At 38.5% G+C, this 144,179-nt stretch overlaps 1 protein-coding gene across 1 annotated transcript; it reads right to left on the bottom strand.

Moving 5' to 3' along the window:
- Window positions 1–5,437: 5,437 nt before the first annotated feature.
- Window positions 5,438–107,803, bottom strand: KCTD8 (potassium channel tetramerization domain containing 8). The gene is made up of 2 exons (XM_075041332.1): window positions 106,960–107,803; window positions 5,438–6,699 (listed from the first exon to the last, which is right to left on the bottom strand). The coding sequence occupies exons 1-2, from the start codon at window positions 107,801–107,803 to the stop codon at window positions 6,239–6,241; spliced, it is 1,305 nt and encodes a 434-aa protein (XP_074897433.1). The 3' UTR covers window positions 5,438–6,238.
- Window positions 107,804–144,179: the final 36,376 nt, after the last annotated feature.

Below are 144,179 nucleotides of genomic sequence, written 5' to 3' on the forward strand. Positions count from 1 at the left end.
CCAAAGTGTCAGTGACTGTTTTGTGCTGCATTGAACCTAATGCTACCTTCCACAGAAAAATGACACCACATGGAACATAAAATTCACCTAAATAGGAAGAGAAACAGAATAAAAGCTTTTTAGGGTCATTGATTGATGGTGTCCACACTTCATCCTAGGCCAAACTAGCAATCTAGTAGGGATGAGAAGTATTCCATCAGGTGTTGCCCGCTGTCAAAATTTACATTTAAGATGTACAGTATACATTTATGAAGAAAACAATCTTTCAGAAATCTATCATGAGGAATCTAAGCTTTGGGCACATTATGAATTGACCAATATCAAATTAATGAATTGCATGGATGTTAAGCAGATAGTAGATAAAGTGATAATATTTCAGCATTAAGTATTGCTTCAGAATCTGGAAAGATTATTTATTGCCTATGTGTGATCTCCCCTCCTTTTATGTTAATTTAATTTACTTCTTGTTTCTGGTAATCATCTGTTCTTGAGTGACTTCTTGCTAAAAATTACACTGCATTGTAATTGAAACACTTAGCATGCTTAATACTAGAACTTCAACTACTATGTGTATGAAAGATTATATGATCCAGGATCTCAGAACTAATCCCATCAAGCTATTTCTATGTTCCCTTTTCCTGTATATAAAGGAACATAAAGTAACATTGGGAAGAAATAGAGGAATTTTAAAAGGCAATACAACAGAAAGACACAGAAATTTCCACTACCTCCATCTGCTCTATTATTGTTTTTCACAATCCCTTTTCCTTTCTTATTATCTGAGGAGAAGAGATGGCCCAGCAAAAAGAGGAGGAACCCTTAGGGGAGAAGAAAATTCCCAAATATTTATTCTTTTATATTCTTCATTAACTGCACTCACTCCATTTGCGTTGTTCCCCAATGTGTCTTACACGATCTAATGCCTGCAGCTGAGGATTGCCAGCGTGCCAGGCTCCAAACAGATGGGACCACAGTCAGTGCTGAGTTTCTCTTCTGGGCACCATTTGTACTCTGTTTTCTCAGCACCCCATTTCACACTGTCACGAGCCCGGTTTCAGAGACGGAACAGTATGTTACAGCAGCGCAGATCTGCATCTTCTGCTGGGGATCTACATGTAAGGACACCAGGATTTGGTCCCACAGGACAGCTGCTTTCTGTGTAAACAGTGGTGATCCAGCAGAATAAAACAATGGTCCCAGTTCAGATACAGTGATGCAGGGTGTACCTCTGTGAAGGCAGGTATCCACTACAGCAGCCTGCCATAAATAGTATCTCTCCATGAACGGACATACTGTGTGAGTAGTAGCTCTTACAGCTCTTACCTCCACCAGCCTCGTGCAACCCAGCATTACCACATCTGAACTGGGATGACAGATTTAGCTGCAATACCATGCACAGCAGGCGTGGATGGCAACCTGGATGCTGACAGCATCAGCAGCTCATTTATCAGTGAATAATGTCTTTATGGCTCGCTTCGTTGGATGGCTGGACTCCGCCAAAGGTATCTGGTGCCTGACAGTCTGAAAGAGAGCATGAGCTGTAGGGCGACGTGATTTTGCCTTCCAGCTTGTGCTTTATGGCGTCCTCTTGCCAGCAGTGCTAAAGGTTATTCAAACCAGTAACATTCCCAGTGTGCCCAGCTTCCCCCACCATTTTCCAGTGTGAAGACTACAGTAGTCCCTTCTGAATTTGGACATGTGTCTTCAAGCAAGGCACAGATAAACTCTTAAATAAAAGTGGTTGTATGAATGTTCATAGTAACAATGGAAAAGAGAGGGGTAGAGCGGAAAACATGAAACAGGTTGAAAATTACTTCTAGATAACGGATCCTGGAAAAGAAGAAACTACTTGATGGCCTACAATATGTAAGCTGAAGTAATGTGTGAATGCTATTTTTGAGGTGAGCCATACCAGTGGTGTCATCCTGCAAAAAGCTAGAGGTTTCTCAAGAATTTCTGAGCATCCCAAAATCTTGGTTCAGGACATGAGTCACTCATAGAGGGAACCCAACATTGCCCTCTCATTACTAAGTATACTAAATTGGGTTTTCCACCTCCAGGAGGAAGTATATTTTTGAATTTCATTACTTGAACAAAGACAGCATTAGCAAGTCAAATGATTTTGCATAGCACTTTTTTTTAAAAGAAGGCCACAAAATGATGCTTTTTATACAATTTAGCATTTTTTAAATTTATTCAAAGTGAATCAAAGCAAATTCTAAAATTCTATTTCAAAATTAATTTCAATTATTCTAAGACTTGTAACTTTTGTTAGTGGAAGAAGGGCTCAGAAATATTCCTTCAGCAATAGACTAATTAGTCCACCATATAATTCTGATCTTTGTTCGCATATTTTAAAGGTGTAAACATCATTGTACGGCAAAACTGTATCTCTAGTCCCCATCTGTTCAGTTAGAACAATAAAGTATATAAAAACTGGCACACATAACATCCATTACGAGGTCTTAAAATTAACTTTTATAGTGAATAAACATGAGCAATGATAACTCTTGTGAAATAACAGCTTAACTGGGAGACTACTTGTGAAGGAAGATTTGTTTCATTTTTATCGGCACCAAATCTTTAAAAATAATCTAGAATATAGCTTTCTATATTGCTGAACACATTAAAAATTAAGAATTAAACTTGGCTGAAAAACATAAAGGGATATGTATTCCATGTTGAATTCCCAATGTGACCATGATTTAAGGGATTGTGTGGATTTAGAAAAACATTCTGAAAAAGAAATAACTCACTTTTTTTTAATGGGAATTACTTTCCTTCCAGAAATATGCTTCATTTACATGTTATATTTCTTCTTTGTATTTTATCTTTTAAAAAATATATTTAATATATTTTATGAAAACAATTATCAATTACAATTTATAATAGCAACTGCTGACTAAAAGCTACTTGGTCTTTAATGACACTAAACTAAATATGTCATAATTCTAACTGTAAAACATAACCCTATAAAACTTGAAATTAATATAAAAATCATAATTGAAATATTGAAGAAAAATACAAACTTTATTTATTATTTACATTCCTTTTAAAATTTAAGATTGAGAAATGTCAGTCTTTTGATCCTTCTTTCCCTTCCAGAAAAACATTATGTTTTAAAACCATAACCTTCATATGGAGTAGAATTTTAACATACTGACCACCTCCACTGAAGTCCAATAAAAGGCACAGATTTCCACAGTAGATTATTCCTGTGTGTAACAGAGTGAATAGCTGGAAAAAAGAGAAAAAGAAGACTGAAATGGAAAAAGAAAAAGCAGCTATCACAGAAAAGTAAGAAAAACGGAAGACAAAGGGAAGCAATCAAACCCCCCATGTACTTCTAACACACAATTCTCTTGTAACACCTGGGAATTTCCTACCAGCCTTAGCCATCTAACCGCCCACGAGCTCCTCTCTCCCACCAAACATCTCAGCTTGCTTCCCCCCTAATTACAGGCTGGAATCTGAAAACTGTAGATTAATAACCATATAGATAGGGTTGGAACTGTAACTGGCTGATGGGAATTAGAGAATATGACCGAAGGATTCACAGGAGCCGTTGTTTTCTCCTACTCTCTCTCCAACTCTAACACATCCCAATTTTTCACTCTGAAAGAAGGAGGACAGTGTACACTGTGCTATTCCAAACCCCAAACCCTTCATCTCAAGATGCCGGTGTGGTTGCTAAGTAACAGCAATGTAGTTTATCTGCCACATCACTCACATGCCTTGTGAACACATGGAAAGCGGTTAAGGTTATCAAAAACCTTACGCTGCTCATGTGTTAAGATATGTATTAAGACAATATTCTGTTCTCCTCAAGAATGAATTAAAAATGCTCTGAGAAATTTTAGGTAACGTTAAAAAAAATTAGAAAACTCATAAAAACATCTATATACAGACAAATTAAAATGTATGGACAGGTCAAACAATCACCTAAACATACCTCAAGCAGGTACTGCCTGTAGTACTGAGAATAACTAGAAAGGCAAAACAAACCTCCAAACTCAATGGCAAGGTTCAGGATGCTGTCTGAACCTAAAACATATCATCTCAGATGGAAACTTAGCCTAAACAAAGGTAACAGAAAACAGCATAAGGTGTGAGAAGTGCAATGAAGACAGATTCAAAAGGCTAGAAGAAATCTCCATGTGAGATTTTTAAAAGCTCTCAATAACAGTCTAACTTTAGACTAAATAAAACCAGAATTGTATCCACCGGAGGTTAGTAAGTCATGGTTAAATAGCTGGAAATTTCATCAGGTAAAGACTAGGAAGCCAAAGATTAAAAAAAAGAGAGAAAGCAAATGCTAAACATGTCTAAGAAGCAAGAATCTTTCAAAAGAAGGAATGGGTCTTTTGGACCCTAGAGAAAGAAGCAAGCAAGGAACATAAGGGCAGAGCTGAGAAGCCAAATGATTTCACACTGCACTGCATAGTTCAGACCAGACTTATTCCAGGTATACTCTTTCAAGTTATAAAGATGTGAAAAGATGAAATGTCGGAGCCAGCTGACTAACTGAACAGGAGAGTAACTAGGTCCAAATAGGTTAAAAAAAAAAAAAAAAAAGTGAATGAAGTTGCTGAGCTACTACTATCAAAATTATGCAGTCTTAAAGTAGCCTGTTAGGGGACTGAAAAGTAATACAGGCATTAGCAATAACCCTGGAAATTACAACACAAGTCCTCTTTACTTTAGCTAAACCAGTTAAAATTACCATCAGATGTAAAACATCTCTTCTGACACAGTCGTACAGTTCCTGCTACAGAATACATATGGGGATGAACCCTTCTAAAGGTGTATGTGTATGTTTGTGTGTGTGCATACAGTAATAATTTCAAGTCTGTAAGAACTCAGCAGCTCTTTTGCAAACTCCAGCAGTCCTTACTCATTCCAGCTATGGCTGTCTGAACCACAGTTGTTGTCTTGGTGGTGTTGTAATGAGAAAGGTATTGATTTTCCTGTATCTGGGCTGAGAAAATAAGTTTGTCATATAGAGCTGACTATTCATAGAAAACTTTTCATTTGTAAATGTAGCGCACTCTGCTGTGGCATTTTAAATCTTCTGCTTCTAAGCTGATTTTTGTGAACTTGTCAGATTGGAACTGCTTTCTGCTCTGTTAGTAAAACCACTCAGATTTTTAGTTCATTCCCCGCTGCTTCTTAGCGTAACTCTCTTCCTCTTGGAAAGTCTGTATGGTGGTTCCAATTAAATGCCACTACCCTAAATACTTTTCACTCCATCTTGAAACCTGTTTTTTGTTTGGGGTTTTGGTTTTTTTGTCAGCAGAGTAGTTATGAAAACATTCAACAAAAAGTAACAATTTGCTTGATTCTATTTTTTTTAAAAAGAGGAGATAACAATAGCCAAGAAAATCTACCAGACGGTTCTTTTAATAAATACATTAAAGTCTCTTTTATTTTTCTCCAATTTTAGCAACTAACATAACAGAAACTTTCAGACCACCAAACCAGTTTTCACAATCTGCCATAAGTTTGCATTTCACAGAAATAATCCTGACAAGCACTAATAGAGGAACGTTGTTGGTGCAATAATAAAACAGTATAAGGCATATTTACACCATCCTTACATACAGAACACTGTACACACAAAAAAATCACAGATCCAGAACAAAGTAAATTCAATCCCTTAAACGTTTTACGTTTATAGGCTTGGTATCAAACAAATAATTCTCCAAGCAACAGACAACCTCTCGTTCTTGTGTGATTTATTTGTAACATTGTGCTCATGCAAAATAGGTATTTGCTTTATTGCATTAACATTGAAAGAACATTGGGAATTAGTTCTGAAACCAGTTCAATCGAATTTTAAACCCTGTTTCTCTTCATCCATAGCAAGTCTGAGTCATTTTTATTGGTGACATAAAACGAGGCATTAACTGATGATTGAGATTTTTATTCGGTAAGTTCCAAAACAATAATGAAGCTCAACTGACTACGGTTCGAAAACCATCTTTCTTGACCATGCACTTTTTTCTTTGCTATTATGAGGTGGTTTAGATGAGATGCCTTTTGTATTTTTTAAATGTCTATCTTTTTATATATATTTTTAAAGAAACCATGTACTACCCAACATCCACTGTTCACAGAAAGAAATAAGCAGCAGGAATAGCTCTGGTGGCAGAGTTGGCCAGGAGGAGGACATCAGTAAGTTAGTGGCAACTTAATAAACATCAAATGCCCCAGAGATACGTCATGAAAGTGTTGGTTACTATAACCCATATTTCTGCAAGAGTTCAGACTGCCAGGGACGTTTGCGCTCTGGAAAATAATCTGGAATGTGGATTTTTTTAAAATCTTGGATACATTTTCTCATCTCTTCCTCAACACTCAGCTTCTCACATACCTTCTTTTTGGAAAGATTTGTTTCTCTGGACTTGCTAATGAGAGTTTGAAAGAGTTCACTGTTCCTGCGTTTGTCTGGTGGTGGCATCCACTGCACTGGGGCCTTCTTAGACGGACGATCCAAAGTCAGAGTATTTGGCTGGTGGGCTGTGGATGGCTGAGTGCTGGTGGCATTTTCTTGAGGAGTGCTCGCTTCCGAGTGGCTGTCACAGCTCGAGGTGGACAACTCGTTACAGGAAGTCCCGCTTTCACTGCCCTTGTCCAAGACTTTGTCGTGCTTCCTTTCTTCGTGGTCTTGTTTGGGGGAAACGGTTCGCTGGGGGGGCCCTAGTACAAGTCAGGAGAGAAAAAGTATTAAGCAAGCTCTGGTTTACAGACAAAACTGATCAGACAGCATTTAGAAAAACGTGACTCAGGGTCTCGGCTGGCATAAATTGGTGGCAGCTCCTTGTAGTCAAAAGCGCTATACCAGACTGGTACACAAGTTGAAGGCCTGGTCCTCAAAATTCTCAATCCTAAAAATGTTTACAGCAAGAATAACTACACTGCCTGCCTAAGAATCCAGATCAGGAAACGTGCAAAATGCTCACAGATTATCTGTACCGGAAATCCCTGCATGCAGGTTTAAATGAGCTTGCTTGCTATTACACCCCAAGAAGTTTATTATGAGAAATTAGATTTTGTAGCGTTAGGAAAATACTACCATACAATTTGCAAACCCTTTGCCTAAATAAAAATATTCCAAGGGCTTCAATTTTTTTTTTGGAAGCTCTTAACTCACCTTTTCAGAAGAGGCTACTGATACTATGCTCTGCAGAGGTCAACTCTGCAGAAGCCCTGGACAAAAAAAGGAGTATTAATCCTAGAACAACAGAGAGCTCACTCACTACTGACAGAGTCTTTAGGCTTTTTTTCCTTTTTTTTTATCCTGTGGTGATTTCGCTGAACTTCTTAGTGTCAGTTATTGTCCCAGACTTGCCTCCGTGCCAGCTCAGAATTCAGTTGTACGCCTCTTACAGCACAATCTGGCAGGGAAAAGGAGGTTATGAAGTTATCGGGAAAGAGGCACTCTGCAATGGCAGGGAGAGTGGTCTGATGGCCTATCAGCAGGCACTGCTCAGCACTTCACACGCCTAAAAATCAGATCTAGGCTGTTATTCTCTCCAGATATCACTTTTGCTTTGAAGTCTTAAGCAGAATATGAATGTGAAAATTAAGTGGTAGCCGCTAAATCTGTGCAAGCGTTTTAATTTCTGAAGCCTTATTTCAAAACTCCAGCTGTGAAGTGAAATGATGCTATGCTGACATCATATAAACATCATGATCTTAATTTAGACACTATCTAAAGCTCACAGAAATATCTACAGAGTTCAAGAGGCGTTGGATCAGACCAAAGAGAAAAATTTCAAAGATGTTGAAACATCTAAATGAAAATGTAGACTGGGGCTTCAGTGGCAGTTGTGTGTCTGCTACAAACCCTGAAAGTGTCCAAATAGTTTAGGTATCTAAATATCTTACAAAAACTAGATTATCCATACAGTTTACCCAAACACCACTAGCATCCGTTAACTGCCTTTGCCAGTACCAAAACTCAGGGTATGACAGCTCAACCTTGAGTTAATGGGACAGAGCTGCAAGAAGATTTTTGAGTCACTTAGTATTCTGTTTTTCAGTATTTCAAATTAGAAATATAATTACAATTACAAAGAATGCAGGAGCAATATGAACACTCTAGTGTCTTTCTGACTGCAGTTCTATGATTCAAAGGAATCTAAGAAGATTGCAGTATTTTATATGAGACACAGGGGAAAGCAAAACAAAGCAAAACACAGAAGCAAATAAATAGTAATCTAACAACAACAGCATTCAACAACCTGCTTTTCTTTTGTTTTAGCTAGCATCCCAGGATGCTATGTCACATTTCTGTAGTCTGTCTAGAGAAACCCATGAATAACCAAGATCCAAGGAGGAGAGACAACAATCCATCAGGGCTTGTACTTACATTATTCAGAGTGAAAAACACAAATTATTTTCTACTTCATTATATTCAACCGAAATATTTAGCACATGGCTGCAGTGATTTTCCTCCTCTTTCTCTTCCAGAAATAAGTTCACCTTCTTAAATAGATTTACATGCCTTCCTTCTATTGTTGTATCTGGCATTTCATTTCATACCTCAAACTGTTATATGAATATGCTAAATCAAGAGTCAGCTGGCATTATGGAATTACTCTGGTTTTGCAGCATGCGATTATAAAACTGAGTAGTTAATCAGATAGTGATTTCAGTATTGTTACTCTGACTTTCAATAACATGATTAACATCAATATCTAATCTAGTTTAAAATCTTAGCTCCTTCAAATCTAACAACACACTCTATGACTAAGAAACTACAGTTTTCTGTTAGCAACACCCTGTAGTCTTCAACTCTGTCTTTCCTGCCCATTTTTTTTTTTTGGCTGTAACTTCATAAATCAAGATATTATTTCTAGCTGGTCTATTTTTATACTTACTTCTTTATTGGTACTCCTTGCTTCTTAAGGGCTCAAACTGGCAACATACTAAGGATCTATTACATAAAAGCACTGAAATACACCTTCAAGAATATAACAAATTCCATTTCCTGCTACAAGATTATTCAGGAGCCTGACAATAGGCAGGTATTTAAATGCTTTTTTGGATCACAGCCCTGAGGTTCAGTTCCTTACAGCACTGAGCCCTGTATGCTTCACTGAATTGCCTAAATTCACAATGACTTCAAACACAGGTTTCTCCCACACCTCTCCTTTTAAAAATTAACAAATCCTCCCTCACAAAGAATTCTTTATATGCTCCTGCACTTCTTTCTCAGTAGCGTGTTATTAGCAGAAGCAACAGTTCTGCTAGAGGGGAGGTTTTTCTCACAATATTTTCCACCTGCTGGAACCCAAAAAGAATTTATAAATACATATGAAAGAATCCTCAAAAGTGATTTGTTTAATTTTCAACATTAGGGATTATCAGATAAATTTAGCTACATCTCTAATTCAGAAAACATCTCCTTATTGCCCTGTATGCTGGCACACTCATTTGTGGCTGGGATTGTGTGATGGCTGGGATTGTGTGATGGGATGCTGTTTCCACATTCTCAGCCCTTCCAGAATAACACCAAAGACCTTAAAATAGCTCAGTCTGCCTCAAACTGCTTACTTTCCGGAGTGCAGAATAGATCTTAAAAACTCAGAGAAAGTATATTTGCTCCACCATGCACATAGAATCATTTAGGTTGGGAAAGACCTTTAAGATCATCAAGTCTAACCGTTAACCTAACACTGCCAAGTCCACACGTAACACTAAAAAACTCAACCTGTCCCTCCTGCTCCTGCCCTTTGTAGGATCTCCCACCTGCTGCTGGTTCCCCAACTTAGAGAAGCTGGAAGTGAGTCACTGCATCTTGGTCCTCTCCAACTCATTCTTCTCTACCCAGCTATGTCCAGTTGCCCTGTTTACTGCCCAGTTCTCTGAACACCTCCCAGGTAACAGTTCTCCTCCAGGCAGTTCAAGTAGACACTAAACTTCCCACTACTTTTTCCATTACTGCTCTTAAATGGCTCAGCCTCTCTTAGAAAATGAGCTTGTCCTTTACCTGGGCTAACTCACCACCTCTGTTACAGTGGCTACTAGACTCCCAAGTCCAGTACCCTTGAGAGAGTACTTCAAACACATTTCTCTAATCAGGAAGGCACATTACATTTACTTTGACTGTATTTATTCCTCATCTATGTTGCTCTGCACACATTTTAGCCAACATTTCCTGGCAGAACTAACTGATAGAAGAATTGCTTTCAAGCAATTACTACAAAATATTCATGGAAAATGAACTAGAAACTTATAAACCTAATTCTCTGCAGTGAAAATCTGCTTCTAGCAGTTACAAAATCAAAACAGAAACCAGAAGAAGTCCTCTCTGAATTTCCTGTCAAACAGTAACTGAGGAACAGAGCTCCAATCAGGAACAGAACATGACAAATACAACAGCAAACCATCCACTGCCCAATAACTATTTGTTGAAAATTGTAACCACATACTTCTGGAAGTCAAATAAACCTTAGAAAGGTCTAAATTGCTTGTGGATATTCATAAAGTGCAGTCAGAATAGCTATTTGATGATTTATTTAGCTCTGTCTCCTGCAACAGAGAAAAATACCACACTGGAAACTTTAAAAGCATAAAAAGCATAAAATAATTATATTCTGCTTATCTGTATTTCAGTTTTTGTGTACACTTATTTTCTTAAATATTAATACAACAGGCTTAAAGTAGAGGAAATCATATTCAAGTCCAGTTCACCCGACTGCTCCATAAACTGGCTTCACCAGGGGTAAGTCCTGCCTGACCGACCTAGTGGCATTCTAGGATGGAGTTACTACCTCTGTAGACAAGGGAAGAGCTACAGCGGTCATCTATCTGGATTTCTGTAAGGGATTTGACACAGTCCCTCACAACATCCTTCTCTGTCAATTGGAGAGAGATGGATTTGATAGATGGACTGTTCTGTGGATGAGGAATTGGTTGGATAGTCGCATCCAGAGGGTAATGGTCAAGAGCACAATGTCCAGGTGGACATTGGTGATGAGTGGTGTCCCTCAGGGGTCAGTACTGGGACCAGTACTCTTCAATATCTTCATCAATGACATGGACAGTGGGGTTGAGTGCACCCTCAGTAAGTTTGCAGATGACACCAAGCTGAGTGGTGCAGTTGACGTGTCTGAGGGATGGGATGCTATCCAGAGGGACCTGGACAAGCTCAAGAAGTGGACCCATATGAAACTCATGCACAAGGCCAAGTGCAAGGTCCTGCACATGGGTTGGGGCAACCCCTGGTATCAGTACAGGCTGGGGGTTGAAGGGCTTGAGAACAGCCCTGCAGAGAAGGACTTGGGTGTACTGGCGGATGAAAAACTGGGCATGAGCTGGCAATGTGTGCTCGCAGCCCAGAAAGTCAACCGTATCCTCGGCTGCATCAAGAGAAGCGTGGCCAGCAGTTTGAGGGAGGTGATTCTGTCCCTCTGCTCTGCTCTGGTGAGACCCCACCTGGAGTACTGCATCCAGCTCTGGGGTCCTCACCACAGGAAAGACATGGACCTATTAGAGTGGGTCCAGAGGAGGGCCACAAAAATGATCACACCTCTCCTATGAGGACAGGCTGAGAGAGTTGGGGTTGTTCAGCCTGGAGAAGGGAAGGCTCCAGGGAGACCTTATTGCAGCCTTTCAGCACTTAAGAAGGCTTATAAGAAAGATGAGGATGGACTTTTTAGTAGGGTCTGCTGTGATAGGACAAGGGGTAATGGTTTTAAACTAAAAGAGCGTAGATTTAGACTAGATATAAGGAAGAAATTTTTTACAATGAGGGTGGTGAAACACTGGAACAGGCTGCCCAGAGAGGTGGTAGATGCCCCATCCCTGGAAACATTCAAGATCAGGTTGGCTGGGGCTCTGAGCAACCTGATCTAGTTGAAGATGTCCCTGCTTATTGCAGGGGGGTTGGACTAGATGAGCTTCAAAGGTCCCTTCCAACCCAAACTACTCAATGATTCTATGATTCTCCTCTCTCTCTGTAGGTCAAATGCCCAGTTTATTGTATGTGCAGTGGTAGATGCATGCATTAACTTCTTCCTCACTCAGCTACTTTATTCCTACAGTGTCTCAAAGATAATTTGTTTGTTTGTAAATCAGTTTATTTTTACTGTGGAATGTAAAAGAAGTTGTGAACATATGCATAGATTGCTGTGGTTAGCTATTTTAATAAGTACTGTATTGACATGAAGAACAGAAAACCTTAGCTCTGGAGTACAACAGTTATAGCTGGATGTAAGACATGTAGACGAGTTGATACTGATATAAAAACAGTCATTTGGAAACAATACATAACCAACACTTTAAATGTGTTCAGTATGCAGTACCTCAAACAAGAAGAATGGAATCTGTTAAAGAGATGCTATCTTTTACTGTTGTTCCAGAAAATGTACACGAAAAAAATGAAATTATCTGAGTTTTATCAATCCCCTTGACAGCGCTACAAAATTAAGCCTGTTTGTTGATTTAAATAAAAAACTAATCCAATTTAAAAAAAACCCTAAACCAACAAACCCAAAGTCTAGAGTTTTTCTATGATGTAATTCTAGTGAAAATAAAGTTCTGGGGGATATTTTATCTTCATAATTTTCTGTTTCTTCAATAGTACTTTTTTTAAAAAAAAAAACAGTTCTACTAGATATAGTATATTGAATTAATCAAATAATCCAATTAAGGGTTCCTTTGAACTGGTATAGCTATAAATGGAACTAACTACTGCATAAGCAAAATATTTTTAACCAATACTTTATATTTATTGAGAATGTATCTTAAAAACATTGCAGCAAAAATTGTTAATAAAATTAGGATGTAAAAAAATACTGATGCAGTAAAAAAATTCCATGTTTTTAACTGATTTCATAAAAAATGAAAACAGGAGGGCAACAAGTTTTTAAACTGACTAATTATATTGGGTGGCTCAGAAAGACAATAGCAAAGAGAACAAAAGTTATTTTTATTTGTATCTGTAGAAGAAATTATATCTAATCCAACAATACTATTTGCAGTTGATTCATAATTTTTGCACACTTGAGAACATTGGCAGTATGTGATTTGCACATGATTTTGCATGAAATGCAATTTTTTTTCACATTGTTTTGCATAGGGAAAAGTCCTTATTTTTATAGGCTACACAGGACCTTCAGTCTGGTACACAGCTATGTTAAACCCCTGAATGAACTTTCCCTCTACCTACTATCTCAAAATTACATTATATTCAGAGTGAATATAAGATGAATCCTATTGTGTTTTATGATTTAATTTTAAGAAACTAAGTAAAATTAACTGCAATTAATATACAATCATCGAAAAAATACTCATCAAATCTCACATTATGATGGACTTACCATCTTGCATATCTAGGGTTTTTTATTACCTTTCACCAACATTCAAAGTATTACACTAAACTGAATGCTGAGAGAGAAATCACCTGTGAAATCTGATGACAGGTTATGGCTACTGTGGGAACATTTTCATTACCAGACTTTTGAGTACTTAATATCACACTTCAATGGTAAATGATTATCTTTTATGTCTAATTTCACTTTGATTTTATTTTTAAAAAAGATTATTTTTAAGAGCTATAAAAGGATAGCTCTAAACCCCTGACATTTTCTGTGGCATATTAATGATATTTCCAGTTTTAGAAGAAAATCCTGTTCTGAGAGCCCAGCTCAGCACAGCAATTCACTCCCTGAGACCAGCAAGGGATTCAGCTTGCCTCTTACCGCTAGAGCTGTAGGTTAAAACTAGCTTTATGGCAGGCAAATTTACAAGGGACTTCCTGACCACTGCACTCTGTTCTCTTTAATGCACTACAAAATCAAGCTAAATCCACTGCTTGGATTTAGCGGTGAGACTTTATGTGCTTTTTTTTTTTTAACTCCATACAGTTTGTCAAGGAAAATTTTCTACTTATTTTAGGTATTGCAATTTACATCTAACTTAGTCCTATTTGGGGGTGGGAGGAAGGAAGGCCATGCCCCACTTAATTTCTATTTTAAGGCTAATATGCAGGCCTACACAGGAATTAAGTGGCATGCAGTCCTTAGCTGTTCCTCTGCCTTTGGATGAATTTTATCCATCATGAACATCCCAAGCAAACAATACTAATAACTACATATATATATATATAGTGAGACATATCTAAGTGCTCTTGACAAGCTCTGCTCTTGACAGCTTGCACTTATGGGAAAAATTGAAGAGTTCAGTGTAGAGATTTCAGTGGAACGAAACTTTGTGTGGGAGTTGTTATGCTGTGTGGTTTCAAACCGCTTCAAGTAAAAAAAATATACATATATTCAGTTTCCAATTTGGGTCTCATCTGGTAAAAATTTCAAACCACTTTTGGATTAAAGACCTGATCCAAAGAATGCTTAGTATATAACAGTGAAGTATTTTTCAGAAAGGAGGATTGAAATTCAGCATAACCTATTTTGTTCCTCCTTTCAGATGGGTGACGAATTGCTATGGGTAGCCAAATGCTCACACTTTCATGTTCTTTGACCCAGCTGAGGCTTGGCTTTAGTCAATGCAAAGTAGAATAGCTTCAGTAAAATGAAGAGAATGTTCCTTTCGCCTTTGATTACTTCAAGGTACCATACTCATTTGGAAGAAGTGAGTTAACTTCCCTCAGGCACAAGAGAGAATTAGTTTCTGGGAGGCTTTGATTTATTAATGTGCTAAGCCCTGAACTCTTGGGTAAAAGGCCAGCACTGTTGACATATCAACTTCAGTACTTTGAGCAGAATCTGAATTTTATGTGATTTAAGAAAGCCAAGCAAGTCAGCTTGAAGATGAGACTGCCACAGAGAGGTCTGGCAAATCTCAGGAGGGCTTTCCTGACATGAAGAATAGCACTTAGGTTACTCACATTTTATCAAAACAGTTTTGTAAATATGCCCTATGTTCTGGCAAAGCTTCAAATTCGTATCTACAGGGCATGTAAATTGCTTTGGCTTCACTAACAAGCTGATTCTGAGCTGTGAGTCTGGGTCCAAAACTGCATTAATTTAAAAAAAGTTTTAGACTTAAATGTTGACCCCATTCAAGTCAAAGACAACACACTCTGTGACCTTAAGTTACAAAAAATTAATTCAAAAACAAAGCCTGTTCATTCTAGTGTGAATCCAAAATACAAGATCTTAGAAGCAAAGCAATTTAATGGTGAAAGCAGAAAGGGTGAAAAAATACTGTCTCTTCTTACAGAAAAAAAAAGGGGGGGAAGTTAGAATGATTTCTATAACTTTTCAGTACTTTACTCAGAAAGCGTATTTTTACTGGCATCCCTGGAAAATTCATCTTCAGGTAAAACCAAGCAAAATTATTGCAGATAATACTTTAGCCCCCAAATATTTGAGCAAGAACATGTGAAAACACTATGTTCTAAAGAAAACCTCACTGTAGATTTAATTATCATCTTTGCTAGAATATGGAACTTATAATAGGATGTTCAATGAGTCATTGTAGACAAACTAAAGAAACGAAGAGAAATTTAAAAAAAAATCATGGCGATTATGAGAGATGAAGGCAAAATACTCCTTGATTATTCTGAAACATTTTACTACATTCAGAATTTAATAGGAAATGCAAATTTTCCCGTAATACTTCCTGTCCTCTACTGCCAAGCCCATGAGGCATCTCATATGCTTTGATTCCAACACAAAATTTCAATGTAGGATGTGTACACTGAAGTCTTCTTGGTAATGTTTAGGAGCATTAAGATTTTTAGGAGTGTTTATTTGCTGTTTCATGGATATTTCAATAGGAAGAATATGTCTGTGATTGCACTCTTGATGAAACCTTTTATTTAAATCTCCTTACCTGCCATGGAAAGATAAAAAGACACTGTGTAGAGATTGCGGCTGTATTGGGCATAGCTCCCACAGGGGAAATTACCCTTTAATAGTGTTAAGCTCGATGGTGTGTGAATGGTTATGTGGTACTTGAAGTGAATGAACCAATTCATCTTTCAGATTAGGACCACATGCCTGTAAGTGATAAGTGCTTTGTCTCAAAAGAAAAAAAGAGAACACAACAACATAAAAATATTTTTCTGTCACATTTACTACCACCTGATATTAAACTAACTTCTAGAAAGGGTACAGTAGAATAAGTTAAATAAATCAATGAAGAAAATTTCTTTGCTTATTTCCAATCAAGCTGTATTCTAAATATTAACATTATTCACAACAACAACAAAAAGACTAATTAATATATAGGGAGGGAACTATTTTTCTTACTTGGAATGACAGAAGATAAACAATAAATAGTCCTGGGCCAAACTTGAGTTCATTAGATATTTCACCCTAATCTTGTTTTGAACAAATAACAAAATGACATTGCTTTCATTTGTTACTTTTCCAACTGGGTTTCATGGTAGGCAAAACAGTACTTAAATATGAGAGAGCCAGTGAAATTCTGACATAGACAATGTGTTGCATTCCAGTAAAAACCAATGAAGAGTCCACAGCATTTTATAAAATGTATTAATCTGAAAATTTTGAAGTCATTCTGAGAAGTGTCTTTTCTTGGCAGATAAGCTAAAGGTAACAGGAAAGATCAGCAATTTTCATATCCAACTACAAACAGAGTCAAATATTGAAGATGATATTTTTATTTTGTGGAGTTAGAGATGGCTACTGCATTAATGCACTGCTGGAGATACAAGAAGAAGATGAAATGTTTGGAATAGATAAGATACAAGCTGAATCAACATCAAAAGACTGAAAGTCAGGAAAACACCAATACTGTCAATATCCACCCACTGTGTATGATGCATGACAGATTTTATCCATTTCAGGACTATATCACTAGGTCAATACTTTGCAGCCAAAGATGTCAACCCTCCTGATTACCCTTGAAGAGACTACTGTTTAGCAAAAAGATTGCAAGGTCTTCTGCAAAATCCCAGAAGTAAAATTTCAAAAGTCTATCCCAGCTGAAAGAATATTGTAAAGTTATCTGACAAGTTCCTAGCAGACAACACAAAATTCCAGATTCAACCAGATGCTTCACATTTTGTAAGTTATTTGGAGAAATGAGAATCACTGAAGCAGTATAGAATTTTCTTCCTGAAGCAATATCTGGACACGTCATCACATTTTTCAGTGGTGGTCATATGCTATATTAATTTCCACTAACAGCAGAGCAATAGCAATAAAATACAAATATTATACTAGTAGCAGTAAGACAGCTTGATCTTCAGATTGGAGGGGTTTGGTTATTTTAGAACGAAAGCAATTTGACACAAATGTATTTCACATGTAGAATGGTTGATTTGTTCTCTCTCCACCCATAGAAATATTTTTCCCTTGCCCAAAATCTGAAAATGTAAGTACTTAAAATAATTTTGATGCTTGAAAGAAATCTCAGAAATGAATGCATTAGTATACATGACAAATGAGAACAACTTTTATAAAAAGCATGCCTCTTCCATAACTTCATTTGCTACAGTGAATAGTCGCGATTGCTTGTATTTCAGTAACATCTCAGCAGCATCTGGTAAAGGGGCTTGTCATTCATTTCCAAACTGTAAACTAGGTTCATGCTCAGCTCTGTGTGCTAATACCATTTGCCTTTTTTTTGACTGGTCATTTTTCAGTGGCTATCAGTTAAGAGCTAAAATCTTTTGTTCTGTCCATGAAAAATGCTTATTAGTTGCTTATTAGATGCAATATTTTCCCTTAAAGAAATAGTTAACTGATATTAAACTCCACCAAATTATCTTCATATTATAAATTTGGTGTCTGAAAATTAATAAGACTTATCTAGAGTGATATTCCCAATTTACCACAAAAAGGAGTCAGGGGAATGATCAGAAGCAGGACATTTGATCATGTTGCTTTTATAAACTCCCTCAAGACTTCAGTGTTTCTTTCACCTCACTGGTGCTGGCAGAAAGTTTACTTTGTTAATGCGGATCACTGGAAGAGAATTCCTTGACACAGACCCCAGTCTTCCAGCTGCTACTCTAGCCCTTGTAGGTAAAAGTGAAGGTACTTTCTTATTCTTTCACCACCAGGATACTGGACAGTACTAGAGAATCTTGGTATCAAAGATGTAAATGTCTTTAAATTATTCTTTCTTAACCATTTTCTTGAAATCACCTCTAACACAGGCTTAAGTTACAAGAGGGGAAAAAAAAACTTAAAAGCCAACAACACATTTACAAAAGCTCTCTAAGGGCAGAACTGACAAAAAAAGAAGATAATCACTCCATCTTTGCATTGCAGAAACACATCCCAGATGCATCTCCCTCCCAGGTTTCACAGAACAAACTATAAATGACTGCTTAACCTGTGGGTTTAGAGGCTCAGTTCTATTTCCTATTCAGTGTCCTCAGACCACATTCAGAGAAAACAGCTGTTGGGCTGGGGAAGGATACTGTTTATCCCTGATATAGCCCCCTGATCCTTGGGGGGTCCCTCTGAGGTTGCTAGATATTATCATTCCCCTTTCTCACTTCCTTCCCCTTTCTTCTAAGGACATATTTATTTGTAAGTCCATCAGGAATTTCAGTCTGTTGTCAACCATATTGCTGGCTGCTGCCTTCTGCTTTGTAAATATTAATATTGGTTGGACATCTGCTCAAGTGCGAAATAGTCTTTTAGCCACCGGGTCTCTGTTTGGCAAAGCCCTAATCAGAGTTTTAGGCAATGGGAAGCTGAATCTCTTTCCACCCAGATAAGCAGTGCTGTTCTTTGAACCACTCACATTTCGTTTTTCCTGAATTAGTTGTAACTTGTCAGCTGTCAGATGTGGCTCCCTATGTGGCCACATAAATGCTTGTGCCAGAACAAAAGGCATCAGAGGGATGGGAAAGAATATTCAAGTGAAGGCACTGCACTTCTCACTGATGGCTTATGACAATTTGAAACATACATGAAGCAATTACTTGCCTTCTTGTGACACACACATACATTAAATATATTGACTTAGTAATGTCCTCATAAAATTTAGTTTACTTTCAATAAAAGTATACATGGAATGTAAAAAATGCCATCTCAAATAAGGTCTACCAGTCAGAAACATATTTCAGTGGGACCAAGATCACTGCTTCTCTCTTAGAATTTCCAACACAAGTTAAAGCAGAGGGACAGTGATTAACACAGCAATTTCAGGAATCTTTGTTTCGATACTTTCTTTTAAGAAAAGTTCATTTGCAACTCATTGGTAAGAACTCTCCTCTTCGGGGCCTGTCAGTGACTATCTTGGTTACTTTGTTCTAACAGTATGGGCAACAGGAAAAAAACCCAAACAATAAAAAAAGAGACAGAATCAACCATCACGTTGTGGCTTGCTTCTCCATTCAATTTCAGATACTAAACCAAAATTTTTCCTTGATAGTTTTTATTTCTGTTTGTCTAGTATCATTTCACATTACTTCGCTTCATCAATTACTTTGTCAATCCCTTTAGATAAAATGTGTAATCTTCATTTCTTTCTTCCAGCTCTTTTGGTTTTACAGGTTTCTTTCTGACTGGCATGCAAAATAAATTAATATTAATGTGAATTTACAGAACGTGTATAAAACATGCTAGCAGAAAGTTGTCAAAAAACCATGCACTGGCTTTGGCATTAGAAGAAGTCTCACATTAAAGAAATATTTCAGATACCAGCAATCTTGGCAGGCTTACATGATACTTATGATAGCACTTTAGGCAATAAGCAAGTGCAAAACAATTGGAAATGCACACTTGGATCAAGTCTGCATTTTACTTTTGATTACTGAGAACTAGCAGTGAATTATATGAACTGGGTAAGAGTCCACAGTGAATTATTCTAATGGTTCAAGCACTAAGAGGGAAGCAATTCAGAATATACTCAGATTATATTTGTATAGTTTTATGCCTTTCCTCGCTGGTCCCAGGGATAATAGAAATGTCTCAAACTGCAAGAATTCTGTGAAAAGACTAGAAAGCTTTGCTGAAAGCTTTCCCTAAGTAACAGTGATGGTCATCAATGAGGTCTTTCTCACTCCTGTGTACATAGCAAGAAGTACATTTCAGACTAACATTTCAACTCTAGCAGTGCCATTCATCTGTTTTATCATTAAGGTGTGGTACATGAAAACCAAAGTAAAACAATATGAAATTAATGGGGCATTGCATCCCAGACTATGTAAACACATGCCGATAATACGGCACTATCTTTAGATCCAAATTCCTAGATCAGCCTTATGGAACATACAAAGCATTCGCTCTGAGTAAATAGCTTCAGAAAATATGAAAACGTACGCAGAAAACCAATCTTATTTATATGGTATATATTTAAGTAAAATAAAAATTATTGAATATGTAAAGGATAATGAATTCACTCTGTACACAACATCTTGTCCTCTGCAAAAAGCAAAATAGTTTGCAAATCATTTGCATGTAAAAATATTATATATCCATACAAACAAAATATTATGACTATACGACATTGTCCTAGGAAGACAATTAACTCTATCCCAACTGAGACCAGGACAGACATAGACCCACAAAGAGATAAAAAAAACCTGAAGGTTGAATTCATTAAATGAATTCTTGGGAAACAGTGCAACCACATAGATTACAGCTACAGTATAGTAAAGACAAGGTGAAGTTCTTAACAGAAATCCTGAGTATTTGCAGAACAAACTACATTTTTCACAAGACAGAACCAACAGCATTTAAGGAACAGGACTACACTGGTCACACTTAGAAAGTCAAAACATACAGGGATGTCTAACACAAATATTTGAAATATTGCAAAATTTCTTCATATGCTTCTTCAAGATATTACTTGCAGATAAAAGTGATGTTATGTATCTTGAACTAACCTAAATGTTTCCTCATTACTTAATCCTATAAAAGTAATAAAAAGGAGTCTAAAAAGGATTTACTGCTATTACTGAGGTGGTTGTTGTTATTAATATTCATTTTATTTCCCTTGCAGACTATATGTTCTAGTAATAGGCTACATTGTGCATAATGTAGTTGGGCTGCATGATCATGAATTAATAGATGACCTTTGCCCTGAACAGGTTAAAGTCTAAGAACAAAACAAGAAACAACAGATGGGAAGAGACAGACAGATGGGAAGATACCAAAAAATGCAGTATTGGTCAGCACGATAGGCTGGTTGACTCAGACCTCCAGCTGTCTAATCTTTTGTCAAAATTTATACGAGCAGCACAAAACCAGAGAGTTTTAAGGAGGGTTTTGAAGGATAATAACACAATAGCTTTGCAGATGTTAGGGGCATCTTCTCCCTCAAGTAAGAAGCAGCATCAGAGGTGACATGAATGTGAGCAATAGAGAAAGGCACCATGGTCTGGTTGGGGCTAAGAGTTACCATTGCAACAGCAAATGATATGGGCTAGGTGAGGATAAGCAACCAAAGGCCTTAAGTGTGAGGACAAGCAACCCGCATCTGAAATAAAAATGAGAGATTTAATGCAGGGACTGAGAAACAAGGGTCAAAGCAATAAACTACAAAAATGAGGTTTTTTAACACCACAAAGCAGATGCTCTGGGAGCAGATAAAGTAGTATTTTCCACAGCTAGGTACTTAAGGTCTGGATGGAAGAGGTGGAAAACAAAGACCCTTCTTAGAAATAAATATAATTTAATTCTTCCTATTTCTAAGTAAGCCCATTTAAGGCTTGAAATCCACATTGCTTTTATTATAAACAAAAGGGCCCAGAAGCAATTTCCATCCAAACACAAGACCCTGCTTCTTCAGTGTATCTGAATTTGATTTGGAAATAACTGAAAATATCATTTGCCAGAATACTTTCCTCTGTCCTTGGTTAAGCAGCTACATAGGTCTATGGAGCAGGTCCTGGTTGACTGTTCCATGCTTTCCTCAAGAATTCCTACAACACTTTCTTGCCTCACCCCAGTTCTTCCCAATGAATTCCTGCCATCTTCTTGCAGCAGAACTCAAGGGATAAACAGCACCAGACCTGTTTTGAGCAACTTTAGGTTTGTAAAATTGGTCCTACAGAAATGATATAGCCTTCTGATTCAAATTTGCTTATGTGTTCTACATGATGCGTAATTTGTTAGTGGAGACATCTTGCCTGCAATATTTATTTATTCCTTAAATTCCTCATCCCTTACAGAAATATTTTCTGTAAGGTCACTGCTAGTTGCATCCAATAGTTGCATTTACATGTGACATTTCCATCCCTGACCAAACAACAAAGACTCTGGTTACTAGCCCAGGTGAAACCAGCATTAGAAAGAGTAAGAAGACTTCATCCTTCTCTTACTCCAAATGTTTTAGATATTTATCAGGAAACACAATCAATATGCATAACTGAGATCTTTAATCACTTACTACAGTTTGCAATGAATAAATTATGCTCAGCTCAGACTAAAATGTGTTTGTTTAAACTCATTCTTTCTTGAAATATTAACTATATTTGCAAAGTTTTTAAATAATAAAAATGTTAAATAATAAAACATGGACTGATTTTCTACCGTCCTGCAAATTGAATACCAAATGAGTACAGAAGGCTATCTAAAAAGGGTGACGGTGTTCTTTAGTGAAAATTTCACTTCTTACATTATTCTTAGAATTTTTTTTTAAATAAAATATACCAAATCTTGAGACATTCACAAAACATGTCTCAGCAGTACTGAAATATAGCTGCTATTAGTCAATGTCTAATTTAGCCCCAATGGAGGCAAAGAAAACAACAAAAAAAGCCCTACAAGAAAAAGCATGAGAATTACAGAGGAGAAATACACATTTATTTACACATTTCACAATAATCCTACATTCCAGTAAATTTTCTGAAGAATGTTTCAATTACGAGCTGAGTGGCTTTTGTAGCTTTGCATAGCAACAAAATGAATGAGAGCAGGAAGGAAAAATACATTAAAAATTATCTTGGGAGAGTGAACAGACAGTACTATTGAAAATTTTTACATCAAATTTCAATTGCCAAACAAACCGGTGCAATTTTCATTTTATCATAGTAACCTACCTTATAGTAAAAACATTATACAGAAAATAATAACCTCATTCTGATTATCACTAACAATTCTACCTCAGTTTGACCAAAGGCACAGTCAATAATTGTTTTACTAGAGTTTCATTAAAGCTAAACTAATTTATGTTCTCTCATTTTCTTTTCCCACCTTTGACAGGCTCAACAGACCAGCAGATGGAATAATTACTTTGGAATATTATCACAAAAAAAAAAGTCACTGAGTTAGAAAAGCAGCATTTGACGCTTTTTAGTAAGTGAATCATTTATACTGAATATAATCTTATTTTGTATTAACTGGCATTTTCATTGCATTCATGTAAAAGCTATCATATCTTAGCTGTACAAAACACTAAAATGCACAAAAAGTGAAAACTAAGAAAAAGATAAATGGCAGTTGATATGGAAATACATCTTTCTTCTAATAGCCATAAGGCTTGGGAATATTTACTCTTTCAGAATACAAGACTCATTTGTTGTCTTACAGATGTCGACATGGGTTTGCAGTAACAGTTGCAGTTCTGCATTTGGAAGTTTCCAACAGCAATCCAAACTGAAACCTGCTTCTGATGACAGCCGAGATGGTGCTTCTTTCCTGTTACCATGAAGGGCTGACAAAAAAGACCAGTATATGTGTATAAGGACTGTCAGGGGCCAATGATGTAACTTTAGTGACTCAGATTTCCAAGTGCAAACTGTACAGTTGTTAATCAGGGGAAGGGCAATGTGCGGCCTTTCTTCTCACTTTTTGTATTCCCTCAAATGGAACCCAGGATCAAAATACGCCTCTCTTGTTACATTCATTGGTCCCAGGCTTCTTATAGTGATTTTTTTTTTTCCTATATGCTTGTTTCTCCTACTATTACTATTTTGATTCCCCTATATGCTAGCTTCATTTAAGCAAGCTTTACCAATGATAGTGCATCTTTCCTATTCAGCTGCACATTGAGCTTTCAAATACAACAAGGCAGTTACCCTGAACAAATTGTTTCTGTGTCTGAAAATGTAATCTTTTTCTGCTTTTCAATGTCAATATGAAAGCCAGGGTGCTTCTGTCTCGGTGCCTGAGTTTCTCCATCTGTAAAATGTGTCGTCCCTTCTGTAAAATGCTTCAAGATCTACGGCTGAAAATATTACATGACAATTGGATACCAATAATATACTAGAATAAATCCCACTGATTTCTTACAAAATAAATTCCAAATTTATTTTGGGGTTACAAAATAATGTACAGCTGGGGCAAGAGAAAGTAAAATTAAGATCATAAACTAGTTAATAGGTTTATCTGTAGAAGAGATCCCTCTTGTACATTCTTACTAGTATTTCTGGTCTGCTAAAGCATGGTATGCCACAGTATTACTGTGGCTTGACAAATTTAGAAAAGCAAAGGAAGTAAAAGTCCATAGTGGAAAAGATGAATGAAAATCCAGTGATTGCAATGTTGGTACTTCTGGCTGCTTCAGGTTGACTTTTGTCTGAGTTTCACTCTGCAGTCAAAAGTTTATGAAATTATCCCTTCCTATTTGTTACACTTAAAGAGTGTAAACAAAGGTGGAAAAGAGGAAGAAAAATGTGCTGATCTAGAGTCCTACATTATCCACACAAGATATTGTAACTAACTTACACACTTAAGACCTAGCTTTTGTGTTATCCTTAGTATGCAGGAATGGCAGAGCTTCAGAGCTGCCTGTATTCCAGGCAAGGTCACAGACGGAAGGTGAACACCGGCAGGGACTTTTATTGACAGAACAAAAGCTTTGAGATTTCCTTTGAAAGAGACTGTCTGCATTTAAAACAAAACAAAACAAAACAAAAAAGGAAATGTGCAGAGAGAACTCCCTTTCCTAACATATCCTTCCATTTCCCCACAGCCAAGATCAGGGGCTTCACAAACTGGGAACGGTGACTGCAATACGGTGCTATTTCATTATTCTAGCTGGATGTGTTCTTCACAAATATACTAACACGAAACAAGAGGCACAATCTTGGCTATATGTTCTATTTCTTTAGAGAAAAACTTTAAACTGGATTCTTTAACCCAATCATAAAATGCTTTCCGACACAAATACCACCAACTGTTCCTTGTATAAAGAACAAAATAAAATAAAAAGAAAGACCATTCTTCACAGTAAACTTAATAGCTTCTTTGACTTTACTTTTCAACCTTCTGTCACTGATATAGTTTGTTTATCCTCCTCAGCAGATGTTCATAGTAAGAAAACAGAAAGCACAGGTATTTGTAATATTTAATCATAGTGAAGGTATTGCATCTTTTAAAATATATAAGGGTCTAGAGCAGAATTGGTTCTTCTCTTGCTCAGGATGGTTTTTGACTTTTGTATCTTGTTTTAAGACATAAGTTTTTCCATTTCTGCAAGTAGGATGATTGTTGTATTTTTATACAATAATGTAAAGAAAGTAGGGAAATCCACATAAGTAAAAAAAAGAATTCAAAGTTATGAAATTAATTTCCAGTGCTTTTGGAAATCACCTGTTTTTCTTCTTAAAGTTACTTTTTCTAGAAAAAAAAAGAATAATTTAAATCCATGTGTTTAACAGATTTTAGCTTTTGATGAAACACATATTTTTCACTGAAAAAGTATTTCAGCAGATTTTTCTGAACACCACCAGTGCTATAAATATATCCTCCACATCTTACATCACCCTATGTCTGTGACACAACTGAACCAATAGTTCCACAGATCACTTTTGATATTTGTCTGAAGCTATTTCATGTCTTTATATGAAAGAATAAAAGGGAGAAAGGGACAAAGAATAGAAATAATTTTAATAGGTATGGTAAAGTAATTAGACTAAGAGTATCTCTGGGTTATGCAGTATCTATGGATAATGCAGGTACAGTACTAAAAATGTAGATATAGAAATACATTTCTACTAATGGCAAGGCATTATATAATATATCCATATAACACAAAAAATGCCACTTTTTTCCTCAGCCAGTGGAGGCAGGCAATTATTTTACTATCATCATCTCCTTTGCTTCCTACTGCTATTGTTGTGCTTGGTAACAAGACTTTCAGTTCTGGCACATTCGTATGGATACATTTCTCATAGCATGGCCCAGATTCTGAAGGGAGTTACCCTACTGTGACAAGTGAATCCAGCTTCACCTTAGCAGTGCTGATGAAGGTGCTCCCATCTTTCACCATGCTCACAACAGAACACAAGTTAGGTTCAGTGAGCTCATCTCTTTTATTCTTATACATTATCCTGAACATGTACAAGAGAGACACACTCCTATATTCAGCAGTGTTACAGCTGGACATGCAGGTTCACAGCTCCTCTTCTTTTTAGCACCTTCTAAACCCCCTTGGTTTGCCAAAACTCGGAAATCTTTTCACCGTCATCATCAAACAGCAGCATTAGGATTCTGTTCTGTATTGGAACCATTGTGTTGCTCTAGCAGTTCATTTTTTATAGTTTGTGTATTTAGATATGTTTTTTAAAACATAGTTGCTAGGAAAGGATTCATCATTTTTAGACGATGAATTATTTTCTGCCTTGTGGAACAACCTCAGTAGGCGGTCCAGGCACACGCATACAGAAGCCTAAATGCCTGGAAAGGGGGAAAACTCTGCTAGAGATTGCAAGTGTTTCCAGAGTGAAGTGAGAGCTGACTCAGGTTTCTTAGGATGACATTTTGGACTTGGCTGTCTGACTTCCAGCATATATACCTAAATCTTCTTTTTTTGATGTGGCTTTCACTTTTCCCCTAAGCTGGAACACAGCTTAGAGATATTTGCTACTCTCCTGTCATGTAAGCAATGAAAAATTTCAAGGTTTCCCCCCCTCATGTTTCTTTGATAAAGACTTTGCTAAGCACGTTAAGCGTTTTGGTTTAACAGAAATACAAGCAAAAGCTTATGACTGGGAAGCGAATGAGTGAAAGAGGTTTGGAAATGGTGGTATAGACAGTAGCTGATCAGATGCAAAGCTAACAAGAGTAATATGGGATGAAATCCATCGCAAAGTCCTGCTTCAACTGGGACATAAGTATCCACAAGAATGTGCCGTGCTCCTTTCCCGCCCCGCCCCCCACCGCAGGTTCCTACCATCACTCGGTGGTGCCTGCCCATCCCTGCTTCGAAGCATCTACGTAGGAAAACGGGCACCTGCCTCCCGCAGAGAGGTCCACCGCAGCGCTGACCGCGTGGGCAGCAGGGCCGGGTGTCCCGCTTGCCGTGTTCAACAGGGGCTGGGTGCCCGAACACTTGCCCAGCCTGGGTGTCAGGGCAGGGTGACCCAAGGGGAGAGCCCTCCCGGGGGAGAGCTGGGAGCCAACGCTCCCTCAGGAGGAGCATCGGCGCTGACCTTCGAGACGTGCTGCAAACCTGCTTCCCCCTTGTTTCTGCTCAGGGACGCAAGCTAGACAGCCATTTCAGTTATGTCTATTGGTTTTACTTGAGCTTTTCTTCCAAAATAAATGAAACTCTTGCTTGCATCAAGGAACACCCCGAGAACGGGCTCAATTTGTAGGGAAGCAAATATTGCCTGATGTGCATGATTTCAGATGTAAGAAACAGTGATAGCCACTGAATGGCAGTCTGCAGCATTAAACTAACCCCTTCTGTGAGCAGCATGTCTTTTCAGGATTAACAATTTATGAAGTTAATGCACATCTAAGTATGCAGCTGTCCTTTTCTATTTTTAATAACCAAAAAGAAAATGTCACCAAGAAAAGAGGAAAAAACCTGCTTCTCAGTTGGGACTGTATATAAAACAGTGGCAGCATTATTCTCTGTGCTGTAAAATGGTACTAACCAGTTTTGTCATGGAGCTTAAAAATACTAGATAGACCTAAAAATTTAAACTCTCTTCATTTTCTCTTCATGTTATTATTAAAGTGTTCTTCGAATTAACTTATTTTAACTGTGGTCAGAAAATGAATATGACCTCGTGCGTGGTTTAGTATAAACAAGCATTAAACAAAGCTACTCTAGATATGCCAGGATTTCACTGAATTTTTTTACGGTTTTACACAAGAATTAATATAAAAAATGCCTTACTTTCCTTAGCTATTTAAGTATGAAGAATCCTTAAATGGTTTGCAAAATTATATTCCTGAAGGAAAAACTTTCAGTATTTAATTGCAGCAGTCCTCTGAGTGGGCTTTGTGTAAGTATGTATTTTTTTCTACTTGCCATGGGTTTCTTGGACTTTGGTGATGGGTGTGCTATAAATACTTTGATAGGAATAGAATCTGCAGCTGCATGAAAAGATGAATTCTGAGCAATAAATATTTTGCTAAGACATCAGTACAACTCCTCACTCATTTGAGGAGTATTGTGAAACGTGTGCAGCAATGATCTGCAAAGAGCCAGACAAGAAGAGGACTGATACAGGGTCTGATACTAAGGTGGAAGGTGAAGATGCACTGAAAATTGAATTGTTGAGGTAGAGAAAAGTGACGAGTGTTTTTTGTTAGGAATCATTCTTGAGATGAGTCTCATTTAATATTTGTGGTAATGACCTTTGCACAGAAGCATGCTGCTAAAATGTTGTGTTGACACAAAGCTGTAAGGTGTTACCATTACGAGGGAAGGTCAGGATATTATACCAGAGAAATGAAGTGATGCCGAAGATGAAAATGACAGAAACAGGATGAAAAGTAATGGTACAAAATGCATCTTGGACATTATTAACAAGAATTTCTTCTTTAAGCATCTGAGTGGAAACAAAAGGAGAGGAAAGAATTGGTTGTGCTAATTGATCACAGTTCCTCTGAACAAAGTAATATGGTCATTAAAGAAAAAGTTGTATGCGATTCCAGAACATGACAAGTGAGGCATACCCAGAAGGAATCGCTGTACTGCTCTACAAGCTAAAGGTAAGATCTGACCCAGAATTCTATGTTTAATTATGGCTTCCCATGTTTATGAAAGACAATTTCAAACTAAAGAAAGTGCTTCTAGCTCTTTTTCTTCTTCTTTTTTTTTTCTTCAATTTGAAAGTCCAAAAGAAGAAAAAGAAATGCAGACAGAAATGACAGTGTTGGCACAAAAATAAGCTATTCTAACCAATTATGAATTCAGAAGCTTTTTAACAAGCAAAGCAGCAAGGTTTTGCAGTTTAATAAGTTTATAAACAGGATTACGTGTGGTTGCTTGTGATAGTACAAATTCAGTAAACTGGGAATTGTCTCCCAGCCACATCTATGATGAGATCCCCAAATCAGCTACAAATTTGGGGTGGATCTGCCTAGATAATTTACTTGCAGGTACTTCTCAAAAGCTTTTCATAAATGAGAGGAGGAGAAAAAAAAAAGAACAAAACCAAACCCAGGTTTTCCTTGAAGTGCTTGTGCTGTGGGCTACCTGATTTTTTCTGGGAATTGCACACCTTGCAGCTCTGCAGACATTTTCCACCCCAGGACACCCAGTGAGGGCACCAGGCAGAGGCAATCTTTCCTTCCTTGCCCAGCCTATGTAAAAGAGCACAGCGTACCAGCTTAAGGACAGATAAATGCAACATGCATTCTGTCACGCCTCACAATGTAGCTGGTCAGTTATACACGAAATAATTTTTATAAATCCTGTATTCTGCTCAGAAGAACAAACCAACAAAAAACCCCTACCCAACAGGTCTCCCTGAGAAATCGCTCTGCTGTTGGCAGTAGCACACGCATTACACGCACGGTGCTATAAACATGGTGATATCAGCCAAGCTCTCAGTAGAGCGTGTGGGACCAAGACAGTGTGCCATCCCTGACAAGAAGGGGCTACAAAATATTTTGAAGCCAGATGAGAATACTAATCCAAACCCAGAATGGAAAAAACATTTCACAGTTCAAACTTCATGCTGATAGGGGACAGGATGAGACTGTGTTGGAAGAGCTGCTGGATTCAACCAACTTTTATTATCTATTTAAAACTATATATGCTGCTTTTGATCTTTTGGAAACTGTAACAGCTCTGTTTGGGTGTAATGATAGTGGGTCCACCTTTTAGTGAAACCCTGTCATCATAATTGGTGAGTATGTATCCTACATGCTGTTGATTTCGTAAGACTTCATCAGGTCCATGGCTGTCAGTCTCAGCACTCGCAATGTAATGTTTCTTCCTCCCACACTCTAATTTCTTTAGCACGGGGCAGGCAGTGGAGCATGATGTTTATGCTGCTATTTCCGCTGCTGTTGCTACTTCATCTAATGCATTTGTGATACAAGTTGTTAAATCATCATGAGAATAATAATACATTATGAAGCAGACTACTTTATTATATAAGAACTATTCAGCAACAGTATTTTTAATGTACAGTTAATTTCCCATCATCACTACAATCTGCATGGAGCCACCTATAAATCTAGAACAAAACCAAGTAATTGTATTCCAGTGTCATTAGTGCTACAGGTTATGAAGTAAATTCATAAACACACATGAAAACATTTCTTGTAATTAAGGTAACCCTTTGGGGATTATGTTAATAACTTGTACATTTCCCTAGTTTATCTGCATTAGGTATCAATTACTCTGTTTAGAAAAAATAGTACACTGTGTCCACTTCTGGGGCAAAATGTAACATACTTCGCTCCTTTGAAGGTCTCAGCAGCAATTGAGTAGAACACAATATTCACTGCCACTGGACCCTAAACATCTGTTCATGGGAGAGGAACCTTAAAGGTTGCTTCCATATTCATCCTGAAAACCCTAAATTTATCTACCAGTGCTATGACTCCAGGGGGGAAACTTAGACTTACAATCCCTCCGGAAGCCAAAGCAATTTATTTCTTCTTTGTAGTGTATTTGTAGGGCAGATACCAGCATACATCAACACAAGTTGTCATTAACAGGAGCAGAATTCAAGGGACGTATAAAAGCAGCAAGGACAGACATCCTCTGGTAGATCTTGCTGAAGGGAGACAGAAGGTCTAAAGCCTAAACTCTCTCTTGTTCTCTGTGCACCTCTGGAAGAGGTTATTGCCCCCTGAAACACTAAAGAAAATAATGTGCTGGCACCTCAGCTGCCTCAGATCACAGCCCAGTAACCAAATCTATCAATAAAAAACAATTGTAGTGTTGGTTTAAAGTAATAATCACTAATAAATATAATTCTTGTTTGGCTCCATCATTGCACATCAGAGATGTTCCTTTTATCACTGAGATACCATGTATTTCTAATGTAAACAACAGTGTAGCCTGTTAATTTATATCCTCTATTTTTTACAGGCTGTTTTGCTCAATAATCCTGTACTCCAAAGATAATATTCTTGGTGAGCAAGTCTCCTGATATGTAGCAAAAACTTTACCCATAACAGAATATATTTAATATAATGGTTTCATATCCTCTATAATTTCATCACTATCACTAACTGAAAACTAAGAGAAAATGTAGATAGGTATAGCACCTCATTAATTAGCATCACAATGTGTGCAAAAAACTCCACATAAATGCAAGATCTTGTATATTATGGAAAGATACTGTGAAGATTATCTATTATAACTTGTATAGGGATGCTAATATTGGGTAGCACTTATGTAGAATAGTTCAATTTTGCTGATATCAGTGCTGTTATAACTGTTTGTTGCAGAAATTCATTTGGCCTTATTTTTCTTTTTCAAATTTTTATGTAGTCCAGTCCCACTTTTACTGCTCTGCACAGACATTTCCGTGTTGATTTTCTTCACTCTATAACCTAAATCAATTAAATACAATGAAATCTTTGGATTGTAGCATAAGGCTGAATTATGCAAAGAAAACCTCTACAGATAAATACATACTAGTAAATATAAGAAAACTCAGCTACTGGTCAAGGATTGGCCAGAGTGTGTAACTGCTAGCAGTCGTCTTTGACCAGTTATATCCCATGGCAACAAGCTCTTTTCCAGACAATGTTTGGACACGGCTTTGGAAAGAGTGCGGGTCAGGGTCTGTTCCCACTAGGTGGGTTGCACATGGCCACAGTGGGTTTGGGTGAAGACACTTTTGGTGTATAAATAGGGACTTTTGCTCTCAGGCACAGCTCTTATCTTTTTTCAGTTGTTATGATGAACACGGTCCAGATGTCCAAAATTGACTTAGCACTCACTTTTGCTTAGCTTTCTTCCATTCCTTTGCTGAGGAGCCCAAGAAATACTTCATGAGGGATCAAAACCATGCAATCTAAATAGTGTTGTGCAAGCACATCTGCCTATATCTGCTTTGCTGCTGTTTTTCTCTGACGACTAGCTGCAGAGACAGATTGTTAACAGGCATTAAGTAACCCTACAGCAGCTCTGACACTCACAGCCGTTGGTTTGGGTTAAGCTTCCCACAACAGCCTCCCATGCCTTTAATGCTGCAGCGTGCCACAGAGTCACTCTTCTGAAGTCTAAAGATACCTACTGGTACCACTCGGGACCAGAAGTGAGGGGACAGTCTTTTCTGCAGTGCTATCTCCAAATGAAACAATTGTGCATTACAGTTTAGCAAGGTATTACAGTTGAAATCATTAGAAGTTTCTTGTTGCAAAATAGTTGGGAAAAAGGAAGCAATGCTAGCTTGAAAGCAGATTTGCATACAGGAGCTTAATTTATCAAACCGTGGGATGTATGTTGGAAAGAGAGAGAATACAGGTGGAGAAGAAGAGAAGGATATTTAAGATTATTATGCCTTCCAGTTACATACATCTTCACGCCCTGTATACTTATCTTCTGACATGTAAAGCTTCTATTTTCCAAATAAAAAACCTCAACACCTTAATTGAAAACAAATACGTTGAAGAACAGAGGAAGAAGCATTTCCTAATCCTATAAGGTAAAGTGATATAAAGCCAGCTAACAGCATAATAAGATAAGGAATACAGTCTAATTGGTGATAAAATGTCAATATTCCAATAGATGTATACCAGCAGTCCATTAGATTTAATTAGGCTCTCTCAGCAAGCAATAAATCATGTAGAAGACAAATTGAAAAGGAAATCAGCTGACTGCTGTGAAGTACTCATGGGTTGGTTTACCAAAGCTAATCTTTGGGTAAATTAAGAACTAGCACTGACATGTTAAACAGAGGATTTGAAAAAAAGACCAATGTCTAATATTAGTACAGGATTAAGAGATTACATATGAAAATCTAAAGGCACTGTTGATCTGCTCAGGTTTTAATTATGATCTCATTTATTGATATCATAAAAAAGTATTAAGAAAGATTTGAATGAAGGGAAGCACTAGACTGGAAAACTGGGCTGCTTATGCACAGCCCCATTCTGGAAACTGCTAATAATTAGTGTGTGGCACATGGGCGCTGAAGCTTCACCCTGTGTTCAGCAGGGCTCCATGTAGCTGCCTCTGAACACACTAACAACTGGATTAAAACCTATAGTTCACAGGGCATGAATGGAAAATTAAATGCAAATGAATCAGCGGATGCATTTGCAGAATCAGGGCAGAAGAGTAGCAAGCGCAACACACTTTGGCTGAATGCACAAAACCAAGTAGACAGAGGGGATATGACTATGAGAAAATAAAGGCAGTATTTCTTGGATTACTGCAACACTGAAGAGCGAAAAGCCAATAGAATTTAATATATCTGTCCGAATTAAAATTACACTTTTAGGTTGAGATCAATGATGGGATTTTATATTTCCATGGCTCTTCTCAGCTCTTCATTAAAAAAATGTCTGAAGACGAGTATGTGACATTTTAAAAAGCTTTAAATCAAATGAAACACAGAGCACATGGAAGCAAAAGAAGGGGAGGTTTTGTGTTATTGTTTGGTGGAAGCCAAGGCATGATAGGAATAAGAGGATACAAGAAAACACACTTTCTGATCAAGTCTGAAAACTTGACACAAATCACAATACAAAATCAAATCAAACTAATCACAATAGTCGCCATTTCTACTCTATTTTAAATGGATCTGATGAAACTGGGATAGGAGAGAACTGACACAGAGTGCCATTTCCCACAAGCAAGACCTGCTCTAGTCATGTGCAAAGCACAATAAATAGTCTTCACTTATTCAAAAGTGATGCTATGACAGTTTGCATTAAGCACTGAGACAGGCATTTAGCTTGCACATTACAAATAGAATAGGACTAGTGAGAGGAGGAGGTTGAAGAGAAGTTTCTGGGTTTTTTGGCTTTGAGGAAAAATTCTGTATTCTTTTAAACTTCTGGTCCTAATCTGTGAAATTACAGGGAGGAGAGGAAGTGAGAGGTAAATTTCTATAAGTGTTTGTGTATTTAACTATTACTTTGTGTTTGCCTTTTTTTTTTTAATGTATACTAATCTATGAAATTAGCTCAGTGGTAAAAATGCTAACTGGAACAGTGATTAGCAGTGAATAATGGAGAATAGCAGCAGCAAATAAGCTTTTCATTTGTAATCTTGTCAACTCCCAATTTGCATCTGTGTGAGATTGCCTTAATGTCATATCAAAAATATTTAAAACTGAAGGTTAATAATCTGTTTCTATTAACTTTCTTTAGATGCTGTAAAAATAAGTTGAATATTTGCCTTTTTAATAGTTGTACTTGAGGTCTGCATAAAAGTGATTAAGGAAGAGAAATTTTGTACTCTGTTTTTAAAATAATCAACTGGTCTTCATCTGTTCCCAGCAAACCTACACCTCTTTCTGTTGGACACCAGTGTGATTTCCTCTGTGAAACTTGGACCTCTTGAGAGAAACCGTATTCACTGGGGAAAAAGTGGTCCTGGGGAGTTCAGTATTGATGTGGATTGGGTATCCCATACATTAAGCAGCAGTCTGGACTGTGAACTCCATGCTTTACAAAGTATATGCTCTGTCTGCTTAGAAGAACAGGTTCCTGTGGATGTTGATTTTCCAGATATGCTTCATTCCTTCAGATAGTGAGTGCCATACCTCAAACCCAGAAGCTGAAAACACACGGATCGCTAAGTCTACAACACTACTTTAAGAACAAAAGTAGTGTTTAATGTAATGTGCTCCAGCCAGGAGCAGGAATTTATTTTCTTAGCTTATGTACAAAACTCTTTCACCATTACAGCAATCCCTGGCTCTGTGCTATGTTTCAGTTTGAGACTATCCAAGTTACTGACAGCTAACACATTACACTGAGAATTATCTATGGCATATTTTCAGCGCTACACCTGAGCACCAGGGCAGTGCTAACATGCATCAAGTGTATCGCTTCTGGCATCGGACAAGCTTCATCAGCCCTTGCCTGGAGATGTGCTCCACTGCACTGTGTAGACCTGTCCTATGGGAGGGAGAGTGCCCAAGCTCCACTATGACTTAAGCAGCTCATTCTTCTTCATTTTGGTTTTATTAATTTGGAGATGTCCTTTATATTTTCAATTTATAGAAGTGGAAGTGTGTCCATGCAACCTCTGCATCGTTACTATGTTTTATATGCATTACTGTTATGTCAGCAACCATTGAGTCCACACAGAGGGGGAAAATTTGCTCAATGATTACTTTGGTATTGTGCAGGTTTTGGAAGACTGGAGATTGTCACCTGGCACTTTCTGATAAATAAGGTCTGATAAGCTTCTATTTTTCAGTAAGTTTCCTGGTAAAGTTGGTGGGTTTTCCTATTGGATAAATATATGAGAAAGGTTTCAATCTCCACGTAAGTTTATTTGTTGGATTTTTTTCTTATTACCTTCAAGAATGTAATTTAGATGTTAGAGGATAGCCTTCTGGCAGTGTTAAAGCACTTACCTATTCAAATTATTCAGTGAAACAACTCTGGGAAAATTCTTTAGTTAGGCACTGCAACCCACACATGCAGCCACTTCCTTAGACTCACTTAGAATTCATATAAAGATAGGATATTTTTGGTATTAACTTGAGGATTTAATTAGTTTGATTATCTAATTCCAGTTCAGTAGAGAATAATTTCCTGATTTGACCTTGCTGTGATAGTGCTTTATATTTGCTCAAATTAAAATTATTTACAGTAGCCTATGTTTGGTGATGTGTTTTCATAAGTGTTTTATTAAATCCTACCAATACTGTCATATTTTGTGAAATAAATAATTTGGTTTATAATTTTTGAGGGATAAAAGGACATTAAACTCTCACCTGAATCAGTCTTTGTTTCTCGCAAAATCCTTGCACTGAACTTTTCTTGACAAACTTACAGAACAAGAGTTAAGTATAATTTGATGCTTGCAAACTATCCTGTACATTATAAATAAATTAATCATTACAGATTATTTGCCTAGTGGGAATTGACTATTTAAGGGAGAATTTGGCATTTAAATTCTGTTTCAAGCTGTTTACGTAGAAGGAAAAAATGAAAACAAACAGCACCATTAGACCTGATCAATACATGATAGAGTAACTCAGCTGAGGAAGCACTTTGGTGATGGTTACTGAAATTGCTCATACATTTCTGTTGATGCATATATTGAGTCTTTTAATAACGATAGAAAATACCCCAAAAGAAAGCTTATTTGGTGTTTTCTGAAACTGAGTCTGTATGCAGACAATGAACAACAGATACCACCCAAATCACCTCCAGTGGTACCTCTGAAGCATTTGCTGGTAATGGAAGAAAATCTATTTAGGCTACAAACACCAGAGACTGAATGTGAAGTGAGCCTGTATGATCTAAAGCTGTTTAGCTAACCCCTAGCAGTTACATTCACAATCCTCAGCAAGACTGAAGTAAATTTACAGGATTACTGAGGTTGGAAGGGACCTCTGGGGATGATCTAGTCCAAACTACGGCTCAAAGCAAATTCAACTACTGCAGGTTGCCCAGGACTGTGTCCAGTCAGGTTTTTAATATCTCCCAGGATGGAGACTCCACAATCTCTCTGGGCAGCCTGTACCAATGTTCAACCATTCCCACAGTAAATAGGGATTTTTTTCGTAAGTTTAAATGGATTCGCCGTATTCCCAATTGTGCTCATTGCCCTTATCCCGTCACTGGGCACCACTTAGAAGGGTCTGGCTCCATCCTCTTTCCTCTCTCCCCCCAGGTATTTATACACATTGATAAGATTCTCCCTGAGCCTTTTTTTTTCCCCAAGCGAAACAGTCCCAGCTCTCTCTGCCTCTTCCTATGTGACAGATGCTCTAAGCCTTCAATCATCTTTCTGGCTGGACTCTCTCCAGTATGTCCATGTCTTCCTTATACTGGGGAGCCCACCACAAGAGACAGCACTCTAGATGTGTCTCACCAGTGCTGAGCAGCTGAGCAGTGTTCAGTATGTATCCTAGGCATTTATGCATGAAAGAAGTTTGCTACTTAGAGATATTCTGGAATCTCTTGATATTAGAGGGTACAATAGGTAGTTCATGGGAGACTGTGAAACTATGCTTAACATGGAAGTACAAAGACGCAATCATTAATAGATTTTTTTATTAGATTTTATGATTAGATTTTATTATTAATTCCTACTCTTTCATTAGTTTTATGCAGTTTAATTTCATTAATTTCAAACTAAATGGTTGAAAAGCATATGATACTGCTTTCACTCCTGTTACCAGAATTCGGTCTCACACTGGCAGGAAACTTTAGATTCTCTGAACTAAGCAGTAAAGGCACAAGGCGGCACTATTTTTCTTACTCAGAAATGGGAATCATCTAAAAGTGCCATGCAAACAGCTCCTTGTAATTGATAAATAACTTCTCATTACATTTTCTCTATCAAGGATCTTGATCTCTTATGGAGAGAACCATGTGGAAAACCAGAAGGGACTCAAGGAAGAGCTGTCAAAGCCACCTAGGGCCCACCTGGAATATGCAGTCCCAGCTAATGCTTCCCCATCACCTCATGGATTGGAATATGACTTACTGAAATTCTTAAAAAAAAAGAGCTTCTTTGCTCTGAGAGGAGGGTGCACACTCCCCTGTGTCTAGCCTGATCTTTTGAATTGGGTAGTGAGGATTATTGCCTCAGCTTTTCTCCGCTGCTTTTGCCTAGACTACATCAACAACAGCACTAGGTTAAATGCCTATTACAGTTAGAGACCATCCTCCGCAGTAGCTCTAAATATCCCGTTCTCCACAGCCTTCTCACCTTTTCTTCAGTGGCTGCCACAGGAGAAGATGAGCAAGCGCATGTGCCAACAAGCTAATGCACTTAGGCAAGGCTTACAGGCTCGTAGTGGTTTCTACAGGCTTGTAGTGAAAACCAGTGGTGTACACTGGTTTCCAGTCAGCATCAGGGCCGCCTTAGCAGACAGCATGCACACATACACAGAGCCTCTGTACTTCCAGCGCAGAAACTGCACCCAAAGCTGGCATTAATGTAAGAGCTGGGATAAGGGAGAGAAGTGAGAGCTTTCTTGACAACTTTCTCATGGAGGTTCACAACAGAGGTGGTCACCAAAGCAGCTGCTTCTTACCATTTGTTGGGCTGCTGGCAACTCATCAAAATTTACAAACCGCGTATGTTAGCTTTGGGGAGAGCAGGGAGGAACAGATTATTCTAGTCTCCATTCCTAGTACAGAACATGGGAAAGGGCAGGAGACACAGGAGTCTCCTAATAGGTTATTACATAATTTATCTCAAGAAACTTTGCAACTTAATATATTGCCACAGTTACTGTGTTTGCTTCAAAGCTTTTGATTCTTCTATTAGTGTTCTCCCCATCACCTATGCTTTCCTTAACCTTTCTTTCAGATAAAGAAGTAAAATGCAAATCATCATTTCTGTCAAAATATTAAACCATTTTTAACAGCCATACCTGATAAATACAAAGATAAGGAGCAGTGTGTGCATGCAGACAACCTTCATACCTAGCATTATTTCTTTCAAAACATTATGTATTTCTCTAACCCTATGTTCATCAGAAAAGTGACCTTCAGAAAAGAGTTCAAAGTATCCCTGGTTAGGTATCTTTTTTTGCTGTCTATGGTACCCATGTGTTACCGTATCTCTGCTTATATGGCATCACTACTGTACTGTAAAGAGAAGTGTTTTATTTACTAATAGAGGAACATGGGCAATAAACCTCTATTTAGAAAATGGGAAATAAGTGATTCTGAATTCAGTGCCTGCTGGAAGTATTTTGAATGTTACACATAACAGTTCATTTCTTTTATTCATCAACTGTTCATCCAAATAATATGAATGAGCATGTTCTAATAAAACTAACTTTAACACCTATAAATATTCAGAAGGAAAATGCTTTTCCTTTGGGGCACATATTCATTCATTTGTTCTACCTAACTAGTATCAGCATCCAGACAAATTCCATGATGAGAAATTGATATTATCCATGCATATTGTAAAGTTTATAATTTGTGACTCAGTACTGTTTTTTGTAGATATGAGGCATCAATTTCCCAGTAGTGCTCCTTCTATAAGAATCTGAAGAATTCTGGAGGTTAGTACTTTCTGAACTTCTGAAGGTTTTAAAGCTTAAAGAAATTTTTAATAAAAAATTGCAGGATACAGGAAGCTTGAAGAAGTTTTTTTAGGCCGGATGACATGAAGTAGGCTGCAGACCATGACTTCAAAGTTATATGTACAAGGTACAGAGTAACATTTTGAAATCTTTGAGGTTTGCTTTTTATACTTTCAATTTTTTAAACATTTTGAGTGACACAACCATATATGAGTAAAAAGGGTTGATAGCTGTACCCTTTGATGATAAATCATTATAGTTTGGGGATATTTTCATTTAACCTGTTCATCAAATACAGACTTTATAAAAGTCTTGATTCCTCATGTCTTTTAAATAAATTAGAAAACATTAAGAATAAGCATGTAATCAAGTGCACAAACTCAATATATAGATATAGGTATATTTTCCTAGATGTAATAGACTGAATTCTACAGAGAAAGTTACATGTAAAAAGGGCAACAAGGTTAATGAGAAAATAGCTTTACACAAACATAGAATCATTTAGGTCAGAAAAGACCTTTAAGATCATCAAGTCCAACCGTAAACCTAACACTGCCAAGTCCACCACTTAAACCATGTCCCTTAGCACCACATCTACACGTCTCCTAAATACCTCCAGGGATGGGGACCCCACCACTTCCCTGGGCACCCTGTTCCAGTGCTTGACAACCCTTTTGGTGAAGAAATTTTTTCTAATATCCAATCTAAATCTACCTGGCACAACTTGAGGCTGTTTCCTCTCATCCTGTCACTTGGGAGAAGAGACCAGCACCCACCTCGCTACAACCTCCTTTCAGGCAGTTGTAGAGAGCGATAAGGTCTCCCCTCAGCCTCCTCTTCTCCAGACTAAACAACCCCAGTGCCCTCAGCTGCTCCTCATAAGACTTGTTCTCTAGACCCTTCACCAGCTTTGTTGCTTTTCTTTGGACATGCAAAATATTTAAATTTCTAAATATTTAGAAAGCACCTTCTTGAAGGAAGAAAGCTATTTCCAGAACACCTTCCAGTTTCATAAGTTACTCCAGTGACTATAGACTGGAGGAGTCACAGGACTAGGGTATCAACACTGACTTTTAGGACCTCAATCCAAATTTTATCAATAACTAGTGCAGAATAAACACCACAAAATGAGCACTGTTTTGATGAAATGATGTTTATTTCCTCCTTACTAATTATCCACAGACAGGCTGACTGGCTTATTATTAACTCAGTTGTGTGGAAAAAATGTGAGCTGGAATTTCTCTGCTGTGGATAAACTCCTTTGACTATTCAAAGAGCTACGCACTTTGCTAGATCAATAAAATTGTACAGGCTATGTTCTGCCTCAACATCCTAACCTTTTAAAAGTGAAAATGTAATACACAAAAAATGCTTATAGATATTTACAGAAAATTAATTATAATTGTTTATTGAGCCAGATGCCACCCTTCCCAATTGTGATGGGTAGGGCCATACTGCACAGGTAGTCCTTAGATCTCTACTGCAGTCTATTTGCTTAAAAACCTGCTGAACTGAAGAAATAAAAAATCTCCATCCCCACAGTGGAGACCAAGAAAAACTGATACTCCAAAAAGATGTGCTAAACTTTTTTTTTTTTTAATTTCAAAAAATAATTAATAATACCAATAACTAAATCTCCTCTAAGGGGTTGATAAACTGATAATAAAAACTTATAGAAAGAATCCTAGTTAACTTAAATTACTGAACTTTACAGTGAATACTAACTATGAGAAAAACCTAGTGTCTAGTAATAATAACCTGGTATCCTCCTCAGGAATTTTACAGTTACTGTGGTTATATTCTGTATGCTGAAAATAGCAAAATAATAAGATAGAACTGGACTGAAAGGCAAGAATGCTAAGTCTTTTACTATAACACCTGAACTCAGTAGCATGAGAAGCACCAGCATATCCTAAAGACATATATTGGAAATAATTATTTCACTTTTATATAAAACAGAGCAATTAAAAATCCTGTTCAAGTGATCTCACTTATACATACTTATCTACTTCATCCCTGCCACTATATTGTGCCAGTAATCAGCAGCGGCAATCATATTTTTCTGTTTCCCTTTAGATGCAGAAGTATTTTCAGCCTGTACAATAAGATTGTTTGAAATACAACCCTTTCCTCACCTGACAACCATGTCATCCAAACAGAGGTGAAGCTTTTCCACCCTCTCAAGAAAAAGAAGCATTGTTTGTCCTTGAAAGCACGTGGACACAAAAAGGCTTTATTAATGAAGAGTCAGAGAATACCAGTCACCTGCTAGACCAGAGCAGTGATGGGGAACTGAAGCACAGTAATCTTATGCTTTTCACAGTCACCAAAATGCTTAATCCTAGATACCCCGTTTCTCCCCACCATCCCACCAGTTGCTACGGTTCACTCACCTGCAGCAGGTAAGCTAAGCTGTCAGGAGAAAAGAACACAAATGGAAAAAAACAGCTGAAATGGATTGAGTACTGAATATCTTCCTGAACAGTGGCTACAAGTGAAACCAAAAGGTACTTTGCCTTCTTCAAAATCAGGTTATAAATGCAGACCCAGAGAGAGTTTGAATTTTCTGCACATAGCTTCAAATTCTCAGTTCCCTGTTTTGTGAATCCCATGAATTCCAGTCATGGAACATTCTCTCCAGAATAGGAGAAAACACACTTCCTTAAGTATATTTGTAATGATACATCCATCAGATCAAAACAATAAATAGCTTTCTACCTGATGTAACCTAATAGCAAACGTGTGACCCAGACTAAGCTATCAGGCTGACCCAAGCAACTCTGCGCAATACAAAACTGATGCTAAACATTGCAAGGGCACGGAAAAGCCGCTGTTAGAGATCAATACAAAAGTCAATGGTGACTGCACTGTAGTGTAGAAGCACATAGTTTAGCTTCAGTTAACTTTAAGCTACCGAGATTATATTCTGTTAGACGTCTAATTACATTAGCAGAGAGCTCAGCCCAGCCTCACACCAAAGAATTTATTCTGTTCCTTGAGCAATGCTGTGTACTTTACAGCTACAAACTCTGTATTGCAGTCAGGGCAAAGAACAGCAAAGATTGCAAAAGGAATAAACCCTATCCCTGGAAGAAGGCACTGAAGGTGTTAAGTTTACTAGAGCAATGAAGAGGTATATAAATCTTGCAGCAGCATCTTAACATCTTCAGTTTGAGAGGCAGGAAAAAGATTAATTCACCCTGAAATTCCTCCTATTCTCCTTTCTAGTGCATAAGAGACAACTATTGACTTAATAGTGCTGATAAATGAATGAGTAGTTTGGTTGAGATCTATGAAATGGTACTTTCCAAAGTAAATTCCAACTTGTGTTGCAGTCAGAAGCAAAATAGCTGTCAGAGAGATTTAACTTCCAAGGAGTAGTGTTAGGTAGGAGGATATGTTAAGTTTTATACTCTTATCAAAACACAGTAATTCAAAACAGATTTACACTTTAGGAATGAAAACTGATAGATCAAGAGTGTTTAAATTATCATAAGTAAGTAAAAACCATAAAAGAGGAGTAATTCACTGTCATTAATGCTTCAGGCTGTCCTCCTCTTGAGAATTGATTCAGGAAGAATAGTTATTTGTCCACTCCATCCCAGTACTACTGAAATTGGCTCTTGCTATTCAAGCAATAAGGAAGCATCCTCTCAGATCAGGTGGTATAATCAAAATCTTATGAAAGAAACATATTTGATTAGTTTTAGTTTAGACTGGCAGGTCTTGAAGAGCAGATGATAGATTGATTTTTTTCTTTTCTATATAATATGCTAATAAACGAATTACAAAGTATAATTTATAACCCAAAATGATGAAGTACTTCGTAGGCAGCTCTGAAACAGTGTTTCCAGGGTTTCTCTCTCAACTTCTTTTTCCTGTTCCCCACCCTACCTCAGCCCCAAACACAGGACAGTCTTTCAGCAACAGGTCGCTGACAAGTTTCTCTCCTAAACCAGAGGCTTCATGAATGCTTACTGGTCTCACTTCTGCTTTAAGAAAACAGTCAATACAGATTCAAATTACATAAAAAAATCTGAATACCAACCCCATATTGACATAACCAAGCAATTATGTCATTTTACAAGCACAAGAAATGTAACTTAACTTATATCTTTCTATACCCCATTTTATTATTATTATGTTTCTTTAAAGAAAGTACAGAAACAGAAATTAAGTGACAAACTTCAGGAAAGAGTTTCCATTTTTTTATTTACACAGTTAAAAACCCCCATGGTTACAGGTACTGTAATAATAAAGCTAAATAATAATCCTTTTAGATCTGTCGCTAGATAGTATTTTGTTAGTTTTCTGGCTGCTTCGCTGTAAGGAGGAAGATTCACATAGTATGATTTTGTTAAAACTGGTGAGTCTATGGAGTCTATCTGAAAATAATCTGTACTTCAAGTGGAATGAGAAATATTTCATATCCTCTGCTGTAGCATGAGATGCAAAAATATTTTAAAGGAACAATATATACAAACAAGGAAAGAATTTGCTGGGGAGACAGAGCAAAAAGTCAAACAAAAAAACCCAAACCAAATTAACAACATAAAACAGGCATCAAAGTGGAACTTGGACAGGATTGTATTCATGACTCTTAAATGAATGATTCTGGAGTTTATTACCTGTAAAGGAGGCAAAAATCTATTGGTATCTTATTATTCAAGGGTTGGTTAAACTCAAATGACGTAGAGTAAGCAGGCTTCCAGCAAAGTCAAAGCACTATAAATTGCTAAATATAGAAATATAGTATTAGATATCGGTTTCCAATGCACTATATGACTTTGCCACTTTTCTCATGTGAAGCCTCCCTGTAAAAGATTGAGAACCACTAATGGTAGACTGGCAGATTTCCTATTGACACACGCGGGCGCACGCACACACTGCACTTGTCACCTGTGTTTTGAGCCAAAACCAGACGGGAAACTGTGGCGCAAGAGGAACACGTGTCCAGGATAACAAGCTTTGCTGAGAAAGCATGTATTTCTGCTAAACCAGACTCAGCACATGTTGCAATGCCAAATGCTGAGCAATGTTTGGACTGGCGCTTGCTCAGAACTTGGGCAGGTTTCAGCTGCATCAGCCTGAAATCTACCACCTCTGGTCTAAGAGGAAAAATAACCCCGGTACAGAGAACACCTGCAATAGGGGTGCACAGACTCTTTAATGCATCTCCTAGGGGCCTCAAGCTTACTCATCCCAAAGTACCACACAGTCACCACCACCTGCCTTTAAATGACTTCTGAAAATCTGCAACTCTACCTGTGCAATTTTCAGTACCAAAATACATACTGGTAAAGATTCTTCTGTCAGAGCAGTTATGCAAGTATTTCTTCAGAGAAGATTAAGAAAAAGTCCAAATGAACAGCAGCAAAAGCTACAGAAGGAGCCCAAGAGGCTAACCCTAAAGTCTTCATATGTTTTATTTCACTGAAGTCTTAATATGTTTCGTTTTATTTTATAAGAAGATTTATGAGCACCCTTGAAGAAACAGTATCATTTTCAGATAAATTCTATCTTTATCTGCGCAAACCAGAAGACAAATCAGTTTTAGAATCCTAATTATAAGAGGAGAGATACAAGTCTAGACACTCAATCAAACCCAAAAAAGCAATAGGGGCAGATGGCCTGAAATAAGAATTCTTTCACGCAGTGCAAAAATCTCTTAATCCTTAAGACATGAAAAAAAAATCCGACAGTTTCTAAAAGTATTTGGCCTAAAGAGTTATATTTTTAATGTGATAACTACTTCTGATGTTTTTCTTTACACGGTGTAGGCTGTAATGCATTTTCAAGTATTTCCATGATAAAGCGGAAGAATATTTTACTTTAAGATTTTCCGCAGGATGAGGATTAACAGTACTTCATTGTATGAGAAAAAAATCCACCTCTGGTAGCCTTTGTTAGAATTGCATTTCCTTTTTGGTAAGATTTCCTGTATAATTTCTTTTCAACCTCTTCCATTTGGTGATGTCATATTAAAATTGCAAAATATTCATGAAGACAAGGCAAGATGCAGCCTTGAAAATTCAGGATTTTCCCTGGGAAATCTCCACATTGGCTGATGGAGGCAAAAGATAAAACAGGGCAGCAGTTTTCTGTGTTCAGGTGTAAGCTTGAGAGCAGGAACTGATCCTTAACACAATGGAATACAGCTGTGTAGTAATTTTTTTAAAAAGCTATATGCTGCTTGAAAATCATGGCCTAAAGGTTTTCAAGCTTTTCAATCCCTACCATTTGGCTCTGGACTTCAATAAACTTCCAAAAAAGTTTTACGTGAATTCAAGTTCTTATCAGGGTCTGAAGTTAATGACAGCAAAATCCTCAAAAATAAACTCCAATTTTCAAGTCCTGTTATACTAGCCAAATAAAGAGAATAGTAATTAACAACTGCTTCCTCAGCTAGGAATTGCTCTATAAAGTCCGTAAAACTTCTTAAAACACATGGCTATGGTGCGCTAATTATGATTCAAATAGGTAGATGACCATTTCAGATGATCAGAGGGTTTAAGTGCCTAAAAACCTGAATTGATCCTATGACCTCAGTTACACGTCTTTGCAGGACTGAATCTAGCACGTTTAGAAAAGACTGACTCAACTCTTACCACCATTGATTGGTAGGATTAGGTGGAAATGAATGCCTGGCAGACATATTTAGTTTGTTTGATGTTATTTCCTTAAACATATATATATATGAAATAAACAATTCCTTCAAATTGCTACGATCACCTCAGCTCTTTAGCAGATAGGAGGTTTCATTACTGGGCTCAGAAGTTGACTTCTTTGACCTTATTTTGTAGGGAACAATCCAGGTGATCTAACCTTGCTGTTGGCAGCATTAGAGATGAAGCTGATCTTAATTCCAGTTAAAGCCTTGCTTGCCCTTTGATCACACTAAACAAGGTTGAATTTATTTTACCTGAAGGTGTACCCTGTAAAACTCCAAAGAGTAAGTGCTACAAAGAAGCAACAGAAGCATTCATAATTTAAATGACAGCATGTTTTATACAAAGGACTGTCAAAGAATATGACAAGGCTATGAAGCAAATTGAATAGAATTTAAGTAATGTAATGCAGTTGGTAGAGCTAAATCAGAAGGATTAAAAACCTAGGTAAAAGAAAGGACAATGGAAATGCAAGTAGTTAGAGATAGATGTAAAATCTCTTTAGTGATTGCCTGGTATATTTCTAGTATTTTACAAATAAAAAAATAATTGCCAATTAGGCAAAACCAATTATTAACAGCATAATAAAAAAGTATTGGAAGATTCTTGAAGAACCAAAAGACTTAGAAAAGAAGATGGGGCAGCCTGTAAACAATATTTCAGTTATAAGTTGAGGTTCTTTTAGTGGTTGAAGTTCCCTTACTGACAAAAACATGTAGGGGGGTCTTACACAGCTCACGTGGTCTTGCATAAGTGTCAGCAGAAAGATGCTGTATGAAGATATCATGCAAATGAAAATGGAGTAGCTTAAATTCTGATTTTCCCACTAATTTCTTTAGGTTTTTTGTGCAATACTATGGAACATTGTCTCAGGTGTTTTATTTGATTTGATAACAGTAAATAAATCAAGTTCTTTTTCCAATGCATGCACATGCACGCAGCAGTCTTATAAAACATTGGAACAGCAGAAGAAATATCAAAATGCTGCAAAATTGTTTATCTAATATAAAGCTTTATGCTCTAATTACCAGCAAGCTCACAAGAGATGAAACTAGAGCAGGGAAAATGAGAAGAGCTACTGAAATGAATGAAGCCATGAGACATCCCAGGGATGGTTTCTATCTGTACCCATGTCCCTGAGATGTTCTCATTTGCCTGGCAGTATCTCATTAAGATGAATGGGCCACTTCACAAGTCTTTGGAGAGTTTCTGAAAGGGCACAGAGACATGAAAGAGAGAAATGATAGCATTTACCTTCTGCACCATTTAATGGATATTTACTGGCATGGGGATCAGGTGCTTTACATTTTAAAAAATAACAGAGAGAACCACTCAAGTTCTTTGAGATTTTTCACTTTTCTTGCTGAAACTTTCACAAGCCACTGTTGAGGGTTTTTTTGTTTTGTCGTTTCTTCTAGTTAACTAGTTTAATGTTTCAAAATCTAGGTGGTAACAACAGGAGAAGTATATAAAGTTTCTATTAATATTGGTAGCTCTCAAATATAGCTCTTCAGGACAGGTATGAGCTAACCTAAGTACCTTCAAGATGTATAGGTTTCTTTGAAAGCCCGTTAAAGCAGCCATCTTCCTTTTTACTACAGATGTACCTAATGTACCTTCTCCAGCTGATCTGAAAGTTGTTAGTTTGTCTTCAGAGTTCACGCTGACTGAAATGCAAGCAATCCTTAAAGCAGCAGGATAAACCTGCTATTAGAGTAGCTTAATGGAAATTTCAGCCTGCTTATTAAAAAAGAAATGGTGGTAGGTAGAAAGAACTGGTGGTAGGTGAAGTTCTGGTACAGCTCTAATTAGGCCAATGTAATTTCCCAGGGAGCTGTAAGGGCTTAAAAAATTTCAAGTCAATCTCCTGTTCTAAATAAGCACAGATGGTACTCTCCATCCACCACATGGTGGGATCTAACCATGCTCCTTCCCCTCTGAACCAAACCGTCTTTGGATGAAGGTGAAGATTTCCTTGCTGCCTGGGACAACTGACTTTTTTTCTGGTGAAAAAAAAGGACATCCCACAAAACCAGAGTCACTACTGCATCTTCTCCTAATTCTCTAGGGATTCCTCTTCTGCCTTCTTACAAGGAATTATAAAAGTAAGTCATGGTGCTATGTCTTCATTGCTAGTTTGAGGAAAGGATTTTAGCAGTACCTGCCATCTCCTCCAACACCTGTAAAGATGAAGAGATTGATTGACCCCACAGCTATTTGATGGGTAGGTATACATCTGATGGAACTCAACTCTGCCTGATAGAGACAGATAATGTAATAAGATGATATAATCTCACAGCAACATGTTGCAGTTTGGGAGGTTCAGGTTGCACTTTAGGAGAAACTTGTGCACCAGGAGGGCAGTGCAATGCCGGCATGTATTGCTCAGAGAAGCTGCAAACCCCCTTCCGTTGCAGTTTTCAAGACTCAGCTCGACAAAGCTAGGCTGACCCTACGCGAGGCTGGCAACGGTCCTGCTTCAGGCAGCAGGTTGAGCTAGATGACCTTGGGATATTCCTTCTAGCCAATACTTCTAACATCCTGTGAGCATCATACACTCAGAAAGGCCAAGCTGGATGCCTTAAGGCAACAAGGGGAACCATATTTGTAGAACTGTCAGACGGTACAGAGGCATTTGAATCTGCTCCTTACCTGTGGGACCTTTAGGATTATGGATTTATTTCTAATGAGGTCCTTTAAGTATGTCCTGATATTCATCAAACAGTCAAAATGACTATTAAGTTTGTTAGCATAATAAAGCTTTAGCTTTAAGGAATCTGTAGCTCCCTTAGTGAGTTTGAGAACATGCATTCTGCATTAATTTCTCAAGTTTTTGAGACCATTGTCAATGCCAGAGTGTGTTCCAATGCAGAAAGGTAACAGACAAATTTTTTTTCCTGAATTGGATTTTTTCATACCCATATTTTAACAATTACTAGCTATAATATGGAAGTCAAAGCCTCAGCTGATGATGTAACACCCCCATTTTATGTAACATTTAAGATTCATCATTATTTTAAATTTGCATAAATACAATTATTTATACAGCTATATAAATAATAGGTTCATTGAATAGGCTAGCTGAAATTTATCTATACTACTGAACACATACGATTTTCAGCATTTTCAGTCTCTTTCTCTGAAGGATCAAGCCTTTAGCACCACAAGATTTTGTGGCACACATTGCAAATGTAAGAATAAGGAAAAGGCATAAGACATATATATTATATTTTACAATTATTTTATCAAGTATTTTAAAGATTCACTTTTCTTGAAGCATTTTGAGTTAAGTAGTAGCAATTTTTAAATATCCTGAACTGTATCTAATATGTTATGAATTTGCAAGCTTCATAGAATTCCATTCCAAAAAGAATAATAATCCAGAAGATCACTTCTCTTATGCTAGTATTTTTCTTCACTAATTTATATTTTGCTTTGGAAATCCAGAATTATATTATTTTTGAAAATAAGTGATGTTTAAAAAATATTTTGAAGTTGATCATTTCTAGTAAACAAATTTTAAACTGACTTTTAGTGAAAGATTGTTTATGAAAGCAATTTTCCAACTAAATCTATTCAGAATATCACTTGCTTTTGCACATTTTTCCAGGCTGTTACGAAAAAAATGCTATCCCCAAATATGACAAGCCTATGTTCCAAGAGTTTATAAATGGAAATTCACCCTAAGTGGACATAAATTCCAACAAAATATTTTAAGAAATACTTTTAAAGTAGGTTCTTCATATAACTTTTTCAAGTAGGATTTTTTTCTCCCGCCCCTAAATCTGATAAAATATTTGTAATACCCAAGTATCAATTTTCTATTAAAAATACGTATTACATGAAGATTGCTCAATAGATGTGTTCATTTTTTAATCACTGCTTCTAATGTTTCAGTTTTTTCTGTTTAAGAACTGAAATGAAAAAAAAAAATACGCACTTTAAGCCAGTTGGGTTTAAGTCAACTTTGCATGTTTAACTGTTAGAATAGAGAAATTAGCACACTTGTAAGCAACTGAATAAGCATTCAGGCTTCATGAAACAGAGCCATACATCTAATGGGCATTAATTCTGTAATTAACGTAAGTGACAATAACAATGTAGAGTAGCCAAAGGACACTATTTACTAAAAGAGTGACTTTAATAGCTCACAGATAAAGGAAGCAAAGTTGGGATTATCTCTTCTTACTGTCTTTTAAAAATTCTAGTGAAAAGAACAGTTCATGTGGAGCTATTTAACTTTTCTTTTCCTATGTTGATGTCAGCTTTGCAGTTATACTTGGCATAACAGCTTTGATTAAACATTTTATATAATTGTAAGCTTCCTGAGGGGACTCAGAATGGAAATATCAGGTGCTTGGGTTACATTCCAGATGGCAGGAGATTTGCTCAGCTTCACACTCCTCTTCCCACTGATGACACTAAACCACAGTGGAATTCATTTGCAAGTAATTCCGGGAATCATCAGGTTGAATTTCAAAGAATTAAAAAAATCAGCAACTCTGCTTTTAAAACAAAGCAGATGATTTGTAGTTGTTTTTTAAACAATCCCCAGGCTTTCCCTTGAGTCATTTTTAAACCCGTGTCTGCAAGCATTACCCTTTAAAAGCACTGCTGTTGCATTAAGGTTACAAGTGAACTGAAATGGCCTACAGTTCATCTTTTCCCACTCCCGATTTAACGTGTAGCTAACTGGATGCTAGAGCCAACAATATCCAGAAGCAGATAGGTATGGAAAGGGAGTGTGGAAAAGGCAGCCCATAATCAGATTCATTTGGGCTACCATCACACCTGGCCACTACCTAGAGAAACTTTCTTTACCGCAGAAAGTTAGCTTCTGCAAGAGAAGGGAAGCCAGGAGGGATCGAATCTCACCTGCAGAAATAGCAGTGCCAAGGTACACCTTAAGGATGTTTGGGTACAAACCTGGGGACACTACTGCTCTATATTCCAGGGAGCTTCGGATGTGGAGGGCTCAGAGGACAAGACAACAATCATTCTCAGAAATCCTGTTCCACTGTTTGCCATTTCCCTGGTTCTAGTGGGCTATTGATCAATCATACTTGTTTCTGCCTTGCGAGAAGAACATTTTAATGTGTGCTTATACACACATAGTGATAGAGCTGGACTGGCTTCTGGAGTGTTCCTATCCCATGAAAATGGGCATCTAAAATGGGACTTGAGCACAGTGGAGGTATTTCCACCCAAAGCTTCATCCCTAAAATTCTCTTTGGCGAGTGAAGATTCCTAAACTCACTGTTCTGAGTTCAGATCCACTGTTTCTCATCATGCACAAAACTGAACCAGGCTGAGCTAAGTAGCTGTTTAACCTGAATTGGTCATTCTTTTATTTTAGCACCCTAAAAGACTGCATCTGCTGGATTTCAGGCTTAAAGCACAGCAACAGACTGGCTTTCCCCTGCTCCCATGCTCAGTAACACATGGCTGTGACAGCTGGAGGATGCCTGAGGAAGTGCAAGCGGCCGTGGAGGACTGAGTACTGGTTTTGCATTTCATCAAAAGACTGATAATAATAATAATGTGATTGTCCTGCAAGAAGTGTTTGAAATAGTGGGTATAGATACCCAGTCAGAGGAGAGGAGTTCAAAAAGATACTTTTTTCCTGACCTGGAACCAAAGTTTAATTCTGCGTGCTGAACAAAATTGTAATGCAGAATGAGAACAGAACTAATGCTAACAACTACAAGAAGGTTACTGGCTAAAAATAAAGGCTCATCAGAGCTACTGCTATGTGTGGATTCGCTCCAAGTTATTGCAACAGGTAACAGTAGAAGTGGTGACTGCAGTGAAATTAATGCCTGATAACCAGGATGGAGAACAACAAACACAAAAGGAATTTGTTCACCACAGTTCCTTTTTTTCACTCTCTATTATCCACTTTTTTCCTGGTAACAAGAGAAGGTGGAAGAGCAAATACTTATACAAAATTTAGACTGACTTGATTCTCATGTCAAAAGCTACAGAGGGAATGGCACACCTTTGAATGGACTTCACTGTTATGCCAGTAGACTGTAGTTTTCAACTGAAGATTCATCAAAATACTGTCTGACAGAATTCATTATCCTCTGTAAAACAATCAAGGAATTTAACCATGGGTAGTAATTTGAAAAATTAACATCAGTAATCTAATGTCAGACTGTCTTACCAATAAGACTGAGCAACTCTTGGATCTCAGGTTATTTCAGGACACAGTAATTTCAAACCCCACTTCACTCTGCATAATCAGAATAGAGAACCATTGCACTGGAGCGTCTTAACATAGTAACAGTATGAACATGAACAGATTAATTTTGGGGAAAGACCTCTGCTTTCTTATCAACATAGTTTGCAGATATTACCTTTAACTGACAGGAGAAGAAAAAGTTAAAGCAGTATTTCACAATATGGGATTCTTTGAATCAAAGAAAGTAATGTTAAACACAGAGTAAAGGTCAGATGAATCTGATCGTGGAGGATCAGGATGATGAACTGCAACTCTTTAAAGCACCTGAAATCTCAAAAAAAATTTAAAAAGAAAGGTCAATACAGGATTTAGTCGATTTGCTGATGAGTAACACTTTAATGAAAAATAAATCTTATGTTCTATCAGATGATTAAAATGTCATGTCTGAATTATATTACAGATCTAGCAACATAAATGAGAATTAAAAAGAATATTCTTCCATCTCAAATATATATAATATTATGGGACAAGTATTAGAAGTTTTAAACAGTATTGTATAGGTTTAAAGAGTTTTTCATAAAAATAATGCTTAGAAAATAGCATTGTAATAATAGGAAAAGTCACATAAAGTTAAATTAAAAAATGACTATATACCCAAAAGCACATAACTTCAATTAAATTTTAAGTATGAACTCTGTTTTGAAATTACCATGACAGGCATTTAAAGGTGTTTTTATACAGTACTGATATTTTTCGTGTATTTAGGGCTAAATCTTAGTTCTAAGATTTTGATTCATCAGTTTGTTTTTTTTAAATACGAAAATACCAGTCCTGAATTTGAATACAGTAAAGTCTTCAGGACATAAGCATCAATTATAACCCACTGTTCTGATTGTCCTATTGATTAAAAAAAAAAAAAAATTAGAGAAAACATTCAAGTAATAACATAGTCCTATGGGACAGGAAGCAACCCAGCAGACAGAGCTATGAAAATGACTATTTTATGCCACTTTGGAGACTTGAACATGTAGAAGATTCAGAACCCATTAAAGGAATAACTAGAATTTAAATAACAAAGGTTTACCTCTTCTGTAGTTCTTACAGAAATCTTTGTTCAAGAGAAGAGTCAAAAAGGGACAAAGCTCCTTTAGCTTGGAAGGAAATCTTCAGGACCACTATCAGGCAGGATGGTGGACTTTTGCAAGTAATGATTTTGTTTGCAATTCAGCTGATTTCAATTTATGAATTTCCTTTTCTCTTACCTACTTGGAAAATTCTTTACAAAAGAAATATTTTCAAAAGAATCTCTAAAATTATTGTCTTTCCATAAATAAAACTGCCAATAAATATCTCATCCCTTCTAGAAACTGCTGTGTAATTATGTAACATCCAAAAGTTCACAAAGTTAGATTTCAGTGTAATAATTACTGAGATGTCATTGGATGTCCATGGACTTTTAATGTCAGTGATACACTAGAAAAAGTAACAATGACTATTCTGTTTAAGCAAAATATTATTCTCTATTCCTATTAGAAGTATATAAAGCAGAGAAAATAAACAAATCATTTTAAGTTATACTAATTCTTCATATAAAGCTATTTTGGAACCTAAGCATTATATATTTATTCATACTCATGTTTTGTGCCTGCCAAGACTTGTCAGAAACACCTAGAAGAGATCATATTCTTGGGTCACCTCAGAGCAATCTTTATATTTTTATGAATTTGTGTTTTATCAGTCCTTCTGAAATGCTGTAATAGAACATAGTAAAAGTTTGCCTGTTGTTCCTGAATGGATAAACTAGTAGGTATTTGAAGAGGTTTGGGGGCATGTGAAATGTCAACATGTTACGAAGACAGGATAAAATTGTTTGCGGCTATAGTGATGCTACCACACTGATGTCTACTCAAGAAACAGCTTTGTCATGCTACCCTGTTAACAGTACTTATTTAAATAATAAACATCTGAAACTCAATTAATTTTTAAAAACTTAGGCACCCATTGGGTGTCTTCTGCATTTTCAATCTGGCAAGGTCTTCTCTGTTCAGTTTTACAACCTTTTCCCTACCTCTGAAGCAGAAAAGATTACTATTACTTATAGTGAGATAAAATGGAAAGTCCCATGAAGAAATTGTTAATCACGTGAATAATTTCATCGATAGATAAGAAAGATTCCTCCTTTTTTTAAGAACTGTGTTCAATCTGAGGCCAAGGCTGCCTGACTGACTTGCTAGTCATTACAAATAATGGGAAAATTTGTGGGGAAAGTTGTATTGATAATGAAACCATTTTAATACTTATAGTTTTTTCTTTTCTTTTACTGCAGACTTGTCTTGTCTGTTGCTTTTAGATGTTTCAGGAGACACACATGAATGAACATTTCAAATAAAAATGTGGCAGCTTGTTAGGAATTTACATTATAAATGTATTTCAAAGAGCCATTATGGGTCAGATGGTGCCTGGCTTCTGTGAAGCTGCATAGAGCTGCAGAAAGGAATAAATCCTTCATATCTTCTCTTGTGCACCCATCTGGGAAGAACAGCAGCTCCAATACTGAGTAACACAACTGTTCTTTCTGCATTTTTGCCCCAAGAGTAGTTTCTGGACTGCTTGGACAATCCTTGGGAAGGCACAAGGAAGTGAATTTTCTGGTGTCTTTTAACAGACGTTGCTTGAGGTGCACATTATCTACATGCTGTGCCTTTGGGAGGTCATTTAAAGGACATGGATTTTTCTGAAGGATTCAAAAGAAGAAATGGAAGTAAACTGGCATGCTGGGTTTGCTAAAATACTGTTTCTTGTAACAGTCATGTGTAAATATACCTGACCTTTCCCATTTCGGATGTTCCTGTGTAAAGGAATCTGGGAGGAAAAGTAAATCTCCAGCTACACTAAAAAAGAGAAAGGAAATTGGGAAGATAAGGAAAAGGGCAATTTTTTGCTCCATGACTAAGTGAAAGGACAACTCGTCACTTCCAAATAAGCTACAAATATTAGCATAGTCTTTACCATCAATTCAAATGAGACAGCTCAGATTGACAATGAAAACCTCCCATGGCAACCAGTAAATACAGGTTCAGCATTTTTAGGACAGAGGGTCTGGGACTGCCTACCCAAAAGATCCATCAAAAATTTACTGAAGATGGCAGTAGGGCAGCTTTTTTCCTCAAACAGGACTATAATGAACACCCACAAATGCTCAAACCTTTCTAAGAAAAGCAACAATGTATGTTCATTTTTTCCTGAATGGACCCTTGCATCTAAATCATCTTCTTATGTCAAAAATAATTTTGTGATACAAACTTTTATTTACAATGAAGGGAAAGACTTTAAGGACAATGCGAAAATATAGCAAAGTATGTAACACAGCAAGCAAAGGGAGAGCAAGGCACTTTTGGATGCTCTTTTAGGGCAAGGTTTTTATTAATTAAACTCACAATCACACAGCATCTGTCAGCTATGACAAAACGTTAAGGAGGAATGAATGAAACATTGTACTGTAGAGCAAAATACACTTCATAATGAGCTGAGTGCAAAATTATCTCCTGTAGACCCTCAGAAGAATAGTAGATTGTATCATATGAGGAACAAACTAAATGTGTTCATACGCCCTGTATTGGAAATGAACACAGCCACATCTGGCTGAGTGTCCTGGTTTCTGCTGGGATAGAGTTAATTTTCATTCTAGTAGCTGGCATAGTGCTGTGTGTTGGGTTCAGCATGAGAAGAATGTTGATAACACACTGATGTTTTCAGTTGTTGCTGAGTAGTGTTTAGACTAAGTGAAGGATTTTTCAGCTTCTCGTGCCCAGCCAGCGAGAAGGCTGCAGGGGCACAAGAAGTTGGGAGGGGACACAGCCAGGGCAGCTGACCCAAACTGGCCAAAGGGGTATTCCATACCATGTGACGTCACATCTAGTATATAAATTGAGGGGAGTGGCGGGGGGAGAATTACCACTTGAGAACTAACTGGGCATCGGTCGGTGGGTGGTGAGCAATTGCATTGTACATCACTTGTAAAGTCCAATCCTTTTATTATTACTATTGTCATTTTATTATTGTTATTATTATCATTATTAGTTTCTTCCTTTCTGTTCTGTTAAACTGTTCTTATCTCAACCCATGAGTTTTACCTTTTTTCTTCTGATTCTCTCCCCCATCCCACTGGGTGGGGGGGAGTGAGTGAGTGGCTGCGTGGTGCTTAGCTGCTGGCTGGGGTTAAACCACCATGCTGAGTCAAGGGAAAAAAGCTACCTTGTGCTTTTATTCTCATGGGCAGTGCAGATTGACAATTTTGGGTGGCTGAAACCACAGAGCTAAATATTCATTAGAGAATATATGCATTACAAATGTAGGTAAGTCCTTTTGGAGACAATGAAGCATTTGTAGGTGTACATTTTCCAAACGCATTCATTTTTTCATGATTCAGACAATTTGGCTGAATACATTTTTGCTGGAAAAAATCATGAACAGCCTACCTGGACTGCTTTTGTTCCTTATTTTTGACATAATTCTTGGAATTGTTTGTCAATAATGAAACCAAGAAGCAGAAAATAGAGAATGAGGCTATGTAACTGTTTTTCAAGAAGTACCTACCAAAATGCACACATCCTGAAATTAAGGTTTAAGTTGTGCATTTTTCCCTGTACAGACCTTGTATAGTGAGTAGCAGATACAAGTAATGTGATTTTGATATGAATTTTAAGCAACTAATAATATAAAAAATATTCTTATGTCCCAAAAATTTTCACATGCAACTGGAAAGTTCCTGTATAATCACAGATAATGAATACTTTGACATAGAAATCTCAACAGTATAGCTTTAACTTTTATTCATGGAGGTGTTTTAAACTTACATATCTCTAACCATACAACTTCCCTGTGCATCCGAGCTCCCTATATAGCACCTTTTAATCATTTCTCATTTATTAAGAACTACTTAATAAATAACTAAGGAAAGGTTAATGCCACCCTTTCATATTCTGTGCACTTCTTTTGCCAGAATAGCTAGATAGCAATTTCCTTCAGCCGAGACCCTAGTCATATTGTTTTGGTATATGTATATTCATAGTAGAGTGCCAGACAGATTTTCACTGTCGGTTATATGGCGGGTTGATGCTATACCACCAAAAAATATATAGCACCATTGCTGATTGAAGAAGATAATAAACTGAAAAGCTTCAATGCATTCTTAAAAAAAGAGTTGCAGTAAAGTAGCTCTAAATGTAACTAACTGCTATGTGGCCGCTGCTATAACCAGAAAAATTCTTACTTCTGCGGACTAAGCCTGCAGTGATTACAGTGGTGAACTGGGACTGCCCAACATGCTCATCTTTTCCTTTCCGCCTGTTAAGAACAGCTATTTTATTTTCGTATTTCTACTATCTTTAATCTGTAATACAGTTACACATTTGAGATCAAAACATGGGCAAAAATGTTTCCTTAACAATATCAAATTAATTGTTAAAAATGAAAATGTTTTTATTGTCTTGGCCTCAAATACTTACAAAGCTTATGAATTTCCCTTAATTGTACACGAGGAACTAAAATTGTGATGCTAATGTGCAATTCTGCTATTAACATACTTTATCTAATGACATATAAATTAAATATTTGTTGTGGGTTTTGTCTCTAAAAGTCAGGTTTATTTTTTTATTTTCCAGGATAAAGCAAAACTAGTTTTACATTCCAATTAAAAGCAATCATTGTAGCGGACAGTTTCCAGTTGAATACTTCGTTGTCTGCCTAGGTGTTTACATGTCCCTCGGCATATGTCTCCTTGCTTATAGCAGCTCAATATTTCTCCAGCCTGCAGTATAAGTCAAAGCAGGTTACCAAAGTGCTGTGACTGAAGCTATGAAGGCAAGGAAGTAACATATGAGGAGGTTCTCATATGTATTTATGTTTCTTCTTATTACTTCCTTTCTGTATTTCCTCTTTCCCATCTCACAAAATCGTAATAAACTCATCAATCACCCTGGGCCCACAGATGCTAGGAAGCAGATACTAGCAAATCGCCACGTCTCAGGAGAGGCTGTGCCCAGAAACACAATCAGCGTGTTTGCCCAACAGGCCAACGCTGCTCGGTACAAAATGCTTCTTAGCCACACCTGCCATAGGATAAAGCTATAATCAAAAAGCCTCCCATGAGCTCTCATACAGTATTCACTGAGATGCAGGACAAAATAAAAAGGAGTCTGACTTTAAAATTACTCACGCAAGCAACTTGTAACTATGTACAATGGTCTTCTGCCCAATCAAGCTTTCTCTCCAGATCCTTTTCTCCTTACAGATGAAACATCTTGCAGTCCTAGCATGATTCATTTTGTTGAATAACATAATATATATGATTAAAAGTTTAATTATGTTTTGGTACAATAAAGCATTTGCATAATTACAACAGAAAGACATTAAGCTAATATTAAATATAAAATTTTGTCACTCATTCTGTACAATAAATCCAGTTAAGCTTTCACAGAGCATCTGCAAAGGTTTCCGTGAACTCTCCCAGTGTTTGCTTTGGTCTGAACTGGGTTCATCCCTCTAAATTATGATAGCTGTCAGCAATGTTAAATTATTCACAGTTAATGAGGCATAGAAGAACCCCCAGCACTCCTGAGGTTAGAAGCACAGGCGTGGTGTTAGACTGGTATTCTGTCACCTGTGAAGGCATGATGCCTGTATGGCCATTAAAACAGCCTTAAATTGATAATATGCCATTACAGCACTGAATAGCAATGGGTCTGAACCCCATAGGTCAGGCCATACTGTTCTGGGTATCCTGTAAACAGAGAAGTGGATATAGTTCCTGCTACAGAGACAACAATCTAATACATTAATAAACTAATAGATTATTATATGCAATGTTTTAAAAAATCTTATGACCAGTTTCTGACCTCAGTTATACTGGTACCAATCTACTGTAACTTCCCTGTAATTCATTAATGAGTAGTTTTTTCTACAAGGGTCCAGAGCAGGTATGAAATACTTCTTTTATAGTGTGTTATATCAAAAGCAAATATCATTGTTCCCATTAATTTCTAATACAACTATTTACTTTCCTGCCACAATTGGTTTAAACAGAGCATAGTAATTCATATATTTTGTCTGGCATATCCACTTTTAAATCAATCATTTCAGTCTTCTGGATTCCAGGATGCTAACAAGACACCTAGACATCCACAACAGAATAAAAAGTGCTCATTTCTAGGCATGGCTGCTCAGGTAACAAATGCTTTATGTATCGCATGATCTACTGGAGATAGTGATTAACCACAACTGTGGGCTGCAGACTTAGTTATTCCAATTCACGTCCAAACTTTGCATTGTAACACAAGGCTATGAAGATACTATGATAATTATCTGCTCCCTGTGTGCTGTCTTCACTGAACAGTGTCTCAGTCGTCTGCTGTTTCCTGGTATTTGAACACTCCTTTAGGACTTCTCCCACCTTTCCTCTTCTTCCCTTCCCAAGCATGGTGATTTTCTACAATAGCTCTGTTCCCCTGAAATGGTGAGATTGTACAGCAAAAGAAAAGTATTCTGAATACGAGACACTACACATTCATTGGAACCAGAAAAAGATAAATGAACTCACTACCTGAAGAAACATAAAATGATTGTGGGCCATATTGATAAGAAACTGCAAAATCAACTCCTTCCCTTGGTTCATCCTCATTGTCTCCACATGCATGCAGAAATGCCTGCATATACATATACATGAAAGTAGAGACACAGAGGATTATTTTCAGTTTCTTGTAAATGAATACAACTATTTGCAATGCATTCTAAAAAAAAAAAAGAAATAAAGTACACATGATTTTATAGCTAATTCTTTTTTATAATACTTGAGATTTAATTCTTAGCTGTACCACAGTCAGCTTTTTGTCATATGGGAAATCTCTGTTAAGGAGAATCCTTAGCTTGCCATGTAGGATATTTTGACTATCTGAAATGGCCACAAACGTCACCTTTTTCAGTTAGGGTTGTTACAAGTTCTTTGCAGTATTTCTATAGATCATGAAATTACAAGTATGCATTAGAAAAAGATTGTAAGAAAGAACATACATTTTCTCATACATGGATCATTCTGTTGAAACAAAATTTTGTTCAATTTGTAAGATGGAGAGCAAAGTTTAGCAACAACTAGCAGGTCTCTTCCAAAGATAGAAAACTTACACATTAAGAAGAAATTGGAAAAAACGTATGTAATAGTACCAACCAGTAATGCCTATCAAATCGTGTCCCACTGACAGCAACCTTACAGCAGAATTCCTCAACACAAGCCAAACATTTTGTTGATACTTACAAATGACAAATCTCATATCTCATTTAATCCTATTACACTTACTGTGATTATTAACAGCATTTTATGACAATAAAGCCATTTCCTTTTGCTATAATTTTTCTAAAGAAGTGAATGATGCTTCTTTATGATACATTAGATACATGCACTGTATTTTTGTTGTTCATTATGCTAATATTTTATTCTGAAACAAATCCCAAAGGCCTGCTATCAGTGGAGAGCAGATGGAACTGATGAACACATGAGCAGGGCTGCCTTTATTCTTCTTAGTGGCTGGAAAACTTCCCAAAGTAATATATGTCTTGTTCATGTGCTCATCACTCATTTCTGAGGTACTCTGAGTAGTTCTCAAATTAGAAACAAACCTACACAGAAATGGAACTGAATGTATATCCCGTTTTCAGGGAAGATTTATTCTTCTGAGAGGTTCAACGGAAGCCTTGGGACCATTCATTCAGCACTGCTGAACACTGCCTGTGATGATGTGAACTTCTTTGACTTTGTGGAAAGTCAGTGACTATGGAGATACTGAGGACTTTGATGATAAAACTGACCTTTGATAATTAGTTAGAAGAAGAAAAAAAAGCAATCTATTACATGCATGAATAACCTTATCTTAATTGCCAGCAAATGAAACCAGCCTTTTTTTTAATGCCTCAGACTTCCACATTTTCACCATAAAAAGTTGTATTTGTGGTACTTGCAGGCAACTGAAGCTCAGGGGACCCAATTAAGATGAGTAGAGCCAAATGGACATGTTTTGACACAGGCAAGGACAGACTGTGAAAGAGTAAATGCTTTGATCTGAACCACAGTCCGAATAGGAGGGCACATATAATGAAACCTCATTACAAACCACTGAATCTGGCTGTGTGAGCCGACACAGGCGGCACGCAGGAACAACCACAAAACCACCAATGAAATGCAATGAGTAAATTTATTTCCATTACTTCACCATCCAGGGGATCCCCGAAGCAGCACCTGGGCAGAGGCACACAAGTGGGAACGCAGGCACCGCGGAGCTCGGTCCTTCCTCGAGGATCGCCGAACCTGCTGTGTGCGCCCGTTTTTCAGGGATTCGCGCAGGAGTAGTTTACCACTGTGCTTTGATCTTCCCCACAGCAGGGCAGGAATCTCAAGCATGTTCGATAGGGTGCCCCTAAGTCTGTCACAGGCCTGTGTCACCTAAACACAGATGTTCTCCTTGTCCAACATGCAAGGCCAAACAACAAGTGGTATATGTGTTTTTCGACACCGCAGCTGCAAGCCGCTTGAGCATGTTTACAATCCTCCTCACCAATCTTCCACTATTTTCCCACACTGGCATTAAACAGTTGCCAAGAAAAGGAGACTGGGTTCCATCCACCTTGGTAAAAATGTGAGGATCAGGATTGTGCCAGATCAAAATTTTGCTTTATTTTCACATCTGTCTCTAGAATGAAATGAGACGATACTGTGACAGTAATGGAATATTCAAATGAATTTTAATAAATTTGGAAAAGCCCTCCTTTGACTTCAGAACCTGCTATTTTTACTGCAAATTTCACTCATCACAGGAGTTTGTGATGACTTGGTTTCCTCAGTGCTCTTTTATAGGATTGTGTGTAACAGCCTTGATTTTGAGTAGGGTTTCCAGAATGCCATTTTTTTCAGTTTTAGATTTCCTTTTCACGAGCTCTTCTTTACACCATTCTTCTCTCTCTATGTATCCAGTTCTGTTTCCATGTGCACGCAGGTCTTCCTGAAACCTCTGAGTTTCAGAAATCATATAAATGTCATTGCTTTTCGAGTAAGTTTCAGTTCAGTAAGAATTACAGGATTTCACAGCAGGGTTTGCTGTTTCAGCTTGGGGCAGGCTGCTTGAAGTTTCTGATACTGGCCTCCTGGACAAATACTAAACCACAATTAGGGTCCCCCATCCCCTCAGCGGTGAAAGCCAGAAGCAAAAAGAGAAGGAAGAGAAATAAAGGAGAACCAGATGCCTGCAGCTAAACTTTGCCTCTTGTGGCACTCAAGCAAACACAATGAAGCAACTCGGCACAATTTCACCAAGATTTTCAGTGGGGAGCAGGTAGCTGATATCACTCACAGCTCACCGCATTGCCAAAAAAGAGGGGGAAGCAGAAAGCCACAGAACTGTAGCACCCAGAAAGGTTAATTACCTGACACTTTTTCATAAACAACAAAAACACAACTCCGAATTTTTATACCCTTTTTTACAATTTAATGATGAGTTTGTCAATTCCACAGAATGAGACGCATGGCTGAACACATACCTCCTTATTAATTATAGTAGTCTGAAAGTGTCTTTCTTGCTAAAGGCATATCTACTCCCTAATAACTACTGTCCTTCCACAGCGGTTTGACCATTTTGGATTATGAAAATATTATGGAATATTTCAATTGTCAGTACAGTGTCCATACATGATGGAGCTATTCTAGTATATTTTAACAGATAGACTTACTCATTAGGTGAACTTTTAGGTTCTGTCTTGCCTATGAAACATAAGGGGACATAAGTTCACAAAGGTGAACTACACTTGGGAGTCAGGTCCTTAATGACTAGTCTAAGTAGACAAAGAATCTTTAAACAAATAACACCAATTCCAAGCATCCAAATTCAAAAGATAAGTCTACAATCATAACATTGGCTTTAAAGTCTTGACAGGAAGAAGGGAATAGGATTTGTCTTCTTTTCATCCTACTGAGATGCATTTGTCATTCTTTTCCTTCTAACTTAAAAAAGCCAGTAATAATTTTAAAATATAATAAATAATAATAATAATCATCATCATCATAAACAAAGTTTAAATTCTGAGTAATCAGATGAATCCAGGAGCTTGGTTTTGATTTTTGGAGGAAGAAGACCAAGATGGAGTGGGGCATGAGTATTCTTGGCAAATCATGGGAGTTGTCAAAGAATTTGGGGTGGGTAAAATGTTACATTATTTGATTTTTCAATAAAAAGATAAATGTTTTTAATAAAAAGATAATGAATGTTTTACTAATAGAGTACTAATTGTATGTGGCTCTTACAGACATCTTATAAATAGATAACAAAACACTTAATGAAAAGTAATCAGAATCAGTACTACTTTACAGATGGAAAAACTGGGACACAAAGGACTGAAACTACCTGACAAAGGGAGCATCCAGCAACACCCTCATGTTGACCTTCTATCTCATAAATCCCACAGAAGTATTCCTTACCCAATAGTATCCCAAAAGAGGCATCTCTGTGCTTACAGATTTTACTCATAGAAAAATAAACTGTCCAAGTTAAATAAAATGCAGCTTGTTATTATATGCAGTACCTCCCAATTTGCTCATACATTTTTTCTAAAAATCTTGTTTCAATGCTTAGCATAATAAGCTGATAGGAACCATTTTCTGCAAGCTTCAGATCTGAATATGTAAAACTGTCAGCCCTTAAATTAGACTGAAAACACACCAAACAAATTCCAATTGCTTTGACTCTGTGTCTTTGACACCTAACAATAAGTAAGGGCAAAGTATAAAAAGAGAAGGGAAAAGCAGAAAGGATAATTTCAAGGTAATGATTAGATTCATTATTTATTTGTCATCAAGACAGAGTAAAACTTTAAATCATCAGAAGAACCAGCCATAACACAGTTGTTGCTAGTTCAGCAATGCAATACACCAAGATCGCCCTTTCACTAACATGTCATTGTCTTTGCCCTAAGCAAGGGAAAAAATCAAGGGGTGGCATATCATTAAACTAAGTTTATCAAGTAGAGCACTTTGTCGGTATTTAGTGTAAATATTTGGCAATCAGCACCAAAAGTTTATGATTTAATCCTGGGAAGACTTACGTGCAAACTTAAATTTACTCAAATGCTTAAAGTTTATAGTGTGCATAAATCTTTGGGATCATGTCTGAGTCATCCATTTAATCCTTGTGATATAAAACAACGTGCCACTATATAAAGTAATGTATCACTGTCATTATTTTTGGAATAGGAACTTTGTCTTGGAAGCTCACTCTGACCACACGGGCTGACAAGCCAACATTGCCAAAACCGCACAAGAACACTTCACACAGAAAAAGACAGACATGAGAATAATCAGAATTTTCAGCATTACAACTCATGTTTGCAAATCTCAGTGATTTTGAAATATGAGATCATTTGGCTGATTATTTACAGGCTACACCTCTTCCCTAGCTATGACCTGTCACATATGACAGGCCATTGAGTTCTGAAAGTGAAAAAAATATTTGAATGGAAGCATGGTCCGAAAAAATAAAGCATAAAAATCAGCTTATACTTGTAAAGGCTCAACTGTACTTTAAAAAGATAGTATTCACAGACAGCTTCCGTTCATTATGGAGTGTGTTTCTCATTTCCTACTGCTGACTCACAGCAATTAAGGAAACATCGTCGAGATAGAAAGACTCTGGCAGACAATTCACTGTTGGCAGATAAGCCTATTCACAATGGTGAATTTGGCTCTAGGGGCAAGAAATGAGGTGTCATGAAATTGTACAAAAGGAAAGTTTTCATGTGCTTTAATTTGAAAATTACAGAAAATGGAAAGAGGTGTATGGAATAATTAGGCTGACAATACTATGCTTTCAGTTACAGCAGGCAAAGCCATAACAAAAACAAGCAGCTGAAAACAGAAGCATCCAGTTTCTTTCCACCCTGAATGATTCTTTAATGATGGAATAACCTCTGTCACCTACAAAGAGAAGGGTTGGGTGAAAAACTTTCTTCTGCTGCCAATATTAAAGCAGCAAATGCAAACAAAGACACAAACAAAGTGTAAAGGTGCAATGGTGCAAAGCACAACAGAATTCGAGTCATAAATGGGGCTTTTGTATATGATCTTATGAGATAAATACTCAGAGACATCAAGTTTTCAGCAGTTAGGCAAATACACAGAAGCTTGGGTAATAATCTGTTATAGTAATTGCAGACACATTTCCAAACCTGTAACCTTCAATAACATGAGGGTTTATTTCTTTATTCATTTAAACCAGCTGTGAAATTAAGTGGGCTCAGTACAGAATGAGAGGACAGAGAAGTTTCCAACAGTTGATTATAGCCCCCCATACCATCTTCATCACACTCTCATAAGCATGACCATGACAAGAATCAATAGAAGAAAAAGCTGCTTTGGCTTTTTCAGCTATCTACCTGTCCTGGTTTCAGCTGGGATAGAGTTAATTGTCTTCCTAGTAGCTGGTATGGTGCTACGTTTTGAGTTCAGTATGTGAAGAATGTTGATAACACTGATGTTTTCAGTTGTTGCTCAGTAGTGTTTAGACTAAAGTCAAGGATTTTTCAGCTTCTCATGCCCAGCCAGTGAGAAAGCTGGAGGGGCACCAGAAGTTGGCACAGGACACAGCCAGGGCACCTGACCCAAACTGGCCAACGGTGTATTCCATACCATGGGATGTCACGTCTAGTATAGGAACTGGGGAGTGGGGGAATCGCCTCTCGGGGACTAACTGGGTGTCAATCGGTGGGTGGTGAGCAATTGCCCTGCGCATCATTTGTACATTCCAATCCTTTTATTATTACTGTTGCCATTTTATTAGTGTTATCATTATCATTATTAGTTTCTTCTTTTCTGCTCTATTCAACTGTTATTATCTCAACCCACGAGTTTTACTTCTTTTCCCGATTTTCTCCCCCATCCCACTGGGTGGGGGGGAGTGAGTGAGCGGCTGCGTGGTGCTTAGCTGCTGGCTGGGGTTAAACCACGACACTACCCTAGAGTAACTTGTTAACATTGTTACCTGTCTCTGCAAAGAAAATAATTGCACTTTACTATTTTAGATTGCTTCATTCTTTTTTTCATGTCCAATTTATCTCAGAAACACTCTTTTAACAAGGAATTTTAGCTAAAAAAAATTTTGCCACCCAGTATTAAATCCCACATTTTTTATCCTTTCTAGTGGTACTCACATTTTTAAGCTGGTAAATGGTAAAGAATTTACACAGATTTCAGAAACAAGTTCTCTCAAACACTGCAGCAGTAAGTAGCTGTCACTCGGAGTTTATACTGCTCTGCATTTAATGCCTTGTCAGTTGAATCCAGTTGCCAAGGTATGCAGTTTTCCCGGGGAAATGTCTTCTAAACCGTGAGGGGAAACCATGTGTAATTTGCTTCATACAGCTCATTCTTTACATGTCACTTTGTGCATTGTGAGTCTTCTATTTCAAGAGCTGGGGCTTTCAAAATAGGTTTAGTTTTTAAGTGCACTTCGACAAAGGAGCAAGTACCGTGATGCTACTGATATTTTAGATGACCAAGGTATCTCCTGTTGCAAGATCCTACATGTCAAGAACCCTCGGGTTAGTTTACGTTAGAAAAGGTCCTTGCAAGAGGTGTTGTTACAATGATCATTAAGGTACCAACTGCAGCCTGTTGGTCTGGCCATAGCAGGTACACCTGCCCTGAGAGAGAGAGAGAAACTTCTCGGCCCACGGCCGGTGGGGTTGGGTTACGACCACCAGGCACAGGTACACACTTCAGGACCCCATTCGACCACAGGTCAGATTCGACCGGGGTCCAAAGGGATCCCCGCCGGAGGGCAGACTGAGCCGGTCCTCCTGGGAGCAGCGGGTCTGCGGGGATGCTCCCCTTGGGTGGGGTCATTTTGGGTCATCCTTTCCAAAGCTTGGGAATTCTTAAGTCGGTCGTGTAGTACTAGTTTCCCCTTACATCATTGAACTTGTGGTTTACTAATGTTGTTGTTCTAAATGATTTTGATTGAAGAATAAATTTTGTTAACACCTGTTTAATTTGATTGTGTGAGCCTCCGTGACACTGGGCAAGCCTTCCAGTGCAGATGGGCTGCCCCTGATTTTCAACTAGCTGAAGCAAGAAACAATTATTTTCCACTTTGCCCCCGAGCATTTAGAACAAAACAAATAAATTAAATAAATCTCTGATTGGTGGTTAAGTGAAGAAAGAAATACTCAGTGCTAGTGGAAACACTGCACAGGAACAAACACTATGTGCCTAGTTTTCTAAGTAAAAGTAGGCATCTGAAAAAAGATACACACAATTTAAATAACTATATATGTAAGGCTAGAGAGCTTACAAGTATTTTTACGATCAAATGCAGAAAGAGGTGTAATTTTTTTCTTATGCAGACTATGTTAATATCCTTCACCATCTTATTGCCTTTTAAAACATCCAAGCACATAGCAATATTATTTAGAACTAGGAGACTATTTATCATTCTCAAGGTCAGATGCTTATCTACAATCAACTAGACTGTAATCAGCACCACTGCTCTGTGAGAATAAACATCTCAGACCATGGATTCTTTTTCATAATATGAAGAAAACAGGAGGGTGGGAAATTCCATCTCTTCTGAATTCTATAAAAGCACTTGTAGTTCCCTGTTACTGGTCTCTATCCCTTGATTATAATTTTTTCTCTTCTACTTTTCATGTTGTCATTGATCCCATAAAAAACTTGTTCTAAATTTATAAATATCTACACTCTTTTTCACTGCCACAAACATTATAGCATTTACTTATTTTTAGGGGAAAAGATATTCTATTTTTAATGAACATTCTCAGATGAAATAATTTCAACTATCATGGACCTCAGAACTCCAGACAGGAAATCACAGAGACATCTGAAGCTCAAGATGCTATTCTCTACAAAAAAATCATTATTTATTCTCATTTCTACTGAAGAGTGGTGTACAGAGTTACAGCTAAGGGACAAAAATACCCTATCAGTCCAAACATGTCAAGTGTTTGTAAATTCAATAACCGTTGGGAAAAAAAAAAAAAAAAAGGATTGACTAAAAATTATGAACTTAACTTAAAACTAACCCAGTTCGTAACACCTAAAAGTTTGATTCTGGGAAACTGACTGATGTGAAGCATCAAAAGAACCATGACCAGCAGGTCGAGGGAGGTGATTCTCCCCCTCTACTCCTCTCTCGTGAGACCCCACCTGGAGTACTGCATCCAGCTCTGGGGCCCCCAACATAAGAAGGACACGGACCTGTTGGAGCAAGTCCAGAGGAGGGCCACGAAGATGATGAGAGGGCTGGAGCACCTCCCCTATGAAGACAGGTTGAGAGAGTTGGGGTTGTTCAGCCTGGAGAAGAGAAGGCTCCGGGGAGACCTTATTGCAGCCTTTCGGTACCTAAAGGGAGTCTACAAGAAAGATGGAGAGGGACTTTCTACGAGGGCAGGTAGTGATAGGACGAGGAGTAATGGCTTTAAACTGCAGGAGGGTAGATTTAGATTAGATTTAAGGAAGTTCTTCACTGTGAGGGTGGTGAGGCACTGGCACAGGTTGCTCGGAGAGGTTGTGGATGCCCCATTCCTGGAAGTGTTCAAGGCCAGGTTGGCTGGGGCTTTGAGCAACCTGGTCTAGTGGAAGGCATCCCTGCCCATGCAGGGGGGATAGAACTAGATGATCTGTAAGGTCCCTTGCAACCCAAACCATTCTATGATTCTATGAGTCTTAAGTATTCATGAAAGAGAGAAAAAAAAATCTTGCAAATAAATTATGAATTATTTTCTTAACTCTTTTCAGGACACCCAAGTGATGTGTTTTGGTGCCTCAAAGTTTTCTCTGCTTTAAACATAAAATATTATCATATTTTAAAATTTAATGAACAAGTCATAAAGATATTACAAAGGATCTGTGAATAATGGTTGCTTCAAAAGTATTTTAGGTAGGTAAAGCTTAATGTTGGCTTTAAAATAAGTAGTTTATCATTTGCCGACAAAATCATCTGCCTTTTGTTGGCGAGACATTTTCTCTTGGGCAAGATGTATTAAATTCTAGGGAAAATACATACTTTGCAAAATTATTTCCCAAAGTGTATCCAGACATCTATTTCCAGGCCTCTTTCTGTGGTGCGCCTGCATCTACATTTCAAATATTAACAGCACAATATTTTTCAATCTTTATATATAAGTACAGGAAGTATCACTGTAGGATCACCAGCATTCATACACTTTTCTGGGCATTTGGTATTTGACACTGATCTTACCTGTTCTTAATTCCTCAGTCTAACTAAATACCCGCACCATCCATATGCATTTCTGGCTAAATACCCTCTCCATGCACAAAAAAAGGGGCTACTGACTGCTGTTCTGGACAGAGATACTGGCTTACACAGACATTTGGTTTGATGCAGCACAGCCACTATGCTGTTTTGTAACATAAGCTTTAATGCAAGGTGTACTTCATTTTCCTACTTGACAGTTTCCACCAGCAGATCTTTTCTGTTTTGATACTTCCAAACTCTATTTCTTGTAAATGGCTAAACAGCTCATATTGTGTTACAACATTATGATTAGTTTCATATCACCTCTTAAAATATTTAAGACCTATTTAAAAAATTACAGTTTTATTCAGATGAAGTTTTACTTGAGAGCATGAACTTACCCCCAGCTGAAATCAAGTTAACACTATAGGAGGTAATCTCATTATCTTAAAATAGGTGTGCAACTTCAACCCTTCCAGGTTCCTCTGGAGGTAACTCTCTCCATCAGCTACACAAAACTAAACACAGATGCTTTAAACCCTACCTGGATTAGATACTTAAAGGTAGCCTGAAGTTTGCAGTGTGAAGATTCACCATGAGCACATTCAAGCCATAAGCATGTCTTTGAACATTACTCCAGATACAGTTGTTGGTATTTAGCAAAAACTGAGGAATGGACAAGCTCATATACAACAAAAAGGTTTTTAAACCCAAATTAAAATAGGATAGCCAACTTTGAATGGCTTGAGTTTACTAGTGAGGAAGGTCTTATTTGAACTGTGACCTAAATGCAACAATATCATAGCACTGAAGCCATCAATTCCCACTTGTAAGCCTTTATTTCAGGTCATTAAAATTCTATCTGTGTACCTAAAAAACAAAATATTGGGATGTGGTTGAAAAATTGCTTGTAGATAAATATTTTAGATATTAGTAATATATGATGACTGTTGTTTAAATTTTGTATATTGTGCTATCCATTATTATTTCTTAATTACGTTTTAGCACCAGCAAGTAATTAATTTTCATCATACTTTTCTACCTGGAAGACTTCAAGAACCTAAAAGCATTCTGTGAAAGCTTTGAACTTCCGATTTCCTTTGTACTTCCCACTTCTCTCCCTATTCTGCTGGTTCACACTTACATATTGAAAGATACAGCAAAAAGGTCAAGTAAAAAAGACAGCTCTAGCAGTGGTAAAAACAATACAGTATTGGAGTAAACAGAATGAAAAGTGAATTTTTATAAACATAGTTCATGAAGGCAACAGAGATTGTTGTTGAGACAATTTAGTAAAGTGCTCTTTAGTGACACTGTTGTCACTAAAGCTTACATCTCATCTCCGAAGCTACTAAACTGAATGTCCTTGGCATTCCAGTTTTTTAAACCATGAGTTAAATTAATTCTCGAGGGGACTTAAATTACTAAGCCCTGATGTTTTGCAAATTTCCCCCAAGAATCTCATACTTTTCATACAAGAACCTTTCCTGTTACTCATTATAGACCTCTTGGAACAGAAACTATTAGCTATTCCCAACTAGGACTGTAATCTTGTATATAAACAAGTAAAATCACCCAAATATCTTAAATTTTAGTCTTCTGAAAGAAAAAGCCACTGAGTTTATTTCAGAGCATTTCCAAACAGCCATGACTACATGATACCCAGGTGGAATAATCAGCTTTCTGCAGCAACAATTCAACAAAGCACATGTAATATCTTCCAGAAATATTGCTATTTAGGAACAGGGCGTAGTTTTCAAACACAAATGGCAGGACTTGACATCTACATACTTTACTATGGATCACTGTTGGTGATATACTTTTTGTGACGTAGTGTACTATCTTAGCTACATTTTCTATATTGTTTAATTTAATAGTGTTACCTTTAATGTACAGCGTGTACCCAGCTAAAGTAATGATCTACTGGCATTGTTAGCTAAGTATTTTTTAAAAAAGCAGTATTTAAAAAAAAAGGATTACTATAAATTTTTTTTCATTAATGTCTTAAAAAACAGTCAAGTTTCAAATAATTACAAAAGGCAATTAGTAAGCAGTAAATACGTCTATTGCCAACAGTTTGCTTTTTCAGTGCCAGTCAAGAAATGACATATGGACAAAACCAGACAGGCTGCTAGCTGGCAACCGGGTAAGTGAACAATAAAGAGGACAACATTGTAACAATCAAAATCAGAGTTTGTCATGTCAGGCTGTTGATGGGTGCCTGAAGAGATGCAAGAACTAAAGAAGGAAAGGTGAAGAGAGATCTTGGTATTGATAAATGCAAAGAAAGAGGCAATAGCAATAGTGGTAATGTTAGACTTGCTGATTTTCTCTCTGAAAAAGACAGCAGACTCCTACACAGATAGGGAAATGAAAGCAGGAGGCAGAAAATATTATGTATGCATAAAAGGCCACTTTAAATTATTCGAGATATGAATACCCAGATGAGATGCCACTGCTGTATATGTAGAATATTGTTTCTGGCCTATGGGGAAATAATGTCACGCACAGTTCCTCCCTGTGAAGGTGCAGCTGGTGTGGTTTTGTTCATATTCCTAACCACAAATAGTCACGCTTGCTGCTGGCTTCTTCTGCAAGACATGTCCCAATGCACAAACACAACTCTGGGACTCTGCCAGGAAGGCTGTAATCCTGTGGAGGAATGAGCATAACCAGCAGGAGTGTGGCACTGCTCCTCAGAGATGGAAGCAGTGGTCCTGAGGACAAGCAGCAAGCACTTGCAGCATAAAGGGCTGCCGGCAGTCACTGACATAGTGTGCTTGCCTGGAAATTAGATCAGCACAGCTGGGATGCATTGAACAACTCAATAAGTGCATCCGCATCATGGGATTTGGTTTCAGAATTCTCTGAATTCAAGAATAATTTTGAAACAAGAGAGATTATTCCCAAACCAAAACATGCTGGTTTTTCAACTGTCCATGTTTGCCATTACAGGCATTTATTGCTCCTGCTGTGCTGTAGAACAAGACATGATACAGCCAGTTACTTTTCTGCCTACATCATCTGTCATTGACTTGAGACTGCAGTTCCACAGATTCATCAAACTGATGAGGATACGGCTGACCCCACCACTGAGCTGTGTATGATGAATCACTGAATGCTGCAATGTTGGCCATTCTGTCAGCTACATGTTGTGAAGTCTGTGCTTCATCCATGCAGTACTTCATTGCCATCCTTGTGATGCACCACTATAACACACTGCCAGATCATGCCATTCCACCTATAGCAAGTCTGGATATTCAGTTCCCTCTTTGGCCAACCGAGTCACAGAAGTGACTGCCAGAAATCCACTACCAGAACATGTTCTCCCTGAACGTTACGAGGAAAAACTCTTTGAAAAATGATTCAGAAGGGGAAAATCGTATCGCTAATCTTGAAGAAGATTGTTGAGCAATCTTAGCCATGTTGCAATATATCCAGAAAGAAGTGATAAATCAGTGTATCATTATACAGAATATTCTGTGTGACATGCGAGATGCCATCCAAGAAGCCGTTGTCTCAAATCTGCATTGATGCCCCTGTGTTTCTCCAAAAAGAACCCCCTGACTGTGGCAGACTTGAACTTGAAATGAGTCAAGATCACAAACACCCACCGTAGCGGTTTCTGCTCTTTGTCAGGTGTGACTAACAAGTTACCAGGTCCTGTCATACCCAGCAACAGACCTGCATTTCTAATGAACTTGAGGACTTTGTCAAAAAACTCATTTAAGCTATCACCATCGAAAGATCAGGCTGAATACATGATGCAGATAGTTGAAAGTGCCTTATGAAGAACTCCCAACAGAGACTGGCCAACAAGGCTTGTCAGATCCCTCACCCACAGTAGGTCATGTCCACAGCTGGGCAAAGACAATCTCTGAGCAGCAGTGCTACAACACAGACTCCACCTACATCTCTGTTGAATGTACGGTGTTTTATTCCACCGCTGAGTGGCCCCGATTCACAGTCCGACTCTCCTTACCTTTGTTTCTCAAGGCAGACACATTGCTGCTGTGCTTGGGGTCCATGGGGAGTTGCAGTCTCCCAGGAAACTTGCCCAGTTGAAGGAGGTAGACGGATTTCAGATATGTGCTACATGTCCATATTGTAGTGATGGGTATTTCATAAGGAGAAGGAGTATTTATGTACAAGGGAGACTACAATTTTGGTGGATAGGATGAAAGTTTACACAGCATGTAGAGAGATAAAAATACAGATGGAAGAGGTAAAACTGGATTTAAAGATTGTCCCAGAAACCACCTAGATAGACCAGGCAGTACAGGCAGGAAATAGAAAGTTATACATACCTAATATGTATAATTTTGCATGCTGTGAGCAATTGCACAACTGCTGACCATCTCAGTGGTGGTGTAGAGTTGGCTATGCATGGAATTGCCCTGTGCAGATGTTTGAGCTTCATTGCATGTGGGTTAATCACCAAGTTGCTCTAGTAAAGCAGCTCGGTGGATCTGCTGTGGTGCCACTCCTGTCATCAGTGGCCAATGTCCTGGCTAAGATATAAGAGACTATTGATGGGGAGGTTTTATTCACACTACTGCAGAAAACCTGTCAGCATGTGCACTACAGGTTTCAAAAAATCTGGGAGCACAGGACAAAAATTTTAGAAAACATGGTTCTTTCACATGATCTGGTTTAGAGGAACCAAAGACTGCCCAGATGATTTATATTCTTCTGTGTTTATGGTGTTGAGCATGGGAATACTTGGGGCAAGTAAGGAGAGAACACTATCCCTTCCAATTCCTACCCACTTTTTCTTCCAGTAAGGGGCCTCTGCCAAAAGTGCATTGATGAGAGATACACGTATTTCAGTCCCATATAGTTTCAGAGCCAGGAGGGAATAAGTAGAGTTTAATGCAAGCCTCTTTACCAGCTGTTGGCAGGCAGGGGATCATTGGAGGAATAACTAGACAGAAACAACAGACTTAATAGCAAATCAAGATACCTCTGCAGAACCTTGTAGCAGGCTTGTGGAGTTGCAGCTAAAGGTGAAGATACAAGTATTGAAAGCGAGTGCAAGAAAGAAGGAATAAAAGTCATTGTTTGGAAGGCTTGTTATTGACACCTTCATGGTGTGGAACTCACCAGTCTGCTGGGGCAGCATCCATAAGGTGAAGCTGATCAGTAAGAACACAGTCCAACCCTCACCACATAACTGCTGAGGCAGAGAGCTACATCTCTACTTTCTGTGTGTTTTGTGCACACTTTACAGGCTTGTAGCTGCTTACGTGTTTTGGTGAGCCTAAAGGATGTGGTATTACTCAAGATGGATGCCTAGGTCTCTCAAGTATATCTTGCATACTGTGAAATTAGCCCGTCTGGTCTGAAGCAGCTGCCTAATGATCAAATGTAGGCACTTAGCTTGTGTGAGGTGTTTGATTGCATCTTAGACAGCTAATTTCCCATCTTTCTGTCTTTGGACCGAAGCAACTCAAACCTTCTTAAAATCAACATAGAGGAAGTCTTACAACATACAGTCAACAAGAAGTTGCAAATACACCTGCTGGATGGGTACTGTTGAGGGAAGCACCAGTAGACTGACCTTAATTGGAGGGAAGGGCACAGGAAGGTGCAAAACATAGTAAAACAAATATTTTTGCCAACAGTGCACAGGAATAGGAAGGCTGAGGTTGGAAGAGTAGTCACTAATGCTGACAGGCTGTAAGTAGGGATGGAAGAGAAAAGGCAGATCAAACAAACAGGCATAGAGGAAAGGCAGCTAGTTATGGCTGGGAAGATGATTCAACAGCTGAGAGCTCCTCAAGCAAGAGACAATCTTTGTGAACACACAGCTCAAATGAACTTATTATTTTTACAAAAGCTGCTTGAAACAAGTGTGAAAATAGGTCACAACTGCAACAGCCCAAAATAGCAAGGGAAAAACGAGCAGAGCACATTGTGCTGTGAGGCAAAGAGTCAGAAGTCTAAAATCTGAGCAGATGTATGAGTATGAACTACCAGTGAAGGGCTCTCGTAACACAAATAAGTGTGTATATCCTCCCTCCATTCTTCTTTTATAGATAATAATTCGCTAAAGATTACGATGAAAGTGTTAGGAAATTGAAGACAAGTAGTTCATTTTAAGGACAGAAACTTTACTGACTTTACTGGTGGTTGTATGCTGGTAATGAGGAATCCTGAAAACTAAATATTTAAATGTGAAACACTTTCTCATCTTTATTGCCATATGTTCCAAAACCAAATGCTACCTATGGTCTTACTAGCAACATCAAAGCTTTTGAAATTTTTGTGGAAGTCTTACATTTTCCATTTGGCTCAAAGACACAGAGGAAGGCTCTTGAAAGCCTTTGGGAATATATCACAAACACAGTTACATATATTAATAAGAAAATGCCCTAGCCTTGTAACAGAAAGACCAGCTTGCACATTATAGTCAAGTCCAGAGGGACATATGCAGGTGGGTTGAATTACATGTGAACTAATAGGCAAAAATGCTGATATCAGCTTATTTCCATTTCAAGAGGAGCCTGATATTACATATTAGATGAAAAAGTTGGAAATCTTTCAAAGAAAAATTTGCTTGGTATTTTAAAAGCAACTATCATTTTAGCACATTATGTGGAACTAAAGGCCAGAGGAAAAGATTACTATTCAAAACGCTCCTTTTTTTTTCTTACTCAGATACTCCCTGGCAGAAATGGTGAAAATGTAGATTTTAACCTTTCAGATATCTACTTCACATGATTTCATTGAGTGTAATATTACACTGTCATATTTCTCTGTGAGGCAGTTGATGATGTTGATGAAACAAATGGCATCTTATGATTACAGAGGTAATGCCATTGATTGACCAAGAATTCAATTATGGACATTACACAGAGAGAATCTGAAAGATTTCAAAGCTTTAACCTGGTAGGTAAAGTCATCCTGGGCAGTGTTTTGACACACTGTTATTTCCATCATGGAAGTAACCAAAAAAACAAAAAGCTTTTTACATGAAGTGGGAGCTTGATTAGATCTTACATCCTGGAATATACCTCAAATATAAATGGTTATGCTAAGCATTTAAAATGTTGTATTTAAAAAAAAAGTAGTTCAAAACCTACATATTAGTAGTACAATTTACAATTTAATTTAATTTAAAAACAACATGTCTCACAAGTGGATTTCCATTATACTATTCCCAAATGACTGTGTCTAATATAGTCTATAAATAGAAAGCCAAGTCACAAGACACAGATTGGACTTTGTGGTTGAGAATCAATGGGTCTGGCAGTGCCAATGATGCCTTCTGTTAGAATAAAATATAGTTCACAACCAAAAATTACATATGTGAATATATGTATATAATTGCCACTCCAAAACCTGTGGCATGTTATGGCAAAGCATTGAAAACACGGGATGAGAATTTTAAAATTCTGAATGTAGATGTGAAAATTTCATAAAGTGGGACTTAATTAATACTTGTTGTGAAAAGAACCTGAAATAAAACCGTGTGAAATTTAAATCTCATGCTACTTCCTATTTATTGCAGAGTGGATCTACTCCACCTAAAGTTCTGAAGTGGACGGTCTTATCAATTTTGTGCAGAAGAATTACATTGCAGGAATGGTTTAAATTCACTGTGCACCAAAAGCCCAAGGCGAGCAAAATGTCTAAGTTAGTAGTAGGAATGTCTTTTTGCCACTAGAAGAGATAATGAATCCTATTACTGAAACGCAGCAGTAAGCCTAATTTTGAAGTCACTATAAGTTATAACTTTAAAATTAGCATTTTTAATTTTATTCCTACTTTTAACATAGTTTCCTAGCAAATTGGTACATAAAAAATGTAAAGAGGAAACAGCAGGCAACAATCAACTCTTGATTATATGCTCTCAGACTCTGAAGGTGTTGGTTAACCTGGGTAACCCAAAACCGCATATAATACAAGCTACACTTAAGATTCAGCCATAAGAACACACAGCAAGGGTGCAGCAGGTAAAGGGCAGCACTGCTGTTGAGTGCGGAGCAGGGAGATCCCCCAGCTGGCACCCGGCGAGCAGTCAAGAACATACTGTGCGCTCAGCCTGGGCGTGCCTGCGCGCCTCCTGAAACGAAACCAGCTCGTGCAGAGCCAGCTCCCGTGTCTCCGCATCAGCGGCCCACTTAACCCCGAGAGTGGATAGTTCATCCTCGGATAATCAAGAGCTGACTGTATCTGGATGAGCTGAGTCCGTTTATTAAACGTCACCTGTAACTGTGGCTACAACAAGCGAAGGGAAGTTTTCCCTTGCCATATGCTGTTTATTGAATGCAGTTCAAATGTTCAGATCTTCAGTGCCTTAGCCGATTATTCAATTTAAAGACTAAGACAACACTTCTTGTAAAGAACTTTCACCCAGTATTATGGATGTTACTTTAGCCTGCCATTTTGCTACTGTTAGTTATCAATTTTTTACATAAGCTCAGCATGGAGGACTAGTTTGCACTGAATTGACTAGAAGTATTTTCTTTCTACTCTCCTTCTCTTCCTATTTCAAAAACTTAAATTTATTCATGTAATTCCTCACCTTAGTTTTAATGCTGCAAACCACTGCGATTTCCAGTTACTCACATGCTTAGTGTAGCCCTTATAAATGCCTTGCAGATTTGTATTTTCTTCTCTGATTGCATTACACCATATTTAAAGGAAATGGTAATCCCACATGTCCTAGAGATGATGTGAGCACTAAATCATGTATTTGAAGTACACTAAAACCTTCAAGTGTGGGGAACTATAGAAGTTTAAAATATTATTACTAATACTCACCAAGAGAATCATAGAATCATAGAATCATTTAGGTTGGAAAAGACCTTCAAGAAGTAAGACTAATCGCTGTTATACCTCCTCATAATATTATAATGCCATTGTCTCTGGTGGAGAACAAACTAGGCTGGCAACCTATCTGTTTATCTTCAGTTAAAGGATCTAGAAACATTTTTACTGCAAACTTTGGGAAGAGCTATCAAACATACAATATGACTGAAGAGTGCTGCTGAATTTACTGCCTAGTTGACTAAATATTGTTTTAATGTTACTTTTTATTTACTCCTGCAACATGTAGAATTCTGACAGACTACAACCTAGAATACTCTTTTCACTCTAACACATGCTAAATTCATAACTTCCCCTTAAAATTACTAACATTTAATAAATAACTAGTACCATTCTTTAACACACAAAAAAATATACTTTGCTTTTAAAACACTCAAATGTTTAAATTCTATGCAGCTAATTTTCTTGAATCACTACATTACAATTCAGTAACAATAAAATTCAAACACAAGGCAACAAGCTACTGTGTAAAAATTAAAAAATATATTTTTTAAATAGGATAATTTAGGGCCAAATGTACAATGTAAAGTCATTTTAACCCTAATATATGTAGCTGTATGGCTACTGTACTTAGTAGCACAGTTAAAAACGTAATTAGACCAATACTTTTGTACAAAGAAATATGCTGCTATTATCTCAGTGGGAGATAACCCTGGCCTTTAACTTGAAATAACTCAGCAAGTTACCTTCCTGATAAACAATGCAATATTAATATCACAGTTGGGAGCAGTTCTCTGAACACTCACAGCAGGTATCAAATTTGTTGCTCAATTTTTGTTGGAAATGTAGCATTTCATTCTAATGGGTATCTTTAGCTTCAAGTAAGAGGAACAAGTAGAGTTCAAGATATAATTAAAGTAATTTTATATTAAGATAAAGGACAAAACAATCCACAGAACAGCAAATATTAAATCATGAAAAGCATAAATGTCACAAATTATTAAAGCCACGTGTAATGGTATGATGCAACTCTGTTTTCAGTAATACACAAATGAGCATATAAAAATTGAAAAAAAACCACAAAGACTTGGGGAAACATTTGTGTATGAGTTCAGTTTACGCTGAGATTCTAAGTCAAACTGCATGATATATCACCGTCTCACAGATAACCCACTTTTTTTAAAAAAAAAGGCCTCTATAAAAAATGTATAGCACTTTCTAGATTTTTTAAATACAAGAAACAGTTTTAAATAGGAAAGGGTGAAAGTCTGACATTGCTATTTCTTCCACTTTTGAACATCACCGATCCTAACATAAGCACTCTACACCTTTTAGTAGACAACAAGATGAGAGGTTTTCTTTGAGACAAAGCACATTATTTGGTAACAGACTGAAAATCAAACGTAACACAGATGGATATAGTAGGCCACTCTGCTCAATTTCTAGATTATTCCAAATTGTATAACCAAGGAATTCTCTTGGAAAAACAATAAACTGTACTTACCATATGATTTCCATATCTAACACAATTTTCAATTAGCAAGTTGTGATAAATGCCACTAAGTGTTCTGCTGTTCTTTTACTCTCAGCCTAATTTTACCCACAGCTCATTTTGGCATTCATCATGGCTTCTCCTCCCCTTCTGTTAACACCTGAGATACAAGATAAGGGGTGTAGTGCACTGAAAAACTCAAAAATGGAAAAGAATGTTTCCTAAGGAAAAACAAAATTGCATTCTAAATCTGAAAAATTATGATTTTGTCTCTGATGTTCATGATGATCACGTTGTAAGGAATTTTGTTTTACAGTATTTAATTTTTTTAAAAGCGCCCTTTACAGTGTTTCTAAAGTAGCTCTGGCAATTTCAAAGAGCAAGGAGATTTTATAGCTACGGAGTGCTCAGCAGTTTATGCACCAGAACAGGCAAAAAGAAACTTCTGAAATCCCATAGTCAGCTGCTCTTATCTACAGTTGCTTTTAATTCTACATAAAATAAAGTGAGATTAATCAGAATGTCAGCTGTCCCGCCTGTCAGTATTATCTGCTGATGGAACAAACACACCACAGAAGGTAGAGCCTGTGTATTGTAACATATTGATGTTTTGCTGCACAACCTAAAAAACCCACAGGCAGTGATTTTCTGTTGCCTTTTATAGAATCCTTCCTCCCAAAATTCCTTTTGTAATCTTAGCAGGTGTTGAGGTCAGCTATAGAGATATATAGAGAGATAGATAGATAGATATAAAAGATGTCCAAAAGTTATTGTTAAAGGCCTCTCTTCCCCAATACATTCCCTATATTTTTCAAAAAATATATAGCTTTATATGGTTTATGTTCTTATAAAAATAATGCAAAGAAACCAATGAAGACTGACTGTCGAAGTATCTGCATGGTATGACAAACAGGACTGGATCTAAAGCAATGTGAAAAAGTATCTGGACTACCCCACTCAAGTAACCACTAGAATCACGTGTCAAAGAAATAGTTTATAGAAAAGAAATTTAAAAAAACAGCTTTGCATTCACTCTGGCCAAACTATCTCTATGGATCTCTATGGCTATGGATCTCTAGGTTTTGAGGGCTGCAGCGTGGCTGCAACATGGTTGCAAAAAGACACAACAGCTTATAGACAAAAAAGAAAAAAAAAAACCAGAAACAGAAGAGATCAAGAAAAACCTTCCAGACAGTAGAGGGTTTAGACAAGTCAATAAGCTAAGATCAGAATATCATAAAAGAAGAATTGAAGTAGTGTGACATGTAATGGAGTGAAATGTAATACTACCAAGCGAACTGATTGCTAGACTAATGACAAGAAATCTCTCAGTTGGAGAAAACAAAGGAAGAGAAAGATATGACTATCTTAATCTGGTAAACTAATGTCTGCATGACATAGCTTCGTGAAAATAATGAATGTTATCCTAAAATGTGTGAATGCCACAGCACCGATAAAATCTCATTGAATGTACTCTATACAATTCTATCTTTCTTCAGAAACTGTACAGTTAAACAGGATCAGATGCAGAAAATAAAGCTACTAGAAAGATCAGAGGAATGGCAACACTATCAAATAATAGTAGGTGACAAAATCGTATCTTGTTCATCCTAGCAAACCAACACACAGAGAAAATATGATTGTTCTTCATAATGGAACAAGAAGACCTATTTAAACTGAAGCAGTATCAGCACATAACAAAAAGAATAAATTGACTCTGACTAAAGCTAAGGCTGGACATTTTAAAGTGCTTTCTAACCAACAAAAGTAGTGATAGTGAACAAAGTGATAGGTTTTAAATCAATACCTATGTATTAACAGGATGATGTACATTTTCTTATTAAGGCAAAGGACTGGATCATTAGCATCTGGAATGTTACTCCCACGCTTACGTCCTACTTTCCTACAAGCCAACCATTACAGCTGAAAGTTGCACAGAGAGAGCGATAAAACAGAAAGCTAAAGATGTCTCAATGGGTTACTAGAGGAAATCTGTTATTTTATCTTTACCCTTAGTCTTAAGACACAGAATGTATTCCTAAATGAAGATCAAGAGGGTAAATAATCCACCTCATCCAATTCTTCGTCATATTTGATTACTAATTACATCGTGTTCTTTAATGAAATGTTTGGATAATATTTGGGTTACCTTACCTTTCCTTTACAAAAGGAGATGCAGGATTATATACAAAAATCAAGGTTCACTACTAACCTGCGGGAAGGAAGACTGATCCTGCGACAGGAGGAGATAAAGGCACTGTCACTCCACTCCCACGCAGCCACACTAGGAAGAACTGAAAATCTAATCTCTGCAGACCACATCATAATGAGTGTGATCAATTGTATTTTAGCTCACAGAAATAAAGCTATTATTGTATCCCATTAATTTACACATGCTTTAAAGTATGTAAAAAATGCATCAGACTGCGACTGATTCTTTGTCAGACCTTAGTTGGACCCAATCCTTCACACTTCTCCTAAGCAGAACTACTTAAGCATTTACAAACGTGCACATTTGGGGCCCACTATTGTATTTCCAGGAATTACATCAGCCCCACAGGTATTACTTTTCAGACATTTGACTCGCAGAGAACAGAACAGCAATAAGGTGTATCCTTAAGTTGCCAAACAGGCAACATATATTGGCAATTTTGAAACATAAAGATACACAACACCAATAGTTAATGAAAAGAAATAGGATTTCAAACCTTATATATTATGCTGTTTTTCATAAGGGGTCTGTAACAAAACGAAGCTAAAGGTTGCAGCTTTCTTCACTGGGCTCTTCCATTCAATAAATATAGTAGATGAATAGAACTTTTATGACAATGAGAAGTTAAATTGTCTATACAGACTGCCACCGAACGCTACTGCCTTCATCTGCACATCACACTGATTGCTGTCTATATTGCCGTGACAAGTCAGAACCCAGTAAAAAGTGAAGCAAAACTCATGATGCCAAACTGATCTATTCATACCAGACAACAGAACCATGTAATAAAATCAAACTTTTGCAAATATTCTATACATGTTACTATGGAAACCTAATAAGCAGTTCTTTTTCTCTTTTTCTTTCCAGACAGTCCACTTTCATTTGCTAGAAAATTGTATTTTAAAGTCATAGAGTCATTTACATTGGAAAAGACCTTTAAGATCATCGAGTGTAACCGTTAACCTAGTTAACCACTAAACCACGTCCTTCAGAAAGATTCAAAATCTTTTGTAAGCTGGAAGGAGGAGTGAGGTAACATTTCTGATTTCCTTTTCCAAAAACCATCATAGTCGTAAACAAGCGCCACCCTCCAGACGGGCAAAGGAGAATTACAAACTCAGAGTACAAATTCAGTAAACTCAGAGTACAAATTCACCAATCTCTGCCTAAAGAATTTTGGCAAGTACTTCAAATAAAAATTTACATCATCCCCAACCCAAATGATTTTAAAAATATAAACAGAAAGGAGGAAAAATATATGTTACATGGTTTGCAAATGGAGGGAAAACTGTGATTTGATTTGGAAAGAACATGCAGAAATTGGGATTTTGTCTCTTCATTGTGTCAAACAAAAATCTGTAGCTGTTTTGAGGGATTTTCAATTGGTCCCTCTGATACAGTAAATAAATAGTGATTAGTACTAAAAGGTATGGATTGAAGCTAATGCAACAGAATGTTTTCGGGCAGATGTTCCTATTTGCGAGCTTTAATTCAACTGATACTTTAAATGTCAAATAGGAAACTGAGTACACTAAGACCCAAAATGATAAAATATCAGGCATGTCTATGAAGTCCAACAGGAATGTATGTTGTATTCAAGGGTTTGTGCTACCAGTTGGTCAATTAAATCATCCTCAGCCACTTAGAAAATGGAAAAGCTTTCTCTCACCTCACCTTGCTCTTGTTGTCAGCCTCCTATGTCTGCTCTGACTTTTTGTCTCTAAAAAGTATCTCAGCTCCCTTCCTGCGGACACCAGCTCACTTTGCCCATGCCAGCCCCAGGAGAAATGGCACTGCTGCAAGCTGCGCACTGTATCCAAACGTCCGAAATGGAGGAGTGGTGGCGGCAATGTGTGAGCTGTGCAGTCGATGACAACACTCAGCATCCCAAACTGAAGGCTGTCAGTAATGAGCTTCCGAAGTAAGAAAAAGAATAATTTTAATAGTAGTAACTGGGTTCCTCAGGACCAGCAATTTTGGATATTTAAATTAAAATGCCAGTTCTGGTTTTGCCTCCTGTCTGTGTACAGTGCTGTGATCATTCCAGATAAATATCCTGTGTCTTTTGTTGTTGACTTCTTAAGAAATGGCATGATTGAATATGATACTCCCTCCCCCCTCAAACAACTCCTCTTGAATTTTAATGCTTCATGATTCTCTTGCCATCGTTGTAGAGAACTATTTTCCATAAACACTCACTTCAATATTAAATTTCACAAAGTTAAAATGACAGTGAGGCAATGCTAAAACTACATACCTAAAACTGGAAAATCAAGCCGACAGAATACAGGATGGGGAATAAAAATAGCTGATGGACATTAATTTTTAGGATAGCCTTTTTTTTTATTTTTTTAATAAAATAATTTTCAAATTGGGTAAAATCAGCCATTTTCCCTTTAATTTCTTAGACATCTTTAAAGAGAAGAAAATTAATTACATAAATATGTAGCAATATTAGCACAGAAATTATTGCATTTCAGTTTTATAAGTTATTGCCTCCAACAGTGGGAAGGACATAAATCTACCTCACTGTCTTTTCTGCTATTATAATATAGTACACTTACATAAATTGTGTTGAATCTTTGAAATGATGCAGAAAGTTTATAAACTGCAACAAACAACAAAATGGACAAAGATATAGACTCTAAAATCTTATCAGCTGTTATTTCATCTTTTTGACTTTGTGTGTGTGTGTGTGTCTGTCAAGAAATAAAAATACATAAAGCTTTACTACTTGTGTGCTGTAAGGGTAGCCACAATTTACCACATGTACCAGCAGTATGTCCTGTCAGTGCTCAGATCTTTATATAGAAAGGTGACATAACTGCTTTCCATCTGAAAGAAATAGGCATTTGCTAAATAAAAAAAGGACACCTAAATCTGGATTTCCAAATGACAGGAGTAGCCACAGAAAGCATGGGATATCAAACACTTGCCTTGCTGGACCTGCTGTCAGCATCTGCCTGTACAGTGGGAAAACATTCACTGGAGAGCTGGGTTAGTGGGAAGTCAGACATCCCGAGGGGTCTTGCTGCCCATCAGCTCTTTTCTTCAATTTTTTAGAAAAGAAGCTGCATCCCATAAGAAATTGTCCGCATGTATACAGTGAGGACCTGCACATGTTGCCAACTAAGCATACTGGCTCTGTGATTAATCCAGGGCACTTAAAATGATAGCGTGAAAAACGCCAATTTGGCTATTGTTGTAGATCTCCCCAGAGAACATACTCACAGAAGCTCTGCAGACTATAACAGAAGCTTCTTACTTCTCCACTTGCATCTGAACCTTCTCTCTAGCAGCCAACTTGGCTTTTCAGCTGGACTGAGGATTTGAATCTACGGCAGCAACCAAAAGTAGTAAATGGAAGTGAAGGATTTTGAGTGTGTTGCAGAATTTTACTCATGAATGCAGTAAAATAAGAAAGCATTAAACAGTGAAATTATGTATTTCAGACTCTATTTTAAAACACATGAATTGAAGGAAAAAGAAAAAAAAGGAAGCATGGCATTTTATAAAGAAAATACCCATCTCTTATCTCTATTATACCACCCAAAGAACTTGCATTGGTTCGGAACAGCATGTGACCACAGGAAGTAATAGTTAAGGAATGGAAACAAGGGAACCAGCTGTTTTCCATATGTCTGGCAGGATGGAGATGAGAAAACAAAGACAATTAAGAAACAACCAAAGCTGCTGTCTTTTAAAGGTTTGCTATAAATGAAATAAAATGTGATAGAGTGGACTACATGTTAGAAAAAACATGAGTACACAGACTTCAATTGCTGGTAGAACAATGTATTCCATTTAGAAGCAACTGTATAAGGAAACAGATATTTTTAAATTAAAAAAAAAAATCAAACCTTAAAGGTAATTAAAGAAACAGAAAAAAAGAGCAAGGAAGAAACACTGGTGGACATTAATAGTAACAGGAAAAAAAATGCACACAAAAATCAAAACTGAGAAAAGAAAGGTGAAAGCAAAACAGTATCACGGTGGAAAGGATAATGAATTCATTTACAAGCCTCTGAAGAGGAAGATGATGGCAAAAGGAGAAAAAAGCTGTATAGGTCCAAGTAAGGAAGAAAAAGGCAAAAATCCAGAGGACAACAGGAGTGCTGAATGAATATTTTGCAAGAGTATCTATGATAAGAAAAGCCATTCAAAACTGATTTTATTCTACTATGCTTTTCCCAAGTCCAATGAGTCAGACGCATATCTTCCAGATGATGGAGTAATTTAAGAAATCCACAAATGACTGGATGGCATAAAAACTGCAGTGAGAAATGTTAACATTAATTTAGCAAGCGTAGCAACTCTGTTGTTCCTGTTGTGGAGATGGCATTTCAGAATCAGAAGGAAGCAAGCAAAATATTGGGGAGACAAAGCAGTAGTACAAACCCATAAGCAACACTGACTAAAGAGAACTCCTTGAATGTTTTCTTCATGAATGCCAGATTATCAACACTGGACAGACATTTTGTTTATATTTATTTTTCAAGAACACAGCCGCAGTAAACCCAAGAATAGTCTGGAAGAGCATGTTGCCTTTTTGAGGAAATAAAGGTTGAATTATGGGTGTTAACATTTAACAAATAGGGGTAGTCCTTATGCTTACAAAGTCCGATTCTTAAAGGCAAACCTACTGCTTACAATTAAACCATAAATATGAGTAAAGACAAGTCATCTGGGTGGTTTGAAGCATTCTGTCATTTGTTTGTTCTTCAGATCTAATCAGAACTACCATGCAAGCAATATAAAATTCTCCTATTAGAGAGAGTTGCTCTTGGCTTGCATGAACAAGAAGAAAAGGGTACCTGTTGCTTCCCCAAAGTGCTGGGCGTGGCTGTAAAAAAAGTGAAAACGGCTACAGAACTACTGACGAGATAATCAGATTTTAATGAGACTCTTCAATTAGTTTTAAAATATAGAGGTTATGTTCCTTTGGTTCTTACATTAAAAGTTTACAAATTACCTTTCTTCTTTTTAACTGGAATTTGATCTGCATACTAGGCACATTGGTTAGTTGTCTCTGAAAATGTTACTGTGTTAATGATAAAGTTAACAATAAAGTCTCCAAATACTTTGTATCATCCAATCTGCGAAACTGTGTGCACAGGTAGACTTAAACCCTGGAAGGAATTCACTTACTCTCCACATGACTTCTTTTTCTCAGACTTCCCAAAGATCTGTACAAAGGGAAAATCCCAGTTTATCATCTGACCACAAGATGAAAGAGAACCAGACCAAGACAGAACATAAAACCAACTCCTCCGAACCCAACAACAAACCTCCCCAAGTTCAACTTTCTGCATAATATTATTCATATTAATACTCATTTTTTCTCAAGACACCTCATACCTTTTTCCTCAAACAACTCTATGTCACGCTTTCTACTGACGTGAAGAAGGCTAATTGGAAAACAAGTTTCTGGTTTATGAAAACCTTCAAGGCAAGATATTTATATTCAAATTCAGAAAGAAAAAAATAATTGTTGCAAAGTGAATGGGTGTTTCCCCTGACAACCTAACCTGGTGATTTAGAAATTCATCTGCGAGGTGGGAAGCCTATATTCAATCATTTGTTCTCTCTGATTTAAATAACTGGCAACTTCTAATTCCCACATAACTGCCCCAAGCGTGAGGCTCACTCTCTAGCACAAAATTCCTGACAAATTCCAACTTAGCACCATTTGTTGGCTCCCCTAACTAATAAGGAATAGTCTAAGTGGCAATATCAAATATAATTTGCATTGCATTTTTATAGTGAGCCATCTGCATCTTCTGCTCTGGCAGAATTATGTAATAAATTACAGGCAGGACTCTCACTTTCTGTGACATGCAAAAAATGACAGCAAATAACAGTGGCGTATTCTGCAAAAACATTCAGTTTCTGTGAATATTGTGGTAGAAGATAGGTAAACATTCCTTTGGCCTGCCTTCCTTCCAGCAGCATTAATGAAATTTCAGCTACTACGGCAGATCCAGTAAAAACCAGTGAGAGAAAATGTGTTTTCCTGTATTTCAATTTGGTTTTATCCAGCTCATTCAGTAGGGATGTAGCAAAAAATAAAATAAAACTGAATAAATAAGACAGAAGCTGCATGCAGTGAGGTCCCAGGAGAGACCAAGTTTAGTTAAATTTTCTTTAAGAAAATGTATTCATGGCAGTATTCTTCCCAGCCTCGGGCAAGAGCTTTCCTGATTTTAAAATGTTTAACTCCAGTGAGCAAGATAAAGGTATTGCATCAAATTTACCTCCTTTTACGTATAAATTGGATGGAAACTTGAAACAATTATCTTATTTTTGAGCAAATGCCACCATGAAGCGACTCTTCAGGAATTTTACATAAAGGTGTTTCTTTGGCAGCTCTTGACTTCTTGACATCTTTTTTTTCAGGCTCTTTCATATCTTCTTTCTTTCAGCTGTTTGTCATACAATCAGTCATTCCTATGTCAGGCCTCTTTTTTTCTTTTTTTTTTTTTTTTTTCCTACTGCTAGTTGTCTTGTAATCAATTTCTCCTGATAATGTTATGTGGCTCTTATTTTTATTTTAACTGCAGAGTCTATTGATATTTGCTGTTTTTCAAACTCCTGTCTCCTCCTCTCACAGGATTAGGTGGAGATTTTCTTTCAAGGTTATGAACACAAGATTGAAAGGATGAATGCTAGAGACTCAAAAAACTAATGACAAAGGGGGTTTTGTTTGTTTGCTTTAATAACCCTGTTTTTAAGGACCTCATCCATAAATTTCAAACATTGTATCACAATTTCAAGTTGAATTTCAACTCCAAGCTTCCAGCTTTTAGTTTTCACCTGTTACTGTCACATTTACACTTCCAGAGCCCATTTGTCTAACCATGACCTCACCTCAGTCCTCACCATGAGAGTTTCACAGACTTTTCAGCTAGTCAGAATACTTCAAAGTTAGTGAAATTCCAGACTTCCACCTAACACACACTCCAGGGGTGCATCCCAGCTCACAGGTGCGTGTATGTTCCCTTGCTGTCTTCTAGCTCTAACGCAGCAGTATCTAGGTGCACCCCATCAATTCTCAGCTCTCCATCCCCACCTCTCCAGCAACGATTTTCTTGCAAAGAGAAGGAAGCTGTGTTTTTCTCTCACCGACTTCTCAGTATAGACAACATATGGCTCAAAACTGTGAGGCAATCTGCTCAGAGTCTGGATACGCTCTCAGCTCTAACTCAATACAGCGTTTCATGTGAAGTTTCTATGAGCACAATTCTTTGGGGACAGCACAGAGAGAGAGCTCTCTGACTCCATCTCACCTACGGCCAATGCAAACCTTGTTCGATCAGCTTGAATAGATTTTCATTTCTACAAAGGAAGAGGGGATATAATTTGCATCTTCCTTTGCCCATCCATATGTGGCTAATCACACTCCAGTCTCCTATCTGCAATTCTTTGAGCTATGTGTGTAAAAGGAAACATGAAACAGAAGGATTTCTTCCCTCCTGGACAAATTAAATCAATTCCCCTATCATGCACTAGTGCTAAGGCACTGCCATCTAGTGTGGAAAATCAATATAACAAAGAAAGAGGAAAAAAAGAAAAAAAATAGTATTTGCAACATGGCAGATGAAATTCTATCGGCTTCCATCAAAAGTTTTGAACACCTACACATCATATTCATAACATTAGTCATTCTGCTTTATGAAAGCACACATAAGCCCTCCCTTTTACAGGAAACTCCCTGACTTGATAGACCGTAATGGCTTCCATTAGATTGTACTGTGTCACATCAGACAGGCTCAGCAGAGCCTTTAGTCCTGGTAGCCTCATTTGGAGTAACTCTGTGAAACTAAAGTTCTACAGTATTTAATGGCAGGAATCTCTTGGTAGAAAAGAGCTTTTTCTTAATTACCACATGTTTTATTCCAAATTTACCATTGCAAGACTTTATTCTCCAATTGACATTATATGGAAAGCATTGCAACATAACAGACAGTCTGCAAGGACCAGAAAATTAGGAACTTTTGAGTTTTGCCTCTGCATCTGTACTACCTGAAGATTTTCTCTTGTCTTTCAAGAACATTCCTGTCCATACAGCTCCAAGTTTCCATTGTTTTGTGTCCTGTGCAATTATCTACAATTGTTCCATGAACATGCAAAGGATCTGACCTGTTTCACTTGGAGCAACTTTGTACAGATGAAGTTAAGTACACGACATGAGCCAATGGAGCATAGATATCATAATTTTACAAAACTTGCAGAGCTGTCATAAAGATCAATGATTATTACACCTTTATATTATTTTTTATTTCTACAACTTGTAATCTCTGTATTACCCCTGTGCTAATCAAGGTTTTTAAGTACTCAAGTAACACTGTAGTCTACTTCTTTCCAGAACTGTAGCAAGACAGGGTTATTACATACTATTTGGCTGGTGCAGATGTTCCATATTATCCTCATCACAAGAAAACACTGTTTAGAATACAAGCTGTGTCAATGACTCTGAAAGTCCATATAGCAAGATTCTGCATCCTGATAAAAATAATGGTAGTTTTTGTCTCCAATAATGCTGCAGAAACACTGCTAATCTGGAGAACAAGACAGTAAAGAGAAAATAGCTTTATGTGGCAGACTCCTATCCAATAAGGATTGGAACATCACAATCTTAAGAGAGAAATATGTGGAGGGAAAATCCTATTTAAAAAGTAGAACTCAGAAAGAAAATACAAAAAGTAGAGTTACTTTAGTATAATCTTCTATACTTGATAACATCATTGTTATATATTTGACATAGGATTTAGCACTACATAAAATGATTGCTAAATCAACATTTATATTTTGGTAACTGTATATACCCTGGATCTTTACATACACATACTAAATCACTGAACTGAATGCAAAGACTTCAAGAAGCTCTGAACCAAGATGAAACAAACAGTTCTTAGTTTGTGTAAAATAATTTAGGAATTCTTTTGTATTGTAAGTCATACTGTAAAACAAACAATTTCAACATTCTAAACATTCTAATAACCACCACAGATCACTGAGGTTATTCATTTAACTTTTTTAAAATGTACAAAATAATGACAATTCTATATGATATGCCAATACCATTCTGAACGGACGTCATAAAAAAGAAATAAAGTATCTTGCCAAGTATTCAAAGCCTGTCAATAACATTATAAGGACAAATACTTTATTTATGTGCCTCCCAAGCCACCATAATATGACTCAGTCACAAGCTTGAGCCAGGATATCACAATCTAGCTAATGCCTTTTCTTTAAATATCTAGATTCCTAAATATAGATAGATAAATATATATACACTCTATATGATGCATAGATTTAAGATTATGATATATTAGATTTAAGAAATATTTAGGAATACTGTGTTGCTAAATTACTACCATAGTTTCAATGGTAATCTACAAATAAAGGTGGAAAGAGGGCACTGAAAAGATAGTGAAAACATAGCACAGTAGATACTAGGCTCCTGATTCACATGACCATACATTAATTTCAGGCGTTAACTTTAAAAATATAAAGCAATTATCTGGCCCTCAAGGTTGTGAAGAAAAGCTTGTAGCTCATGACACAGACATAAGCAGAGTTAATGAGACCAATTAAAGTCTGGAGAAGAGCCTGAAAGAAGTCCTGAAATGATGAGGCTGCCCATGCAAATCACTTCGGGGCTAAGCTCCATGATCCACCGCTGCTAGGTCACCACATGGGCTTAGGAGGAGGAGAAGGGATGTGCTGAAACCCTGTGGCTGCTGTTCCTCAGGATCCCTTCCTCTCCACTCTAGGGAACCCATCTCCACCACTCTCCCAGAAGCAAAATACAGCCAGGCCACAGGTTTTTGAATACAGTGTCACATAAGTTTTGTATTGTATTTAATGTGGACATAAAGGGACAGACTAGTTAACACCATCAAGACATCCAAATCTTCTCTAAGTGGATGTAAGTGTGCTCATAACAAGGATATTGGTACCAGTCTGCCCCATCCCTCCATCACCATGAATGCCAGTGGAAATATACTGTACCTTGACAACACAAGCCCTGCCCAGGAGAATAACTTTAGAGAAGAAAACATATTGCCAGGCGTAACTGACATAATTTCATTGACATTGAAAGTGTTTTGACAGTCTACAACTGACATATGACCTGTCTCAAGATCTTTTTATTATGCTTCTTCTCTATGACTATATATGTAAATTTATCTATTAGGTGTCAATCAATGCAAGCAATACTTCTGTTTTAGTTTGTTGTCATAAGAGGATTTTTAACAGCAAAAAGAGTCTCCAGACACATCATTTCAGCAATCTTTTCAGTAATGTGGGAAAAGCAAGAGGAACATTGAACATTTTTTGTATAATCCTAGTTACTAGTGCCTCATGTTCCATTCTTACATTAAAATTTCAAGAAGGAAGAAACCCAAATTGTTTAAATATCCTAATAATTAACTGTTGCTATTATGCCATGCATTCATTCAGCAATATATTACTAAAAAGTAATTCAGCATTGTTCATGTTTGCTTTATGACTATTTTTTTTTAAGTTTTCCAGGCTGCCAAAAAAAACCTGTTCAGCATTTTTGCAGTTGCTACATAAATTGATTCAAGCTATGCTAAGGGAAAAATACAGAGGCTGAAAAACTCAAGCAAAAAAATATGTCACATTAAAGGAACTCAACACTGATGAAAAATATCAAAATGGAGAAAAACCCTAAGAAATTCAAGGTGGTCTATCACCTTTGTGACAGCGCCAGAATCTATCTAAAGAATGATAATAAAAATGGTTAGAGGTTTAAACAATGGTGATTTGCTAAATTCTTGGGATTTCTTTCTTCAGGCAACATGTGATCAACAACGACAGTACTATCCAACATTCATTTTAAGCGTATTTTCAGATGCTTTCTTAACTGTGGCCTATTTAACATTCTATGGTTTTGAATTTGGGCCAGAAAGTCCTGTAAGAAACTTTCTCCTGAAGCATTTGTTTCAATTCTGACTACAAGTAGGACACACAAAGGTAAGTAAAAAGATAACATAAAGCTAAGGCTTTGAAGTTTGTGATTTTTCAGAATAATCAGAATTTACAGCTCTCTAGCATCTACTTCATTTACCTGCAGCAGTTCACTCTTCCTTTTCTGAGAAGAGATTTCAAATAGCCAATGCCAACTTAAATCACATCAGAGAAGAGAATCACAAGATAATTTAGGGGGTCTCTAGTCCAACCTCCTGCTCAAAAGCATGGTCAGTTATGAGGTCAGACCAGGTTATCGGGACTTGATCCAGACGAGTCTTGAAAACCTCCAAGGATGTACAACGTGCACAGCATCACTGCACAGACCATTCCAATGCCTGACTGCCTTAATGGGGGAAATGTTTTTCCTTTTATCAAGGAACTTACAAATCTATTAAGAAGCTTGAAAGCTGAGAGTGTTATATGGCTACCACATGTAACATTTAATAGTCTTAATTTACTGATCCACAGTCTAATACCACATACCTACTTGAATAGAAATTATGGCAACCCACTCTGAACCAGCAGTAATTATCTAGTAACTTGCAATACCCTTGCTATATGACTGCTTGATAATACAGTAAATAGCTTTTACCACTTTTTCTTTCACTGTTATAAACTGATTTACTTGAGCAAATTAATGACTGAGATCTAACCACTGCTAGAAATCAAGGTGAACTTTGGTAAAATGTCAATTTCTGTATTGCTAAACCTCTAATATAACCACAGGATAAGGAAGAAGAGAAAAAAGTGCAGTTTATTGCCAGTCACGGAGGTGATAAAAAGAACTAAATTTTCCAAACCAGCAGCCTAAATTTAAATTTGTCTATCCCTGCTGCTTGCCCATTACTCAAGGTGCAGATGGAAATTTTCACTGAACTTGAATGTATTTTCAGAAAATCCAGCCAAGATCGCAAGCATTGATTTGGAGGTCAATTTCAGACTCATATTACTCTCAGATGTGATTTGTTACATGGTTCATTAAAAAGGATAACTATTTTTGCTAGGAGCCTCACTGTTGATGACAGAGGATAACTCTGATTCCAAACCCCATGTATTAAAATATTTAAAAAAAACCAAAACAGTGCATCTACTCAAACTTCAAAATATTTTTACTGTTTTCAGAAAGTGCAGCTAAGCAACCGGCAAGCTCCTTCGTACTTTTTATGCATCATAAGCATGACAATATAGAAAGGCTTGCATACAGTCACATCATTAATATTAATTATAAAAAAAATGGTTTTACATACTCTAAAAAGCAAATCATTTTTTTCCAATGTGTTTTTTTTCCAGGTTACCAATTGCTTATAACAGGTGCTTTTTTTCCTCCATATTTTGCAGGCAAATGTAAAGAATATTTAGATTAACTGTATTAAACTGAAGATTACTATTAAATTTACGCTGCTTCAGCAGCATGGTTGCAGAAACACAAATAGTGTGCCATGCCACTGAATAAGTATTAGTTAGATGCAGCTCTTGCCTTACTGGCGTCCCCTTGCTACCCCTGCATAAAAATAACTCAAGGAGTTATTTCTCATGTATTTTATGTTATAGAAAGTTGACAGATTTGTGAAAAACCCCACCCAGAATCATTGCTCTGGTATTTGGAGGCCCTGAAGCAGACCCGTGATTATGGCGCCTGGCCAAAGGTCCTTGGAGGACGCAGCTCTTGGCTGATTTGCTGGTATTCACAGAAAGCAGACACGGCCACCACAGTGCCAGGCCCCAAGGGGACACCAGCAGGCCGTACCGGCCCTGACGGAGCCCCTGGGGCTCCCCCAGCCCTGCCCAGGACCCCATTTTAGCCCCCCTCTCCCCAGGGCCAGCAGTCCCCAAGGCCACAGCAGGGCCTGCCTCCAGCTCCCCACAGCCCTGCCCTGCCCAGCCCCAGGCCCTGCCCAGCCAGGCCCACCCGAAAGCGCCATGAGGCCCGCACGTCTTTTTGGCAGGGGTGAAGGACGTTCAGGCTTGCTCCTAAGTCCCTGTCGTACCCCGCAGATCAGGAAAGCACAACCGCCTTCGGAAGACGTGGACTCGCACAGGCTGTGCAGCTTTTATTCATCACATCCACAGCGACAGGATTTAGGAAGAAAGCACTGCCAGAAGTCAGTCACCAGGGATCTGATTAGACAGACAGCGTTTAACCTAATCTCCTCTACCACGAGCACATTCTTCTTCCTGTAATTAAAGGCGATCACAGATGCAATTATTTAGGGGCATAATTCCACCAATTTAGACACCGAACTACTTCAGCGACAGGTGGAAAAGGTAAACAGTGAAAGGATGGGAATGAAAATGCGAGCATTGTTATGACTGGAGGCTAGATTACTAGGCAGCTAAAAGTCACAGGAAGATATAAACTTAGCAGTTTAGGAGGTAAAACTTCAAAAATTTCAATAGTCCTCAAAATGTCACACACTGAATAACTGAAACATTTCTGAAAAGTTTGTCCCTTCTATCCTGAAGAATTACAGGATTATTGTGAAGCCAGAGGATATCACTATCTGTTACTCCAGATGTTTTGGGGGGAGCAAAACCACATAGACTTTGTCTATCTCTGTCTATAACATTTAGAAACGTTACATTCATTTATTACATCCCCAGAGACACACTGACAGCATGAAGAAATTTCACAGGAAAAAGAAAATTATCAGAATTATGTGTTTGTGAGCTACGACAACACTAAAAGAGGTAAATATGCACAGCTTTCCACGGGACAGCTAACAGAGAAAACTAAAGTCTACAAGTACTGGAAAAGTAAAAATTCCAAGCAGGATTGCAAATTACAGTGGTTTTAGTTATATTCTTTATGTAATTTTGGTTTACTCTTTTTAATATGATAAGGCTTATCTACACATACAGATGCTGACAGTTCCTGCTCCGAAAAGGGGTACTTCAAATGGGTAAGTCATTTGGAAAGGCAGGTGTGGGATTTGACACCAAAATTTTGGAAGTAAGAGAGGACAGACACAGCCCTACTTGAACAGTGGTCCCATTCTATCTTGCATCATAAATAGCTGCATTATTTTGTTCTTTTTTTTTTTTTCCTCCTGAAGTCCACATAGCTTCAGCAATATTGATCACACTTTTATAAGGCTGTATATTGGTATTTTTAGAAGGACAGAATGAGTGATATTTATATTCCAAAACACTGGAAAGAGATAAAAATAGGTGGAATGGCAAGAGTAGCCATGCCTCCACTTTGTTTCAGATCAGCTCAAAAGCCACAGTAAGCATTAACAACAGAAATAGTAACAGCTGTCTGAAGAGAACAATACTCAGAAGTGACTGGCTACAAATGGGTGACTGTGAGAAGAAAGGGAAAGAAAATGTGTTTATTAAGAAAAACTAGCAAAAAGTGTTGTTTAGTTCTAGTCTTTTTCCACTGCTTTACAGTGATTAAATTGTTGGCACTCTGGTTTACCGACTTATTTTATCTGCCTTCTAACACTTTTGTAGTTTCATGAGTTTCAATGAGAATGAAAGAACCTTGGATTAAGAACGAGAAGCGTTAGAGAATACTTCTGTATACACAAAATATACATTCGTCATTACTCTCATAGTTTTGCATGTATGGTGGTTTTAATGGGGATTTGAGTAACAGACAGAAAACAAAAATCTGGTTTAATTAAACTGTTAGTAAGAGGTTATGAAAGTAACTGTTTTGCACACAATTTATTTATATAATCATGTATATATGCAATTCTGTTCTGGGCCTTTTTTCCTCCTATTATTAAACAAATATAAAGAGCTGCACAGATACCTGAGACGTATATAAAATATTCACTGATAAAAAGCCTTTAGAATGATAGTAGACTTTTAATAATTTCCATGGATGTATTGGGTTTGTGTGGCAAGGTTTTGGTAGCCAGTGGGGGACCACAGGGGTGGCTTCTGTGAGAAGCTGCTAGAAGCTTCCCGTGTCCAACAGAGCCAATGCCAGCTGGCTCCAAGATGGACCCACCGCTGGCCAAGGCTGAGCCCATCAGCAACAGTGGTAGTGCCTCTGGGATAACAGATTTAAGAAGGGGAAAAAAAATTGTGCAACAGCAATTGCAGCCAGAGACACGAGTGAGAGTATGTGAGAGAAGCCACTCTGCAGACTCCCAGGTCAGTGAAGGTCAGGAGGGGGAGGAGGTGCTCCAGGCGCCAGAGCAGAGATTGCCCTGCAGCCCGTGGGGAAGACCATGGTGAGGCAGGCTGTCCCCCTGCAGCCCAGGGAGGTCCACGGTGGAGCAGATATCCACCTGCAGCTCAGGGAGGACCCCAGAGCGGGTGGATGCCCCCGAAGGAGGCTGTGACCCCGTGGGAAGCCTGCACTGGAGCAGGCTCCTGGCAGGACCTGTGGTCTTGTGGAGAAAGGAGCCCATGGTGGAGCAGGTTTTCTGGCAGGACTTGTGACCCCATGGGGGACCCAAGCTGGACCAGTCTGTGCCTGAAGGACTGCACCCCATGGAAGGGACCCAGGCTGGAGCAGTTCATGAAGAACTGCAGCCCATGGGGAAGGACTCACATTGGAGAAGTTTGTGGAGGACTGTCTCCTGTGGGTGGGACCCCACACTGGAACAGGGGAAGAGTGTGAGGAGTCCCACCCGTGAGGAGGAAGGAGCAGCAGAGACAATGTGTGATGAACTGACCACAACCCCCATTCCCTGTCCCCCTGTGCTGCTGGGGTGAGGAGGTAGGGAATCTGGGAGGGAGTGAAGCTGTGCCTGGGAAGAAGGGAAGGGTGGGGGGAAGGTGTTCTGAGATTTGGTTTTATTTCTCATTACCCTACTCTGATTTGATTGGTAATAAATTAAGTTAATTTTCCCCAAGTCAAGTCTGTTTTGGCTGTGATGGTAACTGCTGAGTGATCTTTCCCTGTTCTTTTCTCAACTCAGGAGTCTTTTGTTATATTTTCTCTCTCCTGTCCAGCTGAGGAGGGGAGTGATAGAATGGCTTTCGTGCGTACCTGGCACTCAGCCAGGGTCAACCCACCACAGTGGAATACACTAACACAGTTGTAATCCTTACAAGAACCTCTAAACATCTACGTTCAATAAAACATAAAACAATTTCACTATTAACTTAAGTTGCAGGAGACTGTTTACAACAAAATATGACAAGAGTCCCTGGGCACTAACTCATCTCTCTTTGGGAATATTTGTTAACACTGCTAAAGGGTAAAACCTGGTAAGGAAGAAAGAGAAAAGATAAAAATGTATCTGAAGGTTGTTGTTGTTTGCTTATATAAAAAAAAATATACTGACTGATTTCATTTCTGAACCATATCTTTCTGTTAATGCAAAGAGAACACCTCTTGTTTATTAATGTATTGTATTAATTGTATTAACTATTGTATTGTATTAATACAATTATCATCATATTAATGATAATACAACTGAATGTATGCTAAGTGAAGACCTGGAATATTTAATTTCATTAATAAAATTTAATGATGGTGCTGATTTCTCTGTTCAGTTTCTCAGCTGACTCCTTCTCCTCCCAAAGAGATGTACAGCATATCTACTTCACCACATTAGTTATTGTTGCTGCGTGTACTTGCACTTGTGATTGAGTTGTCTCTGGATTGAATTATTCACAGGTTGGGGTTTTTTTAAAGTGTCGTAGTATTCCCTTCAATGGGAAGTACTACTATTTTTTATTCTGTAAGCCACTCTAGTTTTTGCTATTCGCTAAGTGCATGTCACTGGAACAGAAAACAGGTCAGGCACAGGGTACATGACCCGAGCAGTACAAAGCAAACCTGACGTGCACGCAGCCGGAGGCGGTGGCAGACACCTAGAGGCAGCGGCAGTTCCCCAGAGGCAGCAGCCCCTGTGTCTGCACCTCCTTTGCTCAGAGCCCCTGCCATAGGGTTCAGCCATATGGGGAGCAATGAGAAAAAGAACAACTAAAGTTTGATCCAGCTACTCTTATCTGCAAAATGTTGATGAAGGAATCATCGCACCAGCTCTAACTGATAACAGTCCTGACGCTGCTTATGGCCAGGCAGACCCCATAGGACAAAGGATGGGTAAGCACACTGTTCCCTATCTTTGAATCCTGTTTTAAGCAACTTTGGAAAGACAGTATCAACATAGAAGTCATTCCATAAAGAAGAAATAATATTTGCATGAACGTTTTTAAAGCATTGTATTCATCTTCTTGCTAGAACATGAAACTCTCATTAACACCACTGTGATTTTTACATATGTGTGGCAAAGTCCTGAAAATATTTAGAGATGCGATGATATAAATGGAGTGACACCTTGCAGAAAGATGCACTCTTTAATTTAAATATGTCTTCTGAAGCTAAACTGTCAAAATGTAACAAACATGACAAGTTTTGTTACCACAATCTGGTAAAATGCAACCAAAATGGAGTGGCATTAGTTTCTACAAGTGCCATGAAAATTACAAAACATCTCTGCTTACCTCCTGCCAGGATTATATGTACTAGAAACAGTTAGGAAACCAAATAATCACTCATGTAATTTGAATTTCACTTTTATGTGAAAGACTAGACCAAGACTATTTGCTACTTCAGTCCCAGGGAAGGTCTATCTTTCAGCTGTGAATGGGATTTGAGTGTTAGTTTCATACACTGTCAGTCCCTATTTATACAATTAATCCCATTTAGGTTAAAGAAAGAAAAGGAAAGGAATAAATTCACTGAATAATCCTGAATTTATATGAGGCAAAAGCTAAATGTGCGATGGCCATTACTGGTTTAAAAATAAAAATCATACAAAACATTTAAAGAAAAAGTACCTAAACTCTACTGAGAATGATAATTTCATTTTAGACATAGCACTTTTTTCTCCTAACATTTAGTCAATGTATGAATTTTAAAGTAGAGTGTAAGTTACCTCTTCTCAAAAAGAACATGCAGTTTTATCAAGCTGGAGTGAACAACCTCCACAGGAAATCCATGACGAAGCATTTGATTTACTAAAGCAAAACGAAATTTGCCTAGTAATTTTTTTAAGGATTTTCCACTGGACTTCCAGTGGCTCAGTTTATAAAAGACCCATGATTTGAGTGCCATTAGTACCCTACCTGCTTCAAGAAATAAAGATCTTGTAAGCAGAAATGAAATAAAATAATCCTTGGATATAAAAATAACATCTGCTTGCCACTTAGGATGTTAGCTGGTATAGTGAGTCCAGCTTTTTTCAACAGTTATACCAAGTCAAATACCCACCAACCAAATAATCAGTCTGTGGCATGGAAAAGCCCTGCAGACATGACCTTGGCCGATTTAACTCTGTAACAGACTTCTTCCATGACTCTGGCAGTGAAGCAATTCAAAACTGGAGACAGAAAATCATAGGGGAAATCCAGAGCATCGCTGTGCTATTCACTTCCCCTGCAGTGACACCCAGGATCTGCCTAGCTGCTGGGACACCATAGGGCAATCCTAAGCTGGCTGGGAGCTACACTGGGCACCACACCAGTCTCGAGCAGCCCAGGACCCCAGAAGCATGACGCAGAGATACACACCACTTTACACACTTTCCTTCTTTGCCCGTCTAAGTATCTGGCTCACCAAAGATCTCGCCCTTAAATTGATAACACACCAGTTACTTCTGGTTGCTTTGTTCAGGCCATGCTGATGTTCAGCAGGACCAAGAAGAGGGTCTTTCCTTCTGCCACTTCTCTCCTCATGCCCATAGCATATTACTTTTGACATCTGTGAGAGCTGCCTGAGCAGCTTTTCATTTCTGGAGACCTATGTTTAAATGTGGAACTGTGGCAGAAAAAGGATAATGTGAGAATCGATGAACTCCCTCTTGGTGCAGTGCTTAGTGAATTTTGTTCGCCACACAAATTCTCATCACAGTATGATAAATGTGGTATTTGCTGCAAAGGAGAAAACCAGCAGTGAAATACCAGCCATATCATACTGAGAAAGCAACTATATTGCAAAATGTATTTTATTAGCAGTAATATTTTAATTTTAAATCATGTGCCTGGAACAATATTATATGGAAAACTTTTGTACACATAAATTCTGCACTTGAACAGCAGATAACTAGAAGTTCATGTTGACAATAAAGAAAAAATAAAATACGATTTGCTTACCCTACTGTGGAAAAGTAAACATTTACCTGCAGCTACTAACATAAATCCTTGAAAATGTATGAAGTGATCTGACACCACAAAGCAGTTTTCCTGCAAAATATTACAGATCCAGCAAAGTCAGCTTCTCCAACACTGTCACTTTGTTCCCAAGTAATCCACAAGAAGTACAAGTATGGGATAATATCAAAACCCATGTGTTTCCACTTCCCAACATCAGAAATAACAGCTGCTTGTATCAAGGTCTTATTGCTTATCTAGTATTGATCCTGGTATATAATATTGAGGATAGTTGATTTTCTCAGTTCTTCTCTAATTTTACTTTTAAAATACTGCACAACAGTTTCAATCCTCAGTTCCAAATATTAAAGGGGCTCTACAGTACTTAAAAATATGATTTTATTGTAATAAGACCAGAAACTGGATATAATGATTAAAATCTGATCACAAATCATTGTATTGAGTCTTGTGTATTTCTACTGAAGCGTAAGAAAAATCAAAAGCTTCCTGGCATAGTTTTTCACTGCAGCAGTGTCTTTACACCAGCTGTAGAGGAACACAGGTTGTTTTCATTATTTATTTATTAAAAAGCTGAATTTTTCCAACTTCTTTTAATCTCATATTTTAAAATCATTCTCAAATAGAGTCTCTTGGTTGAAATGATGACTCAAATCAGAATACCAGTTTCAGTAGTCTAGATTATCACATTATGTCAAGTGGTGGCATAAGAAAGATATTCTCATATTAGTAATTTATGACTGTACACTGCTTCATCCCTTTACATTCAGGGACACATATTTTGGAAGAATGACAAGATAAAGAGTAGTCTTTTATTTATTTATTTTTAAACTGTAGTAGAGTTGAGCTGGAATCATAAGGCAGAATATCCTGAACTTTCATGTCAGTTTTCCAAAGTCACAGGACTACCTATAGAATCTCTCTTTAAAGGGCTTTGCTCAATGGTCCTACCAGAAACAACATTCCTAGATCTTGATACTGTCAGAAATCTCAAGCTTTTCTACACTGTTCTTGCAATACTGATTTAAACCTTCAGGTCTGCCTGTAGCACCAAAAATTTGTACTCTAATCTTTGAGGCTCTGGTTCAGGCTCAAAGTAAATTGTCCAGCTTTACCTTAATGTACCACAGAGAAGCAATACCCTTGTTTTACTTTTGTCTTGGTCTCATTTCTCCTCAGCCTAGCACGTTTCAGATATATTTGTTCCATATAAAAAAAACATTAAAAAAATAGCACAGACACACTCCACGTAGCAAAAACTCCACCAAATAAGCAGTGATGGATGGAGAGCAGCTTGGCATGGTCACAGAAACCACATGCAGGATGGCTTTCATACTACTCTGCCCTCAGAAGAGCAGTTTAGGGTTATCTGCCGACCCACCCTCCCCTCGCTATCCCAGTGGGATGTTTAACTGGATTTGGCATTCACAGAGCAACTCAAAGTATTTTACATACATGCTTGTTTCCCATGTTTGAAGTGTCACCTTCTGTTTTCTTCTCCTTTTTATTGCAAAACTACAAACAATGCTTGCTGGGTTTTGTTATTGTTGTTGTGAGTAGGGTTTTGGGGGGGTTTGGTGGTAAACTTTTGTTTAAGTTTTTAGGGGGATTGGGTTGTTTTGGTTTTTCAAAATACCCTCTTGTTTCCTAAAAGTTCATTGCTTCCAACTGCTTATTCCCCACTGATTACAAAATTATTATCACTTGTTTATGACAATTTCCACAGCAACCAATATAATCTCAGAGTGCTGTGACTTCAAGTGGAAAATAAGCACCATAAATTCATGCAAATGTCACCTGTTACAAACAAAAACATGAAACAAGGAAACAGAAATTGTCGCATGTGAAACAGGAGCGTCAAAATAGAATACGCATCAAAGTTTTTTCATGAAATATTACTGCATTCTTCTTACAAAAAACATGTCAGTTCAGCACACAGAGCTTCCAGCTGAGCATCATGCTCTCAACACCCATAAGTCAGATTTTGTAGCAGATGTTAAATGTAAAATCCATTAAGACCAATTAGATTCTACAGAAGAAAAAAATAGTAATAGCATGCACAGGCAATCCTGCATTACACAGCAGTACTGAGAGATACAGGGAACCACAGAAAAAAACCAAAAGCTTGAAAATGTAAATCACACCCTTTCCTCACAAAGACACCAGCTAACAGAAGGTAGGTTACATTCCCTGCAGGCATGTGAAGCAAGGTCTCCTGGCTTCTGGTCTCCTGTCTCCAGCTAGAAGCAACTTTTGTGAAGGCCATCACCTATTGCACACCAACAGGCAGTTAATCAGTGGTCCTCTATGGCAGCTGGAAACTGAGCAGCAGAAGGGTTTGGGCCTCTTTCCCAAACTGCATATGCATTTCATGTCGTGTTAACTGACCCAATTCATGCTCACGTGCACTAAGGTGAGAGCTTCAAGAGCATGAAGCCAAGCTATAAGGGGGGGGGGGGAACAAACAAACAAACAAAAACCAGGCAAAGTCTGTGATACAATCTGGTAGAACCTTTTCACCATCACATAAAAATTTACTCCTTTTATTGACCATTAAGAGACAGGATTTGTAACGGACACATGGAACAGATCTGTGAACACTTTTCAGAACTAAACCACCGATGCAAGCTGCAAGTTAAATTATGGCTGTGTAGTAATTGTGTAGAGAAATGAAGCTGTCATTGCATACATGATAGCTTGCACACCTCTGGGGTCAAAGAACCTAATGTTTTTTTATAGGAATTATGCATACTAAGAAGGGAAGCCTGTCTCTGTACTTGTCAGGACATGTTGCCAAAGGCTGAAGCATTATTTCCTGGTAAGCAGTTTCAAACAGCCTCTGGTTCTTCAGACAGAATTAGTCTACAACAACCAATCCATCCCTAGATATTAAGGAATTCATAAATTAATTAAATATATATGTAGTATCCAAGGTGAATTTCATCTGCCAGAACGTTTAAGAATATGAAGTATTTTCCATTTTTTAAAAAAAGTGATAGATGGTAATTTCAATCAAAATACCTACCAAAGTTTTGAGAGATACTAGAAACAGACCTGAAATCTGTTCCACAAACCATAAATGAAACCTTTGGCCTTCAAACATTCCTTAGTAGCTCTCAGTGAGAAACTCATTCAGCTACTCATGGTCTAAGGAAACGGGTAGAATGTATATATCCTCATAGATTTTTCTAATCACTTTGCTATCTACCATTACTAGAAAACAGATTTGTCCACAAGTCCTCAGGAGAAACGGTGAAAGAAGTTTGTGTGGCTGCTATAGAATTACAGACCAACAACTAATACAGTTGCTGGTTGCAGATCCTCATGCTGTGAATAATAAATGCAAATGAAGCTAGAGGTTTTTCCAGTGGAACATAAAACTAGGTTTCTTCTCTGCTAGCACCAAATTAACTCTCAGGCACTGGCCAAAATTGGAATAGGCTCCCCAAAGTTTTTTTGTCACAATATTTTTGTCTGTGAGGCACAGTCCAAGGTTGGACATTCCCCATGAGAGGTCTTGAAATCAGCAACCTCCCAACCAAAACTGCCTCCTTTCTGGGGTTCATGGGGACATGTGGCAATGAACAAATCAAAAAGTGACTGCTCTTCTCTGTGTATTAAGCTCTTTTTATGAGTGAGGAAGGAATACGATCCTGGATAATGCTATTGGAGAGCCTACAGCCAGTAGCCCTGACCACTGTTCTCACCCCTGGTGCAGAGCACTAAGGCTTCCAAGGTTTGCTCTCCCTTCAATGGATTCTCGTGCAGCAGTCTGGCAAAGCAACGGCAAGCACCCAATCCATCCAGGGCATTTAATAAAGTATTGTTTTATCAACAGCCTCCATCAATTGGACATTTAGTCAGTTTAAAAAAACCCCAAACTAAAGCATTGCGCTTTGCTTGTTTCTTTTCCCATTTTAGTGATTTTTTAAGTTTTGTCTCCATGTTGCTATATTTCAGAAAAATCTATCTAAGCATGCAAAAATGTATAAAATTGTTAAACAGAAAAGTTGCTAAATGCATAACATTTTTCATCTTTTCAGCCTACTTTTATCTCAGCCATTTTTTGCACTCAGAAGTCAAAAAAACCCAAACACACCTAAAAACATTAAGCAAGACCATAAATTGATACAGCTAACTGAAAATTTAAGTAATTAACTGTTTTACTCTTTACAACATTGTAAGCTGGAAGACTAAAAATTAAAACAAAAATCATGATGTACAACATCCAATTCATCCCTGGCATGACTCCATGTAAATCAGTGGTATTGCACCAGGGATTAATTTGGAACACTGATTTGAATTAGAGCACTGTTCTGTACAGCAACCTCATCATAACACACAGACAAAAAAATAACCCAAAACAGTAAGAGCATCACAAACGCACACAAAAATTATGCACCTACAAATCTAGTTCCGAGCAAACAGAATAGAGTACTTCATAGTCTTGATAATAACAATAAGGAATTTCTACTATTTAGAAAATCAGTACGTCCATTTTTCTCAGAAAGGAGATTTAATAATCATGTAAAATACTTGACAAAAGTCCACCCAGAAGAATGTAAAGCTCTGCAGCTCAGTTTTTACATATCGTAATGAAACATGACTGGCAATAGGTTATGCAATGAATCTTCAAAAACTGTTTTAATATAGTTTTGAAGATTGAAGTACTTAAGTCTGCTCAGCAAAGGGTGGTCACCACCTGTATAATATCCAGCAATGTAAACTATTTAATGAATTTCTCCTCCGAGCAGAAAACCATTCACATTTCCCTCCCCTCTGAAATACCGTGCCCAGGTCCAGTTTTGAATGCAAAACAGGTTGCTTCTGTTTAGCTGCCCTATTGGTGAAGTTAGTTAGAGGCTGCATCTCCCACCTCCCCACAGAGACAGGCAGATGCTCTACCAAAGCATCACCCCTGCGCTCGGCGAGCAGGAGACCACGCAGCAGAGGCAGAAGAAAGAAGTGAATGGAGAACACACCTCTCTCTTCCACAGGCTAACCCGACTCTCAAATGCATCTGTAACGTTTAAGGCTGCCTCTGCCTTCCAAAGACAAATCTCTGCCAGGGGCCGGTGTTCTCCATCCAGCTGTAGTTTCATTACCCGAAACCACTGCCCAGCCAGTGCCCTACATAGCACTATGTACTTTGCTAGATTGGAACTCATTCGTCATCACTCGATTTTTCTATTTGCGAGTGACCTGGAACCTTTGAGGCTACCCACAGCCAACTAGCGAAGTTGCTTAGGAGCCGTGCGCTGGCTACGGAGTGGTTTATTTTCTTTTTTTCCGCTTTTTTTTTTTTTTTTTTTCCATCTCGAGCCAGACTCTTTCTTGCTCCTCGGGATGTTGGCTGCGCTCTCGCTGCCCCTTCCCTGCCGGAGGCCGTGCCCAGGCGCAGTGCGCTCACTTGGGAAGGAAACGCAGCGATAAAATATTAAAACCCTTCCTCGCTCGGGGCTCCGCTCGCGCAATCTCCGCACCGGCTCGCTGCGAGGCAGCGCCGCAAGCCTCCGCGGCGGAGCCCGCGCCGTGCCCGCACCCCCCCCGCCCGGCCAGCGGGGCTGGGACCCCCCCCGCCGCAGCCCCCTGCTCCGGCACCGGCGCGACGCCCCCCTGGGAGACCCCGACACGGGGCAGGCGGTGCGGGGGCGGGGGGGGGGGGGGGCAGGTCCTCGCACCAAAAGGTGGGAGCAGCCCCGATTGCTCCAAGGAGCGGGGGGAGCTGCTCCCTCGCCGCCCTCCGGACGGAGCATTAGGCAGCCCTGTCCCGCCCCCCCCCCCATGCACAAAATAAAATTTGAAGGGTGGCGGTGACAGCGCCGAATGAGACGGGAAAGGGCGCAGCCCCAATTTCTCTCGAGCTACATGTTGCTTTGGGACAGCGAGGGTTCGGGGGGGGGAGATCGGGGGATACACATAGATGTACTTCTAACTGCGCCTCGCCATGCGCCCCCCCCCCCGCCCGCCCCGGGGATGGGGGGGCGGCAGGGGCGCGGGCAGCACTTACTGAAGAAGATGTACTCGGTGTAGCTGCTCCAGATCTTGTCGTCCCTGTACTGGTTGATGAAGGCGGCGGTGCCGGTGGAGTTGCAAGCCACCATGTGGAAGCCCGCCTCGGAGAGCCGGTCGAAGGCTTGCTCCAGGTAGGTGAACTTGAGGTAGAAGCGGGAGGTGTACTTCTCGGGGGGGCGGTCGGGGTCGCGGCTCTCGTTGAGGGTCTCCCCGAAGACCTCCTTGGCCAGGGCGATCCTGCCGCACACCATGATGCGGGCGACGCGGCGGAACTTGGCGTCCGCCTGGTTGTCCCGCACCGTGGTGTAGGAGCCGCGGTAGCCCACGGTGAGGAAGCCCGAGCGCTTGTCCAGCGCCGCCCGCTGCAGCCGGTCGCTGCTGCCCTGCGAGTTGCTGTCCTCCAGGTCGCTCTGGCAGCCCTCGTCGTTGAGCGAGCTCTGCTTGGTGACCTTGGGCGACAGCAGCTTCACCAGGTCGCCCAGCTGGAAGTACTCGGCCTCCCGCAGGAGCCGCTCCTTCTCGGGGAAGTGCTCGGGCAGCGCCAGCTGCTTGTCCCGCAGGTAATCCAGCACGTACCTGAAGAGGAAGCCGTCGCGGTCGATGAAGAAGCGCGCCCGGCTGTCCCTGGGCAGCTGGCGGGCCGCCGCCGGGCCGCCCCGGCAAGGGGAGAACATGGTGGCCAGCGTGCTGTCCGGGACGCTGAGCAGCGTGGAGTGCCTCGTCACGTACACCTGGCCCCCCACGTTCAGCTCCACCACCTCGGGGAACGGCGAGCCCGACGGCCCCGACACCATGTCGCTGATGGGCAGGATGCTGCCGCCCGCCTCCTTCAAAGCCATGGCTGCGAGCGGGCGGCCGCGAAGGAGGGTCTCCCTCCTAAAAAAGGCGGCCTTCCTCCCTCCCCTCCACCCACCCCACCCCTCCCCTTCTTCTCCACCTCCTCCTCCTCCTCCTCCTCCTCCTCCTCCTTCTTCTTCCCCGGCGCGCCCGGAAGCGCCTGGACGGAGCCGCTGCTCCCGCCGCCCTCCGGCACGGCAGCGGGCGGCACGGCCCCGCGCCGCCGGCCCTCACCTGCCCCGGCGGCGGGACGGGCTGGGGGCCGGCCCGGCCCGGCCCGACCCGACCCGACCCGGCCCGGCCCGGCCGGAGCGCTGCCCCTGCCCCGCCTCGCCCGGCCGCAGGCTCCGCCCGCCGGCGGCGGGGGGCGCGGGGGTCGGCAGCCGCGCTGGCCCTCAAGGCCGAGCGGCCGCCGGAGCCGGCTGCCACCTGGCAAAGCGCTGCCGCGCTGCCAGGCTCGGCCCAGGGAAGAGCCAAGCCCCTACCCCGGCTCCTCCCCTCGCCTCGGCTAGGTGGCTTTTTTGGTTCGCTTTGGATTCCGGCCCCCCCCCCGCCCCCCAAAAGAAAAACCCTCCCAGCCTCCCCCAAACCTCGCTGCCTCCCGCACGCTGTCGCTCCGGTCGGCACTTGCAGAGCGCGAGAATGGTGGTCGTCCTTCCAAAAGTAGCATCCAGCAGGATGCATGTGACAGCGTTTGTCACCATCTTCCCTATATCAGCATGCCTTTGCCATGAGGGAAGGGGGGGATTTAATTGAGGGCGCAAATGAAACCCATGTTCAGCTGCGCTCCTGGTACAAATCTAACAGGCCCTGGTGGGACACAAATGCTGTATTTGATGTCCTGCTGCTTTGCTGGGGCACGGCAGACTGGGATCTTGATTTTCAGAGGAGCTTAATGTGCTTTCTAGCTTGACAATGGAATGGGGGTGATTCAGAGCAGAAAAGAAAGTCAGCTGTCATTAGGATCCAGATGCCAGAAACAGAGTTTGATTTGGAACACATTAGCGTCTGGATTCTTGGCTGTGAAGCAACTAAATTTGTACGCTATTTAAGCAGTAGATTTTTTAATTTTTATTTATTTGGTTTTAGCCGGAGCCACAACTCACCTGCATCCAGATTTCTGATGCATGTACTTTCAGGCTGTGCTGCTGGAATGTGTTAGAGCACAGACTTGTGCCCATGTGTTGGATGAGAGATGTACGATTGCTCTTGCCAGTAAAAGCTGAGGCCTAAACCTGACTGCATTTCTCTGACTACCACTGCCAGATCTAAGTGTGACTCTGTTGTGCTGGGTGGTTCATGCGTGGGAACACTTTAGCTTTGGTTTTTATAATCCTTTAAAGGTTAAGTTTTCAACCCTCAGTTGTGCCACATAGAGGCAGGAGCCCAACTTGTTCTTCATTTAAACAAGGGGCACTTCAGGCCGTGGGGGTAAAAGTTGCCAGTTTGCAGGCAGATTACCTCCTCACTAGTGTGCGGCGATCGAGACGACCAGTCATCCAAAGCTTAGTCACGTTCTTTAAACTACTCGTGTAGTCTTCTCACTTTTAAAGCAGTAACGTAGATGTCTCTACAGCACTTCATCCCACGTATCTTACATACCTCTTTCAAGGTGGGATGAATCGGTCTGCGGTGCTACCTTCCTCCCTCCGTTTGCTATAGACAAACCCTAAATCTCTGTTTGGAGAGAACTCCTGGCTTTTACATGGCTAATGCTAGGGCAGGCACATCTGCCACCCACCCATTGGGTGGGGACTGTTGGAAAGACAGAGCAAAGACTCCTGGAAAAGGAGATATGTTATGCTTCAAACATAAGAAATACGTGGAAGTGAGAGGGCTTGTAACAGAGAACAAATGTGCAGGAAAGATTTCTGCAGTGCCCCTTCTTGACCACTTACTGAAACCGATTAATAGTTTTGAAAAGGGGAAAGAAGAAGAAACTAAGTAAAATTCTCTCTCTTTCCTTGGTTATTTTGTTTGAAATGCCCTTAAAGGTCAGAAAGATCATTCAAACTGCTGAGCAACAAGAAAGCAGGGAATCATTGTTTACTGACCATTCTGTCTTATGTTTCTTTAGGTTCAAATCCTTAAGACACGAGAGGAGACAGTTTTCATTGCCTTGTTCTTGCCTGTAGGGGACATTGTTTCTCCTGAGGACTCAGTTGAAATGTTTCTGCTGATTTCTAAGAGGACAGATTTCATGTCCACCCTCTTCTGTGTAATATGGAATAATCGTTTGTCCATGTCTAAGACAACTCATGCCAGAACACTGCATAGATGTGCCACTGCAGCATCGCACTGATGAGCAGCACTGAGCTACTGCTATACCCAGTGTGGTGCCATTAGCAAGGGGACAAATGCATTTCTTTCTCATCTCCAGAAGCCCATAGCCGCAGCTGAATTGTATCTTAAACCTTCTCCCTAGTGACTTGCGTTTGTAAGGGTATGTAATCTCAGGATACGTAGCTTGACAAATGTTAGAATGAGAACATTTACCACATAGGATTGCCCAAGTTTGGCAGTTGCGTGAAAGTCATGCATAAAATAAATGTTAACGTATTACTCAGGGAAAGAAGAAATTTCTTCTCAGGATTATCAGGGAAAGAAGGGAGAATCAGTGCTTCACTCTTTCTAGGCTCAACAGTCATTGCCTGACGCACTTGAAAAATCCTTATACCAAATGCTTGCAGTCACTTCTGCACTAAGCTCCTGTATGCTGCCTGTCATTTGGTCAGCTTGTGGTTTCCTCTGTGAATAGGTATATGCTAGGCCCCACAATGTCTTTGAGTTCATGAAAAAAGCTCATATGAACTCCAGAGGTAATTTTTCATGAGAACGGGCAGAGAGAACATATTTGTGCTCTATGGGGTAAGAAGCATCATCTTACATGCTTATATTATGTGCGGTGCAACAGCGTCCTGCAGTGCCATTTGAGTGAAGTGTAAGGCCAGTACAATGGGAACAAGTAAATATGCAAGTACATAAGTAAATATCCTTAAGCTTCAGATATGTGAGGATTTCTAATGCTTAAAGCAGAGGAAAAAAATGCAGGTGAAAATCTGCCATGATCCATTTCCTTATCCGTGGGAGTGTTTTGAGATAGCGCTGAAGACTTCATATAAGGTAGAATTTCTTTTGGAGATTCCTTTAGGTAGGCATACTGGTGCAAGCAGCAGGCAACAACTCCTCCTTGGAAAGCAGCCTGGAGGGGCACAGGCAAGACATGTTCCTCAGCAAAAAAACTTCTTTTTGCTGTAGTCCTTCCTGCCCTGGAGTCAGTCAGTGTGCTGGTTTGACCAGGCTACATGATAAATCCAGACTTGCCTGAGAGGATCATGTTGAGAGAGGGGGAAACAACAGAAAGGATCGTCAGGAAGATCACCCGGACCACATCATGTAGATCAACCAGGTCATCCTTATGAAAAATTCATGTAGATAAAAGTACGCATTTACTGCTGCTCAGACTGTCCAGTTCTGAAATGGAAATTAGGATATCAGGAATTAATACATTTACTCAGCGTATCGCTCAGTCAGGTTTTGAATGGATACACCCAGCAAAAGGTAACATTTTTACATTTTAAAAATGTTTCAGTAATCTCTTGTGAAATTGTACTTGGTAAAAACTGTTAAATAAAACATTTAGGGTTTCTGAGAAGGAGACGTGGAAGTGAGCACTTCCTTCACAAGAGACTTGTTTTAAAGACACCCTTCAGCATTATTTAAAAAAAAAAAAAGTGTTCACTAATACAATCCAAGGTGATTCCTGCCATTACAGTCTTATTTCTTAATGTCATTGGAGAACATGAAATGAAGGATACATAACCAGTTTTCAAATTAAATTGTAAAATACATCTTATTTCTCTACTGAAAATGAACAACAAAGTGGAGGATAACATGTAGGAGAGGAACAAACACTGAAATTGGACACTTAATTGGAGGTTCTTAGAGAGAGAATTATGAAAATTCTGTAATCCTGGCAAGTGAATAAATTAGGTGAATTTTTTTAGCAAGGAAAAGATTCATTTGGCAGTTTCCAGTGAAGTCAAAGGGTATTGTTCCTTTGTCCTGAACTGCAGGATCAGGCAGGAAGAGTAGTTCATCATGCAGAAAAAGTTCCAGATGCTTACTATGAGCAGGTCTGCAACAATTACAGAAATCACCTAATAAGCTTTAAGATGCTTACGTTGTCTTTCAAAAAGTCATCAGCCCCAAATATGACACTAAAATTGTAGACAAGAGTGTGACAAACTGCCATCAGAATCATACTTGTAACAGTGGTGTGCTCTGGATCAGTAAGCCCTGAAAGTCTTGGCCACTTTCATGATTCTTTCCTCCTTTTGGTTGTCATTCTGTCATTTTCCCCATTATTAATATTTTCCTGTTGAGAATTCTTAGGTCTTACTTGTTCCTTTACATCTTATTCTCTGTTGGCAACAAAGCATCATTCCAAAGAAATGGCTTTTCTAAATACTCTGAGCTTGTCAATTTTTCCATCCACCTAACAGTCGTCATTTCAATATGTATGTTACGTTTGTTCCTTATTAGCTCTTCTCCATACCACATTTTCCTTCTAGTCCCTAAATTCATCTTTATTAAACCTTAAAGGTATTTATTTGTAACGTTGCCTTATTCTAAAATGATTGGAACTCTGTCCTACAAGAATTTAGAACTAATGTTTTTATTTATGTAATTAATTCTCAGAGTTAAAGGGAAGCACTCATACATGTAAAGTTAGTGCTGTGGGAATTTGTACATTCAGGACCTAAACAACATTGCATACATTTAGATTAGTATTATAGATTATTTAGTTGTACTGCTGGGACTGAAATCAGAAGAAATTAGTCTGCATGCTTGATTCTGAGAATGTGGGAACTTTCTTCTTTACAGTCCATAGTAATTCATTGCTCCAATTTAAGTTGCATTTGAAACATAGCAAGAACTTATTAAGGTTTCAATGATGCAATCTCAGGAAGAAAAGGTTTGGGGAGAAGTTCTGTCAGTCAGGTTAATCAAGAAAGAATTTAGCAAGTTTTGCTTCCCAAGGACTGGAAGTTTCAGTCACTAATAGCTAATGTATCTGTTTTCTGACAGTATTTACGGAGGTTACCACTGTGAAGTCAGCTCCACCATACTGTGGCTGAAGTGATTTGTTTGAATTATTCACGGCAACAGCTGCATTAGCTTTACCTGATGAGTTCTTTGGGTCCAGAGTAATTTATGAAAGTTAAAATAAAGCCTGTTCTTTCATACTGTAGCTGTTTGGAGTATTCCCTACACTATGCTACAATACCAAAGCAAAAACAAAAGAAAGAACAACCCCAGGAGTTATAAGCCAGGCTAGTGTCATTAAAAATATTTCAATTATATTCTTTTATCTAAACGTACATGAGAAAAATTTGATATTTTATGTTATTGGATTTATTCCATGAAGAATGCACGATTTCTTTTTCATCATTAAGAATAGTACTCAGAATTAGCATTCCCAAAGTACCTAGGCTCATTGTTCCTTTCCAGAGCAGAAATGTGTCTTCTATGTGAATTTACACTAACCTAAATCTAACTAAATTCTAACTTCCATGTATCAAACTCTACATTTAGCATATTCTGCATATAAACACCCCCATAGCAAGAATCTGTTATCTCACTGTTAATTAGGCCTAATAGCCTGAACAGTTATGCAAGTGTATCCCGAGTATGACAATGACATTTTTCTCACTTTTCTCAGTGTAGGCTGTATTTAGCATTTGAATGTACTATTTTTTCCTTCTTCATTCATTTATCTTTTTAAAAAACATCTTTTAAATGTTGATCAATGTGAAGTGATCTCCATAGAAGTACTGCGTATTGATGTTCCGCTCAGCTGCTCATTTCTTTCTTATTCTCAAGCAGCAATTTCCCAGAGCCTACTAAAATGAACAGCTCAATGGAAAAAAACATATATATCTGGTACCATATTGTTTCATTATAGCGAAGTTAGGTTATATTTCATTAACACCTGGCTCCTGAATATTCAAGCATGTAATATGGTCATTTGCTATAGCAACAGATTTTATGTAATTATGTCCTTTTTTGCTGTCATCAGAACAGGCACTCTCATATTCTCTCGCTGCCACTTCTTTATGAACCTCAGTTGAATGAAATCCAGAAACCTCAGGTACTGATAGGACATAGGTGTAGTGGTACACACTTGTGTTGGAGCAGCTATAGTCTGACTGTAACTGTTTTGTCAATAGAGATTTTGATTTTCCTGTATTTTGATAGAGCCTACATAATCACAGTTCCCTTTGGCTTCAGCGTGTGTTTGTGGTGGTCAGGAGTTCTGATAAGTAGGCACTTAATGTCTGAGTGGGTATATATCTACAGTCTAGCCCATAGAAATTAATGCAGCACTGTTTATTTCAGGAACTCCCTACAGTAGTACAAATTATGGCTCCACTAAACTCAGTATAGATTTTTCCTGTTTGCTGTAGGTTATCTAATATTGGAATGGACCATCATAACGATCTTTTCCTTCTTCATTAAGGCAGAAAATATCAAAGAAAATATAAGACACAATACTTTTTCAGTATAAGATTATGCTTGAGTTTTTAAATGCACAAAACCAAAAAATGTCATGTTTCTGGTAATACCCTAACTTGCCATATTGTATGTCAACATTTCCATTGGCGAAGTGAAAAAGGAAGAGGAAATGTTGGGCATGGCTCCGATTCTGCAAAACACTTAAGGCCAGTTCTATAACAGAGTATACAATAACCTACCCTGATTCATTGAAATTAGTACCAGTGAAGTGCCTAAACAGGAGGTAAGTGCTTCAATACCATTTTGGCACTGGACATACAAACACTGTTGCAATCTTTGAAGAGCCCCGTTGGCTATGATGAGAGCACTGATCAATGTGAAAGTATTCACATGCGATGCAGGATCAGAGATTGTACTAAGTCTTTCCTTCTGTGTCAGTTATACTGACATTTCTTTAGTATGAAACAATATTTATACAGAGCATAAAATAATAATTCATAATGCTTTAGAGCTTGCTGTCTACTCATTTAATTCTGCAAGAGACAAAACAGCATAGTAAAATATGAATATTTATTTGTAACTTCCATATATTTTTTCTTCTTTCTTTGTGTACTTGATACTTTCTTCCTGATGTTCCACTGAAGAACCAAATAGGAATATAAAGATAGAACTTCTTTGTCATGCAGGGGACTGCATTTACAAAAGAAAGCTGCAAAGGTATTATAATGATAAATTAATGATAGCTTTAAAAGAAAAATTATGAAAGTGACAAGGCTCCATAGAATAGCACAGTAAATTAACACATGTGAATGCAAAAGTCAGTAGTAAGTACTAATAACAATGTGCATTTGATTTTGCAGCCAACCAAATTGTTGTCACTATCAAAACAGTATTAATAAAAGCCATAAAGGAAAAAGAATAAAGTAAGATTTGTAGTGGTAGCTGCCCAAAAGGATTTAGAGATGGCTGCCTCCCACGTCTGAGAAGACCAAAAAAAAAAAAAAAAAATCAGGATTTTCACAGCTGTTAGGGAAAATAAATAGACAAAAACAGACAAATGAACACATAACACTGCAAAAAAGCTTATTTCAGTTGAAATGCTGTACCACTTTTTTTCACTTACTGTCATGTTGATAGTTTATAACTGTTCTATGTTGTGATTGACAGGCTTTTTTTTTTTTTGTATGGAACAAACATATTAACAGGCATCTATATAAATATATATATATTCTTTATGTTAAAGTATGGGATATAAAAAGCTGCTAGTGCCCTGTACATTACTTCACTGTTACAAGGTTTTTATATCAAAGTAGGTAATTGTATTATATATATATATTTAAGATATTAAAAGTCACCCAGCTGCCCTGTCTACGTGAATTACTCCTTCAATTCCTGCTGACCCTTTCTGATTTAATATATTGAATGGGGGAGGAAAGACTTCCAGAAATTATCTAAGTGCATCAGTAACTCAGATATTTTTTTGGTATTCTGCTGTTAGAAGAACATCTTATGATCAATAAGGTAGTATCTTATACTCAGCTGAACCTAATCAAGCAAACCCGATCTTTCCTGAACGTGGCCTCTCTAACAAATATGTACATAGAGAAGATGAAAACAAAAAGATAGAGTAAACGCTAACGGGAATTTTTTTTTTTTTGTGGTGGAAATGTGCTATGTAAGATATTGATGGGGAATTTATAGACATTAATATACAGTAATGTAAGCTCAATAACAAAAGGCTGTTAAAATGCCTATGTAGAAATGGAAAGAAGTCTAACAAAGTAGGTAGGAGAATGAGAGAGAGAGTCATATGAAGAAAAGTAGGATATTACGGGCATAACTTAAATCTGGCTCAAAGATTACATTAACTGGGCTATTAACAATAAAAGATATAGATTAGATGAAGCCAGCAGAAATGTGAAATGGGAAGTCTGTGAAATGGGAATCCTGTGCCTTCCTTATGAGCAACAGCCCTTAGGAATGAGACTATTTTGTCTCCTTTTACTTTGGGGCAGAGAACTTGGAGAATGGTAAAAAAGGTTGTAATACCAACTTAAATCAGCCAGCAAGTTCAATGTGGAGAGGAGATGTTTGGGTTTTCCTTCCAGCTGGCCCACTCCATGCTATGAGAAAAGGCAGAGGGGAATCAAAGGCTTTCCTTCTGCATGCTTTCCTACGGCAGGTGTTTGTACGGGCATCCATTTGCTTGTTCCTTGAGCAAAGAACAGTGGTGACCTGGTCATTCCTAAGGCTGCAGTGTCATTGAATTTGGCTGTCAGGGTTGAATTTGAATTGGTCTTAGAGAATAAACTAGTTACAGGAATATGCTATATTTCGCCTTCTCCAGAAACAACAGCTCGAGTGTGAAATGACTGAGGAAATGAAAAGGCATCTGGAAAGGTCAAGAGAGCTGTAGGAGTAATAGGAGGTTTTCTTAACCTAGTCATAGATTAGAGAGAATCAAGTGGAAGAAATGAAACTGGTAGTATATATTGAGAGATAAAACATGGCTGCTATTTTCTACGTAATAAGTTTCAAAATACTTTTAGCACAAATACTGCTGAGAATGACAAAACCCACAAATATGGAGATGTAAGTATTCAGGATGTCAAGCATAAACCCCGGATTAAAAGAAAAAACAGGTGAAACAGAGGTGTGTCCTGTTAAACATCAAATCAACATGTTTCAGGAACTAATAATTAAAATCCAGTGGGTTGAGGTACTAGGGAATACAAAGAGATTTCAATACTATTATTGAACATACTAAAGATACTTAGTGCTTCAAGCAGGTAATAAATCTAATGTAAATACCTATACATAAAGAACTAATGAAGTATTAACACAGAATTAAGAACATGGCCAACTAGTTTTGGATTTGACTAATAAACCTTGTCTTAACATTGGTTTCAGTTTTATGAAGTGCACTTCATATTATAAATCATGAAACATTACAGGTGTTGCTCATTTTACCATCTGCTGGAAATTGGGAATTGAAGAACCGTATTTCTAAAACCCATAAAACATTCAAATCTTCAAACTGACTTTTTTATACTTTATTTATTTATTCTTTGTGTAAGTTGCAAATCCATCTTAGACTTGTGGGTGGCAGCCTGTGCTCTGTCAGCTCTTGGGGTCACCAAAAGGTGACTAAGGTAAGCAGAATTAATGCTATGAGGTTGAAGTTTACTACCTAGTAGGTCATACCCCCTTGCAGGGGATGTTAATCGAAAAAAGTTGAAACCACTACCTTAGCTATTATAAGATCTATCTTCTTCACAGTAGGTGTAAGTGGCCTACTTTTATCATCTCAGAGCTTTTTATAATGTAAAATTATCAAGTAAGATCCTCAGTTCTATTGTGGGATGTTTGCACCACTGGGGTAACGGAAGGTATGGTAGCAACAACTGTGGCAACTCTAAGCAGAAGAATCTATTGGACAATTCTTCACTGCTCCCATCTATTCTTGCAAGGATATGGTATGCAGCTCTTCAAGAGTAAGATAATTCAGAGTAGTCCAGAGGCTGTTTAAAATTGTGCAGTTGCCTACATTAACCTAAAACTAACTTTAGTTCCCACGTGTTTCAGTGTTGTGCAACAAATTACGGTAAATACCTTTTGAACTCAATTGGAGAAGGAAGCAGAAAAATCCCTCAGTATAATTTTGTGGATTAATTTTTCAGACTGTGACCTACATGAATACTTACACACTTTTTCTTGGTTTAATGCCTATCTGCCAAGCTGATGACAGGTTTTGCTGGCACACACGAGAGCAACTTCACCTTTCCAAAGTGAAATATATCTTATTTCTAAGATGTATGATAGAAAAGGAGAATTGTGCTAAGGCATAATGTGATAAAGGAGCATATTCTAATTATTTAGCCCAGAGAGACTGCATTGCCTGTAAATCAGAGGAGATCATTTGGCCTAACAGGATCATGTTTATCTCTGGGAGAAAAAGCACACCTTTTTCAGGAATGTTAAACGAGGAATGAGTGTGGCCAAACTTTGCACGTGTAGAAGGAATATGGTTTCAACTGGTTTATTCATCCTTTAGGCATTATGCTGTAACATATCATTAGATTTCTACTACATAGCTAATCATAGAGGCTGGTTTCAGATGAAGTAGAAAGGCTGGCTGCCATCCATGCATTTTTACTGCGTTAAAAGAAAATTTGTTGGTAGTGTCAAATTCATATTCATAATATCAGTGGTTGAGAACATTCTACCTAGGAACACATGACACTACATTTTAACGGTGTGATGACCAAAGGGTCAATGCCTTTAAACTCTTCTATTTGGAAAGAGATAGAGACAAAATACCTTTGGTCTTCTTGAAAGCTTCCCCAGTTTAGTTTTCTCATGGTTATGCTTAGTGTTACCTCTGTTAGTTCAGTGATGATAATGGGCTCAGGACATAGATCAGAACAGACACTGGCCAGAGGAACCTACTATTGAGGAGACCTAATAAATTATGTGGTGGACCAGATGTATTCCTAACAGAGCAGTGTATCAAATACATTTCTATACTGATGGGTAATAATGCTTCCAAAATAGTTGATTGAGACTACCTGCTCATTGGGAAGCATATTTCTAGGGAAGGAAGTGATTGCTTTTGACAGCTGGGAAGTCACCTTGGAAGAAGGCACCTCTGTGTTCCACTGATCTATAAGAATAACCATGTGGAGACAGAAAAGGAGAATGCAGCAGAACAGGACAGCAGAACAGAGATTTATCTCCTAGAGACTTAAAAGCAAAGAAACTGAGTGAAAACCTAGCCTCCCTGAAATTGGCTGCAAAACTCTCATTTACCCTGATAGGATTTTGCCTGAGAAATCTAGAGTGTATCTCAACTAGAACTCTGACTGAAAAAAAAAAAAATCTAAGTAGATAAATTGATAGTTATTATAATGCAGAACAATAATCTAAAGACTTTAACCCTGATATGAAATAACTTGCTTTCCCATCTTCAGCCTTTTCTAGACCAATGCTGGCTTGAGGGGATTTGTTACACTTGGGTGAAATATGTGAGACAAAAAAGCTCAATGAATCATGCAAAAAAGCAGTGAAAGTGCTAGGAGGTGCAGAGGGAAAGATTGCCTGTTAGAGAATTAAATAGAAGGGAGAGTGGAAAGGAATCATTTTTTGAACATGTAAAAATATCACCTGAAACAAAAACCTCCAGCTCTACAAAAATATACTCTAGAGACTTTAGGGAAAACTAATTTTAAGTGCTGTTTTTCCATGTCTTGCTTTTATAGAGGCTTATATCTGGTCTGTAGCTATTAATGATGAAATCCTCCCATGTTAAGAACCAGTACTGGGCCTAAATCTCTCTCCTTAAATCTCACTTAAACCTCCCAAATTGCATGTAAGTGAGACAATAAAATGCTGTGCACTGTTGTGAATAATGCCATAGAGTACATTTTCCAGTTTTTATAATGAGATTGAAATACAAGTCATCTTTTCTTCAAATAAGCAGTGAAATACTCTCAACATGGGTCAACAATGCTCCGTTGTTTTGTTATCACCTGCATGCTTTAGGCAAATATTTAATTTCATATTCAGTTCCTACACTGCATAGGCTCGTTACACAGAGAGTTGTCAGAGTTAGGTTACATTTATATTCTAATGACAAGTCATGATTCATTTTTAAAAGATCCTTTGATAGTGCTAAATAGCCTGATTAGAAATATATCATTATGATACATTATGTCAACCAAATCTTTATGAGGCAGCATTCAGACTGCCTTTAATGTTTATCTTCAGTGACGTCCAGAAATGGAGACTGAAGCCAAGCATGGTCATGCCGAGAATGGAAATTTGAGGAGTCTTTTTCATTTATAATAAACACACCCAGCTGAGAGCACAGCTGCTAACTAAGGAGCCAAAGCTCTAGCTTCCTGCTACCTGGGAGGGTCTAATTACAAAAACCACCTAGACTGGCTCTCAAAACTACAAATGCAGGGTCAGGATTAATTTAGGCATGGTCTGGAATGCTATCAACATAAGGCATCTAAACCAACATCATATCACTAAGCAGTGGGGATATTTTATACAGTAATATAAATCCAAAGAGCTATTAAATGAAACTAAACTAATGTACTTCCAGGGGTATTTAACTTCAAAATCCTAACTGACCCAGTTTGCCTGATCTCCTTTTACAAAGCCATTTGGAAAAACAAAAGGACACCAAGCCAATCCACAGTCTTTTCTTAAAAGTGGAAGTTTAACACTTAAGCAGAAAAATAGCCCTTTTCAGCCCAACTTATTTAGCAGCTCTCACTAAATGAAGCTCTAGAAAATCAGATAGAAAAGCACTACATACGGGTCCATCTTCCTCATTCTTGTTATAAAAACAAATGTTATGATAGACTAGGAAGCAAAATTGCCTTCACTATATTTAGATATGCTTGTAATTGCAATGCAATTTCCTACATTTTGAGAGATTTTAAGACAGTACAGGAAAAAGATTTTATAAAAAATAAAAACTGATTTTAATTAGTGTCTAGTGAGATGCCAACAAACATGGATCAGTCATTCCAGTAGGAGGATCCTTACTCCAGAAGTCTGCAAAAGGTTTCCTTTGCTTTGTGTGCATCAATAACTACATTTCTGTATTCATCTACCAGAAATGGCCAGACTCTGTCAGCCCCTTTCCTCCACAGAATCATGAACATTATATCAATCAGGTATATTTTATCACATGATTTTGCCATGGGGCTTTCTATCTGGCAATTAAATCTGTATTTTGGATGGAATTTGTCTTCCAGGTTAAATCACTCCATTTTATCTTTCCTCTTTCTTTCCATTTCTTCCTATCTTTTTTTTTTTCATTTTTCCTAGTGTAGGATACAGATTGCCATAAACACTTAAATAAAATTTTTAATCATTGTACGTATGTTGTACTGCACAAAAGAGAATGGACAAACCAATTAAAGTCCAAATATGGCACTTAAAGATAATAATACAGACTGAATATGTTTTGTCCAATGAGCAGATCCTACACGCATGCTTAGTATATCAGTAAAGTGAATAATCAATTAGCAAGTAATGAATGAATGGTGCAAGATGGTAACCAACAGGAGGATGCATGATATAATGAGCGAGAAGATCCTTTCTGCATTTTCTCTGGTTCCTGCCTTACCTGTTCTCCCATTCTGCATCTCCCCCCATACTATCTGCCCCTCTTCTTTAAGTTTCAGGGACCTCCCTTTTCTATATGGAAGTGTCAGGAGACCTTCTATAGGAGCAACATGTGAAAATGCTATTTTTCTTGCTTCTTCACTTCAAGAATTAGAGGCAATGTTTGTAAGAAGGGCAAATCCTTCCTCTGTCTCCCCATCTCCTTTTGGACCTGCATAGCAGGAGGAACCAAGAAAGGACAGACAATTGTCCCAGAAGAAGAAATTAATAAATTTCTCTGTTCTTAGCACAGACTGCTGCTTTACAACACACACGTAGAAAGTCTGAGAAGCCAAAAACCTTCACAGAAGGTTTTTAATGCTCTTACTTTTGGATTACTTTGTCTGACATTTCACCAGTGAGGCATGCAAAATTTCATGGAGGGGGTGAGGAGATTTCTACTTTCTTTATTCCTTGAAACATTTTGATCACTCCTGAGTTCATTGGCTTCAACAGTCTGAAGAGTCACTGGTATGTGACAGGAGTCTTGTAGGACTTCATGAAGTGTTGTTGTTCACACCGTCAAACCTCTGCATGACATGTTGTAATGTGCATTTTTGTGCACTCTGCTCTTGTGCAGCAGCAGAAGGACATCACGTTCAGACAAACTAAGGCAATGTTTGCATTCCAGAGCTCTGCTTAAATGAGATTCAGATACCCCCAATAACTACAAATCACATCCAAAGGATAGGTTGATCCACATTGATTTTTGGTATGGGGATTTATATTCACCATGGTTTTGAAAAATGCACAGCACTAAGATAATATGTCTAAAGTGCTTATGGTCTTTTCCTTCATGTTCCATCATAAGGTCATGGCAAACAACAGCAACAGTTCAGGCATCTATCTTTCAGACAATTGAAAACCTTCACCATAACTATCACTCTTAGCCTCTCCAATCACTTACAATTTCATTTTCATTCAAAATCAGAGTTGAAGTCCAGATATTTTTCAAATTCATGCATCTATCATTAATGGATACAATTCTTTCTTGCAGTCTGCTTCCCAGTGTGTTTTTCCCTCATTATAGCTACTAAGAAAATAATTTTCTCAAATACTGTAATAACTGCAGTTTTGCCTGATCTTCCCTTTCTTGCAGACAGCCCCAGCGCTCTCTGGCGTGCGTTCCCGCAGCTGCCTCCACTGCCCATCGTGGGGACAATTCGAGGGCTTGTCTGAACGCGATTCTGAAGAACGTGTGGGGAAGCACCTGCAGACTTGAGCGGCTCTGACGAACAGCCTGGAAGTGAAAAGAAACAGTTAAAGGGAGAAGAACATTATTTGCCCTTCTTCCTAGTTTTCTACCATTCAACTACATTACAAGAGGGTTCAGGACTCAGGAGTAGATGCTGACTTATGAGAATGCAAGGCACAGACTGTATATGCATTTGCAAGTGTGTTGTGTAGGATCAGAGGATAAAAGCAAGTTTAATCTTTGTTATTAATTAATCAGCTGCAAATCTGCTTCTTATAAGTGCATAAGGGTTCTATTATCTTCTTTCTAGGCATCAGCTTCCTATTGATATTAATGAGAATTATGTAAGCTTAGTTATGGTGATATTAATTTAGTTATAGAAAAACATTTTTCTGTTCTAAGTAATCTAACTGTAATTTTCTAGGACACATGTACCCTTTTTTCATCAATAGATGTGCCTGTGGTTTGCACTGACACTTGCTAAATACAATATGTATTTATTTCAACATACAATATGGACAATCCTTATTTCCTTATTATTCTTATCACCTGGAACAGCTTGATTCTGAATATGTGATACACCTGTACCTCATTGGAATGATCTCATATTGAAAATTTCCTCCCATAGAAAACAGAACTACAGATGCAAAGTGGTTTTTTTCTGTGACTCATCTACTTCTACTGAGTTTTAAAACTCTGTATCAAATTGTTATTACCTGGAATCATAATTCCCTAACCACACCTTATACTTGTGTTGTCTTAAAATTCTCCTAATTTAGGAGCTTGATTTCTGCTGTAGATGGATGGAGGGACAACTCTGCTAATTGTTCAACAGGCTCAGATAAATTTCTACCAGTTGTTACTAGGATAGTAATGGTATAGACAAAAAGAAGTCAGAATTCCACCAAACCCTAACCTTCCAAGTATTTCTTGCTTCTTTAACGTGGGAAATAACATCCCTATGAAATACATTTTGTACTCACAGCCAGATGATATCTTCCTGGTGCAATTGGTCCATGGAGGTGAGTATAGCTCTTACATTCCTTCCTTTATGTGGGCACATATATGACAGTCTTCCATCTTGTTCTTAATCAGAGGAAAATTCAGACCAAAAAAAGCAAGACTAAAAATCTACTTTAATCTACTGCAGAGATTAAATAGTGAAGATATAGTTAACGGTACTTTGTTAGTTTTGAGGAAGGTTGTTACAGCAGCCAAAAGACACACGCCTATATATCATAGAGCAGTGCAACATCTAGCAAAAAGCGCTTGATGCTGCCAGCTTCCTGGTAAAAATCCCTCTTAAATCACAATAAAAGACTCAATCCCTAGCATAATACTTTCTGAAAAGAAAAATATGGCCTGCCAGTATCCTGCCTTAGCTGGGAGGTAGGGAAGATTTCATTCACTGTTTATCAGTGTTTATGTCCATGCCCTTTCTGTACAGATGGAAATGTAGTGAAGCAGAAGCTATTTGGGGAATATAAGCAGGCTGGCAAAGACTTACAGCAAGATATGAAAATAAAAGGCTCAGTCCTATGTGTTAGAAATGGCAATGCAAACTAACTCCAAATCTGGGATGAATCCTTCACTTTTTCAAGTGCTGTTAGTTTTATTTTTGCATGGTTTCTAATCTTGAATTTCAATTAATAAGAGTTCTTAATCAAATGGTTGTTTTATACTTCAATTACATAGAGATGGATAGCTGACCAAGGAGGAAGAAAAATAAGATGTCAAATTACTGTGTCTGAAGGTTTGTTGAACTTTCCTAAGAGTGTTTAATGTGCCAGTGTCAGTGGTGGCTTCTATCATGTATTTATCTGGCTCCTGTACTAATAAATGAGCTTTATGTCTCCCAAGGGATTGACACAGTATGACCTTGGATGAGAGAAGATATTTTGTTTTCTTAAATACGGCATATCTCTGCAGTCTTTCCGAAGTGTGTGTTACAAGAACTGAAATCATTAAATACATGTAACCAAACATACATAGGTACCTTTTCCTGAAGGCTAGACAAGTCATGGATCCACAAAATGAAGGCAGGAACAAACCCCTCAGACCCCTCTACACCAGTCTACAGTCTTGCAGTCAGTGCTTGGCACATGCAGCTAAGCTTGACGACAGGCAAGCAAGGAAGGAAAGGAAATATATGGACGTGCCACAGTCTCCAAGGTATTAACTTCTCTGGGCTCTGCCTTGATCTTTGACTCTGCCCTTCCTCTGCCTCACACGTACTGCCAGAAGGCTTACCCATGTGCACTGCACTGTAGTGCTGATCCAGGACTTACACCGCTCTTTTCCAGAGGAAAGCCTCCTGAAGAGTGGCTGCCTCTGCCCCTGGCACAGAAACTCTTCTCATCTGCTCAGCAAAAGTAAAGGGTTGAGCCGAAGTAGTTAAAGTAGGCATCTCATTTAATTTAAAACAAGGTGAAATGCAAAACAAGCACCGAGAGTGAAATGTGTGTTTTAGGACAGATGACCTCCAGGGTCCCTTAAGCCCTTCACAATTAAAACGTCATGACAGATTTTAGTGTTTTGGAATCTGTCCCTTTCACTTACTTCTTCCACAAAAACCTTGAAGTTCAATATAAGGAAAAGTTTTTAGGTCATCTAGTCTGTCCCATGCCAGGCTTGGATTATGTTCACTGGTATTATGCCAGTTTTCTAGCCACCTCCAGAGCAGCAGCTTATTTTTTCTCTTTGTCAAGGATAGTGTTTTACTGGCAACAATAGTATGAAAAAAAAAATACTGCAGTATTTTCTATGGAGGCCAGCCAAAAAAAAAAAAAAAAAAAGATTGGAGTAAGGGAAAGAGACTGAGGAGAGAGACAAAGGAGGAAATAATGAAATAGAAAAGAAGGAAAGAAATATGGCAACAGCACAGGAGAATAAATAAGACATTAAGAAGCAAACAGAAAATTAGCAGGGAAATTAGCAAAAATCTAAAAAGAAAAAATTCTTAAAATGGAAATTATTGGTGAAAAAATGGGGAAATATTTTTTTTTAATCCTAAAATAGTGTTATGTTGGCACACAATTGCTGGAAAGAGAAGAAGATAAGAAAAGCATGTCATAATTTTTTTTTTCCATTCCTTGGTATTTTCCTGCTCCATACCAATTAAATTCTTTGCCACACTTTTTTTTCCTGAGTAACTTCTTTTTTCCTTTTTGGCCAAGTATCTTAAGCAGTATTTTTCTAGATTATTGGGGCATACCCTCACTACTACTTTCTTGCTGTGGTACATCAACCTTCATTATGCATCAGTGCAGTGATTTATTCAGAACACAATGACCACAGTATTTGGCTATCTAGTATGACCGTCAGTTTTAATATATCTCTTTTAAGTGATTTTTTTTTTTTCCTGTTCAAACAGATGAAAAATAATAACAGGGACTCAAAGAGTGCACAAGGACAAAAGCAATAAAAATCTGTATTTCAGATGAAATGAGAATTACTAGTAACTTGCTTACCTTTGGATATCTGAAAAGATAACAAAGTTTTCATTATTAATCTGGGAATATAAGTACAGGACAGTCAAGGATGAGCAATAATTCTGAATCAAACCTCTTCTGTAAAAGTATTAATTATTACAGGAGAGTATAGCTATAATCCAAGTTTGTCAATATATACAAAGACATTATTAGAAACAGTAAAAATGTCGACCTTTGCCAAGATATTCAGGATTAATTTTCCAAGCCTTATTTCTCTTAAATATCCTTAAGTTCTCTCTGCTTTGCTGAAGTGTATTTTTTGTAAACCCCCCCCCCCAAGGTTGACATTGTGGCCATGAAAATTTTGGTCATTCATAAACAACTTTCTTTTTCTCCCAGAAAGTTTTGCAAAAAACTGTGTTATAAACATTCAGTTCAGAAGTGTATATGTACATCTGTACTGCTCTGTCACCACCAAACTACAAAATACTTCACGGTATATGTAGAAACTAAGAATTTGTATCATAAGGGCTAAAACAGAGAGTCCAAAGAATCACCAGTGTCCCAGAGCCATGTAGTGACTGGGAGTTCGTCAGGTGAAAATTCCCAGGACATCAGTTCTAGTTGCTCGTTATTACAGGCAAACATATCAAACCAAGTCTTTTAGATTCCTCTCATAGATAAATCCTCCATTTCTTTTTCATGGCAACAATACAGTCACATCTTATCTTTATCTGGAGGCATGCAATGAGTTATTTAATAGAAAAGCAAGTATTTCTACTACTCTGTCATTTCCAACAGAAGAGCCCACTGTTTGAAGAAGAAATTCTTGCTTTAAGCCCCTAAGTTCATACCCTCACTTTTAATATTATTAAACTTCAGCTTTGCTTTAGCCTGAGGCCTGGTTTTGAATATGATACTCCAGTCCTTCTCTAAGCTGAAAATTTTTCATATCTCACGTCCCCACATTTTGCAGCAAAAATTGTGGAAACACTATCAAAGGTGCAATACAATCAGCATGACTTTTCTGCTAGAGATGAGATCTACATATAGGGAATTGTTTTGCTGCTTGCCTGATTAAGACTGCGGGTTTTTTCTTCTCTTCAAAACCAGTGGCAACTGAATCCAACAACAGAAAACTCAGTCTCACACATCAGTGTTAGTAGTTCTTTTCATGACATCTTTCAAAACTTTTCCCTGTATTTTTTATCACAATTGGTAAAAATTCCTGATGGGTCTGCCAGATAACTTTCTCACGATATATAGCCAGCCAAAAGAGCTCATGTTTCATACATAACCTTTCTAGTTGAGAGAACCAAATCTGCCATGGTACTGAGGATGACACTGTCTTGGGTATTGGTAGGGAAGGGGCATGAATGAACAGGAACTCTTAGGGAAGCCTTCCAAGAAACACACTGGCCTGCAAGTAAAAAAATACAGCAGCTCCTTGAAATACATATACAAATAAAATAAAATTCAAATAACATCATAAACTCTCAAAACTTATTAGCCTGTTTTGAATATCTGGAAAGTAAATCCTGATAAATCCCGCATATGCCTGCAACCAGATGCAGAGACTATAACAGAGTATAGCATTGATTTTTTTTTTTTTCCTGTGTGATTTTGCTTCTAGTATCATCTTTCTTCTAACATTTCTCTGGGTTAGCACCTCTGAGGTAGTTTCATTAGTGGTAACAACAGTGAGATTGCTGTTTCAAGCAGGAACCATTTAAATAACACACTGCTTACAGCTGCTTAGCACAAACCGAGGTAAGATAATACAGTGGTTAAACTCCCCATAGCCATTATAACTTGCCTACGTTTATGCTCCATTCTAAATGCTGAATAGAGTCCTCAGGACAAAGCTGAAATGTTGAGGCTGTTGCTTAGATACTACTTTCACAGTCTTCATATGAAACATCTGTGTATGCAGACAAATAAATAGATAAGAGTTAATAGGCTGAACCCACAATGGACAATCACAAATCACTTCTTTTGCACTGTGTTTGAGGATGGAAGAAACAAATGTGGAATACATAGAACAGTCACGCAATGCAAAATGAAAATACCTATGCTCTGCTGGGATGCCTCCTCCATGCATAGGTATTTGGGGCCAATCTATCCTAACGAAAACAAGTTATGTGAATTTGCATTGATTTGGGTCACCTGGTTTATCTATGTGTATTCTTGCTGCATGGGATACATACCTGAATATCGTGTTTGTTTGCTTATACAGGAGCCTCTTCTAATTTGTGACCTTGCAATAACAGACCAAAACAAAGATCATATCCTAAAGTTAGAAAATCACCTTAGTCACATACACTATGGGCTTTATTTCCTAACCCGGAGGAGTTAAATTTGTAATGGTTCACATATTCTGTTCAGAATGGCCAAATTGTATCTAGTGAAAACTGCTTTACTAAAAATAGATGCTGTTCTGCATAAGTATTAGATTGGTTCCTGCTATGCCATTTCCTCAGTAGAAAGAAAAAAAAAAGGCAATTTTTGTATGTGCTCTGCTTCGCTAATATCCAAAAATTAATTTCTTAATTTTTTTAGCACCAATAATTCATGAATTCTGACTTGGAGCAACATGCTGAACAAACCAGGGGTTATGTAAAAGCTGACAGTTACAACATCACAATACCAGAGCGTTACCTATTATGTAGTTATGGTGACACATACTATTCTTGTGATACACACCACAGATTATATAGGATTTTTGAGTAATTCCATTTTGCTCTACTGAGCAAAATGAAATGACTACACAAATTAATGCTTTTTTGCCTTTTGTTATATTTTTCGTTAATCCCCTGCAAGATAAGTGTGTGCCTTCATAGGCTTTGCATTAAAAAACAATTGTGAAAGCAACAGAAGCAGAGCAGAATTCAGTACCCAGATTATACCAGAGGAAAGAATAGATAGCAAAACAATTCTGAGCTAAAAAAACAGCTATGTTTTGTAAACAAATTTTCTCTCTTTGAACTCGCTTTTAATTGTTGATTTAGTCCTGCCTTAAGCATTACTTTTTATATCAGCTTGTCATTTATTTCATACAATTACTGCAAAGATTAAAAAAATCAGTCAAGATATTTAAAATGACAAATCAATCCAATTATCCACATTAAATGTACTTTCCATCAATTTCCACTACAAAAGACTATACACTAGCTGCTATGTACCACTTCTGTGGCAACTTCAAGGTGAATAATTACATATATATGCCATTTTTTACATTTCTGAACCTGACTTTCTTACCTGGTGGTGAAAGGGGACAGAGTAACTACTGACAGAAGTAACTGTCTTTAAGATACTTCTATAAAGAGTTATTGTAACAATAATGATACTCCTTACATTATATACTGTTTGCAAAATTATCCTACAGTAGATCGTCATTTCCAAACATGGGGTTTGGTGAGAGAGACTAAGTTTTAATGACTGATTTCAATGTTTGCTTTTATGAAATGAGCCATGTTCAAATATTATCAGTATAAATATGCTTATAAAAAAAGAACTTCAACTTCTCACCAAGAATCACGTCTCAGCAGAGGTGATCAGTATTGTTTGGTTTTGTTTTTCTCTAAAAGAATATTATTAAATATTATATTTTTATTAAATACCATGCTTGATTTTTTTCTCAACTTTTCCCTAAAATAATGTAGTGTTGATAAGTTTTTTGTCTACAGAGATAGGTGATTATTTAACATGTATTTTCCACTAAAAATCAAACAAATAAATTGTTTAAATCAAGAAAACAAAGAGACCCAAGACATTTCATCAAATCTTTTGACAATTTATAATCAACCCAGTCAAAGTCATGTTATAAATGTTCTACTACGAACCAGATAACATTCCCGAGTTCCTCCCCCCTTCACGGGGCAACATCTTCCTTCTCCTTGAGGGAATGCTACATTGTCCCAGCTGACAAAGGGATGGGGGATGCTTATATAGAAAACCCATTCAGCAATCCACAGCTATTTGATGTTTATAGGCTTTTCAGAATAGGGAGGAGGCATTCGTATACTTAAATTCCTTGCTGGAAGGGAGCACAGAAATGGGAGGGAAACATTATTCAGCCTTCAGGTCGGATGACCCTCACGTGCCATTGAGATCCCTGAGGACCGGGGTCAGGTACCCAGCAGGACATTTGGCAAGTCCCTCCTGGCCAGCCCCTGCAGAAATCAAGGTGTGCAGATGCAGGGGACATATGCTCAGGTCTCATCCTGGCATGGAGTCAAAAAGCCTGGAGGTCATGTCTCACAGCACAAGCGCTGGGCAGGGTTCCCGTAGCCCACAGTGCAGATATGGCCTGAGATACCCTCTTGATCCTTCCTTCTCTTGAACTTACTCCTCTTTGCTAACCAAGGGATGGATCTTGTTATACTATAAAAGTATATATCCCTTAATAAAAAGTGATAAGAAGTAAAAGCATCCCCATGCAAATTAATCTGATATTTAGAGTACCACAGTGAGACGGAGCAAGCTCATTCTCCTGTGCACTCCCACTGCAGGAAGAACCAGCATGGAGAAGAGGTCTTTGCAGAGGAGTGCATCATGATTCTCCTCTCTCAGTATGCTGTTTTAGTGATGGTGTAGTGCTACAGTTGCATAGAGCTTTTGAGTGCCTGAAAGAATTAAATCATATATAACTGTGGTTCTATTTACTTTTAATTAAAGTAGTTTGATGTCTCAGGGTTAGATTGTTCCTTTCCGTTTTTACTGTAAGTGATGCAATATGTAATATTGGAATGATCATAAATGCAGGTACATTCAATTCACTTATGATCGGTAAAACTCTACTTTTATGCATACACCATTTACTGAACTGTATTTATAAAGTTAATTAATGTTAAAATACACTGCATGACAATTTCAGATAAGCTCTTAGAACAGTATATGTTACATCCATTCTCCCTCTAGTCACTTAGTGGACTCCCCTTCCCTTCCCTTCCCTTCCCTTCCCTTCCCTTCCCTTCCCTTCCCTTCCCTTCCCTTCCCTTCCCTTCCCTTCCCTTCCCTTCCCTTCCCTTCCCTTCCCTTCCCTTCCCTTCCCTTCCCTTCCCTTCCCTTCCCTTCCCTTCCCTTCCCTTCCCTTCCCTTCCCTTCCCTTCCCTTCCCTTCCCTTCCCTTCCCTTCCCTTCCCTTCCCTTCCCTTCCCTTCCCTTCCCTTCCCTTCCCTTCCCTTCCCTTCCCTTCCCTTCCCTTCCCTTCCCTTCCCTTCCCTTCCCTTCCCTTCCCTTCCCTTCCCTTCCCTTCCCTTCCCTTCCCTTCCCTTCCCTTCCCTTCCCTTCCCTTCCCTTCCCTTCCCTTCCCTTCCCTTCCCTTCCCTTCCCTTCCCTTCCCTTCTCCATTAAACATTATGATTCAGCAACTAAAGTAATGTCCAGACAGGTTCGGCTAATGTCCATAGTCATACAGAACATGGTAACAACTTCTGGTTTAAACGACTATTTTCATTATAAATTTTCTAACTGATATTTTTTACTAATAAATACTGAATGTAGAGCTTGAAAATTCAAGACTAAAAGATATTGGGTCTTTTTACTATTGTTTTTTGATAGTTCAGCAGGTCTTAGGCAAGTTGGCAGGTTTCAGTGGCTCCAGTTTCTCAAGATGATGCAGATCCTGAGGAATAAATGTAAATTTGCTAGACTCACCTCAAAACAAGCAGACCTAGGTCATCAGGGCCCTTAGGCTCCTTTTCTACTGTTGAAGATCTTTGGTCATAAGTTCATCTTCAGAGGAAAGTTCATCTTACATTTGTTTCAGTCAAGAGATCTATCATGTCATCTATAAAAAAATCACCACAATTTTCTATTGGAGCCAATCAAACATGACAAAAGAACATTCACAATTTTTTTTCCCAAAACTGGTTTATTCACTTTGGCTAAATCTGTGCTTAAATATTTATCCATAAAAGTAGTTGTCCTTCAAGAGCACATGAAACGGGCATGTAGACATAATGAGAGTCACTACAGATTTTTAATTTATTGGAAAAATACCATTCATTCATCTGCTCATTCACTTATTCATTCATGATGTTATTCTTATGATTTTTACACTCACCATGAATAATGTAGTCACAGAAAACTGCAGTTCAGCAAAAGCATGTCAACATTTAAGCATGAGTTGTCACTTTGAAGTCACATACATTAGGGTTCAGAGTGAACGATTTGGAAGCTCAATCATGAGCCTAATAAACCCTAATAAATTTTTCACGTAACATATTCACAGCAGATTCATCAACCAATGTTACTTACAATAGCAACACATATCTTAGCATACTTGATATACTGTACAAAGAATAGAAACACAGAATTTTTTTGTGTTACAAAAAAGAATGTATCCAAATACCATAACGACATATTTTATGTACTTACTCCATGACAAAATTATACAAGAGCGCAGACCAGTAAATGACAATACTCAGTTTCCTGCTGTTGTTCAGCTAGTTGAACACACCGCTGCTCTGCTAATCAGATGTTAAAAACCTTAAATTATGTTCTATAAAAACACTTTTAAGACATTATTTGTCCAATTATCTACTGTTTTTCTACAGGAGAAGAGAGATAGCTCAAACCACAAGGTAGTACAGGCTATCTCCAGGGGGGCTTTGCCACTGGTAGATCTTGCTTGAAATGGCTGGGTAGACCTTTTCAGTCAACCCATTTGTGGCAGGGCAGTAAAAAGCTGATGCGACATGTTTGATATAATTTCTCTTGACAAATAATAGAAACCCTTTGAACATGAATTGATTTCCATTGTCACGTACAATCTGTTCAGAAGTTGTCTGCCCTTGAAGACAAGAGTCTTAAGAATTCACCATCTGGGCTGAATTAGCTGAATTCATATGGAATAATTCAAGCCATTTACATTAGTCATCTGCTACAGAAAAATATATGTATATGTATGATAGATATATATATATATATATGTTCTACCAATGATCTATGTAATTTAGGTGGAGTTCTCATGATGGAGCTAGGCATCAGGACTGACTTCTGAAGGCCATTCCAGCATTCAAGGAAGATGGTTTAGGGTGACAGAGCCCCAAGGCTTGAATGAATGCAAGCATACAATTATGAGAGGCCAAAGCTAGCAGCAGTAATTTTCCAAGCAGAGATAGTTCAATGAGGACAGAGACAGCTGCTAATTCTTTTCTATCATTATTATTAAAAAAAAAAAAAAAGAAACAAGAAACTGATTATTTGCAGCCAAATACAGGTCTCAGTTATTTTTTTTTTAACTCCCCAAACTAACCTAATAGGTTTTTTGTCAATCTGGGCAAATCTGGAAGAGATTTAGAAGCAAAGTCAATGGGCCTTTGAATACGATCTTCTGCTGTATATGAATTAGTACTCTGCCTTGATATGGAAAATCAACTTAAAGTAACTTTTACTTCATTTCAATGTATCACGGCAGCTTGGGATGATATAACTTTCTTGTCTCCATCAGAAACTTTCTGATGGTGGGTGCATCAACATCTCACGTCTAAAAGCTAGTACAAAGGAGGCAGTATTCCTGATGTGCTAACCAACAGTGAGAGATAACAACTCTGCTCTAATAATAGGGATTAATCTTCCACTCCAGTAAGGAATGTGTCTAAAATGTGCTAGGTTCACAACACAGACAAGCCTAGCACTTCTTAGGGTATACGCATGGGTGGCCAGCCCTGGCTTGCAGCTACACTAACAAAATAACAACACAAGAAATTGTAAGATACTACAGAGAGCAAAAAGGGAGTAATGTATATGTAGACATCTAATTCTGATATGGCTACATTAACAAGATAGCAACATAAGAAGTAGTAGAAATCGGAAATATGATTGATAACAAAAGGGGGTCACTAACTTAAAGGAATTGCTGATGGAGGTAGAAATTACCAGTGCGACCATATCACAAATACTGAAGAGGCATAAAGTACCAAAATTAGGGACAAGAGGAAAGAGTAAATAGGGACAGACTGTTTATTTGGTCATAGATGAGTGTGGTAAAGGGCAGAACTTGAGAAGCAAAAAAGGGAGAAAAGGGGAATATAAGCAGAAGTGTATCATTTGACTAGCTGTTTAGGGGTACCTGTTGGGCAGCCTTCTGTTGAACCCACTTGGAGAATGAAAATAAATCCATTATTGCTCTGATCATATGTGTTTCTGACTTTTTTCTGTGGTAAGTGGTGGTACTTAGGGTGTTTTCTCTAAAAGTGGTGAGGGAATACATGAAGGGAGTGGACTAATCCTAATAGCTGTGGTATTTAACTTTTGGCAGAATCCATATTCAGAGTTAGGCATCTAAGCTCACAATAAACAGGCTCATGAAGACCAGCAAGCTAAGCAAACCATTCCTAAATGCTGAGAAACATTCAGTCCCTTATGCTAGGCCGAATTCAGTATTCAGTATGGTTGGTAGCTGCTGTGGTGGGTTGACCCTGGCCGAACACCAGGTGCCCACCAAAGCCGTTCTATCACTCCCCTCCTCAGCTGGACAGGGGAGAGAAAATATAACAAAGGGCTTGTGGGTTGAGATAATGACAGGAGAGATCATTCACCAGTTACTGTCACGGGCAAAACAGACTCAACTTGGGGAAAATTATCTCAATTTATTACAGAGTTATCAACCAGAGTAGGGTAATGAGAAATAAAACCAAATCTCAGAACACCTTCCCTCCACCCCTCCCTTCTTCCTGGGCACAACTTCATTCCCAGATTCTCTACCGACCCCCCAGAGCGGCACACGGGGACAGGGAATGGGGTTTACGGTCAGTTCATCACACGTTATTTTCTGCCTCTTCATCCTCCTCAGGGACAGGACTCCTCACACTCTTCCCCTGCTCCAGCGTGGGGTCCCTCCCATGGGAGACAGTTCTCCATGAACTTCTCCAATGTGGGTCCTTCCTACAGGCTGCAGTTCTTCACAAACTGCTCCGGTGTGGGTCCCTTCCACGGGCTGCAGTCCTTCAGGCACAGACTGCTCCAGCGTGGGTCCCCCACGGGGTCACAAATCCTGCCAGAAAACCTGCTCCGTGGGCTCCTCTCTCCACAGATCCGCAGGTCCTGCCAGGAACCTGCTCCAGCGCGGGCTTCCCACAGGGTCACAGCCTCCTTCGGGAACCCACCTGCTCTGGCGTGGGGTCCTCCATGAGCTGCAGGTGGAGATCTGCTCCACCGTGGACCTCCCTGGGCTGCAGGGGGACAGCCTGCCTCACCATGGTCTTCCCCACGGGCTGCAGGGGAATCTCTGCTCCAGTGCCTGGAGCACCTCCTCCCCTCCTTCTTCACTGACCTGGGGGTCTGCAGGGTTGTTTCTCTTACATGTTCTCACTCCTCTCTCCAGCTGCCATTTTCCTCTGTCCCAACTTTTTTCCTTCTTAAAAATGTTATCACAGAGGCGTTACCAGTATTGCTGATTGGTTCTGCCTTGGCCGGCGGCGGGTCTGTCTCAGAGCCGGCTGGTATGGGCTCTGTCGAACACAGGGGAAGCTTCTAGCAGCTTCTTACAGAAGCCACCCCTGTAAGCCCCCTGGCTACCAAAACCTTGCCACACAAATCCAATACAGCTGCCAAAACCACTTGTCACTAACCTGTGCCCAGAGTATTAGCATGGAAGTAGTAATGCCACTTATTTACTCTATCTTGTAATGGTTAAATGGGAGGGGGAGACTCAGGGGCAGTTCTGTTCCTTACCTGAATTAGACCCACTTGTACCACAGCATAATAAGGAATTATATCACGTGGAAGTCTCTTGATCTCTTCCAATACATTTTGTGCAAAATACTTATATACTTACTGGATCAGAATTAATGTTTACCAGTCTTCTTTTTATGACTAGAGTTGCTTAGGTAGCCTCAGCAGGATTATATGGAAATTTGGAGTATGTAAGTTTTGAATGTGCAAGTCTCATTATAAAAACTCAAGCACATGTCTAGTTTTTGTATGCATTAAAAGTTCCAGTTGTAATGTGAAAGACCCCAGATGCCTTGTCTTGAGTGCATACAGGTAACTTTTGGGTTGGGTTCATCAGTTTTTGGAATCTGCAGGAATTTTATACCTTGCTGATTACAGCTGAACTTCTCACAGCCGTTTTCTGAAACAGAAGACAATACACAACACAGAATTTGTTGTACGATACAGAGGCTTAGCATATGCTGTTTACAGTTTTACATTACCTTCAGTATAATAAGGCCCCAGCGAGTGATATGTGCTTTAGAAGCACTGAGATTTCCCACAACTTTGTGGTTTTAAGTGGTCTCTGATTGTCCTGCTGTGAAATTACAGAAACAGCATACTTTGTAGCAAGCTCCGTTTTAAGTTTCCCCCCTTCCACTTGTAAAGGGAACCAAATAACATTTCATTTATTGTCTGCTAAATTAAACAGTTGTAGAATTGCTATAATGTTCCCAGTGGCTTCTATGTTGCTATCCACAAGCTGATAAAATTGAAGTCTTCTCATAATGTCCTCCTAGGACAGAGGCTTGCTTTTTGTGTTGATCTGAACATTTTTTATACCTGTCACAGTTTCTTCCTTGCTTTTTGTTCAACCAAAAATCTTTTGTATTGTATGACCACTTTCCATAAGAAAAGCAAGCAATCTAATTTTATGTGTTCACTAAAATGTGGTAAGGCTGGACTCATTAAATTAGACCTCTTCAGATATTTCAGTATACAGTACAGACCCTGATGTTAAACCCTTATGTCTCATCTCAGATATTTACTTTAGTCAAGTTATTGGCAGATTTGCCAATAACAAAATGTTCTCGACAAAACATTGAGAATTATCTTGACGTTATAAGACAGAAGATACATTCACAGGCCTACAGCACGTCCCATGAAGAGAGCTGGAGGCAGCACAGTCTGACAAAGAGAAGGTTAAGGAGCAACCTAATAGCAGCCTACAGCTTTCTGAAGGATAGATGCAAAAATGCAGAGCCAAACTCTCCTCGGCTGTGGCAGATGGCACAACAAGAAGCAATAGCCACAAATCGTGGTTTGGGGAGTTCAGGTGGTACATCATGAGAAACTTCACCAGGAACGTGGTGCAGCACTGGAACAGGTTGCCCATGGATGATGTGGACACACCTGGAAATTTTCAAGACCTGGCTAGACAAACCCATGGCTGACTTAACTTGGTGCTGGGGATAGTAATACTTTGAGGGGGAGGCTGGAAAATGTGCTGCTCTGATGTCCCTTCCAAACAACATTTCTATGACTGTGTGATGTGATTCTGTCACTCTCCCTCCTTAAGTCAGGGGAAATGCATGTGGAAAACTACTTTTTTTTCTAAAGATGGACTGTTATGCTCATTGTTAAAATAGTTTAACAGAATGGATTTTTTTCTACATAAAATAAGCACATACATGAAGAGCAACAAGGACTCTGATTGTACAGTAAAGCTTAAATCCATTCTTCCATTTGGCATGTGAAAAACATGCTGATGATGGAAAGGCAGAGACTGTGAATTACCTACATGGAGCCTTAGGTCCTAAAAGGAATAGGGACTGAAACCCTAAGAGTCCTGGATGTTTATGAGGGATGTTTTATTTTGTATCCCAAATATTCTTTTGCCTCTTAACCTCCCGTTATTCAAGAAGCATGACTGACTTTTTAGCCAATGATCATAATTCCTTTCTTAACTAAAACTGAAACCTTTATGCCCTCTGTTAAAGGGTGGAGAGAATAAAGGAGCATTCAATGAAATCCTTTCAACCACATTCACACCTAATACAAACTACTGTGGCAAACAGACAGAATGCTGCAATGAAAATGTGTTCTCAGTCTCTCTCTTTTCTCTCATCCAACTCCTCCAACCATATAATGTAATATTTTATTGTTAGCATAGAGGAGTTACCTGTGACAAGGGAGCCAGGGGTAGCCCAGCACATAATGGTCAGTCTCTGAGCTCACACTGCTAGGAGCCCTTTGTGCTGTACAGAGAGGGTGTGCATATGGTGCGTTACTTTTAAGATTCATGTGAAGAAGAAAATAAAACCTACAGGAATAAGTCTAGGCTGGCATTCACCAAGACAGCAAAAATCATCAGGTTAAATAATTAATTTTTCCGTGGACTAAATGTATGTAGTTTGTGCATTAAACATTGCTTGGAGAAGTGATTTTACAGGCATGGTTTATGGGATCAGTAAGCAGAGTTTACCTGCTATGCTTATAAATCTTTGTATTGCATTGATGGTTTACAAAAATAGCTTTAAAAGTAAATAAGGGGGTACTTCATGATTCCCTTAAGGATATGTGTGGACTTGCTATAGAGTAGACACCTCCAAGAGATCTTTCAGAGTTTTAGCAAGGAAAAGTTTTGGATCCAAATAGAGTTCTTCAGTGGATAAAAATATAGCTGCTGCACTAAATATGCATCTCATGAAGAGAAAGTTAGGTACTGAATAATGAATTCTGCCCAAGCCTCAAGCTCTGTTGGACTTTTCCCTATAATTTTCTGATGAATTGGTAGTGCTGCACTAAAGAAATAGATTAGAAACTGACTGATCCCCTTCACAATAGTGACCTCAATTTTGTAGATGCTAAGAATCACAAACCAATCAGTCTCCCTCTTTTCATTAGAGACAAGCATTTTATTTTACTTCTGATTTGTATTTATTTCTTCCCAAGGACCTCTCTAGATTCTAACACCAAATAAGACCATTTTCCCTAAGGTATATTGTGTTTTCTCTGCTTGTGAAGAGAAAAAGGTGTAGAGGAGGCTATGGCATCAGTTAATTTATTTACAAGTACCTGCTTCTACTGATTAATGTTTGTCTGAACCAGAAGGAATCTGCTTTCAAGTTTTTTTCATTAAAAATGTGAAAGCAATTTTGCTAACACAAACTATTCTTTGTCAGGCATGTCACAGCTATTTTACACTCCACAAAAAGTTGAAAACTGTTTTTCCTTCTGTCCTTAAACTTAAACCATGCTGTTGCCCAGCAATGTGATGTTGGCCAGACATCTCAGGTCTTGATATTCCTACGATCCACCCACTGATATTTGCTAATGACCCTACTCCAAGTTTACTGCAGTGTAACTCAGAGTAAAATCCCATCTTTGTTGTACTAGTTTCCCATCCTGAGCACTAGAATGGTGTTTAGTATCATACTTGGACTTGGAGGGAAGATTAATTCCCCTTACTGCAGGAACCTGTGGATGGAATTGTACATTCTGCATCAGCTTGGAGGGTCAGCCTACATGATCAGTGCTCCCTATTACTTTAAAATGACAAGCTGGATTGACGGACAGTGTAGATGGTATGGCTTCACTAGAGTTACCAGAATACAGTGATTTACATATAATGGGATGCAGCTGTAAGAATGCATGGTGAGTGAGGCATTGCTACCATAGTAGCATTTCTGTTGTAAATACATATTGAACAATAAAATATAAATGCATACTGCAATTGCAATATAAATGCAACAGTACCAAAAGATCTGGTATCTGGGGGGCCAGCCTAGCCATGCTTGGTCCTGCCCAGTCTCCTTGAACTTCTGGGTCTGTTTCCACTCCTGTCCACCTCATCCATTTGATCAGAGCTGGGATGGTGCCACCCGCCAGAGGTGGGAAGGAGAAGAGATGGAAGGTGGCCGGCATGCCCCTCCTTGCTTCTCAGTCTGCTGCTGGCACATCACTCCCCAGCATAATGCAGGACCCTGCCAAGAACTTCTTTCTGGGGGACCTTGAGGTAGGGGGAAGGGGACCGGTGGGCCTAGGGAGGACCGTGGATGAGAGCAGTGTAGTGTAGTGACAGAGTGGGGAGATAAAGGACTGCAGAAGAAGAGAGGGAATGGGAAAAATTATCAAATTTCCTTTGCATGCAGCAGCATCTAGCGTTTTCAACTGTAGCATACCCATCTCTACTTTAGTTCAGCTGAATGGTCCAATGCCTAGCTCTGACCAGCCAAGCTGCAAAACTTTGGCTTAGATGGTTGAGGAAATTCAATATTGTGAGAAGGAGCTGTGAGGAAGCCTGTAGCAGAGTTATAAGAAAAAACATAAAAAGGTATAAAATCCTAAAGGGAAACACAAGCAGTTGGAGGATAGCAACTGGAGACTGAGGAAGACTGGCTGGCAGAGACTCTCTGGGTGTTTTCTTGGCATAGCCTAGCAGCAAACTGAATCCCCTAGGCATCGCTCACATCCATTAGACAATGAATGATTGCTTTATACATTGAAACCAGATATATCTTGATCACAGCATCTCTTTGTGCATGCCTAATGGTGCCTGAAGAAAATGACCCAGTATGGCAGGGTAACAAGAGTATCATGAGTCATCACCAGTATAAAAATCCTGAGGACTGGTCCCAGCCTATCCACCAGCCAGGTGGATTAGCAAGTGAGAGACAAAAAGAGAGACAAACCTCCCTTCCTCCCTTGTGCAGTTTTCCAAAGTTCACTGACTTCTTGTGCAAAAGTTTTAATAATATTCAGATATGTGCTAATCTCTATTACACTGTGTTTGGTGCACAGTTTATAAACAGTTGAAATGGTATCCGCCATCACTACCAGGAATTTGTATGTTCTCAGTTTTCATAGTGAACAATAAAAGCTCTACCTCAACATCAGTGAATCCACTGAAAGAATTTCTAGTGACTTTGCTGGAGGATGGACCAGGATCCAAATGAGGTAGAAAGTTATTTTCTCTGCTTTCTGTTTATTAGAAATGGATCTAAAGAACAGCTGACTTTAAAAGAAAATAATGAAAATAGTTTATTCAGTCTAATTGCTCTGATGTTATAGAAATATTTGTCTAGGATCAGATTAATTGGTATCAAAGAAACATTTTGGACTGACAGAAAACCTTATCCTTCCTCTTCCTTGCTATTTGATTTCAGTTCAAATTCCTTAATAATGGAATGCAACTTTATAAAATGCCCACTGCACGAGAAAAGGGTTAAGCAAAATAATACAAGCACTCCTGTGATTAAGGCATTGACCCAGTTCTTTGTGTTTTTATTCAAAAGTATAGAGAATAGCACAATTTCCTCCTCTGCATACTTCTAAGTAATACAAAGCTATGCAATGCTTTTTCAGTGATCCAAGTTAACTGAAACCCGAGACATAGCAGCTTAAGTCAGCTTTGTATTCCTGAAATTGAAAACAGCCCAGCCTTGTCATTTGATTCTTTCTGGTCATCTTATCTACTCGTGCCTATGCCTGCACCAAAATTGCTGTCCACCAGTGATTTCTTTTTTATTATTATTATTATTTTTCTGTAAATGTGGTCCAGTTAAGCATATTCTAGGACATACTGAGGTAAAACAGGGAAAGACCTTCCAGTTTTTCAGAAGTTTTTATATGACTGTTGAAACCGTAATTCTCCCTCAAATTTCCAGCACTCGGGTTGTATTGCTGTTTGTTCAGATGGAATGGGGATTTGTATCTCTGCTTTGAGCAAATAGGCAGACTTGTCAGAAAAAAATGATCTCAGATGAAAACTTTCCACCAGATCTATCAAAAAAAATCACTTGTGCCTCTATTTGCTAAAATGGAGTATGCCCTATCAAGGACAAAGAAGTTACTATAAATAGTCAGTAATAAACAGAATATCAACAGCATATGATGGATTAACCGTTGTAAAGAGTTATTGCTGACCATGCGCATTGTCTTGTCACACTGGACTGCAGAGTAAAATATTAGTGGATTTTACTGCAAAAATATTGCTGGAACTCATTGAACTGATTATTACCTGCAGAAACAGACTGACTGACTGAGTTACAGATGTTTGATTACTTAAAACATTACAGACTATTTATAAAATAAAGCCCTTCATTGAGTTAGCTCACAACTACAGAACAAATACGTTGTTGAGGTCATTTAAGCAATTTACCAAGCTCCATCTAACAGGGAGCAGTGTGCTGGATCCAGTTCTGCCAGCCAGGCTGATGCTGCATAGCTGGAACCCGTGGCTATGGACAGTGATTGTGAACTGAAAAGTCAGAAGACCTGCAGGACATACTGAATTTCCCCACAAGAAACCAGGACCCATCACATGTCGGAGATGCTGAATGTCTGGGTAAGAGTCACTCAGTAGCCCAGACTTGGAGTCTGGGTTTCAGCAGTACTGATTTTTGGTAGAGTCCATTTCCTAACATTTGTTGTGGGACAGAGGAACTAAGTCTTCCTGCAATTCATCCTGCCCGCCAGTACACTGGCCAATGTACACAGGTGTGAGTGCTGGGTTTAATCTGGCACAAACACCTCTAGTGCTCTCAGCTGCCTCATAGAGGATGCATCCTTCGTGTCAATAAACTGTGTAACACTTTCCCAGTCCTGCTGTGGTTTACATCACCCATATTTTAAAATAAGACTCCCAAGTGAGGAATGTGAGTTGCCACATTTGTTCATACCCATCTTGGCCTTGGGACATCTGTGTTTTTCACTCTTCAGGTTGCTCCCTGGAGGTTTTAATGAGGATCATCAAAGGTAGACAGACAGGGACTCTGCCTCTGAGGTCTTTTTTTTTTCCCTGCCCACACTAGGGAGATGTGGCCACTGGGAAGAAGTGAGGTGTTGCACAGTGACAGGGAAAAAGCAGAGGAGGAAGAGAATACGGCAGGCCTGAGAGCATCTTGCTGGCTGGAGGCTGCCCATCTGGCTCCACCAGGTTAGAAAGCAAATAGGTCATTCATGATTAGGGCCATCCCTTCTGATATGAAGTCTGCTGGGTTTAAAGGTTGGGGGACGTGTGTACGAGGGGCTTGTGTCCCAGTGAAAAGAAAACATGCTAGTTTGGGAAAGGACCTGACTATTTTGTGACAGCTGACTTTAGGGTCCATCACCTGAGTGTCTGGTAATTTTTAAGGAGATAAGCTCTCCTCACAGCATTTTTGTGAAACGTGAAAGTATCATTATCCTTGCTGAGAAGTCACAGGGCTAGACGCTGAGAGATGCCTGTCTCTCAAGGGAATCAGTGGAATATACCACTAAGCGCCTTTGGGTTTCAAAGCCCAAATCACTGTGCAGGGTATCATAGGAAATCCAGTGAAGTGCTTGAGTTGATCCCACATGGACCAAGTCTCAATCCAGTGTGTTAACCACAATTCATTGTTTCTTACAGACAAAACCTTCTTCCCTTAACTCCTTGAGCTGTTTAAAAAATGTTGGTAAACACATGTACACAGAATTTGTGTATGAATTGATGCCTGTAGCTTCACATTGTCCAGTTCATTCACATCTCAACGCACGACATTGTGTGCATTGGGATTTGTAGGCACACAGGACATTATTATTGTTGCCATGCATTGTATTTGCATTACGACCTTCCTTAAATGTGCAGCCATTGTTTTGTTAAGCAATCAGAATGCAAATACCACTGGCACAGCTAGAAAACATTGAAGTATCCCAAGTACACAAAGTATGCAAACTGTGCAGTAAAGCACACAAAGCCTAACAAGCTCATTAGTACCATACTGCAGTGATTACAGAGCAAAATGCCTTCTGTGGTGCACCAGTCAGGCTATACAGAGGGAAAGCTTTGCAATGTTTTAATCCAATGTTGCCATCAATTGTGTACTGCTACAGCAGTCATATTTTACTGGCATAAGCTGTTCTGGGAGAGAGGCACTATTCTCTGCTTGTACCTTGCCTAGGTATCATTCTTGATTAGCCATTAGGCACTACAGAATAATCATGAGGGTGAGGATAATAATTATAAACATAAGAATTATGGTCTTCAGTCAGACCAAAGCCCCATCTAGCTCAGTATCCCTTTTCTGGCAGAGGCCAAAAGTATATTTTTAAGCAAAAAACGTGAGAAACCAGGCATGTGTAGAGTGACTCTTTCCCTGGTATGTGAAATCTGAAACTAGACTCTGTAGGTGTCCTTTAGCAGTTTGATTTGCATCATGGTCTCTGATGTAACTTAATGACTCAAAACCAGATAACCAAGTCTATTGTTATCGTACCTTTAAGATCCCTGACAGTACATACATATATGTATACACAAAAAACCCATACACTGTCCAGTATATGCCATCTACCATTAAAAGAAAGGTGCAGATCTTCAGTATACTCATTTGAAAGATCTACTGAGAGAAAGACTAAAGCTTTAAAGGAA

This window comes from Buteo buteo, chromosome 1 (assembly GCF_964188355.1).
Source record: "Buteo buteo chromosome 1, bButBut1.hap1.1, whole genome shotgun sequence".
NCBI classification, from domain to species: domain Eukaryota; kingdom Metazoa; phylum Chordata; class Aves; order Accipitriformes; family Accipitridae; genus Buteo; species Buteo buteo.

Excerpts from the sequence above, each read along its gene's own strand:
- KCTD8 (XM_075041332.1), bottom strand. The coding sequence starts at position 107,803 with ATGGCTTTGAAGGAGGCGGGCGGCAGCATCCTGCCCATCAGCGACATG. Across the intron at positions 6,700-106,959 it reads CACCGAGTACATCTTCTTCA|GGCCCCCCCAGCGAACCGTT; the intron begins GTAAGTGCTGCC and ends GACTTGTACTAG.